The sequence below is a fragment of the Phycodurus eques genome, chromosome 19 (genome assembly GCF_024500275.1).
Source record: "Phycodurus eques isolate BA_2022a chromosome 19, UOR_Pequ_1.1, whole genome shotgun sequence".
In the NCBI taxonomy this organism is placed as follows: Eukaryota; Metazoa; Chordata; class Actinopteri; order Syngnathiformes; family Syngnathidae; genus Phycodurus; species Phycodurus eques.
In genome coordinates, this window is record NC_084543.1 from 14727419 (window position 1) to 14871597 (window position 144179).

At 40.4% G+C, this 144179-nt stretch overlaps 8 protein-coding genes and 1 non-coding gene across 15 annotated transcripts; 6 read left to right on the forward strand and 3 right to left on the reverse strand.

Moving 5' to 3' along the window:
* Positions 1-1980: 1980 nt before the first annotated feature.
* Positions 1981-4626, forward strand: mettl9 (methyltransferase 9, His-X-His N1-histidine). Of its 3 annotated transcripts, XM_061663943.1 has the most exons (6): positions 1981-2238; positions 2326-2487; positions 2831-3021; positions 3067-3309; positions 3500-3684; positions 3954-4626. In XM_061663943.1, the coding sequence occupies exons 2-6, from the start codon at positions 2389-2391 to the stop codon at positions 4181-4183; spliced, it is 948 nt and encodes a 315-aa protein (XP_061519927.1). In that variant the 5' UTR covers positions 1981-2238; positions 2326-2388; the 3' UTR covers positions 4184-4626. The 3 variants fall into 3 exon arrangements, with proteins under 3 accessions (XP_061519927.1, XP_061519925.1, XP_061519926.1); XM_061663941.1 differs by having other exon boundaries at positions 1981-2487; XM_061663942.1 differs by having other exon boundaries at positions 1981-2487; positions 3100-3309.
* Positions 4627-6749: 2123 nt separating this feature from the next.
* kdelr2b (KDEL endoplasmic reticulum protein retention receptor 2b) lies at positions 6750-15155 on the forward strand. Its single transcript, XM_061705927.1, has 5 exons — positions 6750-7022; positions 8819-8919; positions 9130-9288; positions 11773-12025; positions 14036-15155. Exons 1-5 carry the CDS (start codon positions 6932-6934, stop codon positions 14068-14070), a joined length of 639 nt encoding a protein of 212 aa, XP_061561911.1. The 5' UTR covers positions 6750-6931; the 3' UTR covers positions 14071-15155.
* Positions 15156-15898: 743 nt separating this feature from the next.
* On the forward strand, positions 15899-24504 carry LOC133417834 (zinc finger protein OZF-like). 4 transcript variants are annotated; one of them, XM_061705977.1, is made up of 7 exons: positions 15899-16137; positions 16249-16451; positions 16529-16615; positions 16729-16827; positions 20240-20350; positions 20428-20988; positions 21075-24504. In XM_061705977.1, the coding sequence occupies exons 6-7, from the start codon at positions 20972-20974 to the stop codon at positions 22621-22623; spliced, it is 1566 nt and encodes a 521-aa protein (XP_061561961.1). In that variant the 5' UTR covers positions 15899-16137; positions 16249-16451; positions 16529-16615; positions 16729-16827; positions 20240-20350; positions 20428-20971; the 3' UTR covers positions 22624-24504. The 4 variants fall into 4 exon arrangements, with proteins under 4 accessions (XP_061561961.1, XP_061561959.1, XP_061561962.1 ...); XM_061705975.1 differs by having other exon boundaries at positions 20428-24504; XM_061705978.1 differs by lacking the exon at positions 21075-24504 and having other exon boundaries at positions 20428-21043.
* A 1020-nt stretch (positions 24505-25524) lies between these two features.
* anln2 (anillin, actin binding protein 2) lies at positions 25525-44469 on the forward strand. The gene is given in 23 exon segments (XM_061663970.1): positions 25525-25566; positions 27316-27422; positions 27954-28076; positions 29345-29529; positions 29716-29808; positions 30442-30528; positions 30951-31029; positions 35044-35360; positions 35529-35632; positions 36415-36517; positions 36519-36545; positions 36658-36793; positions 38840-39013; positions 39153-39279; positions 39376-39424; positions 40009-40170; positions 40244-40268; positions 40376-40485; positions 40803-40856; positions 42311-42397; positions 42592-42699; positions 42784-42926; positions 43985-44469. Coding segments are annotated over 21 exon segments (2409 nt in total). The 5' UTR covers positions 25525-25566; positions 27316-27422; positions 27954-28000; the 3' UTR covers positions 44148-44469.
* A 2058-nt stretch (positions 44470-46527) lies between these two features.
* LOC133417823 (zinc finger protein 287-like) lies at positions 46528-68142 on the forward strand. The gene is made up of 7 exons (XM_061705958.1): positions 46528-46695; positions 47543-47745; positions 58439-58540; positions 59999-60094; positions 60395-60505; positions 60936-61059; positions 65799-68142. The coding sequence occupies exons 1-7, from the start codon at positions 46668-46670 to the stop codon at positions 67817-67819; spliced, it is 2685 nt and encodes an 894-aa protein (XP_061561942.1). The 5' UTR covers positions 46528-46667; the 3' UTR covers positions 67820-68142.
* A 1391-nt stretch (positions 68143-69533) lies between these two features.
* trnar-ccu (transfer RNA arginine (anticodon CCU)) lies at positions 69534-69606 on the reverse strand. Its single transcript has one exon. It is a non-coding gene; the product is annotated as a tRNA-Arg (tRNA).
* A 114-nt stretch (positions 69607-69720) lies between these two features.
* On the forward strand, positions 69721-85327 carry wdr45b (WD repeat domain 45B). The gene is made up of 10 exons (XM_061705728.1): positions 69721-70120; positions 72391-72465; positions 75327-75428; positions 75546-75633; positions 75739-75833; positions 76259-76449; positions 76550-76635; positions 79159-79260; positions 79738-79859; positions 82763-85327. The coding sequence occupies exons 1-10, from the start codon at positions 70054-70056 to the stop codon at positions 82867-82869; spliced, it is 1035 nt and encodes a 344-aa protein (XP_061561712.1). The 5' UTR covers positions 69721-70053; the 3' UTR covers positions 82870-85327.
* On the reverse strand, positions 84879-97918 carry foxk2a (forkhead box K2a). The gene is given in 11 exon segments (XM_061705727.1): positions 84879-86381; positions 86713-86912; positions 90296-90490; positions 90569-90826; positions 91542-91744; positions 91835-92028; positions 94400-94546; positions 94871-95012; positions 95099-95124; positions 95126-95294; positions 97444-97918. Coding segments are annotated over 11 exon segments (1950 nt in total). The 5' UTR covers positions 97740-97918; the 3' UTR covers positions 84879-86261.
* A 6380-nt stretch (positions 97919-104298) lies between these two features.
* On the reverse strand, positions 104299-112148 carry LOC133395186 (transmembrane protein 238-like). Of its 2 annotated transcripts, none has more exons than XM_061663926.1 (2): positions 111553-112148; positions 104299-104564 (listed from the first exon to the last, which is right to left on the reverse strand). In XM_061663926.1, exons 1-2 carry the CDS (start codon positions 112078-112080, stop codon positions 104358-104360), a joined length of 735 nt encoding a protein of 244 aa, XP_061519910.1. In that variant the 5' UTR covers positions 112081-112148; the 3' UTR covers positions 104299-104357. The 2 variants fall into 2 exon arrangements, with proteins under 2 accessions (XP_061519910.1, XP_061519911.1); XM_061663927.1 differs by lacking the exon at positions 104299-104564 and adding an exon at positions 105080-105224.
* Positions 112149-144179: the final 32031 nt, after the last annotated feature.

The following is a 144179-nucleotide window of genomic DNA, read 5'->3' on the forward strand; positions in this document are numbered from 1 at the left end:
CACGGCCTGCCACCGGAGCTGCTGAGGCAGTTCTACACAGCGGTCATCGAATCAGTCCTGTGTTCTTCCATCACAGTCTGGTTTGGTGCTGCTACAAAAAAGGACAAACTCCGACTGCAACGGACAATCAAAACCCCTACCCACCCTTGAGGACTTGCACGCTCCCAGAACTAAGACAAGAGCTTGCAAAATCCTCTCTGATCCTCCACATCCCGGTCACCGGTCTTCTAGGTCCTTCCCTCAGGTAGGCGCTACCGATCAATGCAAACTAGAACTAGCAGACATTCCAACAGCTTCTTCCCTCTTGCAATCAACTTCTTAAACACCTAACCTACACTTCCATTACAACATGCTGGCATTTTTTTTTACTTGCGTTTGTTGTCACATTTCTGTGCAACTATACATTACTTGTGCACTCACTGTAGTAGTCTCGCCACGCTGCACTATTTGCATATCTGTTGTTGACCAATACAGGCCACTCGTGCCAGGGTAGCATCTGCTCCATTTGTACACCGATTGAGGAGTATCTACAACATTTGCACAATCAACATTTTCCCAGATTATCGCACTACTCGCTTGAAGTCTCGGCGCCCTTTGCGTCTCGGCGTGCAATGACCATTGCATTGCACCGGAGTATTGCAATATCAGTCTTTCTAAGTGCTAAAGGACTCTGCATCTTTTTCCACAATTGTCAACAACAAAAAAATGTACCGGCATTACCTGTTAACTAGCAACCCTTTATTGCTCAGTGACTGTTTTTTGTCAATGTCTTTATGTCTCAAAAGTGTTCTCTGTCAATTGACTGTCTGTTGTCGTACTAGAGCGGCTCCAACTACCGGAGACAAATTCCTTGTGTTTTTTTGGACATACTTGGCAAATAAAGATGATTCTGATTCTGAGTGCTGCTATTTCAATAATTACATAAACAATAACCGGTCGCATACTGTTGCCTACTTTATTAATCCAGGGAGGGAAAATAAGGCCCCAGCAATTGTATAATGTAAAAACATATATATAATTGCCAATATATTGCAAACAAGACCAACCAAGAAATCACACAGGCCTATACGTAAGTATTTACATTGGAATTGAACTCTGCTGCATCCTGTTTCCACTGATCATCCTTGCAATGTTTCTCCATGTGAATTGGAGTCCACCAGAGGTATATTTAGTTGATTAGACATGATTTGGAAAGGCATACGTCTGTCTATACGTATAAGGTCCCACAGTTGACAGTGCATATCCAAGCACAAACCAAGCATGTTGTCGAAGGAATTGTCACTTTTATTTTGACTTAAGTAAAATGAGTTGAATTGGTACTTTGAATTCTTTTGCCAAATTTGTTTAAAACCACAAACCTTTTTTTTTTATTTTAACCAGGTTGGTCCCACTGAGATTAAAAACCTCTTTTCCCAGAAAGATCTCGCCAAGTTACAGACATACAAAGAGAGACAAAGTACAATTTACAAAACACATTTTGGATACAATCAGCTATGAGTCAGATCTAGAAAACTATTGTCCAAGCAGCTGAGTTAAAGAATCATAAACTGCTTCCATGTCTTTAGATTTAAAAACATTTTAAGGACACCAGATTTCAGGCTGAGGGTGCAGAGTATTCATAAACTTCTCTCCCAGTTTCTGTCCAAGGGTTTGGAACCAGTTGCCAACGCAGGCCATCCAACCTGAGAGTACGACTTACAATGGTGAGATAGACAGCTGAGCTTTACAATTTGTAATGACCTGAGTATTCTGTATTTAGTATGCAGAAAGGGGAATTTGTTTCCTGCATGTAGTATATTGTTTGATACTTTCCACAATTACAAACGAAAGTTATTTGGGAAAATGTACGAGTCTTGAAGGTTTCTGTAACCTGTGTGTGTGTGTTTTTTTTTTTTTGTCATGGTTTGTGTTATTATCCACAGGTGAGAGTGGCGCCATCGACGTGACCCGGACATGTTTAGCGGTTACACCGGAAGTGTATACACGCAGAAATATTTGTGTTTTCCTTGTGGGCAGGGACCTCACTGTGGATTTTAACACTGGGCGAAGTTGTCGGATTTAGGCGTCTTTTTTTCTTCTTCTTCCACCACACCCTCGGGTTTGTAATCTGCGGATTATTTTTGCCAAGTCCCGTCGTGTGGATTTACGATTGGTTGCTTTTTTTTTTTTTTTTTTTTTTTTTACTCGTCTATCCTCTTTTCGCTTCAATTTTAACATGTCGCCGCTCTCTCCTGTCGAGTGAGTTCGCTTCTTCCTGACGGTGTCTGTGGTCGAGTGTCCAGTTGCTCACTGAGCGTTATTTTCCCCATTATGTGTCATCTACAGCTGAGGACATTGATTTTTGTGGCCTGGGTGCTGGGTTACGTCGTCTTTCTGCACTCCATCAGGATGATATGGACGGCTAAGTACGCGCGAGGTCCACTGACACGCTCACTTTTAGTGAACATGGTGAGCGAAGGGGAAGGAACAGCGATGGAGACACAGGAGGTAGAAATTATTCTCACCACTGCCACGACAATAGTATGCCTTGCCAATTGCAATTTGATATAAAACTGAAAAGACAACGCTCATTTACTCAATAGCTTGCATTTGTCTATGGTTTTGAAAAGTTTTTCAGTCTGTTTCTGTCATAAAAATTCTTAATGGCTTCACGATTTTATATTTGGATATGACTTGCAATCTGGAGTTGAGACCATCCTTGTCCAGTTATGCCATTTTTTTTTTTTTTTTTTTTTTTTTTAGCTGCAAAATACTGAAGCATCTATGGTTTCAAAGCACTCACAGTTTGAATTTACATGTTACCGTCTTCCTCGTTTTGTCTCGTTCCAAGTGGTACAAATGCTCCCCTGATCTGCTTGGGGAGTCTCTGCGACCTCTGTTTGTTCAGAGTCATCTGGATTCAGGCACCAAAGCTTTCCTCAAGCAAAGCATTGAGAAGTCTAACTGGTTGTTCACACAACTCTATCACTCTTTTGTATCAAATGTCCTTACCCCTCTGGTGTCACGCACCTCCATCAATGGGTGAGTCCAGAAGAACACAACTGTCTCATTTTTTTCCACATTTAGCACACTTTTCTACTCGCGTACTCTCCTGCTTAGGTTTCTGGGTCGTGGATCCATGTTTGTGTTTTCCGTGGAGCAATTCCAGAAACTTCTCAATGTCGGACCAGACTGGAAGGCAGAGACACTTCTGGACCTTGGAGCCGGTGACGGTGCTGTCACAGAAATTATGAGGGGCCATTTCAAAGAGATCTATGCTACTGAGGTCTCGCCACCCATGAAATGGCATCTCCAAAGGAGGAATTTCAAGTAAGGATTTGGAGGTTTCTCCCTCTTTTTTTTTTTTTTTTTTTTAATAGCAATTTGACAAGTGATCACCATCTTTGTGGAGTTTTGTGAAAAAGAAATCATGGAATGAGCACTTCATACACCTCTAAAATCCTCCATAACCAATAAATTGGTAAAGTAACACCTGCCTCTGTTTGCTCTTTATCCACAGATTGATGGGGATCGACGAGTGGCAGCACAGTGGCCTCCAGTATGATGTGATCAGTTGTCTCAATCTGCTGGACCGCTGCGAGGATCCCCTACATCTCCTGCGGGACATCCGGCGATCGCTCGTTCCCCACACGGGACGGCTCGTTCTGGCTGCTGTTCTTCCCTTCCAACCCTACATAGAAGTTGGTCAGTTTAAAAGGCACACATTCTACAACATTACAGTACAGATTTTGAGAACTTCTACAGAACACGTTCTGTTTCTGTTTGTCCTGCGGCCTTTTGAGACTGTAAACTAGTTGGAGGATCATTTTTGCATTTTCTGCTGGATTGTTGCGTAATAATGAAATTCTATGTTCTTTTTATTTTTCTTTTCTTTAAGGGCAATCTATTTTATGGCCATCACTAATTTAAAAATGTGAACCCCCCCACACCAACTTTGTGTAATTTCTTGATAGGTGGAAGATGGCTGCGTCCCCAAGAACACCTAAAAGTACAAGGGAAGACATGGGAGGAGCAAGTAACTAATCTGTCACATGACGTCTTCCGAAAGTCGGGATTTGAGGTAGAGACTGTGACCCGCTTGCCATATCTCTGTGAAGGGGACATGTACAACGATTACTACGTTCTCGATGATGCAGTTTTTGTTCTTAAGGCCTCAGATGTGACTGAAGAGTCCAGTCAATGAAGAATGAAGCTTGGTGTCAGGCTGCACCTATTTTGCCAAAATGAACTCTGAAAGTGTGTGTTGGAAGCAAAGGACAGAATGGATTTTTTTTTCTTCGCAAAAAAAAAAAAAGGTGGGAAGCTCAGGTTTTACGTTTACCAAACATTCTGTGTGACAGTGATACCTCATCATTTAAAAAAAAAAAAAAAGTCACTATTCCCTTACCCAAAAGAGGATGTACTGTATAGGGATGGTAAGAGCTACATATCGCGATACTGCATTAAATATTTTTGCGTGCAAAGTATTAAGTCAGTAGGTTCTATTTCCACGTCAATGTAAAAAAATCATATCTAAATTATTTATGTACCTGATTAAAATGACTGATTCATTGATTTTATACCGTATTTACATGCTAGTGACAGATTAAGGTTCCCTAAAACGAGACCAGAAAAACTTTTTTTTTTTTTTTACAAAAAACAGTTAAAAAATCTATCAATATTTACTGTAAATGTAGTAAAAATGTGTCTATGTAGTAAAAAAAAATAACTGAATATGTATAGATGTAAAGATAAAACCAAGTTGGAATTAAACTTAATTCCATTGTTGATTGCTTCTTTCCCTTTATAATCTAAAATAAATCCACAAAATAGCAAATAAGAGCCCATTTATTTGATCAACTTTTAGAAATTGTGATATTGTACCCGTTTATCATTTGTTTTTGCTGTTTATAAAGTTGGTGTGTGCCTACCACATGAACACAAGCAAGATTAAGAAGTTCCCATCTTTTGTGTTTGTTATATATACACAGTATAAAGTATCTCACAAAAGTGAGTACACAACACACATTTTTGTAAATACTTTATCTTTTTCGAGAACAACACTTAAGAAATAACACTTTACTACAATGTCGTCAGTGAATAGATGCACAACCTGTATAACGGTGTAGATATACTGTTCCTTCCGAAAAAATTAACACGACAAGCTGAGTTTTTACCAAAAAGTTATATTTTTTTTATTCATCTTGACCATATGACATTCTCCCAATCCTCCTCTGGATCATCCAAATGATCTCTAGCAAACTTCAGACGGGCCTGGACATGTACTGGCTTAAGCAGGGGGGACACGTCTGGCACTGCAGGATTTGAGTCTCTGGTGGCGTACTGATGGTAGCCTTTGTTACTTTGGAGCCAGTTCTCTGCAGGTCATTCACTAGGTCCCCCCGTACAGTTCTGGGATTTTTGCTCACCTTTGCTCTTGTGATCGTTTTGACCCCATGGGGTGAGATCTTGCGTGGAGCCCCAGATCGAGGGAGATTATCAGTGGTCTTGTATGTCTTCCATTTTCGAATAATTGTTCCCGCAGTTGATTTCTTTACATCAAGCTGCTTACCTATTGTAGATTCAGTCTTCCCAGCCTCTTAAAGAAGTTACAGGTCTGTGAGAGCCAGAAATCTTTTTTGTTTGTCAGTAACCAAATTCTTATTTTCCACCATCATTTGCTAATTATTTAAAAATCAGACAATATGAATTTCTGAATTATTATTTTTTTTCTTATCTTGTCTCTCATAGCTGAGGCATACCTATGATGACAATTTCAGGCCTCTCTCGCCTTTTTAAGTGGGAGAACTTGCACAATTGGGGGCTGACTAAATACTTTTTTGCCCCACTGTAAACTTTTTTTGGACCAGCTCGTGTCAACCGAGTGAGGAGCACAAAAGAAAAGTGTCTCTTGCCTACAGTCAAGCAAGATGGCGAGATTGTCATGGTCTGGGGCTGCATGAGTCCTGCTGGCACCGGGGAGCTACAGTTAATTGAAACAACCATCAATACCAACATTGTATGTACTGTGACATATTGAAGCATCATGATTTCCCTCCCTTTTTAAAACTGGGCTACTGGGGCAGTATTTTTATAACAGTTCTAAGACGACCACTGCCTTGCTAAAGAAGCCGAGAGTGGACTGGCCAATCATGTCTCCGAACCTGAACCCTTTTGACCAGCTGTAGGGCATTGTCAAACAGAAGGTGGATGTTGACAGAGTGGTACGAGGCAGCAGTGGTAGTATCGCATCCGACTATTTCCAGGATAAACTGTGAATATATTGCTATAAATGACATGCATGTGTTCAGTTATTTAGGAGCTAACTTAGCGACTGACTACTTCACATTGTAGCAGAGTGTTTCTTCAGTTTTGTACCATGAACAATACAATAAAATATTTACAGAAATGTGAGGTGTCTACTCATTTTTGTGATACTGTACATGTTGTTGCAAAATACTGACATGACAAATATTTGTATTGAAAGATTGCAGTCAGTTCCTAAAAGCCTATGGTTATCTTTTGCAAATGAGAGCTGTCTTGGTCCATAATTGTAATAAAATAATAGACTTGTCAAACGTTTGTTGCAATGGACGTGTACTTTTCTTCCCTTGCCTCCACGCCAAATGAAGATAAAATCCGAGTTTCTCTTTGAAATTAAACGCAACGCAGTGTGAGCATAAAGTATGATAAGTATGCTCCTCCTCTGATTGGTTGAGCCGGAAGCGGATCCCATGTCCTATTGGCTATTGCAGTCCTGGTCACGGCCCCGAGCCACGTCGCCCATTGCTCGCCATTTTCCCCAATCTTAGCGAGCTACACTCGCTTTTATCTTCTTGTTCCCCCCCCCCCCCCAAAGCTATAAGGCCACACATTTTTTTCGTCACCAGAGTCGCTTTTAGCTCATCGTAGAGTCTTCATTTCATTCCCGTCTGCTGGAGCTCTCTGCAACATGAATATCTTCAGGCTCACCGGCGACCTGTCCCACCTAGCAGCCATCATCATTCTGCTGCTCAAAATATGGAAAACCCGGTCTTGTGCCGGTAAGTGGCCACATATCTTCACCAGCAGCCTTCAACATTTCATTTCCTACCGATAATAAACGTCACGCGACGTCACACCATACGATTACGTATCTGGAGTGGGATCACAGTAGCTGATTGTCAGCTAGTTGCAGCTAGCTTTGTTAGCGCTGTGGGCCTCACACTTCGGATGTCATAACTAAGTTGAGCTCAAAACAATTACCGTTGTGTTTGTCCCCCCCCCCCCCCATCCGGTTGCATGTGTATATCATTTTAAAGAAAACGGAATTCGATACATGTTTGGGATTTGGTTGTCTGTTCTCTGTCTCTAACCGACGTGGCATCTAATAGCGCCCTCAAAGAGACAGACAATATTGCATCCCAAATAATAGAAAGTTGGTGTGGAAAAATCCTGGACCTTTCACAGAGTTGTCGGCTTTTACTGCAACACAGAGCTTAAAGAAGCATTCAAACGCATATTAGTTTTGCGTCCCTGTTGTTTCAGCAAGCACCTCAAGACGAGCAGTCAAACATACGGTTTGATCAAACTTTAGTCTAAAATGAATGCATTACAAACATTTATGGGCTACAGCATTAGGTACACCACCACAATATAATGAGATCCAGTACAAGGTTTGCATCATACATTTTTTTTGTTCATGAGAAAGATAATTTTTACACTATCTTGGGGGTCTTAGTTTATCATAATGTTAAACTATTGTGGTAGTTTGAGGCATTGCAGCCGTAAACTTAACAGCAGGAGTGTCCAAACCATTTCCTCAGAAAACTCTTTAGGATGCAGGGGCCACGTTCAAATACTTCACCTTTAATTTATTAAACATGGTAAAACCAATCTACCAAGCAATTTTTATATTGTTTATAAATTATAGTTGAAAAGAAAAACTACTCAATCACAGTTTTCTGTGAAAGGTGATAAGGCATTTTTTTAAAATAATTTTTTTAATCATTAATTGCATTTGGACAAGGAGCAGAAAGTGGAGGAAACAATTTTTGCTTATCTTCATTCACCGTAATGAAGAGAACTCTCGTTACTATTTTAGGTGTAAATAGTGTGTATGCATATTTTTAGCATCGTAATAGCCTGAGTCGTTTTTAAGTTATTGTCACAATATCAATAATAAAAAAAAGATAACAGGTTCTCAGTCATGTAGGTCAGTAATCAGCACAGGCTGAATCAAGGCAACTCAACTACTTGTTGAATGTTTAAAAAAATATATATATATTATTTTCCAAAAATGTTAAATCAATAACCTTGGCAATTATGCTGACAATATCTAGAAATATCTGGACACGCTCTGTATAAGAGATTGAAAAAATGGAAAGCGGGCCATAGTTTGGACACCGATGGACTACAGCATACCGAGTTATGTTTTTAACATTTTTAAATAGCTAAATGAGTTAACCATCTTATCAGTTTGACACATCATTGCAAACTTGATAGTCAATCAATTTTGAGTGTAAAAAAATACAAATGAAAGCCATTTAATACATCATCATCTAATGAACTATCTTGCGTGTTTTGTTTCCTGTTGCTGACTATTGCACAGATCCATAGTTCTCATGACACCACTTATTTTCGAGCATGGTGCTGCTTTGTACCATTGCAATTAAGATGGACAAATCATTGAATATAGTGCCTCCATTCTATACTTCCTTGTTGCAAACGCTATACTTGCCCACATTAGCGTGTCAACATAGTAACCTACATAAATGGGAAAATTGCTCATAATTACTGCATAGAGTGTAGTTACTGTTCAGTATTTCAGATGGAACAAATGTTTGGTGTCTCTTCTCAGGAATTTCCGGAAAGAGTCAGGTCCTGTTTGCGTTGGTGTTCACCACTCGCTACTTGGACCTGCTCACATCCTTCATCTCCCTCTACAACACAACCATGAAGGTGAGACGCATTGTTCATCCTAATGTATTTGTCCTGTATACCGGTTTTCTTCTCAGCATTTCAACACGTAGTATTAAGGCCCTGCCGGTACGCAAAGTTGACACACCTTTGTTGACTCGCGCTTGCTTGACTAGATGTGGGTAAATACGTATAACGTCTCTACTTGGTTGAACACAGCAGAAGGAGTGAATGCTTCCCATTGTCTTCCAGATCGTCTACATCGGATGTGCATATGCCACCGTGTACCTGATCTACCTGAAGTTCAAAGCGACTTATGATGGAAACCATGATACGTTCCGAGTGGAGTTTCTCGTCGTCCCTGTCGGTGGCCTTGCATTTCTGGTTAATCATGACTTCTCTCCCTTGGAGGTCAGACATTCACCATGTTTGCATGCCCCTCCTTGATGAGAATACCAGAGTTCAGAAACATTTTTACCTCAGCATTGTGACAAACTGTCAGCACTATTTACACAGTTGCATCAGGCACATTGTCCTGCCGTAGTAGTTGGGCCGTGGTACAATATGGAGACGGTTAAACCAAAAATTGTGGCGAAATATCCCTAGAAAATCAAACAAAATGTGGAGTTCCAACTGTCATCATGCATGACATTGTGTGTGACATCAGCAAATCTTGCGATAAATTGGCTCATTGTGCATCTTTAGGATTAACTCCCCAAGTGTGTTTTACTTTATTTTTTCTGTAACTCCAACACAGAAGAGTGTCAATGATAGCAAAGGCAAAATTTAAGGGTCCCGTATTTTTGCATTTACAGTCGTGTGAAAGTGTTTGGCCCCTTCGCGATTTTTATTTATTTATTGCATCTTAATCACACTTAAATGTTTCCCATCATCAAACAAATTTAAATGTTAGTCAAAGACAACACAAGTAAACACAAAAGGCATTTTTTAAATGAAGGTTTTTATTATTAAGGGAGAAAAAAAATACAAACTTACATAGTCCTGTGTGGAAAAAGTGATTGGTCCCGAACCCTAATAACTGTTTGGGCCAACCTTAGCAGCAACAACTGCAATCAAGCGTTTGCGATAAGTCTTGCAATCAGTCTATAACAGCGCTTTGGAGGAAATTTGCCGAATTGTTGTAATTCAGCCATATTGGAGGGTTTTCGAGCATGAACTGCCTTTTTAAGGTCATGCCACAGCATCTCAATAGGATTCAGGTCAGGACTTTGATGAGGCCACTCCAAAGTCTTCATTTTGGTTTTCTTCAGCCATTCAGAGGTGCACTTGCTGGTGTGTTTTGGATCATTGTCCTGCTGCAGAACCAAAGTTTGTTGTAGCTTGAGGTCAGGATTTTTTGGTAGACAGCAGAATTCATGGTTCCATTTATCACAGCACATCCATCCAGGTCCTGAAGAATCAGAACAGCTCCAGACCCTCACACTAACACCACCATATTTTACTGTTGATATGATGTTCTTTTTTTAAAATGCGGTTACGTTTACGCCCGATGTAATGAGACACACACATTCCAAAAAGTTCAACTTTTGTCTCGTCAGACCACAGATTATTTTCTCAAAAGTCTTGGGGAACGTCTTTTGACAAAATTGAGATGAGCCTTGATGTTCTTTTTGCTCTAGCAATGGTTTTCTTTTTGGAACTCTGCCATGCTGGTCTGTTTTTCTTAGTCTCTTTCTTATGGTGGAGTCACTGCACTCTTGGGGTAATTTTGATCGGCTGGACATTCCTGAGAATGTCCAGCCGATAATTATGTTCCACTGTTCTGTGTTTTTGCCATTTGTGGATAATGGATCTCACTGTGGTTCGCTGGAGTCCCAAAGCTTTAGAAATAGCTTTATAACCTTTTTCCACACTGATAGATCTCAATTACTTTCTTTCTCATTTGTTCCTGATTTTTTTTTTTTTAGATCTCTGTATGATGTCTAGCATCTGAGAATCTTTGGTCTACTTTACTTTGACAGGCAGGTCCTAGTATCAGGCTTGGGTGTGGCTAGAGAAATTGAACTCTGCTAAGATAAACCACAGTTATGTTTTAACTGGGAGGGTAATCACTTTTTCACACAGGGCCATGTACGTTTGGATTTATTTTTCTCCCTTAATAATGAAAACCTTCATTTAAAAACTGCCTTTTGTGCTTACTTGTGTTGTCTTTGACTAATAATTAAATTTGTTTGATGATGGTGTGAAACATTTAAGTGGGGCAAACAAATAAGAAATCGGAAGGGGTCAAACACTTTTTCACACCACTGTAGACCTCCATAAAGTGACTCTCTAACATGGTCTTGTTGTAAAAGTGTCAATTTCATTAAAAAAAACAAACAAACAAAAAAACACCTTGGTTTTGTCATACGAGAGTCCAGAGAAGGCCCCTCTGACAGCTATAGTGGTCTACATCCAAAATACTAGAGAAAGTTGGTTTGGCAAAAATATGTTTCCTTTAATAACAATAGAACTCGAAATGGAACTCACTGTGTTATAATGAAGGGCTTGGATTCTCAGTACAATTTGAGCAATACGATTCCTTAAAAGGGAACTAAATCCCCAAATTTGGGGGGGACAAGAATACGTTATGTGCGCCAACTAGTCTAGATTCAGTATTCTGATTAATATTGTGTTTGTGGAATAAGACTTAAAACAGAGTAATTCATCAATTTTCATGCATCTCGGGGAGCCGCCATGTTGGGCAATATCGCCCTCTGCTGTCGACCGAAATTAACATTTCAACTACCCTCGCGCGTCATGTCAGCTATATGCGGAATGTCACTTGACCAAACCCTGAATACAGCTTAGCGGACTCCCTGTGTATGCTGCGATAACTAGCATAACTACGGGTTGATGACATGATGGTTTGAACAAATGTTGGTTCTGCTCCAGATCCTGTGGACTTTCTCTATCTACTTGGAGTCTGTGGCCATCTTGCCACAGCTCTTCATGATCAGCAAGACGGGAGAGGCCGAGACCATCACCACCCACTACTTGTTCTTTTTGGGACTCTACAGAGCTCTGTACCTTATGAACTGGATATGGCGGTTCTACTTTGAGGGATTCTTCGACATGATTGCCATCGTTGCAGGGGTGGTGCAAACCATCCTCTACTGCGACTTTTTCTACTTGTATGTAACGAAAGGTAAGTCTTCTGCCTTTTCACATCCGTCATTAGATATGCCGTACTGACAGTTGGACCTTGGACACGTTTACTACATTTGATTTATTTAACCAGGTAAGGCAGTTGAGAACGGGTTCTCATTTATAATGCTGACCTGACTGCAGACAGCAGAGGAAAACAAGGCAAAATAAAAGCAAGTACAAAAAAGTCCAACAAGCTGTACTATGTGGACTACACAACATATAAACAAAAAATGTAACTTGTACTTGATTACAGTGTTCTTGATAAATACATTAGATAACATTTAGCTCAAAGAACACACACACTCTTTTAGCATTTAAATGTCAACGTCAACAGAGCATACAGTTAACTGTCTTGTGTGTTCTGCTTTCCCATGCAGTATTTATGAAAGAAACTTTCTCTGAGAATATTTTGTGATAAGTCCCCCAAAATTGTAGAAATGTTTGAGGTGCAGTAATCTTTTGATAACATTACAATACAGTGAGTCAGTGAGTATACTCACTTGGAAGGGTTTACCTACCTTTTTAATCTGGACTGCATATTAGACTTTACACCGATTTTATTGGCCTGATCGGTATCGGCCGATAATTAGCATTTTATGCTGATCAGCTTTAATGTCATAATTTGCCTATCCAATCAATGACGTCATTGATCGGCTCCGCAAAAGGCATTTACTCCGCGTTTCCACCGTGCACAGTATATTTGAATCCAAAAGCTAGTTTATTTTTAGCCCTGTCGCGTGTCTTTTGACGTAGTACTGTAAATAGCTGACGGCCAATAAAGTTATTTTAAAAAACAAAACAAAAAAAAAAACAAGTTGGCGGTGTGGGACAGACAACACGTCTGGGACAGACAACACGTAATGCCTGGATCAGACTACAAGACAAATGTCCGCTTTCACGATTGCACTATGTCAGACAACTGCAATAAAATCTTGTATTCCGATACCACCGCAGTCCCGTTTTTCACGATCATTGGGCTTTATCTTATCAAATCAAATGCGACCGGATAGACTCGTTACCATGGCGACGACAACAAGAGTGGATCGCGCCAACTGCATTAGGACAAAATGGGGGAAAAAGTGTGTTGGTGGTCACCGGTGCTCAGGACAGGAGAGGACGTTCGTTTACAGCTTGCTTGAGGTATATTCATGTACTTTTAAATACAATACGGCTCGCAAGCAGGCAACAAAATGTTATGTATCCTAGCAAGTATGTAAACATGCCGCCGTTCTGTCAAATCATGCTCTAAAGTTTCGGTGTGGGTGAAGTAATTTAATTACAATAATTTTATTACAGTAAGTTAGCACCCATTATTTCTGTCATGTTGTAATGTTGGTTTGACCTGACTGATTAGAATACACGTTCTGACTAGAGTCGTGATTTCCAACCTTTATGGAGCAAAGGCACATATTTTACAATTGAAAAATCTCAAGGCACACCAACAAACAATGTCACAAAAAGTTGATACATTAATTCCTGTATGTACTTCCTGCCATCTAATAGAAGACCATTCATTTGTTCTGTCTGTCACTATGCCTCACTGGCGTAAATAGATGTACAAAGATACATTATTGATTGTAAATATAATTTTTTTGAGGAATGAAGTACACAAGTATATACAATAAATGAACAGGTTATTTAAATAGACACATTGCTCCATCTTGTGATCGAATCGGTTATCGTTTTTTTTTATTTATTTAAACTCGCTGATCGGCCCCAAAAATCCTGTGTAAAGCCTACTGCATATGTACTTTTTAGGAATAAAACCTTGTTATTTTTATTAACATTTTTGTCTACTCTGCTGCTGTTTTTTAATGTTGGTCATGGTGGTGGTACCAAGTTAGAGAGCCACTATTGTAAGTTGTTGGCTGGGTTATATGTATTCAATACTTGACACACACGCACGCAAGCACACACAAATGTCCATGTGACTTTGATGGAAGGCATTGAGAATGTGTGGGTCTTCTGTGTTCTTTTTGTGTTACATTTTTTTCTCCTCTCATTGTAGTTCTCAAAGGAAAGAAGCTCAGTTTGCCTGCCTAAGTGCCTGCCACAGAGGAGCGTATTGGCAGACTGAAAGAGGGGGACTGCCTGGGAGGAGGAGATGCAGTGGACACCTCCGACCTCTTCTCTCCCCCTCCACCACCACTCCTTGCTCTTCCCCTCCCGCCAGGTTAAGATGCCTGAGACAGAAAAAAGTAGGAGTGGCTGTCTGCATCGTCTTCTGACCAGCTTCAGAACATCTGCAGAAGCTAGTCCATGCTTGTTGGGTATCTGTTTGACGCATCTTGCATTAATTCTTTTTATTACTTTGTATAAAGGAAGGGGGGGAAACAAGTGGGAAACATTTTCTACATAAAAACAAAATTCTGGAAATATGTAAGAGATTTTTTTGCATTTACAAATTCATTTGGCCTTGTATGATATTGAAATGGCTATGGTGGGATATTATTCACTGTTTGAGATTGTATGTACATTCTAAATAAATGCACATTGCTTTTCCTTCACTTTTATGTTGGAAGGTAAGGTAATACATCCTCCAAACTTAATGTTAATTGTATTCTTCAGTTTTAGCGGTAAAAATAATTTTTTTATTTTGTTTCCCCCATGATGTGATTTTATATTTACAGTAACAAAATTTTTCTGGGGAAAAGAGCATGATTGGAGTTTAGGAGTCTGTTATTATTGAAATGCTTTCACAGTTCATCAGTATAGGTTATTATGTGTTCCGTTATGCCACATTGTTGCATAGATTGCTTAACAAAGATATCCTACACAGTATCTTAAAAATCACAGTGAGCACTTCTAAAGGTAAATGGCTTTCTCAAGACATCAAATTCACTACTCTGAATTTTCTTAGTTGCGAGATACTTTACTGTGAGAAAATGCAGATTTATATTTTTGTTGGGTGCAGATATTTATGTTCATCTTATGATTCTCGTTTGTAATGAACAAGAGTCAGAAGTGTCCCACTGTTGTGTATAATTGCAACATTTAGAGCACTCTTCTGCTCTGTACTTGGCTTTGATTTTACAGGTGGTCATGCAAACAATTGAAAACTTCCTTGAAATTATCAGAGCATTTTCCACGTTGCCAGTGCCAGCACAAATAAAGACTATGAAATCGCTTGTCTTGTGGCAGTTACTATTACAAAGAGAACTGCTTAATAGTTGCTTTCATTCAGTTTGCAATTATCAACAGGGTATACGGGCAACCAATTCGGCAAAATAGGTCAAGGCACCCACAGTGATTCCCTCAAAATGTCAAGAGCTACGAAAGATGAGGCTTTGTTTGTGTTTACATATATTTGTATGAATAATCTATATACATGTATTTAACTTTTGTCCGAAGACGCCAGCCATAAAGAACATTTTAGCAAGTTCGGCGAATTGGCTTCAAACCAACATGCCCGTCAACCTGTAGTAATGGTCGCCATCGCAGTATACATAGGAAGTTCGCTACAATCTTTTCACCGGTTTTTGGTCACGTGATGTTCCGCATATGGCGGATTATTATATAGTGTCCATTCCGTAAAAAAAGTTTGATGATTAGTAGTTACAAACATATTTATTGTACATACATTAACGACAAAGTATTTTTTACTCCCGGGAGTAATGACGTAAACTACTTGTGTGTTATTTTCACATCTGCACGTGGGCAATTGCGACGTACTTGACACGTGATCGTTTCCGCCTGCCCTTGAGTCTTACGATTAATAAATAGTGATATGAAATTACCCAGTGTACAATAATGATGTTAGTAAGCAATTTTATACTTTTCCAATGATATGCTTTTGTTCCTGAAATGTGCTGAAGTGGACTTGTGAGGGGCGGAACCTATGCTTACAGTGTGAGAAGGCAAGCCGGACACACAATATCGTCGGACGAATGAACGTCGTCAATAGAACGTTGAGTAGCTAGTTTCATGGTTTTGGGATTTGTTTATACTGTACAGTAAGTACAGAAGTATTTTAGCTAACGGTAACAATATGCTTTGAAATACTGACATTTTTAATAACTGACGTGTGGAGTTGAAGGAAGAAGCTACTTTTTTTTTGGAGGGGGGGTGACATTTACGGACTGAACTCGAAGTGAAATAAAATGAATACAGGTACATTTCATTTAAAAAAAACTATCAGTGCACATGCGTTACTTTACATACAATTAGTGTATGGTATTCTGATGTAATTGAAAATGTTTAATGTTCTTATACGTAATTTAGGTGTGCAACTTCCTGTCTCTGCTTTGCGCCTCCTGGTGTCACCAATTCAACTCGTATCTGCAGCAATCTGGCAGACCATAGAGCAACGAGTTGTGGCTGATTATGGGATGCTCGAGGATTTTGTTTCCATGGTTACAGAGCTTGTTCCAGAGCTGCTTACAAACAGTCAGCGGACGCAACTCATCCTGGGCCTCAGAGCACAGGTACTGTCACAGTAGTATTGTACTAGTCAACTTGTAATTATATTCATACACATAATTCAATTCTTTAATGATTTTAGCAAATCCTGGAGTTATGTCAGTTGGAAGAAAAGGCTAATTTCAATGTTATGGAGCAACACCTGGACAGGATGAACATCCTTGTCAAGGTATTCAAATGCAATTGAGATGAGTTTAAAGTCACCCCATTTGAAGTTCATATGACTTCATTGCACGAGTCTCCTTATTTCTGCTGCTCATGAGGTTTCACAATGTCTCATAGACCTCTTCTGCAAATGGCCATGATGATCCATGCTCAACTTTTGTGGATTTTGTGAAACACTTGCTCAACAATCCTGCTGAGAGGAAAAACTTTTTTCTTGTAAGTGTCAATGCTGTAAAATGGACAGGTTTGGGGCGATACACGTCATAATGAGGATCTGCTGGCTTGAATTTTATTTCTGAACAAAAGAGAGTTTTCAGTAACATCCATCCATTTTCCGTACCGCTTATCCTCACTTGGTTTGTGGGCATGCTGGAAGCTATCCCAGCCATCTCTGGTTGAGAGGCGGAGTACAACCTGAATTGGACACCAGCCAATTGCAGGTTTATAATTAACATTTTAATGGATACAATTTGCAAGTGACGAACATTTTAACACAGAGCTGAAGATGACAGTATGTTATTGTCTAATAGTTGGGTGAGAAATCAACCCATTGAAACAGTCAAAATGGAAAGATATTATTTAGAGCTTTTCAGCTGCAAGAAAAAATATGGGAAACCTTTGGACTTAAGTGTTCTCTGCCATATTGCTTTTCATCGTTCTCACCCCTGCTATTTCATGGAAGTTTAAGCCATTTATTATGTTTTTTTTATTTTTTTACAGTATACCAACTCTGTAATGGCCTTGCATGTGGGAAAGAGCCACAGTCACAATATACTGTTTGGCCATTTTTTTTTAATGCAGGGGGAACATTAAAACACAAACAATGAGCACACGCATGCAGGGGCTGCTGTTGGCCACAGCTCAAGCCTCGACACTCACAAACAGACTTGCCGACATCAAATGGAACCCCACGATGCCCTGCCTCTTAAAAGGCACATTCATCTAGCTTACACCCACACACTACAATACATACAATATTTTTCTACAATGTGTTTTTGAAAGTGTCTTTTTATACCTCTAATTGTGTTTAAAACATGCGGGAGGCGTAAAACTATTGGGGAAGAAAGTTTTTGTATGGTCTCTCTCTGTATTGCAGATTTTCACCTGTTGCTGGTAGGTCTGGAACGAATCTATGGGCTGAAATATCTGCCACCGGGAACTGAATTTGAGTCATTTATATTTGAATTTCGAAACTTTAATAATTGTTTTAAAAAAATGAATTTGAATAACATAATTATATATATTTTTTTTTAAAATTTGAAACATTGCATTTAAAAAGTGAATCTGAATGCCATAATTTGAAACTATTCTAATTTTTAATTTGAAATTGGGCGGCACGGTAGGCGACTGGTTAGAGCGTTTGCCACACAGTTCTGAGGACCGGGGTTCAATCCCCGCCCCCGTCTGTGTGGAGTTTGCATGTTCTCCCCGTGCCTGCATGGGTTATCTCCGGGCACTCCGGTTTCCTCCCACATCCCAAAGACATGCATGGTAGGTTAATTCAAGTCTCTAAATTGCCCGTAGGTGTGAATGTGAGTGCGGATGGTTGTTTGTTTGTATGTGCCCTGCGATTGGCTGGCAAACAGTTCAGGGTGTCGCCCGCCTCCTGCCCGATGATAGCTGGGATAGGCTCCAGCACTCCCGCGACCCTTGTGAGGATAAGCGGCTCAGAAAATGGATGGATGGATGGATGGAATTTGAAATTGAATTTATTAGTTTGGATACTTCAATAAACTTGAAAATGAATGTAAGATTTTGTCCGTAATGATAATGCAAATGATATATTTTCACATTGTTTGATCATTTCAGATTCGGTTCGACATAATCAATTTCAAATTAGCTGTGACAGACATCTGGGTCCTTTAGAAATAGCAATCGATCGGAAATACACAGATCTTCTCTCCGGCCATTCAGTGCTTTTGTTTTTGAGCATGTCACATAAGGCCTCTCTGGAAAGTCAAATCTTATAAGTAACTACAGTATTTTAAACTTGATACCACCTTTCCTTAACTTTTGGGGAATGCATCATATGGTCAGAAAGAGATAAAAAGGTGCTTCCTTTCGAACATAGGAAAGGACAGTGTACTGTAGGAACATCCATCCATCCATCCATTTTCTGAGCCGCTTTCTCCTCACCAGGGTCGCGGGCATGCTGGAGCCTATCCCAGCTGTCATCGGGCAGGAGGCGGGGTACACCCTGAACTGGTTGCCAGCCAATCGCAGGGCACATACAAACAAACAACCATTCGCACTCACATGCACACCTACGGGCAATTTAGAGTCTCCAATTTTCATGGATGTTTTTGGGATGTGGGAGGAAACCGGAGTGCCCGGAGAAAACCCACGCAGGCACGGGGAGAACATGCAAACTCCACACAGGCGGGGGCGGGGATTGAACCCCGGTCCTCAGAACTGTGAGGCAAACGCTCTAACCAGTCCGCTACCGTGCCGCCCTATTTCAAATTAAAAATTAAAATAGTTTCAAATTATGGAACTATGGAACATATCTGGAATTATGGAACATATCTGTAGGAACATATCACACCGAATTGACTACATCGGTATGTTCAGGTTTATTTTTTTGTTTATAATTTTTTTTTTTTTTAATTTCCAACATAACCTCATCCAGGCATTGAACTCCATACCCTAGTCTTTACTGACACAGTGGGGTAGAAACAGCACATATCGATACAGACAGCACTGTTTCAAATGAATTTAGGGGGTTTATATGAATGAGCCCTGTCCATTTTTGGGATATTTTTTTTAACTTTGATATTTTCCACCACCGGCAAATAAGTTGAAGGCAAAGGTTAGAGGGCGGAAATTTGGGCACACAGTTTTGAACAAGTTAAGCTTTTAAAGTCAGCTGGGATAGGCTCCAGCGCCCCGTGACCCTAACCAGGATAAGCGGTGTTGAAAATGGATGGATGGATGGTTCCTGAACAGAACCGATATTTGGCCAAAACCTGATTTATTACTGAACAAGGGCGTTCGTGAACCGAGGTTCCACTGTACTTTTTGTAACCCTTTCCAGCAACCTTGTAAGTTAATAATTCTTAATAGTGCAATAAGCAGTAAGCAGTACGGAAAATGAATGGATGAAGGTCTCGTGAGAGCTCATTTGTACATGGCATGGTTCACATCAGGCAATGCTTCTTTAGAATACAAAACTCAAATCTCCTGCGTGTTTTTTTTTTTTTTTTTTTGTAGGCCAGCTTTAACTAATGCCACCAATCTCTTTATATTGATCAAACTTAAGTTAGGTGACTCCGATTAGCTCTGTGAGAAGTCAGTAACTTAGGGGTTCACATACCTTTTCAGCCCTGCAATGTTTACATGGTGTGTCCAATAGTTTACTGGTATTAGTTTAAGCATACTTTGTTTGTCTATTGTTGTGACAAAGATCAGATCACATTTTATGATCACTTTCTGCAGAAATCCAGGAAATTCAAAGGGTTCACTACTTTTTGTTACAACTGTGTGTATTTTGTTGTGATCAGAATTCTCATACGACATTTGCAATTTCACTCAGAGAATGTAAATCTAATAACAGTATTTTGAAAACATTAGCATCTTTTTTTTCTGTTAAATTCCTCGGGACTAAACATGTTATGTTTCTTGTCTTCAGAATGTTTTTCCCAAGGAGTTTGGCCCATCATATAACAAGACTCTTCAGTGCCTAATGGAGCTCTTTCTGTCTAGACTTCAGGCATTTCTTCCTGGGAAAACCTTCCAACAGGTACGTACAATAAAATGTAAATATATTACAAAGACATTGGTTATACTGTACTCGCAAACACATTTATTTTCATTTAGGTTGCCTCCACTTGTGGTGAGGTGTCCTCTGTTCTGGGAGACTGCTTGAAGTCCATATGTAGCTGTGATGAGCTTAGAACTCTGCTTCAGTATCACAAGAACCACAGCCAACTAGGACACAGTGGGAAGTCTTTTTCAATTATTTAAAACTGTAAATAAAAAAAATAAAAAAACATAATTAGACCTTTTGTTTTTCAAATTTTGCAATCTGATTTGCCAATTGATTGGCTTCTCCCACCTACTGTTTAAGTTACCATATTTGGTTTCTTGTCTTTGTAAAGGGCTACTAATGTACATCTTAGACTTAGTAAGCCAGGTATTTTGTGTAGTCATTGGATGGTGAACTACTATTTGAGTAAGTAATTAATTAAGCACCAAACCTTTTGTCACTTTACAGATATTTCCTCGGATGGCGCCTACATCATGTCTGCTCTCAAGTGTGCTGCAGTAAAAGATCATTGCTTGCAGGAGACCTATGCTTGCAAATCTTCTCGACATAGAGAATCTAAAACAACCAAAAGGGATCAGCTCAGGATAGAGATTGATGAAGCTCATGAAACGGTAGAATGTGATTCAGACGAAATCACCAACAGTAAAGAAAATGTCAAAAGTCAAATTAATGATGTCTCTTGTCCTCAAATGGATAGCTGTGTTCAAGGGAAACCACTTGCGGGGTCATTGCAGTTTCGACCTGTGCGTCTGAACCGAGGACTAAAGAGGAAAATGATTTTGGTGGAAGAGAAAAAAGGACTTGATGGTAAAGAGGATCTCCCTATTCACAAAGCTGTTTCCAGTCAAATAAAAGCATCTGTGATGAGACCTTCCGATTACTCTGACAATGAGGACAATGGAAGCGAATATTCCTCCTGGTCTTTCTATTCAGATGAGGACTCTCAGAGTAATCAAAGTTCATGGTCTGACTACTCTGGTGACGATGTGACTCCTGTCATTTCATCTCCCGACTTCTTAAATGAGGTCACAAATGAAGACAAATCTTCAGCAGCTACCAGCACAAAGCGAATCGCCAGCCAAAACAAAGTTCCTCAAAAAAAGTCTTGTCAAGTCAAGTGCTTCATCTGCAATGAGCAAGTGAGCATCAATCTGAAAACTCACATAAGAACTCACTTCCCAGACGGTCAGTATACCTGCCTACAATGCAATACCAGGTTTAAACTATTCTCATCCCTGAAGACGCATTTAGTAAGAAAATGTTACGACTATGCTCAGCACCCGGTAGATCTTAGGCCGGGCCATGATCTTTATAAATGTGACCGTTGCGAGAAGGCCTTCAGGTACAACCAGTCACTGGAAGCCCACAAACGGACCCACAACGAACTCTACTGCAGCGTGTGCAGGAAAGTCTTAAAAGATGCAACTACATTAGAAAGGCATAAGGCCTCCCACACTGGGTTTCAGTGTACTCGATGTGAAGAGTCCTTCACTCTTTTTAAGCCCTTGCGCAGACATTATCAACATTTCCACAAAATTAGCAAACCCTTTAAATGTAATAACTGCCCCAAAACATTCTCCAGGCTTGAGTATTTAATCAGACACGAATGGAGGGACACTGGTCATCTGCCATTCCAGTGCAATGTTTGTGCTTTAAGATTTAGAGGTGACTACGATCTTATGTCGCATCAAAGGGTTCACACAAAGGAAAAACCCTATCTCTGTGGAGAGTGTGGGAAAACCTTCTCCCAGAAGCCCAATCTGCTGCGGCACCAGCGTTTCCTCCACAGTGAGTCAAAAAACGAAAAGAAATACTTCTGCACTGAGTGTGAGACATCCTTTAAAGAGAAAGGAGCTCTGATACAGCACCAGAGGCGGAAACACCTCAAGGAACTGATACGCCACCTGTGCCCGGACTGCGGGAAGACGCTCTCAGCATCAAACATCGCAAGACATAGGTTGATCCACACAGGAGAGAGACCTTTAAAATGCACAGCTCTTGATTGTAACAAGTCTTTCTTGTCAGCTACTGAGAGGAAGAAGCACATTCTCATGCACCACTCCACTGAACGACCGTTCAAATGTGATACATGCGGAAAGGGCTTTGTCACAATTGGGTTACTTAATGAGCATTCTAAGAATCATTCAGGCAAGAAGCTGTTTGTATGCGACATCTGCATCAAGGCTTTCCCAAAACGCTACAGCATGATTAGGCACAAGAAGCTTGTGCATACGTCTACAAGTTAAAGGTGCCATATTTTACCACATTTTTCGATGTAATATTGGTTCTATGGTGCCTCAGTAGACATGTGAAATATGAATTTAAATCATCCACGTATTTCTGAGTTTCAGACGTTTTTCTCCCGAGAGGCCTGAAATCAGGTCATACGAATTTCTCGAGTTTATCTACATCACTAGCCAATCTCTCCACTCCCGAGCCAGCACTGTCAACATAACAAACACGTATGCTCTCAACAAGTGGGTCTTCTACACGGAGGCAACCAATCAGAAGAAAGGGGGCAGTCTTATCCAAATATGGACAAAACGGATCCAAAATAGAAGTAGCTGTCCGACGGGCCTTTTTTTGGACACTCATATGACAAAATCGAGGTGTTTTTTATTTTTAATGAAATTGACACTTTTAAATTAAGTCCATGTTAGAGAGGTACTCTATGGAGGTCTAAATAGCGAAAATATTGTGACCTTTAAGACTAACAAAGACAAACTAATACAGGGACTCCTTGGTTTATTAACGGACTCTATGCATGCAAGCACGTCCATATTTGGGGTTAAGGAGGCATGCTACCTTACAATCACCAGGCAAACACATACTGAAAACAATGAGAGCTGACTATTTAAACCACAGGTGTCAAACTGGTGGCCCGGGGGCCAGATCTGGCCCGCCACATCATTTTATGTGGCCTTCGAGCGCGTGCATCGACTTTGTGTTTCTTGCTAAAATACCAAATTGGCTTCACACAGATTTTTTATTACCAACCCCACTTTTAAAATAAAAAACTGTTTTTACTGGCTTTTGATTTCAAAAATAATTATCCATTAATTTGTGTGTATGTAATAATATGAGGCAATCATACATTCATATGGGGTTGCAGCCATAACGGCCCTCCGAGTGGAACCATAACTGCGATGTGGCTCGTCACAAAAATTAGTTTGACACCCATGATTATTCAAAGCATACTCGCTGTCAGCTGGGATTTCGTAAAGTTACAGTGAATGATGTACTAAAGACAGTATAGTATTTAATTTCTAAACATTTAAATGTATTAAAAAACACTGAAAACCATTGTAGAAAATACTGTATGTATTAGTGTGTTTCTGTAAGACTGATATTATGGACCAAACTGAATCATAAATCAATTTGTGCATTTTCTGCACTGAAAATATGAATAAAGGGATGGAAATTTTGAAACTTGGCCTTGCGCACCAGTGGAGATTTCAGCATGACAACAACCCACAGCACATCACAAAAGTAGTGACGAAATGGTTAGCGGAGAAAAACTAACATTTTGCTGTGGCCCAGCCAGAGTCCTGACGTGAATCCAATTGAGAATGTACGGAGGGAGCTGAAGATCAGGCTGATGGCTTGCAGACCCTCCAACCCGAAAGAGTTGGAGTTCATTGCTAACCATGAATGGGCAAAAATAGCAGTGTAGACGTGCAAAAAGTATCACAATTATATATCACTTATTTGTTGAGGAAATGTTTTCGTCAGTCAGTGACCTTTTCAAATGAAATTATCCATTTCACAACATGCCAAGGAGGTTACAGAGGACAGAAAAAAAAATGACATGAAACAGATTACATAAGACAATGTATGTTGTAAAGTTTATAAAATGATTTTACAGCTTTTTGGTTCATACAATTCGATATGGATGGGAAATAGTTTTCCTATATATATATATATATATATATATATAAAGCTCAAAGGAGTTTGTTTTCTTATGTGTAAATGTAAATCTATGAATGTATAATTTTGATAATAAAGTTAAATAAAATTGTGAGCGGGCGGTCATCATATTCAATAATACCACATTTTTCCAAAGCAAGGAGTAGTGGGGTTAAATATGATCAACTGCTTTGTGTATGGACAAGATCACAATAAATGGACCGATGTTTGTTTCCACAGTTGGTATCTATCTTTCTGAAAGCTTTGCAGGTAGTAATTGGTTGGATAAAATCTGTCATTTTATAAGAAATCTCTTTAATTTTGTTTGTGATGAAAAATGTATGTGGCAGGAACCAAACCTTTTCCCAATTGATGTTTCCTGCAAAGGTAGACCAGTATGAAAATGCAGGAGGTGTGTCCAAATGTTCTTGCTGGTAGAAATGACGAATTACTCTGTTCTTATTCCCGCTGTTGCCTGTAAAGCATGCATCTGAAGTTTGACTGATTTAGGAGCTTCTGAAGAGTGCAATGATACATGGAGGGGGAGGGATGTCATCATGTCATCAAACACAATAGAAAAGTCTTTGGGAGAAACTGGGCAACCACAGTGATTAGGAAATTCAGTATATGTACAAACTATCCATTTTGGTTAAATAATTGACTAACTGGATGTCAACGTCAAACCAGCGTTGTAGAAAGATTGACTTATGCTTATAGAGTTCGTCTATTGTTCCATATGATGAATCAATGAGGAGTAAAGTTTTGTTTGTACATTAAGTTTCCAGGATAGTAAGTAGCATTTGCTTATAAAGTAAATACAGTTTAAGGGAATTTTGTTTTAATTAAAAGTGCAAAATAAACTTTAGACCACCAACGGGAGAAACAACATCTGGGGGATGCAGTTCCATACAGATGCTGGACATTGGAGGAATTGCCTAACCCATTTGATTTTGATAGTGTAATTTAGAGCTGAAAAGTTCGCCCCCCCCCCAAAAAAAAAATCAGGCCACCGGTACAATTTTTCATGACGTCCTAAAAAAATCCATTTCCGGGACGAAAGGTCGTTAACGAATGTTCGTTAACGAATAAAAACGAGACGGAAATGGCTGCCAAAGACGAGATCCAATCAGAACTAACTCTGTTTGAAGAGGCGGGAGGTGTTGACAAGCCATCCAATCAGAATGGCGTGCTAAGGAAGTTACGTAACCATTTTTAGCTTGAAAATCAGCGGCAGGAAGCGGGAACATTTACAGTCAGTCAGGCATCCTAGAATCGACTCACAGGTGAGAATTTTAGGTCATTGAAAGTACGACTTTTTGCGATTAAGGGTTATTCGGGTTATGTAAATCTGATTAGCCGCCCTTTGCTTTGAACGAAGGCTCGATTTGATTAATCACTTTTTCTTTTTTTGGGGGGTGGTTAAACATGCACGTTAGGTTGTGTGTGTGGTTGATGATCACAGTCCACGCGGAAAGCTTATTATATTGTAGCGTTGCCTTCGCATGGACGAAGGGACCAGGACGAGCAGCGAACTATCAACAAATGATTACTGTCGGCTGTAATAACACCAAAACGTAATTAAATTGGTCATGCATTTTCCACTACGGACTCAGTCTACGTTGTCTCCCATGTAAACACTCCCTCCCTCCTATGTCAGTGTTGCTTTCATGGCTTCCCAGACAATTGGAATTTACAGAACCCCTGAACAATCTGTTTAACACAACTGCAGGATTGCTACAATTAAAAATAACTAAATAACATTTTTATGTTATTTATTTATTCCCTGCCCGTCCCCCGTTTTAAGATTTGTGTTGAACTCAAAGTGTTAAAGTAAGTTTGTACCCCCTCATGAGTAAATCAATGTTTGGTCCAAATATCAAGGTAGCTCCATGTCTTTGTGTAAATTGCATATAACTATACTATAAATGGGCAGTAATTAGTCATATGTTATATATTGTTGCTGTCAGGTGGAATGCCTGCCACATCCAAAATGACAACCTTTAAGGGGGGGAGGGTGGGGGAAACAAAATGACTGGAGACACTGCATAGGACAAAGGCTATACTGTAAAGGGGCAGTATTAACTCATATTTTGTATATCGTAGCTGTCGGCTGGAATCTCATCAACTCTGAAGTGAGAAAAATTTTAGGAGGGGAAAAAAAAAAAAAAAAGTGGACTATATCAAGGTTGTCAAACTAATTTTTGTCATGGACCACATTGTTGGAACAGTTTCCCCCAGAGGGCTGTTATGAAACCCAAACCATATTAATGTTTCATCGCCTCATCGTAATTTTCAGTGGTGGCTGGTCAATTGAGGGCGCTCGGGGGCCGTCCCTCTGCTGCTGAGTTACCTTGAAAAGGACAGAAGTGAAATAATGAAAATAAAATATGACAAATTATAGGAATCTATTTTTAGACAAGTAGGATAAATAAATAGCATATTGTCAATAAGTAAAATTTATTCATTTATCTCCGGTAGGTTGTCTCGTTTTAGGACGCAATGTCAGGTTTAGTGCGCCTCACTGGTTTCCCATTGACTTTGTCAGCCACAGAAAATCTTTTCAAACGTCTTCGAGGCATTTGTGGTGCAATCAATGCAAAATTGAGTTTACATGGAAACGAATCTGCAATAATCCATGTGGGATGATATTGCTGTCTTCCTCAAGGAGGCATTGCAACACTTGTTTTTTTTTTTTTTTTTATATAAATAACAACAAGCCTTCCTACTTTTCACTCATTGTCTTTTTTTTTTTTTTTTTTAAAAAACATCCAGACTTTGAATATAGGCAAAACCTATGCTGCAGAATACATAGACGTTCAATGATGAAATGTCATCGGCTTCTGCTAGTTACATGTCAGGCTGAAAAGCAAAAAATTAATTGGAAAACAAGCCTACAATTACTACTTTGTCTATTCTGCCCCCCCCCCCTCCTTGCAGACATAATTTCAAGTATAGAACTATGAAAAAAGTGTAATAAGGGTCTCTCCAATCACTAGTTCCTTTTAATCTGTGTGCGGTGGTTCCTTGCTCAGATTTTCCAACTGGTCCTCCCTGAGTGGTTGCCCTCAACCTACCAATCTGTGCTAAGCAAGGAGTCCTGATCTCTGGTTTGATCCCAGGAACACCACCAGCTGCACTCGTGAGCCACCCCATTGTGTTTTTTTTTTTTTTTTTTAAATAATATTTTTTATTTTTTTTAATATATAAAAAGACTTTGTTTACCTTTTAGTGTGAAATAAGTGACTTATTTTTCCTTTAAGGCAGGCTGGCTGTGGTTTCATGTGAGCGGTCAGTCCTTATACCGCTACATGGTATACTGCTGTCTTTGTATTGAACTGCAGACTAGTTAAAAATCTTTTGTCTTTTTGTAGTGGTTTTGCTGTGCCCTTGTTCCTTGTGTTGGCCTGTGACATTTCTCGGCCACGAGTGGCTTTATTTTCTTTGCAAACTGGCTCAAAGACTGACTTAATCTATACTCTTTTCGGTGTAGAAATTAGATAGGATCAATGCGTTTGACTATACTGTACTACATTGTTTAGTAGTTTTGTATGTTACTGCTGTCTGTAATGAAATGACCTCCTGTTGTCACCTTCGACTGTTCTTTCAATGTCAGTCCCTTTTCTCCTTTGCAAAGCATCCGAAAGGCTCATAAAAGTCTGTTTCATGACAGGTGCGTTGTAGTCTTCACGGCCTGTTCTTATTGTAGAGGGGATTCCAATGGCTGAGGGGTGCATGCCAGGTACAGGTGATGACAGCTCTTCAACGGATAAGGTGTTGAAAGATAATATTCTCAGTGAGTATGCTAATCAAAATCAATCTTTTATAATTTGTCAATTTTTATTTTTTTTGGGGGGGGGCTACAGAAAATATAAAAAAAAATAATCCAGGAACCATTGTCAAAGATGATGGGGAAGGGCACCACCTGTCTGTTTTAGCACCTAACACATTTGAATGCCAACTAATCATGAAGTTTCTGTTAAAACTATCCATCCATTTTCTGAGCCGCTTCTCCTCACTAGGGTCGCGGGCGTGCTGGAGCCTATCCCAGCTGTCATCGGGCAGGAGGCGGGGTACACCCTGAACTGGTTGCCAGCCAATCGCAGGGCACATAGAAACAAACAACCATTTGCGCTCACAGTCACGCCTACGGGCAATTTAGAGTCTCCAATTAATGCATGTTTTTGGGATGTGGGATGAAACCGGAGTGCCCGGAGAAAACCCACGCAGGCACGGGGAGAACATGCAAACTCCGCACAGGCGGGGCCGGGGATTGAACCCGGGTCCTCAGAAGTGTGAGGCTGACGCTCTAACCAGTCGTCGACCGTGCCGCCCTGTTAAAACTAAACTATGGAAATAAGTGTTGGGGAGTATCTAATGAGATGTTATGTTCTTACAATTCATGTAATTGTTATCCATTACTGTGTTTGCAGTTGCTTTTGGAAATTTCGCTCATGACAATTTTAGTTGCAGTTGGAAAAATAGCCGCAAAAGCGCGAAAGCGAAAGCTGAAGCTTGTGATTGGCCCTCTCTCGTTATTCTGCTGTAGTCTCAAACGTGTCATATTTTTCCAAATATGAACTTGAATCGCCACTTTGTGGTGTAATCTTTTAGTTTGTCTGAGATTTTGCAAAAGTTAACTCGGTTACGCTTTCGAACACACAAGAACGTTGGCTTGAACAGTTTAATTTTCATCATTTTGCATTCACTTATTTTGTGTCTAAATTGTGCACATTTGTTGTTAGGTCAACATTGTATAATGCAACAGTTTTTATTACGCCATGTGTTTCTATTCCAGGTTTTCTGTTTATTTGTGTAAAGAACAAATGTGGCTAATTCCCAAATGATCTATAGTTTTGATCCACTTTTTAAAGAGGAAATATCCAAGGGTCCTGTTGATGCAGTCATTCAGTATTAAGAAAATATTTATACTATTACATTTTCAACGGGGTAATTTGTAATTGTAACCAACTGCATTTCCAAATTAATCTTCCCAACACTGAATGTTAATACCGTATGTGGAAAACTGCATTTTTGTATTTTATTTTGTCTTTTTCCCCTCAGGTGAGACGGCATTTAATCAACGTATGGATCGTTTAAAAGAGCCATTCTGTCAGTCGAGTCCAGACACCTATTCTAGCCCAGCAAAGCCGCGTGTGCGAGCCCTTTCCAACGTTGTGTCTGGCATTCAGCAGAAACTGCAAGGTGACGCGACACCGAGCTCTCAGCAGTTTTCTCGCATTCGTCAGGTTGGTTCAGTGGCCGTATGACTGTCTGAAAGCATTAGTTCAGTATTATTGGCAACAAAAAGGAGTCACTATTTTCTTCCCACCTCTGAGTGTTTGTGTGTTTGAAAATGTGTGAATAGGTGTCTTAACTTGGTGTATCTTTTTAGAAAGTGTAGTATTTTTATGTTTATGTCCACGGCTACAAAGGAGCGGGAACAGGAGTTGAACCAGTTGCCCTTCCAACCAATTAGTGAAAATGCCTGGCTAAAGAGGAGCAGCTCTGATCCTTTATTATTTCAGGTAGGATTTCCTTGTGATTATTTGTCAGATGACCGTGCCGTTATCAATTACAGACGAGCCACACACTATGACCACTTGCACAAAATAACAGCCAATGCGACAGTTGTATCAAATAAAGAAAATGTAGTTTTGATTGAGGTTGTAGCGATTTGTTCATTGTTATGGTTGAAACTTGCAGTGGGGTGGAACTGTACTGTCTCATACTGAGGGTTGTTTCCGAAATGCACTGTCAGCAGGGTCCGACTTTTAAGCCTTTTTTGAGTAGGGCCGCCATGAGCCAAGTAGGTGCTGTATGTTCTTTTATTATTTATATATATATATATATATATATATATATATATACCACAAAGCCCACTATTAGAGAATGAAAGGTTTTGCATTTGGTCAAAATGCAGCAGCCTTTTAAAAAAAAAAAAAAAAAAAAAGTATTTACATATGCATACACTAATTAAATTTTCCAAATGTATGCTATGTAATGTATGCTACGTAAAAAAAAAAAAAAAAAGTAGTCAGTGTACAGCTTATATAAGTGTACTCAACTACCCTCAATAAATGTAACTATGATTTATTTATTTTACACTGAGCGGACCATTTTGAGCCAGTTTTATACGACCTCCTAACCCTTAATTAAAGGGAAGGACCCCTGGCCTCTCATCCCCTTCTTCTGGTGTTCCAAGAGCCAAAAGAGTGGTGCAGTGGCCTCCCATGCAGCAGTGGCATGTGAGTGTGTAGCAGTCAAATTCTTATGCCAGTTTTATTTTGAGAACAAATTAATTTAAGTGGACGTTTGGGGTTGTGATGCACCCTACCTGCATTCTTCACCTGGTTTATACAGTGATTCAAACACTTCAGCTTGGTCTTTTTTTAATTTAAAACAAAGCTGTACGAAAGCTGGATGGCGTATGTAGACTTGACACAATTACAAATGGAGTGTTTAACAAATTTAATTTTATTTTTAAATACATCTGTGGTTTAGTTTTGGTGAATTGGGCTGTTAATGGGAACTGTTTTTTGGTTGTAAATTTGTCTGGATTTATAGTCAATATTTGACATCACAACTGGTCTATTCCCACTTGGAATGTGGTATAGACGCAACTTAAATATGTTGCTAGTAAGGCTGACAAAAGCATTATCCCCAGCAGGTCGATGACAACGGACGGATGAACAATGGCAGCTACATTGAAGCTGATACATCAGGAGCACGGAATGGATCGTTAACAGGTTAAAGATTTTAATTTTAAATGTGTTGATGTTTTGCGTAGACAAATTTAAGACAATTTGTAGACAATTTAATCGAGGTAGCAACGTACTGTATATCATACCCCACCCAATATTTTCTACGGGGAAAAAGCCTGTTCTAATATAATCGGTAATTCTTTGCTCACTGAATTTACGGTTAAAACATGTATTTTCACATTGATTTTTCTGTATGCGGTTTTATGGAGTATACACCAGATAATTTTTGTTTGTGGCATTTTGCAAATTACTGTGGTGTGTGTGATGAGAGGGTTTGGAGCGAGGTCAAGAAGGAGGTGACATGCTCGTTTCTTGTCGCGCCTTTCATCTAGCTGTATTTCACGTTCTGCCAATATGAACAAAAATGCCCGCACCTCCTTGGTCGACCACAGAACAAAACCTGCTTTAAGCCTGCCGCGCACTGTGCGACGTGGTCGAACCCGACTGGACCGGACCATCGTGTGGAGTAGCTGACGCCCCCCTGCACATCAGCGATTCACAAGTGGATGCCCGGCGAGCCTGTATACATTCCTTGAACCACAAAAAAAGAGATTAATAGTTAAGGAAGAACCGGTTGCTAAAGAGGGGGGGAGTTGGTGAAAATAGAAATGTGTGGCTATTTGATAGGAGGCTCGCTGGTTCCATTCATTTGAACGTACCCAGCGTGTACGTACGTGTTTGGACAATCTGGTCACAAGCTTTGCTTTTTCATCCACGGGTACATTATGAATATAGTTAAGTATTGATAAAACAATATTTTCTTCCATTATATACCATTTTACAGTGGATAGCTTAAAGCGGCTCGCTAAACCTGGAAATGTTTTCCCTGTGAGGGCAAAGCCTATTTGCAGTGATGTTAAGATGGCGATTCAAATTTTGAATCGCGGCAAAACCGCTGGCAGACTGATCGGCCACTCAGGAAAACAGTCACCTAGTCACTCACACTGCACAACGGTATAGTCTGGTTCGTCGGCGGCGCTCGGTGTGCGGCACCCTTGATGTGATTCCATGATTGTGAAAGTGACAAGTCCCCACGCTTACAAAAAAAACAAAAAAAAAACTCATACATCTCTCGGCCAATCAGATGACAGCTACGTCACTGCCCTCATCGGCCTGCCTTTTAGAACCTGGTTGGAGGAGGTTCTGAAAAGGGGCGCTGTTGCGCGGCCTTGAAAAAGTGTAATGGAGAAGCGGAGCCAGGCTGGTTGGGGTAGAACTGATACGATGGAGAAGGCACGTGTGGTATTGTTACCTTTTTAAGCAACAGCTGTCTGAACGCAAACAGTACAGCAATACTCGCAGGCATATATTCTCTAGCCTCTGCAAAGAATGACTAATATTACTGCTGTACTGAGGAGCTGAGTCTCTAGTAGATTATCTTTCCATGGGTATTCTACTGACCCCAGGTGGCGCATCAGAATGAGCACCACGATGTGCACTGAAGGAGAGTGTAATTTAAGTGTTTAATTCTAGTTATAACTGTATGTTTGTATAAAGCATTTGAGTGCTGATTTTCTCACTAAAAAGTGCACCCAATGTTTTCTTTGGGCGGTTGATAAGATAATGGCACTTCCATTCATTTCAATGGGGAAAGAGGATTTGAGATGTTTTTAGTTACGAATATGGTCAAGGAACGAATTAAACTCTTATCGAAAGGCATCACTGTAATTTGGATACCAATACTCTTTTTCTTCATCCAACTACAGTTTGTTCTCCTGGGGACCCTGCAGCATCTGTTGGCTCTGAGGCCAACATTGAAGGGCAGCTGCAATTTGAAAGGAAAGGAGAAAAATACTGCTCAATGTGACAATGATGGAGAACAAAGACTGGAGAAGCCAGATGATCAGCCAGGTCACGTTTTCACCAGAGTACCTGGGGATGAAGATCAGAACAAGTCAGAGCTGCCTGCATGTGAAGAGCAGAACCATCTAGAATCAAGTCGTGTTGAGGAGTCGAATATCGCCTACAGGAATATTTCCAATGTAACCGAACAGAGAGGCCGGGCTGAAGAAAATATCAAGGATCGTGAATCATCTTATGGTGATGAAACCATGGAGCTCTCAACAGAGGAGGAGTTGAGGTTGTGGCGATATCCTACTTGTCAAGGTCCAGAATTTGGCATGTCTGAAAACCAGGTGGAAAGTGTGTGTGATGACAAAGGTCACAGGTCATGTGAACCACCCGAAGAGAATAAACATCTAGTCAGCAGCGTTGCACAGCATAGTGGGCCCACTCGGATCCAGGAAGGTGAACATCGGATGGCCAATGTATTTGTTGAGATACACAAAGACGTGACACCAAGAAGAAAACGGAGGCGCTGTGAGTCAGAAAGCTGCACGAGAGACCAAGGATCAGAGAAATGTTGTTTGCCTTCATTGAAGAATGATGAGGGAGTGGAAGAGTCTTGTAAAAAAGTTAAAGTAGAAACTAGCGCAGAAAAGATTACCAACAACAATGAATCAGAACTGGGCCCTGATGAGGGTGATGGATATCGGCAACCAAATCAAATCCAGATCACAAAGGGGAAAGGTCGTCTGCCACCGGTGTCTCATGAGGGAGGTGGTAGGGATGATGTAAACCAAAAGCCAGAAGTTAAGATGCTAGAGGTAAATGACACCCCTCTCTCGAAGAACGTCACCCCGTTGTCAACGAACCTTGAAGAAATTGAGCGAAGGGCATTCGATGGATGCCAGAGTATGGTAGACTGTGGTCGGCCAGAAGAAACCTACACGGCAGAGGGAGGCGCACACTCAATAAACCCGGAGCTTGACGTGATCAGTTCCTCTGGGGCCTCCATGGAGTTGAGAGGAGAGACAAGTGTGGCAGGTGAAATAAAGGGGAGACTGCAGGGGGCAACAAGTGGGCTGCTAGACATGGGTATACTTGACTCGTAGCAGATTAGGGAACTGCATATGCTGATGTTGTAAATATAATCGAGGTTGTACAGTATGTATTAGAGCTGCACAATATACTGCAATGTACCTGTGCGCAATAGTTGCGTTGCAGTGCCTTGCCTTCAAAGTAGTCACCTTTCCAGTGTGTCTTGACCGATACTGTTGCGAGCAATTCTCCAAATAAGAGGCAAAACATTCAAGCTGTTTGCCACTCCCAGTTGTAGTTTCCTGTAAAACGGAGTTAAAACCCCCAAAAAATGTAACTACAAACGTCAGTTACCTCAATGCGAACAGAGTAAAGTGAAAAGCAGTAGAGACACTAACAGACATTAACACCAATGTTGCTGTAATTATAAACTTTCAAACAACACAAACTGTGTAGCCCAGAGTGTTGCTTACTTCTAATACGCTAACTATTAATGACACTGTAAACAATTACATTACATGTCTGCGTGCATCGCTCTTCAGAATGAAAGGCATGCATCTCGACAGATTACATTGGGGGGGGGGGGAGTGGGGTCGGGCTAGGGCTATACTGAAGTGACAAACTTAAAATGTACACGTGTCGCGTTGCACTTAAATATAAAAGCCATATGTTAAAACCAATAGCTAAAATAACCCATCGATGAATAACAAATGACCAGTGTTGGGAATGTGCTAATGGCGATACATACCACAGTATAAATAGGCCTGGAATGATTTTAACTCAAACACTACAGTGTATTTTATTACAGTTAGACCTCAGTGTAACACTGAGCATAGTTTTTCTACGAAAGCTAGTGTAAGGTGTCCGAAGAGAAGTTTCCTTATTTTCACCATTTGTACAGTTTCATATCGCTGGGTTAAAACTATCACACTGCCCCCCCCCCCCCCCCACACACACACACACACACACACACCATATTGTGCAGCCCTTGTATGTATCTGGATTTGCAACCAGTTGGTGTGAAAGAAAGATGTGAGGTTGCACAGGGGAATGAAATGTATGTGGGGCTTGCAGAATGAAACTTTTAATCCTTAAGAAGCTGACTTTTTCTTTTTCTTATATATATATATATATATAAAACTACACTCAGAATCTGTGTTTATTTCCCCACTTTCTCAGATGTTGAGGTAAGCTCTCTTGATGAGACCAACACTGCTGAAATAATTGACCAGATGTTTGAAGAAGTGCTGGAGTATGCCGAAAGAAAGGACAAAAAGCAATGCAATGAAGAGGACACAGGGGACCAGGATAGTGGCATCAGCAATTGCTGTGGCGAGAAAGAAAGAGTGGAGAGTGAGAAAAGTAGAGAATATTTGGATGACAAAGACAAAGAGTGTGAGAAGTTTGAAAGCAATGGGGATGAACTATTGACTTTCCCTCCTGATGGTATCCTCTCTCCACTCAGCAAGTTTGTAGAGGCTGTGGTAACCCCACTGGTAAGTTGATGAGTTTAATCAAAGGGTTCCTATTTCTATATAGTTTGATCGCCCACACTACAGCGCTTAGCACTTTGTCAAAAACCTGACGAATTCCCAAATGCATGCAAAAACATGTCCAGCATGCTGAGGATGTGATGAATGATTTTTATATCCACCATTGGGTAGAAACGAAAGAGACAAGCAAGTGACATGGATGCTTGTCCTGAATCTCTGGTCCTGACCCCAAAAGAGACCCCTCGCTTTCCTGTTGAAACTGCTCCACTCTACAGGTAAGCGCAGTTTTTTTTTTTTTTTTTAATAAATCTTGAGAGTGGCAACTACTGTCTTTGCCTTCTCCATTTAAGACCCCCCACACTGTGCCCCAGTGAACCCACAAGCTAAACACGGCTAAAGAAAAGAGTGTGGACTGCGAGGCACACACAAACCCCCATAGTTAAGTTAATTTTGTTTATAAAGCGGCACGTCACAAGACATTATCTCATTGGACTTTGCATTCGGAGCAGGTCTAGATCTTTTTCCATACACATGAACACCACAAGGGCTAGATTTCGGCTCACCGAGGCCCTGATAACAACCCAAGAAAAAAAATGACTAAAACAACCAGAGCTAAGGTACACTGATGCTGGATATTTCGTTCTGATGTAGCCCAATATTTAATGAAAGCTCCATCGCACAATGTGAACATGCGATGCAGTAATGCTTGCTTTCCTTTTTATAAGCTACAAAAAAATCATACACTGTAGCACAGGCTTAAGGAAGAAAGCTTTAAGAGAATCGGGACTGTGGGGTGGTTGTCTGCCTTGACCGGTTAGATGGAGAGCAGAGAGGCTGAAACAGGTTAGAGTTATGGGCTTGGAATGAGATAACGGTAATTTTATTAACAATAATCATCTTAAGGTGATGAACAATAATGATGGTGGTACAGTTATATATATGTGTGTGTATTTGTGCGCGAGTCTGTCTGTGACTTACGGTGCACGAAAGTTTATGGACCCCTTGAGTGTCACTTTAACATTCTTTACTGCCACCATTTTGTTCTGTGATTTGACAGTATTGATGCCTACCGCACACAAAGGCAGAGTAAGGTGCTGGCCACTCCGTGTGTCACCCCTGGCATTCAGAGAGGAGTACCTGAAAACCCCCAGCCTCAATCATTCTACCAACATCAAGGAGAAAATATTGGTGTGCAGTTGGACAATTAATATCAAAATATGAAGTTACTCCGCTCTACTTCTGGTTGAAATTTAGACAAACTTGGACAGTATTAAATTTGGATGTTGTCCTGTTTGTCCAGGGGCTAAATGAAGAAGCAGCCAAGCTGCAGACTGTCATCAAACAAACCTTGCAGGCATTAAGTTGCTGTACTGATGTAGAGCATGGACGTGGTTCACTTGAGGAGGCTGAGGCTGAAAAGCTGCTACTTGTGTCCTGTATGTACATGAACATTTCACTTGCCTTGGTCACCGAAAATAATTCGTCATGGGTTACACATCTTTTGTGCTCAGTATCACTCTTACAAATAGTTGATAGTCTACACACTTGTTTTTTTCTGATACAAGAAAAAAATCATTTCAGAACGTGGTGTTTTTTTTTTTTTTTTTTTTACCATTGTGCCCTATAACCTGTATAACACAATTTATTATAATAGCGAGGGGGGGAGGTAAAAATTAACATGTTTGCAGAGGTGTGTAAACCCATTGTATTACTGGGGCTCTGACTCTTCAGAATGAACCCATCGCATTCAAACTCATGTTAGATGAGAGTCGGCACACAACTGTCACCATTTAAAGCCCCTCTGATTAACCCCAAATAAAGTTGTGTTCTCGTAGTTTTCTTGACATTGTTTTAAGTTAGTTTTCTAACACGAGAACTGAAGGTTTTGAGCAAACACTTGACTGGTATTTGGAGCTGTACATTATTCGCCCTCCCCCCCCCGACTAAAGCCCAAGTTTCAGCTGAAGAAAAACAAAGACCCACAGCATGATTCTGCCACCACCATGCTTCACTGAAGGTATGGTGTTCTTTGGTGATGGAGTTATGGCATAAAGCTTTAACCTTGGTTTCATTGGACCATCGCACATTTCCCCATGTTTGGCAGATTTCAAGTAGATTTTTGCAAAACGGAGCCAGGTTCGGATGTTTTTCATTGTAAGATAATGCTTCTCTGTCTTGCCACCCTTACCCGATATCCCAGACATATGAAGACTGCGGGAGACTGTTGTCACACATACTAAACAGCCAGTACCTGCCAGAAATTTCTGCAACTCCGTCAATTTTGCTGTCAGCCTCTTGCCGTAGCATCCCTAATTGTCTTACCTTTCCATGAATTTTGGAGGGACCTCCAGTACTTAGTTAATGGCACAACAGTGACATTGCTACTTTCTCCACTTGACTATGCTATCTGTCTTCCATGGTATAGTGTATTTGATGCATTGGAAACCCTCTTGTACCCTTTACCTGACTGATACCCTTGAAAAATGAGATCCCTCTGATGCTGTGGAAGCACTCTGCGGACAGCTCCTTGTGTTGTAAGATGTAACTACAAAAAACTTTATTTGGGGTTGATCAGAGGCACTGGCAGATGTGTGCTGACTCATTTTACATGATTTTGAATGTGATTGGTTAATTCGGAACGCGGCCACATCCCCAGTTGTGACGGTGTGTACACTTACGCAATCGCGTTCTCAGTTTATTTAAACTTCTCTGGAAAGATTTTTGATTGTTGTACAGGTCATATTAAAGGACTCTAATGCTGTGAGTGATGGTACTTATGTCATACTTTTAGTTTTCAACCGCAGAAAAAAAAAAATCCCCCCCCAAAATAGGCTAATAATTTTAAGCTAGTTTTCTGATGAAGTATTTAATTTTCAGGCAGGTTTTGGTGAGCCCCACATTGAGCTCGAAACCTGCGTGAGCCTGCTGCTGTCAGCGACAGAAGACGGGGACATTTTCTTGTTAAACTAGAACGTGTTCTGCGGTCTCGTCACCGATATTGAAAGTCTTTTAGACTGAGAGAAAATAGTGAGGTTAGGATACATTTTGATTAGGTTTGTTTTGTTAAAATCGTTCGCTGCAATGCTTCATGGCAGAAGGAAGGCATCTGTCCTATACACACTGGTTTTGTCGCTGACCTCACTCAAAGACAAGGCGGTGTCTCGATTTTGGTGACGTAAAAAGGGTGTTCCCAGGGCAATTAGCCAATTGCTCCAAAATGGATTATGATTGGAAATGACTGCCAGTTTTCATTTTCGTGAGCAAAAAATACAGAGAACTTAAAAGTATTATTATAGGCCAACTGGATGCTATAGGTCCTTTTTAAGGGTGGGGGGGAAGGTTTGAAATGATTGTTGGTCTAATTTCCCCCCCCTCCCCCACTAAACCTGGTATTTGAACAGGTGTGTGTATACGTTTTATAGCCACTGTTTAAACAAAGCGTTCTACCTAACAAGTATATATCTGTATGTGTTTTTGTTTAGGTGAGAAGTGCTCAGCATTGCAAGCAGAGGTGGTCAGGCTAAGGGAGGAGAAGAGTTCAGATTCTAAAGGCGAGGAGACTGATAGGCAGCAGCCCTGCAGAGGAACTGTTAGCATCACAAATATACAACTGCCTCTCAAGTTGGAATACGTTTGTTCCTCGCACAACAGCTCAGGTATTTTTGTGTATTCAGTGACCGTGCAGCTATCTTGAGTGGCTGCAAAGGTGTAATACTTATTGTATTGATTTGATCAATTAACAACCATGGGAACAGCTAGTTTTATTTTCATCGATTTTTGAATGAACACATTCAGGTCGGCCAAGTTACTATTTCTTCATCCTGATCCGTTACGGTCCCTGTAACATCGTTTCTACGCCACTGGCGACAGCAGCAGATGCTCAGAATGGAGACACCATTTCTTTCTCCACTTCTGTAACCCTGTAAGCTGTTACATCAACAGTTTTTGCATCCATTTCTTGTAACCATTCTTCAAACGCTCTTTGACAATAAACCTCTCCTGTCATTTGACATTTCAGGGAGGATATTCGCTCAACCTTTGAGATTGATGTTGAAGCTTACAGCCTGGTGAGACGAGGCCTTATCAACTCCAAAGCAGAAAGTCATATGATCTATATAAGAAAAGTGAACAGTTAGAATTAGCAATACAATTAGTTTTGATAAGATTCTGTTTCTCGTCATTCGCTCCTCCTTCCTTTCCTTTCGGCTTGTCGCGTTGGGGGTTGCCTCGGTGTGTCATCCTTTTCCATCTACGCCTACCTTCTTCATTCTGGTCCCTCAACACCAACTGCCCTCATGTCTATCAACCTTTTCTTGGTCTTCCTCGAGCTCTCTTGCGTTGGGAGCTCAGTCTTCATCATCCTTCTACCAATAGCCTCACTCTCTCGCCTCTTCTGGATGTGTCCAACCTATCGAAATCTGCTCTCTGTCTCCAAAGCATCTGACCTTGGCTGTCCCTTTGAGCTCATTTGTAAACCTAACCAAACTGGTCTTTTTGGCACTTATTTTAGTTTTATACTTTTTTTTTTTTTTTTTTTCTTTTTTCTGAATAATAGTGTAGCTAAATAAAAGCATCAATACCAGCTGTAGCTGTGTTTTCACTGTAAGACCTAATAAAACACTGTTTAATATGCTTGTTTTATGCTGTGCAGTCTCAAACTTCAGGGACTAACAGTGGTATCGACCATTCCATCACCAGGTCAAGGGTCTGTGACATTTTTTATTATTATTATGCCTGCTTATATTTCTTAAAACATTTCCTACATGCTCTACATTTGCAGGTAACTCCAAAAAAGCTTCTGAATACCCTAACAGTGAGTGCTGTGTTTTGCATAAAATTTAAAGAGCTTCAATGCGTTAATTTAGTCAACTTGTTTTCTATTATAGCACCGAACCAGCAACAATCTCGCATGTAAGTTTGACCCATCTATTTGTTTTGGTTTGATTGAGGTATTCCAGAACACTGCTTTTTCTAGTGATAATGTCCTGCCTTTTTTTAATTCCCTTCTCTGCCATCAGCCCCTGCTTTTCCAACCCTAGGCACTCGTCGCTCTAGTAACTTTTGTCTGGTGGGGTCCCACAAGATCACATTGGCCTCTCTGGGACACAACAAGTTCCTGTTAGATAAGGTAATAGTTTGGGTAGGGCCCAGAAAACATCAATGTGTTTATTTAAATGGCTCATGAGCGATTGACAGCTGGTTTGCTACAAACAAGCTTAGCAAAACAATAACTTTTGTAAGTTTAAAAAAAAAAAAAAAAAGTTGTCTTTACATCAGTTACTCTACACACCTTTTTTGCACGCCACTGACAGACTTGACTGTATGTTGCTATTTCCACCACTTAAGTTTTCCTTCAAGGGTGGGGGTCACTGGTGATGTAACCCGTCTGTCACTCCTTGTCTCCCTTCCCCTTTTCTGTCTTTCCTTTATGCTTCCCATGCTCAGATGAAACTCGAAGGCAAAATTAGGAGGCTCCTTGGAGATGAATTTCAGGAAAAGGTCTGCACAACACTGCTAAGGATGTCACACTCACCATGTTTTTTTGTTAAGCTCCTGATCTACCCAAACTGTACTTAATGTGGAAGATGCATATCAGACGATGTCGGTTAACATCCTTGAGGATTACATTCAATCCAGATGATTGATTATTACATTATGTATAATATATTTTTAAAAATACAAAATCGGTAATCATTTGAAGTTTTGCCTCTTGAGGTAGTTCAAATGCAGTATAGAAAAATTATTAGGATATTGGCCCAACATTACTGTTTGATTTTACAGAGCGCTCTGAGGGGAAAAAAGCCTTTTAGGTTAAATGTATTGATTTATTTTTTTTAAGTTTGCTGATGCACAGATAATTTTGTAAATGTGCCTATTGGAATTTGAAAGCGTTAAAGAGCGAAAATTAAATAATTTATTGTCACTGCAGACTGTCAGACAGCTTTCAATGAAATGCAATTTAGCAGCTCTAAGGCACACAGACTAATTGCGCATGTCGAAAGCTGAAAATCTAACATGGAAAACTAACTGAAAAAATAATAAAGTAAAAGTTAAATGGGGTGAATTTGAGTATTTACAGTTTGTGGATTTCAAGATTTACAGTAAATACAGTGTAACTGCAAATGTGAATGCAGAAGAGCTGAAAGCTGTACTGAAATGCTGTGGAATTAGATGTTGAAATGTAAAATCAAATGTGAGACTTGTTCAATGGTTTGGATCGGTCAAGAAAAAATGGAAGGAGGTAAATATGTAAAGTAGCTCTTAATTTGGGAATTTGATTGTGAAACTGTTGGAATTTGGAGAATGTGATTAAGATTGAGTTCCATATGTCCTGAATAAGCTGAATGGTTTGATCCAGTTGAGAAATGTAGGATGAGGTCAGTATGTAAAATATCTCTTAATTTGAGTTATAATGTGGAAAATACGGGTATTTAGTGAATGTGCTTAACTGTTCAGCAGATGTTCTGCAAGGGCTGAACAGTTGGATTAGTGTAGAAGGAATTTGATTGTGCGACTTTTAGGAATGTGATTTAAAAGGTCTGTAAACGTCCTGCATGAGGTGAGCATTTTGAAATTGTAATGATTTGAATCCGTAAAAATGTAAAATGTCTGCATTGGCTTGGAGAGATGTGGGAATTTTGGGGAATGTGAAAAATTGATCCCATGATGGTTTGAATCTGTTGAAGTTTGGACCGATGCGTAAATGGAAACTATCCATTCATTCCAAGAGGAAAATGGATGTGGAAATAAATGCATCCCAAGTTGTCCTCAATAAGGTCATTATGGAGTAGGATGGTGAATGTTTATTTATTTTTATGTAGAATAGCATTCCAAAATTGTGTTCTGCAGATTGCTCTTCAACAGTTACACAATAAAGATTGAATTGACAGAAAACACAAGACAAGTCTTTTCTCTCTCTGCTCTAAATCCGACATCTTCTCCCCCACCTGCAGGTGCCGTTTCTTTCTCCTCTAGAGGGCCACATCTACCTGCAACTGGACAGCGAGAGTCACTCCTGTGTGCAAAACCAAGGTTTTCTGGTCAGTGTGGATATTTGACTCACCCGTAGCTCCCAGCATGACAGGACTGAATTGAGGGATAGATAGATGGATAGATAATGGTTGTCAAAGGTGGCGTGTGAGTGGTTGTATACGCACACATTAAGTGCCAGGTTTTGTGATTGGGACAACAAGACCAAGAATAATTGTTGTCTCTGTTATTGCTCAATCCTAAGACAATGTTTGAAGTTATCAGCGGATATGGGGCGTGGCATCGTCGATATTTTATTCTGGATGGGTGTACCATGCTCTACTGGAATCATCCCAATGACAAAGAATCCAAGGTTTGAATAGTCAAGTTGTTGTAGTTGAAATTGATCCATCAAAGCCTGTGGGCACTTTGAAAATGTTTTCATAAATGAACGCAGGAAGCAGAGGGTGTCATCTCCCTGTCCAGCTCCCCCAATCAGTGTGTCAGACCGGTCAACAGGGACTCGTGTGCTCGACCTTACACCTTTGAGCTGGTGAGCAACATCCTACAGCAAGATGACAACAATGGAGCCTTTGCTAAGTGAGTTTAAATTTTTATAGTTTCGGTTTTTATTGTTTATGAGAACAAAATATATTTTCGTGAGTTGGTAATGCTCAGGAGGATTAATATTCAAAACGATGTATATTAAATGAGAAGTATTCTCTGAAGTGGCATATCAACAATCAAATTTATTCATCACGAGATCAGTTTGTGTATAGCAGTTCCTCGTGGTAAGCATCATAAATCTTTGGCACTTTCAAAAGTCCTATGTACTGTTCTGTTAAAGAATAAGGTCCTATTTTTTTAAGAAAGACCTTTTTGAGTTTTGAGATGCGGCGTTCAAGTGATGAATTGAGGCATGGCATCTTTTAGAGTGGGGGACACTAGCTGAGGAAATTAATGTAGACATGCCTCTTGTTTTGCTCAAGCATGATACCTTATGTTCCTTGCAGAGTTATCTGTGCTACTGCATTGTTTTCATGTGACAGCTGATGGAAACGCATACTGTATATCACTCACTCGAATGAATGGGATTGTAGCATAATGGATATTAACAAATTATGTACAGTAATCCCTCGCTGTATCACGGTTCTCATATTGCTGTTTATTGCAGTTTTTTGTAATAGGTCAGTGTAGTGCAGTGACTCAACTGTACATCTGATACAGCTGCCTTAATTGGGTATATGATTTTAATGTGGCAGGTGCAGCAATGACTGACATAAGGTCAATTGGGCTCTTGTTCTTTGCATTAAAAAGAAACCTTACTGAGTAATCTCAAATCATGCATTTGAGAAGTCACAAAATTGCATGAGGATACAAAGAATATGACCGGAAAGTCAGTGTTTTATTAAATAAATTCACAAATGCCAACCTTAGCCTGACTAATAGCTAACTCACACACACTATCGACAGGAACAATTGCAAGTAAAGAGAAACCTTTAGCTTGATTTTCTACAACTACAGTACTGTAGTTAAAAACATCACCGCAGTGAATTCTGGGTCCCATCATGCTTTTAGCTGAAGGCTAACTTCGATGACCTGCTCCATACAGTAGTCCTCTGATTACTGCTGTAAACATTTTGATGTTTCCCTTTCAGGTGTTGGTTTTCAGCTGACACCAAACAGGAGAAGTTGAACTGGATAGAGAAACTCAGTCAAGCCCTTTTGGACTTCCATACATGGAACCGATCATCAGAAATCCATACAGAAATGCAGCAGTCCAACAACTCAAGTGGGAACTTGAGGGAGAGCATTCTATAACTACTTTGCTAAATGAGCACATGTGAAGAGCTTTGAATGTGCGTTTGCACCTGACACTACAGTGCACAACTGCATTTTAGTGGTGAGCTGTAAATTGTGATTAAAACAATAAATAGTGACGTCTTTGGAGATTTTTCACAAGCCCAATTATTTTTGGGTTCACTTTTATTTAAGTGACATGTTTTACAAAGGATTCAGGGTTGTTTTGGGGGTGGATGTGCTGTTTTTTTGTGGTGGGGTGAGAGTAAAAAATATTAAACCTTTTTAAATTCCATGTCAAACTTCTGAAAGCCATATATACAGTGGATGTAGTCTACACAAATGCAAGGTTTTTTTTGATGGGAAAATAAAAGACTAAATGTTTTCAAAACTTTTTCCATCTTTGATGTGATCTATAATGTGTACATCTCACTTCTGAGTAAATAGGCACACCCTCTAATTCATAACTGTTTGCCACACCTTTGGCTTTTATGACAACACTCAGTCTTTGAGTACACGGGTCTGCAAAAAAAAAATACATAAATTCTCAGAAAGGAAAACAATCTTAAGCAAGTTTTGCATTAGAGAAGTAACCTAATTTGTAAGTAAAATACCTAACCTTTGCTCAAAGAGATATTACAGCAAAGCTGAAAGTACAAGCAACACACTAAAACCAATTGTTTGCAAGAGATCCCAGCAAAAAGTTTTTTTGGGGGAGCTCAATTTAAAAAAAAATGTGTGAATTAAAGTTTGAATTCACAATTCATTTTTTTTTTTTTTTTTTTAAATATACAAGCACATTTAACATGACTGACACAGTCATGCACCACACAACACATACAACTGAAGAATGCTGAAAAAGTACATGGCACTTAAATGCATAATATGAAAATTCAGTTTTCAAACTGCTAGCAGTAGTTTAATGTAGCCTCATTCAGTTTCCGCCCCTGTTGTTGTTTATAACAAAGGCCTGGGATGTCCTCCACAAAAACAATGGTATTGTGTGACAAATGCTTTCATTTTCGTTTGCAGAAACCCTTAAAGTTGTTTATTTGGAATGTTACTACTTCAACACTTTTTGTACAATTCTATGCTTCCCACATTCTGGTTTAGGAAAGACCCTTGTTATCCAACATGATTGTGCCCGAGTGCACACAAAACAAGCTCCAAAGCATCTTGACCCCATCAAATACCTTTTGGATGAACGTGCAAACTCGAGAAGAGTTTTATAAGGTTACTACTACTGTGATATCTGCAAAAGAAAAAACAACTTTCCATTTTTGTCTTCCTGGTGCGAGTCAAAATACTAAGTACTGCCCATGTGATGCGTTTACGATTGATAATCCATAACCAATTTTTTGATTGCTCAACAGCAACCACCAGAAAATAATCAGTCCTTACACCGAATGTAAATCTAGCAGAAGCCTTTTTAAAAAAAACATTTTGGCCAGTGATTCTTAAATAATTATTCCTAGGCGGCACGGTGATGACTGGTTATCACATTTGCCTCACAGTTTGAGGATCCGGGTTCAAATCCGGCCTCGCCTGTTTGCATGTTTTCCCTGTGCCTGTGTGGGTTTCCTCTGGTTCCTCCTCCTCCAGTTTCCTCCCACATCCCAAAGACATGCATGATAGGTTATTTGAAGACTGAATTGCCCGTAGGTGTGAATGTGAGGGCAAATAGTTGTTTGTTTATATGTGCCCTGCGATTGACTGGCGGTCGCCAGTTCAGGAGGCACCCCGCCTCGGAGTCAGATGGGATAGGCAGTAATCCCGCGACCCCAGTGAGGATGAGCAGTACAGAAGATGAATGAATAATTGCTGCTACTCTTGAATTGATTCGAGGGGAAAGAAAGATGAAAAAAGATGTCGCTTGACTGTCAAATAAATTGACACTATAGCTAGGTTACATCAGGATTTTAAACACCAGTGAGGATCGGGGCTAAAGTTTAGCCCAGTTTAGACTCTAAGATGATTGCTGAACAAATTGACTGTTGAATAAATATTGTCTTAAGGGAGTTTCTTAGCCAAACATCTTGTGGCCTTGGAACTTTGAGATCTACACTATATTTTTAGCACGACATGGTCTTTAGACTCACCAGGTAGGGTGAACTATGTACAGTGCTCTAATTTATTTATCGGATACATACAGTTAAAATTATTCTTACCCAGGCCAAACGTTTTAGTATTTTATTTAGCGATAAATCGGCCATATTATCTTTAGAATATACAATACAGTATGTAATGTAATGTCGTACATAAATACATTCTGTGGAACATCAGTCTATATTGTCAATGTTAATCTTCAAAATGTGTAAATATTTGACAGCAAAAATTTGTATGAGAAGTGGAACTAATAATCCAAAGTGTAGTTCACCGGAATGTTATTCCGGGCGGACCGCAAAGGCAGCCTTTGACGCACAAAGATCCATTTCCTACGGGGTTTTTGGATGTCTGCTGTTTAAAAAAACATCTTGGAGATAGATTGTCGACCTACACATGCACATTCCCCCCACCGTGGTGTAATGTGAATATATTAGGATGGACGAAGGTTCCTCCGAGCAGCCCGGTGAGTAAAAACTGGGTGGATTAGTTGAAGTTAGGCCGCGACGCAGTCGGCGCGCGGGAATAGCATTGCTAACTCACGTCGAGTTGGAGTTAGTTGCGAAGATTAATTTTGTTGACGTGCGGAAACCATTTGCTTTACGGTACTTCGATTACTTGTGGCTAACTTTAGTCCTGGTTTGCTACTAAATACTGTTAATTATTGGTAATCTGGATTTGTATTTTCTCTTCTGCTTTAGCAATCAGAAAATAGGATTAGCACTGAATTTAGACTGGGTCCAAGTGTTTACGTCATCCTTATTATTTCGTCGTGGTATTAATTACAGTAAAACGAGCCATTTAGATTTCCATATACAGTCGAAGTAGAAATGTTTTAGATCGATATTACAATCTAATCTAAGCAAGAGGAGAAGGAGACAGATCCAACGTTTTTCCTGTTAGGCCTGAAAAACTAAACAATCAATAATAAAACTATAGTCCAATTTGCCACAGTAGTAGCCGTACAACTAGTGCTAAATAAATTATTGTCATGATAGTATATTAAATACACGTGATAATGAATTAGCATGCGAATAAACTGTTAGTATTGTATGTATGCACGATATTGTACATTCAATAATATTGACTGTACATGTGGAATGTATAAAGTATCCACTGTCAGGAGTATTTTCCTCACACCCAGTGGGGAATTGTTATACAAGTCAATACACAATGGTATATAAGATGACAATTTATGATTAAAAACACATAGCACAATTGAAGCTTTCACTTTTTTTTTTTAATATATCAGCAGTGTTGTTTTTTTTTCTTGAATGTTCCATAATTTAGTAGGACATTCTCTCCACATTCAGGTCCATCTCTCCCCTTCCCCGCTCTGCGCCTTCTGGTTCCACCAATTCGCCTGGTCTCTGCAGCCATCTGGCAGACGATAGAGCACAAGATTGTATTGGATTATGGACTGCTTGAAGAGTTTGTGTTTATGGTTACTGAAATTGTTCCTCAACTCCTTTCAACCAGGCAACGCGCGGAACTAATTTTGGGTCTGCGTGCACGGGTAAGAAAAATGTCTATATAATGCCTCGTCATCCGTTGAATTTTGTGTTGTAAAGAAAAGTGTGCGTTACACTGTACAGCAGTGGTTCTGAAACATTTTACACCAAGTGCCACCTGAAAAACTACTTAACTTTCCAAGTACCACCATTATGACTAGTGATGCACTGAAATGAAAATTCTTGACCGAAACCAAAATTGAGGAACCCAAGGCCGAAATCCAGAAATTATCAACCAATTAGACCTGATTTGTAAGCGCTTTTCAAACAAAAAAGAAACACAAGGGGTTTTACATTGATTAAAATATAAAAATACATCAAACCTGCCAATCATTAATTATAAAACTATGAATTATTACTAAAACTACATTTATGGGTATGATTGCAGAGCTGCTAATCTATAGAAATTCACTTTCAGAAAAATGTGTCTGCGTTTCCATCCATTTTCAATATTTTTAAAATTATTTTTAGCATTATCGCGGGACAGTTATTGTAGTTTGTTATGTAATAGGATAAAAGAGAAATTCTGCACACTGTTCAATTTCACAACATAATCATTACTCGATAATTGTATTCATTAATAAATTATGGCTACAATATTTTAATGTATTTATTGTGTCCACCTTGTAGTAGCGGACACATTTGCAGCCCAATGTCTTCTCTTCTTGCATGCTATTTTTGTATTTCCTGGATACACTATTGCTGCTGAAATTAAAAAACTTCCCCATTGAGGGACTAATAAATGTTACCTTATAAAGATTTATGAATTCATGCACTTAAATTTATAGGCCCATTTTCTCAAATGATGTAGCGATATCGACGTGCTAATTCAATTCCGGTTTCTGGGTCCCTGTGTGGCTGTCTATTATCATGTATATCAGTATTTTCCTCTATAGAAACATTAATTTGCCTACTGTTTTACTCTTCAAAGTTTGCTCATCTCCACGATAATGCGGTTCCAACCAGACCAATGTGACAGGTGTACTGTACCACCCAATCACTTATTTTGGTGTTTTGCAACTTTATGTCATGATAACTAGTGTCCCCGTCTGTCTCCCGTCTTATCCTCCGCCTGTCCTTCGTGATAATAATACTTGTCTAAAATTGTTTATTCGCTGTCATGGGGGCGATGATTAGTGACTTATACTGCGCTGACAACGGACATGAGGCGCACTTTCACGTCCTCAACTCGGCATCGTATTTAGCCACGTTAGCTGTAGCTCGTAGTTAGCTGGGGCAGTGCAAAATAGCATGCAAAAAGCATTCCACCTTAGTACCCAAACAGCGGAAAGCAGCCAGGATGGGCGACAATAGGGTAGCTCTAGTTTGGGCTAGTAGCTGCTAGCATGATGATGGAAAAGCCATGCGGTTCCCATAATTCAACATGCAAATTAGAATTATTATAGTAAAAAAGGCATTCATCTTTGTTGTTAAAGTGTTTATATTACTAGTAATTCGTTGAATGTGTGTGTTTCACATTCATGCTTATTTCACATTTGTAGTTCATTTAGGGCACTGGCATGTTGTTATCAAACCGTGACTTTAGATTGTGTGTAATACAGTGACCTCACAGTCAATTCAACTGGGTATTCAGCAAATCTCTAAAGGACATTGCTTGTTAATAGTAAATTATTCTTTACTATGAGGTGTATAGACTCTCGCTCCGGCCATTAACTTGTTCACTGGCAGCCGTTTCCTGAGCAGGGAACCCCGAGACTGCAAGGCATTTTGGAGCAATTTCACCGGTTTTCCAAGCCCCACAGAATATTATGTACTATGACGATGTAAACTCCACCAAATGAAAGATCAGACTCTTTTCTTTCATCAGAATTTTTTTTGTCTCTAGTTTATACCGTTCTTTAGTAAGCAGCAGTCAAATATAGGCTACTTTCAGCCAAATCTGTTTCTGGAAGAAAAAGACAGAGAAAACAGCCTGTTTGTGAAAGGAGACACATCAAGCAGAACAATGACTTTGACACCAATATTTTTTTTCTTTAGTGAAACATAAAACAACATTAAGCAAGTACTTTTGACTGAAAAATAATTTATTTACAAGTATAACTATGTACAGTAATTTACATTAGACAAAAATGCATGAACAAATGGGCCTCCCACACTTGCACTTTTTTCCTCCAAATTCTCCTCTACCGTTTGCTCAATAGTCCAGGTTTTTATTACCTTGCGCATAAAACTTAGCAGTTTTATCCACATTTTATTTTATTCTTCTGTTGGCATTGAATGGGATCTTTTGTGGTTGTCATTCTCCTTGAAACCAGTCACTACTTCTGCTTGAAGCAGAACCTGTGCAGTTTAGAAATATAACAATTACTATAAAAATACATTTTTGAAATTGCTGTCGTGGGACGTGGAGAGAAAAAAAGCTTTTAGTTACAGTTTTCTTGTCTACACTGCGTACTGGAATGGGAGTCGAACGTCCTGCTGGATGCATAACCTGTAAGTTTAAAAAAAATACATACGATGACGAGAGAATACTTTTTATTGATGACGTGTTTTGCAAGGGTAAAAGAAAAATATAGATTTTCTTCTTCGCAATCCTAAAAGACGCTCGACTTGTGGGTGTTGAATTTTTGCAAGATGGCCGAAATGGAAAATTCAAATCAGTTCTGGCAACAGATGTTTACATTGTAATGTGAACTAGTGGGACTAAATTAGGTTTTTTATGTAACAAGGATTGAAGGAGTGCGTTTGCTCGCAAAATGTAGCTAACGCGAGCTGCAAACGAGTTACCTTCGTCTTCGCCGGACTTCGTCGAATCTTCATTGGAGGAAGCTCGCCTGGCTATCCAAAAGGGAGTTCACTATTTGACAATTCCGGATCCCGTTTATTCAAATCGCTGGTCGGCAGACGATCAGCCACCAAGCGGCCGAGAGCATCTCGCCATCTGTGTGGGCCGGTATTTTTCACGATAGCTTTGGAACAAAGTGATCGGCTCGGTGCGTCATCCTTTATTCCCCGCGTGATCTAAGGCGTCATTCCTGTCGATTGCAGGAATATTTTTCTTGCCTGAGCATAATAAATGTCTAGTACAGAAAGCTTATTTTTTTTCCATTTTGTCTTCTCTCTTTTCCGCCATTGTTTGTCTCTTCTCATTGTCTCTTGTACCCCGTGAGTGCCAAAATTAAATAACTATATTATAAAATAAATAAATACCTGTATCATTGAATAAATATCATTAAATAATTGTCATGAAACATTTATTTCAGTATTTATTTAATTAAATGTATATTTTTTTCAATATTTATTTCTCGATTTTATTTTTCATGTAAGTATGAAATTTTTTATTTAATTTTGGCACTCCTGGTCCTGTGTGCATCATGAAATATAAATGTGTATCTGTCATTCGCGGCCATCAGGCTCTGTGAGCGGGCAGTAGGCAGGTCTAGCGTTGATTCAGATCCAATCAAATTGCTTGTTCCAGCATGAGCTCTTCTGTGGGGTCGGTGTTGTGTCAAAACAAATTCAATGCCAGCCAGAGCGCAAATAATTTCCAGACTTCCATAAATCTTAAAGCTTGCACCCCAATATACACAGAGTATGATATTCCTGCGTCTATATTTCTGCAATTTCTAGAGTGTCTGTTATTAACTTGTGCATGAAACATAGTGGCCTAAAGCCTGCTGTACACTGCGCGATGTGGTCGAAACCGACTGGACCGGACCATTGCATTAAAATAAGAGTTGCTGACGCACAATGAACGATCGTGTACATGGACACTTTGTAAAGCGCTTTGGGCACAGTGATGATGTAGATCAGGGGTGCCCAAACATTTTTTGCCCCAAGATCTACTTTTCAAGCAGCCAACCTCCCCCAATCTACCTTTTTTTGGGGGAGGTGTGAGCTGCAACCATGTCTCCGGTTTGAGAGTGCAGAGCGTTACCACTGAGCTAAAATTCTGGTTTGAGAGTGCAGAGCGTTACCACTGAGCTAAAATTCTGGGCCGCCGATGCAGCTCAGCACCAATGTATGTTGATGTACCTTGCTTCACCGCATAAGGCTATCTTGCACAACACAACATATTTTTTTGTCATTACCTGCGTTTACGCCGGTGACTAGCACTGAAGTGAATCAGCCAGGGATGCATAGTCCGGACAGTAGCTGCTGACAGCCAGCCTCAAGCACACTTCCAAATGTTTATCAGTTAGGGTGGAACGGTACTTGGACTTAATGATATTCATGTGGGGAAAGGCTGACTCACATAAATAAGTGGAGCCGAATAATGCAGTCAAAATGTTAGCACATTTCCTCATGTTGGGGTACTTTAGCTCTGTGAGTAAGTTCCAAAACTGTCCACGAGCTCTGGACTTCAGCTCAATATCTGCTTGTAGGGTCAAAATCTCATCGTCCATGCCAGAAGAGTTCAGGTGAAACACTGTTGCAATTTTTGATGGGAGTGAATCAACCTCAGCATCTTCCCGAAAAGGATAGCACCTGAATGTAGCGACTGGCTCGAGCAAAGAAAAGTCTTGAAAGCGTTTGTCAAGCTCTGACAGACAATTGGCAATCGGCTCTGTGAAGCGTGCATTGTCAGGTTGCACACAGGCCTTCCCTTGCATCTCCAGCTCTGACGCCAGGTTCTGGAAGTTTGCCAAATAATGACGCTGCAGTTTTGTGGAGAGAGGTTGCATCTTGCGTTTGAAAGCATGAACTGAGGTGATCATATTGATCACGGTTTTGTCTTATCCCTGCAGCTCTAGATTAAGGTCATTCAACATGTTTGTCAGATCGGTTAAAAATGCCAAGTCTAACAGCCACTGACCGCAATTTAGTTGCTTGTATTCTGCATGTCCAGCTACATGGAAAAACTCCTTAATCTCCGGACAGAGCTCTCGAAATCTTTGCAGGAATTTCCCTCGGCTAAACCATCTCACGTCAGTGTGTAGCAACAACAAGAGTGGTCGCACTCACCCATCTCCAGATGTGCACGGAATAACCGTCTATGAAGAGTGCTGGCTCGAATAGAACAGGCGATCTTCATTGCCATGTCCATGATCTCTTTCGTGTTGAGCATTTTCGCGCATAACGCTTGTTGGTCGATTATGCAATGGTAATTCAGGAAGTCTGGGAAAGCATCGTCCTGCCTGCACTTGGCAATAAATCCATTCACGCGACCAACCATTGTGGGTGCTCCATCCATGGTGATAGACACTAATTTGCACACCGGGAGCTGGGTTTTCTCTAAAGTTTTTGAACGACTGAAATATGTACTCTTATCGCGTCTGTTCTTTCATGGGGAGTACTGTTAATAGCGCCTCTTTTGCAGGGATATCACTAAACACCATACAAATGAAAATGCACTTCTGGGCTGTGTCACTCACGTCCGTAGATGTCCTTCCACATTTGCTGGGTTAAATCCTCAGCCATGGCTTCACAGTGCCGTGTAACTGTACTTCTTGACAGCTGGAGAGCTTTGATCGAAGATAATATTTCAGCCTTATTTTTAAAGTCCCGGAACAATGCGTCAGCTGCTTCAACAATTGCCTCTTTTACCATCTCTCCTTCCGGGAAGGACTTCTTGTTCTTAACGATGATGTGACTCACCTGGAACGATGCTTCGGTGGCGGCTTTCGCTTTTGAAGTATGTTGTGTGAAAAATGACTGCTGTCTGGACAACTGGGATTTTAGTTCCTTCACCTTTCTCTTTCTCAGCTCGCTTTTTGGCGGGAAGTAAGTGTCGTATTTTCCATGCACAGTCCTAAAATGCCGCTCCACATTTCCCTTCTTTGGTAATGCGATGGCAGACTGGCAAATGAGGCATACGCATTCCGAAAATGCCATCGTGAAAAAATACTACTCCTCCCATTCCGTATGAAAGTGGTAAGTTTTTGTCGTCTTACTTGGTTGGTCCAGCTCCCCCACTAATTTTTATACCCATTCTTAACTTTAAGAAAAAACACAGAGAGCTAGAAATTGGAGATAACTCACTGACTAGCTTGTTAGTTTTGACACACTTAGCGCTGTAGTTTGCGCATCTGCAGTTACCTTTTAGCGCCGTTGTTTGCGCATGTGCATGACCTAAGTGTCAGAAAAATTCAGATGTCATCGATTATATATGTATATCAATCAAGTGACGGGATGGATGATAGGCTGTCTTTAAAAAAAATGTACAAATAAATAAATAATTATATTAATGTCACACGATGTCATGCGATCTACCAATACCACCTTCGCGGTCGATGCATTGCGCACCCCTGGTGTAGATAAAGCACGATATAAGTGTAGTCCATTTACCCTGAACAGCAAGCCTGTACTTGACCAGATTTCTTAAACCATGAAAAGATAGATTAATAGAGAGCGGGTGTTGGCGAAAATTAAAGCGCAAGTGCTGGCTATTTGGGCAGCCGTGACCAATGGTTAAGATCATCGCCTGCCACCGTGGGGACCTAGGTTCAAGACCCCGACTGGACCATCCGCCAACATCCCCCGGACTCACGGCTGTGGTGTCCTTGAGCAAGACATTGATAGCCTGCAATGCTCCCCGGGCGGTTCAGCTGCCCCCTGCTCCAGTGTGTTCCACTAACATGTGTATGTGTTCACTGTGATGGGTTAAATGCAGATAACAAATTTCATGTGCATGCATGCATGTTCATGACAATAAAAAGTAATTCTTCTTCTAAATGGAGGCTTGCATCTGACCATACCCAGCATTTACATACGTTTGCGTACATTCTGGTCATAGGCTTCGATTTTACATACGCAGGGACATTATATATTACATTGATGTACACCACAATATTTGATGCTTTATATTAGGCTTTACACGTTGAGGATTTTTGCGGCCGATCACTGATCACCGATCAGCGAGTTTAAAAAAAACGATCACTGATCCAATCACAACATGGAGCAATGTATCTATTTAAATAACTTGTTCATTTTCTGTATATACTTTGTACTTAATTGCTGAAAAAATTATATTTCAAATAAATAATAGCATCTTTGTTCATCTATTTATGCCAGTGAGCCATAGTGACAGACAGAACAAATTAATGGTCTTCTATTAGATAGCAGGAAGTTCATACAGTAATTAATATATCCACTTTTTGTGACATTTTTGTTTGTTGGTGTGCCGTGAGATTTTCAATTGTAAAATATGTTCCATGGCTCCATAAAGGTTGGAAATCACTGCTCTTGTCAGATCGTGTATTGTAATAAGTCAGGTCAAACCAACATTGCAACATGACATTAATAATGGGTGCTAAGTTGCTGTAATTAAATTACTTTATTGTAATTAAATTACTTCACCCGCACTGAAACTTGAGAGCATGATTCGACAGAACGGCAGCATGTTTACGTACAACCGTTAGTGCTAGCACTAGCTTGCTAGGCTACATAACGTTTCGTTGCCTACTTGCGAGCCGTATCGTACTAAAAGTACGTGAACATACCTCAAGCAAGCCTTAAACGAACGTCGTTTCCTGAGCACCGGTGACCACCAACACACGTTTTTCCCCATTTTGTCCTTATAATACAGTCTGCGCGATTCACTCATGTTGTGTATCCGGTCGCAGTTGACAAGATACAGCCCAATGATCGTAAAAACGGGATGCAGTGGTATCGGAATACAAGATTTTATTGCAGTAGTCTGACATAGTGCAATCGTTAAAGAGCAAATTTGTCTTGTAGTCTGATCCGGGCATTACGTGTTGCCTGTCTCAGATGTTTTAAATATTTTTTTTTTAAAATAACTTTATTGGCCGTCAGATATTTACAGTACGACATCAAAAGACACGCAACAAGGCTAAAAATAAACTAGCTTTTGGATTCAAATATACTGTGCACGTTGGCGACGCGGAGTAAATGTCTTTTGCGGAGCCGATCAATTACGTCATTGATCGTATCGGTGAATTATGACATTAAAGCCGATCAGCATAAAATGCTAATTATCGTCCGATACCGATCAGGCCGATAATAGTAGTGTAACGTCTACTTTATATACTATTTACAGTGGGTACGGAAAGTATTCAGACCCCCTTAAATATTTCAGTCTGTGTTATATTGCAGCCATTGGCTAAAATCTTTTAAGTTCATTTTTTTCCCTCATTAATGTACACACAGCACCCCATATTGACAGAAAAAAACTGAATTGTTGAATTTGTTTTCCATATTTATTAAAAAAGAAAAACTGAAATATCACACAGCCGTAAGTATTCAGACCCTTTGCTGAGTATTTAGTAGAAGCCCCCTTTTGAGCTAATACAGCCATGAGTCTTTTTGGGAATGATGCAACATGTTTTTCACACCTGGATTTGGGGATCCTCTGCCGGTCCGCCTTGCAGATCCTCTCCATTTCTGTCAGGTTGGATGGTGAACATTGGTGGACAGCCATTTTCACGTCTCTCCAGAGATGCTCAATTGGGTTTAAGTCAGGATTCTGGCCGGGCCATTCAAGAACAGTCACTAAGCTGTTCCGAACCCACTCCTTCGTTCTTTTAGCTGTGTGCTTAGGGTCATTGTCTTTTTAAGGTGAACCTTCTGCCCAGTCTTAGGTTCTGAGCACTCTGGACAAGGTTTTTGTACATGATAGGAAGGTCTTGGAAGGGTTCTTTATGTAGGCCACTGTGCTCTTAGGAACATTAAGTGCAGCAGAATTGTTCTTGTTTTTTGGCCAGATCTGTGCCTTGCCAGAATTCTGTCTCTGAGCTCTTCAGGCAGTTCCTTTGACCTCATGATTCTCATTTGCTCTGACATGCACTGTGAGCTGTAAGGTCTTATCTTGACAGGTGTGTGGCTTCCCTAATCAAGTCCAATCAGTATAATCAAACACAACTGGACTCCAATGAAGGTGTAGAACCATTGCAAGGATGATCAGAAGAAATGGACAGCACCCGAGTTAAATATGAGTGTCACAGCAAAGGGTCTGAATACTTATGGCTGTGTCATATTTCAGTTTTTCTTTTTTAATAAATCTGCAAAAAATTCAACAATTCTGTTTTTTTCCTGTCTATATGGTGTTCTGTGTGTACATTAATGAGGGGGGAAAATAAACTTAAATCATTTTAACAAATGACAACAATATAACAAAGAGTGAAAGATTTATGGGGTCTGAATACTTTCCGTACCCACTGTATATGGCTTAAGGCACCGCGGCGGAGTGGTTCGCTAAACCCTAAAGTGTATATTCCCTGTGAGGGTATTATCTGAGTTTTGATTGGCTGTAAACTGCGACGTTAAGACGGCGATTGCAGCAAAACCAGAGGCTGATCGGCCACTCGTGAAAATGCCAAACCACGGACACTGCGCAACAGTTTTGTTGGGTTTGGCGGCGGCGCTCGGTGTGCGGCAGACTGCAGCCTTAAGTATTCACTGTTAAGCTTATTTATTTAAGTGTGTTTAACTCAGGAAGCGCTCAGGGAGGAACAAGCCATTTGATTGGAGCTGAATCAGCGCAAGTCCCGCCTACTGCACGCCCACTGAGTTTGATGGGCGCGAATGACAGATATACATTTACATACCCGTGACCCTAGTTCCTGTACGGAAAATGGATGGATGGATGAACTCTCCTGTTATGCGCAACCAACTTCAGTATTTGGCGAAACCGGTCGAAGCACTTTCTTCCAGTTCATGTGATTGGCAGAGCCCTATGGCAGGAGATCGGGACAAAGCAACTGTCAGGGTTCTGGTCAACACTTCTGCCTCACAGTCGAGAGAGAGTTCCTGTGTCAAATCTTCGCGGGTTTGTAATCTCTGTCTGCATTTCTCCCGGTATTCCTGTTTCCTTCCACATTCCAAAAAACACACGTTAGGTTAACTAAAGGGTCGAAATTGTTCATGTTAATTTTGTGAACATGAGTCTCTGTGGTTGTTTGTCTAAATGTCCTGTGCAATTGACTGGCGAGTGGCGATCAGTTAAAGGTATACCGTGCTTCAGGTATACCCTAATGAAAACAAGTAGTCTTGAAAATGGTTTGACAATGCCAATAATAATTGACTGTAATTTTGTGTATATTTTCATGAGGAATTTTCGTGGCCTTTGTCGACTATGCAATTTCCATCTCTGTTCCCAACTGGGTAGCCGAATTGCTCCCATACCGGTGACCTAAATGAGCTTGGAGAGTGGGCACTTTCATGGTTATTAGTCGTACTACCCATGCTTTTTTTTCCTCTCCTTCGCTATTCTCACTTAGTTTAACTAGCATTAGTGGTAGCCACAGTTTGCCTCACTCTGGTCAGATCGCATTTTATGTTGGAATTAACATAGCGGACTTTCGTTTAACAATATTACATGGTTTGATTGCACATTTAGGTGCTTAAATATACTGTACAATGATTCATTTTATTTTATTTTTTACATCAGATTCATACAGTAAATGTGTTTTGGATTAGACTTTTGTCCTCTATAGCTGCTTCAGGTGCTGTCCCTCCGCTTGCCATTCTATTATTGTGTGGGGACCCAGAGGCTGAATAAATTGTTACAGCCCAGCGGTCTCATCTGGTCGAGGTTCTTACCATTTCCATATACTGTAGCCTTTTTTGCCGAACTTTGCGGAAATACCCGTACTAAAAATGTGACGTTTCATTTTTGAGGACGCTGTATCTGTGCGTGCGTGCGTATATGTATATATACAAACACACACAAGTGCACTTGTTGCACCTATATAAATACACTTAACATGTTAATACCGCAGCAGAGTCGTGGCATTCAAGTCCTATTATTGTATGACTTTCTCCTTCTGACTGCAGCTCATCTTGGAGCTTTGCCGCTCTGAGGAAACTGCTAACATCCAGACCATTCAGCCACACCTTGACCGTATGCAATGCCTCCAATCACTGTGGAAAGTAGAGGTGAGTGATGGGGCTAAACCTTTTGGCAACTTTCGTTTGTTTATAATGGACCAAAATGTCTGACATAATTTGTCTAAGATGGTGTCAGATTTCCATAATATTTTTCTATTGTACTGTGGGTAAGAAGCCAAGTCAAACTGAGTTCTGTCCGGTTCCTTCTACATTGTGGCATAAAAAAATCGATTGATCAATTTGAAGTTGTGTTCCACTGATACGTATGCCCCAACTGGATTACATACACTAGATTTATAGTGATCCATCCGTTGCAAAAAATAATAAATTGTGCAAAAGATGTCTTTTGACATTTATTGTCATAAACAGAATTTAGAAGAGCCCAGTCCTCATTTAGTGCCTATATCCAATTTTTTAAGACTGTATTTTACATTTACAAGTGAACCCTCATTTGTTGTGGGCGATGCATTCCAGACCAAACCGCAATAAGTGAAAATCTGCGATATAAGGAGACCATTTAAAAAACTATTTTTGAAAATAATTTCCCTTCTGCACACATTCAAACTTATTAAAACACTTTTTCCTCAGCACCTGTTCTCACACTCGTGCTTGCACAGTTCTCCAAATGAGAAGCACAGCTTGCTTGCGTGAAGCTATTTGTCACTTCAAGTTGAAGTTTACTGAGAAACTGAAGCATAAAATACAAGAGAATTAAACTGTATATTTTAACACCAAAATGTTTAACCAAATCATATAGTTATCTTAAAGTACGGTAGCTTCATACTAACATAATTCAAAATCGCCTATGAAAATTAATACAGATGTTACAGCATTTATACACTCTTAAGCAACTACTAGTTTACTCTCAGGCACATGTTCCCTATGCTCTGTGATAACAATATTAAAACAGCAAAACTTTGTACTGTGTCGCAATGTCCTCTTCCTGCTCTTAATTATGCTGCATCACTTAGAATAAACCTTAGCGCAGCCCGGCATGTTGCGGCTTAATATAGTACGACACTGAAGGCATGCAATTCTACATTCGGACTTGCCTGTTTACTGCAAGAACACAGTAATGATCACTTAAGAATCCGCAATATAGCGGGGGTCCAAACTAAGAGCTACAATACAGCAAGGAACACTGTATTATTATATAGATAATATCACTGCCAACTTTTACCCAATATCTGGTCAACGTGCGTCGGCAGCGACAACAGGGAAGTTGAGATTTGAGCTGACGACATTAATGGTACCTGATTGTTTTGTGAAGACACTGATTTGGCCGTAGGTTTGAATGTGAGTTTGAATGTTTCTTTTGTCTATTTGTTCCCTGTGATTGGTTGGGAAAAGTAGTGTTGACAGTCCACTAGCTGTTTTAAGAGAGATCAGATGTTTTGCTTGTCTGCGTGCCCACTCATTGATTTAGTCATATTCAACCACTGAAACCGATTTTATAGACTTGATTTGCTCTGACCTTTGTCTGTTTTGACCTCTTTTGTTTTACAGACTGGTAATGAAGCACCAGACATTTCAGAATCTCATTTTATGACCCTCGCACGAAATTTGCTGAGAAATTCAGAGGAGAGAAAAAACTTTTTTCAAGTAAGTTTTTTTTTTTCCAACCTTAGTGGCACAAAATTGTGTTTTTTCAGGTAAAAATATATGTTGATTAATGACCTGCTAGTTTGTCTTTATTTCATATTACTCTACAATGATAATTTCTGAGACTAAGGATCAAAGAGAGGTTCTGATGCACAGCCATCTAAACAATACAATCTTGTTAAAACTAAAGAGCAGCAAGATATTTTAAATTAATCATGCCTCATGCTTGTTTTACCATTGTATGAGAATGTTCCCTTTACTTGGCAATCCCAAAAGCATGTGTGAATTGTTTGTGTGCAGGACATTTTTCCTGGAGACTTTGGTCCCACATATGACAAAGCAATCCAGACATTGATGTGGCTGTTTCTGTCCAGGCTCGAAAAGCTTATTCCAAGCCAGTCTCTCCAACAGGTAGGTTAAATCCCGTCTCGTTAAACTTACTGTACGCCAGGGTTTCGCCCAACCTTGTTTTTAGCTTGAAACAAAAATTACTCCCATATAAGGAAATATACAATTTATTGCCAGAACATTGACATATACTGTACATAAACTAATGATAAAGAACAAAGAAAACGTAAATTTCCCACAACAAACGCAAATAAAATATATCTGCCTGTTTGATGACCAATGAAGTAGCATAAAGCCGAAAGTCTCAACAATGCTACTCTGGTGACCCAATAGAAATTGACATGCAACCCATTTTGGGTCCTGATCCCCCTCCCAGGTTTATGAAACCGTGCTGTATGCTGTGTTCCAGAATGTGCACATGAGTGTCGCAGCTAGCCATCATTGGCTTTTAAATTGCAAACACACAAGTTATCATTTTTCTTTTCTTTGTCAGATTGCATCTTTGCTAAGTGATTCCTCTTCAGTTCTGAGACAGTGTATGGAGTCTTTTACTGCGTCTCAGGGGCTCAGAATTGTGTTGGACACGCACAAAGACCTCACCCAGTTGGAGGATGTTGGTAAGCATATAATACCTGGATCAGACCACAAGACAAATTTGGTCTTTCCCGATTGCACTGTCAGACTACTGCCATCAAATCTTGCCATTTCTCGGGCAGACAGTGGGAACATTTATTCTGTTAGCACCGTATCCCGTCTTTTACGATCACTGGGCTTTATCTTGTCAAATCAAACACTGCCGGAGAGGTGGAAGCAGAAACCGTGTCACCAGTCAACGTGACCAGATACTCGTTACCATGGCACCGACGATAACAATGCGCCGACCTAATGTATTTCTGTGTGGGAGTGAGTGTTGGGGGACAAAATGAGAAAAAAACGTGTTTGGGACAAAATGAGGAATAACGTGTGGTGTTCGTCACTGGTGCTCGGGAGAGAACGTTCAAGGATTGCTTGAGGTATGTTCGCATACTTTTAATCGGATACGGCCCGCAAGCAGGCAATAAAATGTTATGTAGCCTAGCAAGCGAGTGCTAGCACATACGGTTGTACATAGACATGTTGGCGTTCCGTCAAATCATGCTCTAAAGCATAGGTGTCAAACTCAAGGCCCGGGGGCCAGATGCGGCCCACCACATAATTTTATGTGGCCGGCGAAAGCAAATCATGCTCGTCAACTTCTGTGATTTTTGCTAAAATCTGTACCCAAATTCCAAATTGTCATAGTAATAAATAAATAATGTTGAGATATTGAATTATTCTGTTACAAACCCTTCTTCTACAGTAACTTAAACAATACTTGGACAAACTATTATCCTTGTCTTCTGATTTCAAAACTAGTTATCCCTCAATTTGTGTAATGGTAATCATGTGTTTTGGTGATGATTAAACATTTCTATGGTTTCACTGTTCTAACTGCCCTCTGAGGGAAATCATAACTACAATGCGGCCTGAGACAAAAAAAAAAAAGTTTGACACCCATGCTCTTAAGCTTTGGTAAACATTGGCTTGTGCACGTGAATAAATGTTGACAACGGCAAGCACGGGAGGTGATGCACAATAAGCAGTCCTATTGGTTGACGTCTAGGTGTGCTGTCGGAGAGTTGTCGTTGATGTCATACTACACAGACGATATCCAAAAAATCAAACTTGCTCGACTTTTCATTTTGGCGTCGTAGGGCCACATCGTTGGTCGTGGATTATGTCACACTACAAGAATTTTTGTCGTTCCTGACAAAATATGTCAGGCCCGATCTGAGAAATCGGCTGCGATAGCTAATATCGGGTCTAAAGTCCTGTAGTCCGATCTAGACATAAGCGTAACATTTTAATCACTGCGATTGACGGCTGTTGAATTCAATTATCCATGTTAACATGGAAGACTGGCAGTGAATGAGTTCTACCACTTCACTGAATGCTTTCAAAAAGCCTGTGATGTTCATGTAATACTTCAAAAAATTATTGTAGTACCAATATTAATGCAGTGGTACCTTGACTGACTAGTGACCATACTTAGATTTTTTTAGATGAGCCGTCTCTTGGCTGATTATTATTTTTTCATTTGCTTTGATATCAGTGCCACATAGTGGCAGTAAACTCCAATCAATTCACAATGTTGATCATTTTGGCATATTGTGACACACTCTTCAAAAAAGAGGCTTCAAGCTTTTTATTGCCAATCCCAGTTAAAGTTTTCTGTCAAACTAAACATAAAACAAAGAATTAGATGTTCTGTATTTAAACCGAAACACATGAACGCCCTTAAAATCAGCTGTTTTAATGCTTAAAACTTGAAATGCAAACCTCGATGAACAGAAACGGTTCAGCCACAGACAGGCTATATACAGTGCATCTGGAAAGTATTCACAGGGGTTCACTTTTTCCACATTTTGTTATGTTACAGCCTCATCCCAAAATGGAATTTTAAAAAAATTCCCCTCAAAAGTGTACACACAACAACCCATAATGACAACATGGGGAAAGTTTTTTTTTTTTTTTTCTTTCAAAAATGTATTAAAAATAGAAAACTAAGGCATCACATGTACATAAATATACACAGCCTTTGCTCAATACTTTGTTGATACACCTTTGCCAGTAATTACAGCCTCAACTCTTTTTGAATATGATGACACAGGCTTGGCACACATACCTTTGGGCAGTTTCGCCCAAAGCTCTTTGCAGCACCTCTCAAGCGTCATCAGATTGGATGGGGAGCGTCGGTGCACAGTCATTTTCAGATCTCTCCAGAGATGTTTGATTGGATTCAAGTCTGGGCTCTGGCTGGGCCACCCAAGAACATCTTCAGAGTTGCCCTGAAGCCACTCCTTCCTTGTCTTGGCTGTGTGCTTAGGGTCGTTGTCCTGTTGGAAGGTAAACCTTCGCCCCAATCTGAGGTCCTGAGCGGTCTGGGGCAGGTTTTCATCTAGGATGCCGCTGTACATTGCTGTATTCATCTTTCCCTCAATCCTGATGAGTCTCTGTTTCCTACCGCTGAAAAACATCCCCACAGCATGATGCCGCCACCACCATGCTTCACTGTAGGGATGGTATTGGTCAGGTGATGAGCGGTGCCTGGTTTCCTCGAAATTCATGCCAAAGAGTTCAATCTTTGTCTCATCAGACCAGAGAATTTTCTTTCTTATGGCCTGAGTCCTTCAGGTGCCTTTCGGCAAACTCCAGGCTGGCTGCCATGTGCCTGTTACTCAGGAGCGGCTTTTGTCTGCCTGGCCACTCTACCATACAGGCCTGATTGGTGGAGGGCTGCAGAGATGTTTGTCCTTCTGGAAGGTTCTCCTCTCTTCACAGAGGACCACTGGAGGTCTGACAGAGTCACCATCGGCTTCTTGGTCACCTGCCTGACTAAGGCCCTTCTCCTCCGATTGCCCAGTTTAGACAGGTGGCCAGCTCTAGAAAGAGTCCTGGTGGGTTGGAATTTCTTGCATTTACTGATGATGGAGGCCACTGTGCTCATTGGAACCCTCAAAGCAGCAGAAATTATTCTGTATCCTTCCCCAGATTTGTCCCTCGAGACAATCCTGTCTTTCTTGCCTGTCTTTTAATTTGTTAGTGCATGTCGGAGCACAAAACAATCAACTGTTAGACCTTATATAGACAGGTGTGTGGCTTTCCAAATCATGTCCAATCAAATGAATTTACCACAGGTGGACTCCAGTTAATCTGTAGGAACCTCTCAAGGATGATCAGTGGAAACATGATGCACCTGGGCTCAATTTTGAGCTTTGGGGCAAAGGCTGTGAATACTTACAGTGGGGCAAAACAGTATTTAGTCAGCCACCAATTGTGTAAGTTCTCCCACTTAAAAAGATGAGAGATGCCTGTAATTTTCATCATAGGCATACCTCACCTATGAGAGACAAACGGAGGGGGGCGGGGGTGATCCAGAAAATCACAGTCTGATTTGTGAATAATTTATTAGCAAATTATGGTGGAAAATAAGTATTTGGTCAATAACAAAAGTTCATCTCAATACTTTATATACCCTTTGGTGGCAATCACAGAGATCAAACAATTTTTTGCTATTTTGGCCCATTCCTCCATGCAGATCTCCTCTTGAGCAGTGATCTTTTGGGGCTGTTGCTGGGCAACACAGACTTTCAATTCCATCCAAAGATTTTCTATGGGGTTGAGAGCTGGAGACTGGCTAGGCCACTCCAGGACCTTGAAATGCTTCTTACGAAGCCATTCCTTCATTGCCCAGGCTGTGTGTTTGGGATCATTGTCGTGCTGAAAGACCCAGCCACGTTTCATCTTCACTGCCCTTGCTGATGGAAGGAGATTTTCACTCAAAATCTCACGATACATGGCCCCATTCATTCTTTCCTTTACACGGATCCGTCATCCTGGTCCCTTTGCAGAAAAAGTGCCAGTTGGGGGCTAACTAAATACTTATTTGCCCCACTGTACATGTAATTTCTTTGCAAATTTATTAAAAATAAAAACTAGCATTTCTCAACAAATTTCTAAACAAACTTCACATCATTATGGGGTGTTATGTGTAGAATTTTGAGGAAACAAATGTATTCCATTATGGAATGAGACTGTAACATAACAAAATGTGAACAAAGTGAAGCGCTGTGAATATTTTCCGGATGCACTGTATTAATACTCACAGGCATGTATTCCTTTAAAAAAATACATTTCTGTAGCTTAAGGAGTCAGTTGTGGAACCTTTTTTTCTGTGTGTCGGTTTGTCTGTATTGTATTGCTTCCTGGTGCCCAAGACGCACACACCAGAATGAGTACAGTGTGAGGCCTGAATGGTTTGTTGCTATTCATTTCAATTAGGAAAGGTGATTTGAGAAATTGATATTTTGAGTTACGAGCATAGTCACGGAACAAATTAACCTCGTAAGTCAAGGCACCACTATATTCCAGGAATCCACATAACCACACATCAATGGTTATATCGTGGCAGTCAGAATGCAAAACACTGATAATTTGGGAACTGGTGGTGAATTGTTGGTTATAATCCCATAAAACAAAAAAACACAAATTGGAACCTCCAAAGTTAATTTATTTTCCAAAAAATATATATTCTTGGTGTAAATTCTATTTATGTGGGTTGTGAGTTAATGGTAATGAGAAAATAAGTCCAGAGAAAAGTATATATAAAAATATATATCGTTAAGTATTAGTTTACCCAGTATTAACCAAAAGAAAATGTATGAATTCCAACTCAACGGCAAGCATTTAGGCTTATGATGCTTCAAGTATTTACTTCTTGTTAGCATACAGGCACCAATGTGGATGATTGTTAATTTTATCCTTCTCTTATTTCTAGACTCTTGTGAGGTTGATAGTGGCATCTTATCCGCACTATGTTTTCCTCCTGCGGAAAGAGATGTAATCATCAATCAGCAAGCAGGAACAGACCCAGAGACTGGTGTGGTTTATACAGACTGTACAGAGATGGAGGTCGAGTCAGTCAACAAAATGCCATTTTCAGAAGCAAACGTGCAAAAACCGTGGGTGGGAATTGGCCACGAAGAGAAGCCAGACGTTGTTACAAAGGCCGTTCCAGAAAGTACAGGGGCCGATGATTGTGAAATGGAAGACCACCATGACAACCTATCCGAAACTCTGATCATTGGGGAGGATGGCAAGGTGACGGTGCTTGATAGCTTAGTAAAGACTCCTAATAGACGTGGGAGAAAAAAGAAGCGTCTTGATGATGAAGATTTTCAAATGCCGGCAGGTGCAAGGGATCCAGACTGTGATTTGCTGAAAAGACCAGTGCGAAAGAATCGCGGACTCAAGATGAAACGGCTCCTGTCACAGTGGAGGAAATCTGGAAGGACACCAGCCACCAGCAGTAGTAACAGTAGTCCAAAAAGGTTTTCGAGCTCTCTTGTGTCACCCAAAGGCAATGACTTGGACGAGAGAACGTGCAACGTGTGTGGTAAGGTGGTTAGCCATGCCAAATTCTTGGAACGCCACATGAGTCAACACACGGAAGAGCTGACTTACTCTTGTGCAGTGTGTCAAAGAAGTTACAAGAACTTCCGCTTCTTACAGCAACATAAATGCCAAAGTGTGACGAAAGAGACCGACGCCCAGAAAGAGAACACAGAGACTGCGGGAGAAGAGGATGATAAGTCATCCATCCTTATTTGTGAGCCAGACAATGAAGCGCTGCCTGCAGACAACACTGCAGACGACCCTGATTACATACCCGGTGAAGAAAAGAGGTCTTCCAAAGAATTGGGACAAAAAAGCCCAGAGGACGCTAAAAATATCCTTGATGGTCCATTCTATTGTCCCCACTGCAGCGTGGAGTTCAAGTGCAAGCAGACGTTTAGGTTTCATTTAAGAAACATCTGTTACAACGAGCAACAGGTAGATCCGGATCAACCCGAAGATGTTAGACATTGTTTCCGGTGCAATGAATGCGACAAGGCCTTCAAGTACAAATCAACCTTGGATTCCCACAAACAAACCCACAACCCACTGTACTGCGAGGTTTGCATGAAACTGGTGCGTGACTCTGAAGCGTTGGCCATGCATAAAGAGTCACACACGCCGTTTCAGTGCAACCAGTGTGAGGATAACTTCCCTGTGTTTAAGGCACTGCATAAGCACTACATAGATGTCCATAATCCCACAGAGCCTTTCACATGCACCCACTGCCAGACAACATTTGCCAGTTTGAAGCGTTTCATCAGACACGAGTGGAAACACACTGGCTACCAGCCATTCCAGTGCCCCCACTGCTCGAAAAGATTCCGATCCTACTCAGACCTTGTTGAGCACCAGAAGAAACACACTAAGGCTTATCCGTTCCTTTGCTGGGAATGTGGCAAGAAATTCCGACACGGTGTCACGCTGACGAGGCATGTTGAGCGTGTGCATCAGTCTGGCGAACTTGTCAGTGATAAAGCTTTACCAACGTTTGCCTGTGGTCAGTGCGGGAAAAGCTTCACCTCAAGGAGGTGCCTCCTGAAACATGATAACTTCCATCACAAAGGCATGCGCTTCCCCTGTGAGCATTGTGGAAAGGGTTTCTTCGGTAAAGATGCACTAGTGAGGCATACTTTGATCCACACGGGTGAAAGGCCTTTCAAATGTGATGACTGCGACAAGTCTTTCCGATCCTCTGCAGAACTTAAAATCCATCGCAGATACCATACCGGGGAAAGGCCGTTTAAGTGTGAAATCTGTGAAAAGGGTTTTGTCCAGTCCTGTTTTCTCACGCTACACATGCGAACCCATACTGGAGAGAGGCCGTATGTTTGCACTGTCTGTAGCAAAGCGTTTTCCAGTTTACACGGCCTAAAAAGACATCGCAGGCTTGTCCATGCATAGTTAACACAAACATGGATTCGGCCTTATTATAACAAGACATGATTTTGGGAGACTGTTGCTCAAAACGTGTTGCTTATGAATACTTGAGGCACAGAGACAAAAGTGGTGTTTGGGGGGGATTAGAATTAGGGTTAACAGGAAGTTGTCAAATTGTGCTTCCTGTGTTTGTCACAGCGTGGACTGTAAAGAATTTACGAAAGTGTAAAATGCTTCAATAATGTAACTGTATTTTTTACAGAAATGTTTGCTGTAGTTCTACATAAGGTTAGTATGTACAAATGATAAGACATTTTCTTTGGGAATAAATTCTTTTTTCTTCAACACCTCTATTTGTATTGGTTATTGACTTTGATATTGAATTTTGACAAAGTATTTACACTAAACACCATGTTAGTCTTTCTCAAGAGCACTGAATGAACTATGTTGACCGCACACAGGAAGGTTTTTAGAATAGTAAATGGGTACAATTTATTTGCACAATATTCCTTTGTGTTGCCAATTTTGTCATGTTCTAAAATAATTACAAACAATGTATGTGACATTACATTTGTTTGATTACAGTATCAACTTGATTACCATTGTGAAATGTGCATGAACAAATTTACCTTTTGCCTCAGTAAACATTTCCAATATGTTGGACATTCGGACACATCCTGCATTCCTTGACAGATCCGCAAGCGCCTCCCTCAGTTTCAACAGTTGACCAATCACGGACGATAAATGTTAGACAGGAGGATGTGCGAGTGAAGAAAAGCTGGTCTGATGTGGGTAGAGTAGCCAAATATTGTACTCAAGAGTACTTTTACTTTAGAATAATATGACTCAAGTAAAAGTAAAAAGTAGCGATCAAAATATTTACTTGAGTAAGAGTAAGAAAGTACTCAATGAAAAAACTACTTAAGTAAAGCGTAACTTGTGAATAACTTTTTATTTTGTTATTTTATTATTTTTTTTGTTTTTAAATCAGAGCATGAACATCAAATAAAATAATATATGAGAGAAGGCACACACCTCTCACCATTTCAACGTTTAACTGCCCAAAAACCAACAGCACATACATTGGGCCCTACAGAAACTTGATTTGCTTAAATGACTTCATGAAGAAGCTGTTTGCTGAACAGACTTAGTGATCGTGTGTGCGTGCAACACCATAGGGATAGTGCTAATGTTGCCATATCCACTGCCAAAACAACAATAGAAACATCTGCAACTTACCGCAAGCGGCATGTCGATCATTGTAACGGAGTAAAAGTAACGATCCTTCCTCACATAAATACTCAAGTAAAGGTAAAAAGTACGGGGGATTTAAAGTACTCTTGACAAGTACAGTTTATGGAAAATGTTACTTGAGTAAATGTAGCGCGTTACTCCCCACCTCTGGAGGTGGCTATAATCAAATGTCAACACAACCTTGCTGGACAGACAGGGGCTCCCCTGAATCCTCATGGCACCTGACTACTACTATTACAGATTGACAGAAAGTGGTCAAAATAGAAGTACAAATTCCTTAAAATTCCTTCATTTAAATTCCTATAATTTGAAAAAAGATCAGTCTGAAATATACTTACCCATTTTTTTTGTATTTAAACTATTCTGATAACTTGTCATGAAAAAAAAAACAAGATTTTGTATATTTTAGAGCAGTGGGTAGTCGGGCAGCACAACCAATGAAGAAATTCGTATAGGCAGGCAAAGTGACTGCAAAATCATGAAACACCCCAGATGGGACTCGAACCCACAATCCCTGGCTTAGGAGGCCAGTGCCTTATCCATTAGGCCACTGGGGCTGTCGACCACTGATCATATTAGATTTTTTTTCTTTTTTTGCTCCCAGCCAACTAGCAAGTGCACCGCCTCACAGTGGCACTTTAGCTTCACGTTAGCTTTTCGCTCACGAAATGCAACTCTTAGTCGTTCCTCTTTGTCCCAAGTGTTTTCTCAGATCCTCAGTTGTTGGATTATTGAACTTTATTTATTCATTGTCGGGAACACAAGCAGTTCCATGTACTAATAATTTGTTTCGCAACAATTTCATATAACATTTATAATACAAATACAGCCAACAAAATCTCACACAGGAACCAGCGTCTGTTTTATCCTTCCTTCCTTCCTTCCTTCTACATTCAGCCAACTCTGGAGGAATGACGACGTTAGCCAGCTAGCTATCCGAGCAGCACTTGTGTGATTATTATTATCGGTAACACAATTTGGAATTTGGTTGCTTGCGTGAAACAATGAATTCACTGCTGTCTAATCCGCAAGGGAACGGGCTCCTTTACGCTGGATTTAACCAGGACCATGGTAAGAAAATGTCACGCTGGCATGATTTTTCCTCTTTGCCCAATAATGAATACAGAGAGCGCCACGGATGGTAAGCTAACATTGCTAACGCACTGTCTTCTTTGCAAATAATGGACATTAAATGCAAAGGACTGCAACTAATTTTGTTATCTTGTAAATATCGAGCATGACGGCAGTTGTTACTGTCGCTTGAGGAACTTTTAACGTCAAACACGAAATGTTGTATTGTTAGCCGCTGCTAGCTGACGCTTGCTACTGCTTACATTGTTATTGTGGTTTCATTCCACAGTCATACAACGGCAAATATTTTAGTCAATATATGTTATGTGACATATATGAGGTATTTAAATAAGGTATTAACAAATTACCGTACGTATAAATCAGTCAGTTAGCCAAGCACCATCACCTTTGGAGTACCAAATGTGTCTTCTAACGGGCTTTACCATTAGCATCATCAGATTTTACTTCACTGTTGTGTTATGATTTATTGTTCGTTATATTTTATTATTACACATCCATATTGTGCAAAGGCAAGGCAAAATATTCCGAACTAAGTGACTATTACACACACACAGTATGGCTACCGTAGCTTTGGGGCTAATTATCATTACGTTAATAGTGGTTTAGTTGGCCTTGGCTACAGTAAATAAGGTAGTCCAGTCTTTCTCAAACTTTTTACTCCAAGTATCACCTCAAAAAATGCTTAGCTCTCCCCGCACCTCCATAATGACTGACACTAAAATACAATAATGTACTAGGTTTAAGAATTCATCAACCTGAGGCAAAGGTAAACTGTACTTAAATGTTTCAATTACATGTGTAGCACATGAAAGTGATATAAAAATTGCACTTAGAATTGTTTAAAAACAAACAGTTCTTTAAAATTAAGTGGAAATGTATTGTGCTGTACTTAAAAGAAGGCTTTACATGATCAGGATTTTTGGGGCCGATCAGCAAGTTTAAAAAAATGATAACCGATCACCAATCCGATCACAAGATGGAGCAATGTCTCCATTTACATGACTTGTACATTTATTGTGTATACTTGTGTACTGTATGACTTGTTCTTTTATTGTATATACCTGTGTACTCTATACTGAGTACTGTATCCATCCATTTTCTTTACCGCTTATCCTCACTTGGGTCACGGGTGTGCTGGAGCCCATCCCAGCTCAAAATTATTCTCTAGCATTTTAGATAAAAGTGAAAATATCAATGACCTATAGGGGGCATTCAAGGATTGGCCACTGGCATAAGTTTAGGTCAAATCAACATTACAACATGACAGAAATAATGGGTGCCTAACTTACTGTAATTGAATTACTTTATTTTGCAATTAGATTACTTTAAAAAATACTGTTAATGACATACTTACTATAACTTTCTATCTGTCCTGGCCGACTATATGGACGGGTGTTGTCCAGAGTTTGCATCCGTTTGGCTCCCCTCCACGTTGTGTTACTCCTCCTTGTGTACATTCCTCAGGTGCCCAATCAAATTTGTTGTTGAAGCATTGAGATGACGTTCCCATTCTTCAGTTTTACACAGACTGCAAATAAGTTACGTGTTGTTTCTCTGTGACACCGCAAAATAGTCCCACACCCACAAGGTTTTTTCACCGACAAGATGAAAAAAACTTTATTGGCCATCAGATAGTTACAGTATTGCGCCACAAGACACGTGACAAGGCTAAACATAAGCTAGCTTTTGGATTCACACGCGACGGCGACGCAGAGTTAAATGTCTTTTGCGGAGCCGATCGATGACGTCATTGATCGGATTGGCAAATTATGACATGAAAGCCGATCAGCATAAAATGCTAATTATCGGCCGATACCGATCACACCGATCAGATCGCTGTAAAGTCTACTTAAACGTTAAATACAACTCAACTGTACTTACATTTATAATTGAAAAGGAAAAAACAAATTGGCTTAATACATATCCTCATTTTAATATGCATGATTGTATTACGTTTCAAATGTTAATTTTTATTTTCATTTAATTGAGTGTTTCTGTCACTACGACTAGAGAGCCTGCATACCAAAAGTGGTACTCGTACCACACTTTGAGAATCACTGAAGTAGTCTATTCTAGTAAATAGGCCTAATGCTCTGTGAAAGGTTCAATACGCCAGTCGTTCTGATATTTGTAGATGCCTATCAGGCTGATGGTGGTAGTCTGAGAAGTCTGCTATGACGACAACTGTTAATCCATTAATCGTTATCTTTGACTCCTGATCCCTTTCTGATAAATGTGTGCCTCTCCAGGGTGCTTTGCCTGTGGAATGGAGAATGGATTTCGGGTTTACAACACAGATCCTCTTAAAGAGAAGGAGAAGCAAGGTAAAAATGCTTGAAAATATTTCACAGTCCAAATTTGTAGAACAGAAAAATCTCTTGTTCACCATTTTCTAGCGTGGGGTGTATGCCAATATACAGTAGGAAAAAACTGATGAAAGTTCAGAGATTAAGATTTAATTTTTTCTTACTGATGATGGTATTTTTTTCTTTTCTATCTTAATGCATGTGTACATGTGCTTGTAAAATCACATTTTACTTCCCCCCACCCCCCATTAAATTCTTAGGTCTTAAAAATGACCACTAACAATACTCATTTTCTGCGAATATTTAAAATTGTATTTATTTTTTTCTGGTATAATTACAACCTTACTTCAAAGTTATTAAAACACTTTAGGATAAAAGAATGATAAAAACATTCTAAAATCTATTTTCCTGTAATATTATGACTTAATCCTCATAAAATTTCATAAACCTTTCGCATAATGTATTTATTGTAAAATTACAACTTTTTACCTTAATTGTCTTAATCAGGACTTTGTTTCTAATCAAAATTGTATAACTTTATTTTCCGAGTACTATTGTTATGTTTTCTTCCCCCCCAACTGTTTAACATATTAGAGTAAGCTACATTTACATACCAAATGAATCAGGGTTTGCGTCCTTCTGTCAGTCCATCAACAGTTGGTACGGAAAGTTTTGAGACCCCCTTAAAATGTTCACTCTTTGTTATATTGCAGCCATTTGTTAAAATAATTTAAGTTCATTTTTTTCTTCATTAATGTACACACATCACCCCATATCGACAGAAAAAAATTTAATTGTTGACATTTTTGCTGATTTATTAAAAAATGAAATATCACACAGCCATAAGTATTCAGACCATTTGCTGTGACACTCATATATTTAACTCAGGTGCTGTCCATTTCTTCTGATTGTCCTTAAAATGGTTCCACACCTTCATTGTAGTCCAGCTGTGTTTGATTATACTGATTGGATTTGATTAGGAAAGCCACACCCCTGTTTATATAAGACCTTACAGCTCACACTGCATGTTAGAGCAAATGAGAATCATGAGGTTAAGGAACTGCCTGAAAAGCTCAGAGACAGAATTGCGGGAAGGAGCAGATCTGGCCAATGGTTACAGAAAAAAATCTGCTGCATTTAAGGTTCCTAAGAGCACAGTGACATTTGGGATGACGAGAACCCTTCGTAGAGCTGGTCATCTAGCCAAACTGAACAATCGGAGGAGAAGAGCCTTGGTGGGAGAGGTAAAAAAAGAACCCAAAGCTCACTGTGGCTGAGCTCCAGAGATGCAGTCGGGAGATGGGAGAAAGTTCTAGAAAGTCAATCATCACTGCAGCCCTCTACCAGTCGGGGCTTTATGGCAGAGTGGCCCGACGGAAGCCTTTCCTCAGTGCAAGACACATGAAAGTCCGCATGGAGTTTTCTAAAAAGCACCTGAAGGACTCCAAGATGGTGAGAAATAAGATTCTCTGGTCTGATAGGACCAAGATAGGAATTGTTGGCCTTAATTCTAAGTGGCATGTGTGGAGAAAACCAGGCACTGCTCATCACCTGTCCAATACAGTCCCGACACGTGGTGGTGGCAGCATCATGCTGTGGGTGTGTTTTTGAGCTGCAGGGACAGGCAGACTGGTTGCAATCGAAGGAAAGATAAATGCAGCCAAGTACAGGGATATCCTGGACGAAAACCTTCTCCAGAGTGCTCAGAACCTCAGACTGGGCCGAAGGTACACCTTAAAAAAAGACAATAACCCTAAGCACACAGTTAAAATACCGAAGGCGTGGCTTCAGAACAACTCCGTGACGGTTTTTGCATGGCCCAGCCACAGCCCTGACTTAAACCCAATTGAGCATCTCTGGAAAGACCTGAAAATGGCTGCCCACCAACGTTCACCATTCAACCTGACAGATCTGGAGAGGACCTGCAAGGAGGAATGGCAGAGGATCCCCAAATCCAGGTGTGAAAAACTTGTTGCATCATTCCCAAAAAGACTCATGGTTGTATTAGCTCAAAAGGGTGCTTCTACTAAATACTGAGCAAAGGGTCTGAATACTTATGGCTGTGTGATATTTTAGTTTTTCTTTTTGAATAAATCTGCAAAAACTTCTACAGTTACATTTTTTTCTGTCAATATGGGGTGCTGTGTCAACATTAATGTGGGAAAAATAACTTAAATTATTATAGCAAATGGCTGCAATATAAAAAAAGAGGGAAAAATATAAGGGGTCTGAATACTTTCCGTATCCACTGTATCTTGGAGGAGGAAACAAGTCTGAATCAAATAATGATGCAAAATGTCGAACTAGTAGGTGTAGTTCAATCAGTAAATGATTAATTCACAGATTGCTGTATGTGTTTTTAAGAAATAGAATTGTTTGCAGTACAATTGTGGTTCATGTTTAGAGTACCATATTTATTCTAAGGACTTACAGACTGGTTCAGATGAGGTTAATTCTGTGGATGCCTTTCCAGTGTGTTGGCACATAATCAGTTGGGAGAAAAAAGAGGAACTGTCACCTTAAGTTAGGCTAAATTTATTTCTAAGCAGCTTGACCCTTTCCAATGTTAGTTGTCAAAGTAAAAAGTTGCTGTAGGCTCTGAGCTTTTTTTATGCTGGCAACTGAGGCCTGTGCGTCTGTGTGTGGGGGGGAGGCATATAATTATTCTTCATTGTGTTCTGAGGCAAAGGCAGATACATAAGCAGTACTGCTCAGAGGCTAAAATAATTTTTATCTACAGGCATTTTTTAAGAAGGGGTTAGGGGTTTATTTATTTACTGATTTACTTTTTTTTTTTTTTTAAACTTATTTCCATACTGGTGTTAAAATTCATAGAGCACTTGAGGTTTATAATAACAAGCATTTCTTTACACCTTCAGAGTTTTTGGAGGGTGGGGTCGGCCATGTGGAGATGCTCTTCAGGTGTAACTATCTTGCTCTTGTGGGTGGAGGAAAGAAACCTAAGTACCCAACCAATAAAGGTATGCTTTTGATGCACAATAGGACTTTCTAGTATGAGAAAATGTAGTCTATCCTGTGGGTTCATGTTTTTTTTTTTTAAATGCTGATGCCTTTATCTTTGGTTGACTTTACTCCAGTAATGATCTGGGATGACCTGAAGAAAAAGACAGTCATTGAGATTGAGTTCTCCACTGAGGTCAAAGCAGTGAAACTTCGGCGTGACAGGTACCACCCGCCACTCCTCCCTCCCCGAAAAACAACAATCAGTCAAATTAATCAAATAATCAATCAATGTGCAGAAGTTGTAATTGTTTCCCCCTTTGTGGTCAGAATTGTGGTGGTCCTGGACTCCATGATCAAAGTGTTCACCTTTACCCATAACCCCCATCAGCTGCATGTTTTTGAGACCTGCTACAACCCCAAAGGTCAGTCCCTGCACTTTCCCTGTTGCTTTCACACCAGAAGTGTAGTCTTATTTGAACCTGAACTACAGCTGTTCCAATGGTTTGTATAAGCCAGACTCAGAAGATGGTAAATGTGCCATTAAAAGTCATAAGACGGTATATCTATAGAACACTGTGTAATAAAATATAAGAACAATAAATTGTATAGTCAGACTTTGTTTTGATGATAGTGTTTCGTATGTGGGCATATAGTTAACACAGCTCATTTCGTTTTTATTGGGTTATCCATTTTAGTGTCTACATTTAGTCATCTGTGACCTCTGAAGTTGTGTTTTTCCAACAATTTTTCAGTAGAATTACAAACTGTACAACCTTAGAGCATTCCAATAGTTACTACAATGACTGAATCCACATAACATCCACCCTCACTCCTCCTCTTTCTTCAGGTCTGTGTGTGCTGTGTCCCAACAGCAACAACTCCCTTCTGGCCTTCCCAGGGACTCACTCGGGCCATGTTCAGATTGTGGACCTGGCAAACACAGAGAAGCCCCCCGTGGACATCCCTGCCCACGAGGGGGCGCTGTGCTGCATCGCCCTGAACCTGCAAGGGACCAGAATAGCAACTGCATCAGAGAAAGTAGGCCAATACGCCAAATGACCAAAATGTCATTTCGGAACTATTTATTTATGATTGTTGCCATGTGAAATTCGACTAAACGTGTGTTGTATGTCCACAGGGGACACTGATCAGAATCTTTGACACGTCGGCAGGTCAGCTCATACAGGAGCTGAGACGAGGCTCTCAGACAGCCAACATTTACTGGTGAGACTGGGACAAGCATGGACAGTTGTGCTCATAAGTTTACATACCCTGGCAGAACTTATGATTTCTTGGCCATTTTTCAGAGAATATGAGTGATAACACAAACATTTTTCTTTCGTTATTACACTGGGGAACAATTTGAAAAAAAAAGAAAGTTCCGATGAGTTTTATTTTTATGATGATTAAATCAAAAATTGGCATGCTGATTCCAAAATTGCAGTCAGTTTTTTTCTAGCACAAAGTTTTTTTCTCTACAGCTTACCCACAAGATAAGCAAAATTCCACTGATTAGCTGTAGTAAAACTTGCCAGCTGATTACAATTGGACTCATCTAGAGCTACATGGCAACTTGTTTGTGCAGTCACAATTGAGACAGTGCGGTGAGAGGTGTGTGCTGCTCCCAATAGGTCAGTACTATCAATATCTGGAAATAGAAAGCTAGCACAGTAGGAATTAAGAGGATTTGTGCCATATCCTTTATAAAACATAATAGTGCTAAATAAACATTGCAGTCATGCCTGTTTGAGAATGCCAATAAGCCGTGTTCAAACTCTAATTAAGAAGTGGAAAATTAGAGATTCTGTTGAAACCAAACCACGATCAGGTCGACCACGAAAACTTTCTGCCACAATGTCCAGGAAAATTGTTCGAGGTGCAAATAAAAACCCACAGATGACTTCAGCTGAAATACAGGACTCTCTGAAAAAAGTGATGTGGATGTTTCAAGATGCACAATAAGGAGGCACTTGACGAAAAATGAGCTGCATGGTCGAGTCGCCAGAAGAAAGCCATTACTACGCCAGTGCCACAAAAAAAAAAATCATGCTTACAATATGCCAAACACCACAGAGACAAGCCTCAAAACTTCTGGCACAAAATTATTTGGAGTGATGAGACAAAAAATTAAGAGTTTGGCCACAACTATAAACGTTACATTTGGAGATGAGTCAACAATGCCAATGATGAAAGGTCCACCAGTCCTACTGTGAAACCTGCAGGTGGCTCGCTGATGTTTTGGGAATCTGGGAGCTACAAAGGCATGAGAAACTTGGTCAAAACTGATGGCAAGATGAATGCAGCATGTTATCAAAAAATACTAGAGGAAAATTTGCACTCATCAGCCCGGAAGCTCCGCGTACTTGGATATTCCAACCTGATAATGATCCAAAACACAAACCCAAGTCGACCTGTCATTGTCTACGGCAGAATAAAGTGAAGGTTCTGGAGTGGCCATCTCAGTCTCCTGACCTCAATATCGTTGAGCCACTCTGGGGAGATTTCAAGCGTGCAGTTCATACAAGACAGCCCAAGAATTGACAGGAACTGGAGGCCTTTTGCCAAGAAGAATGGGCAGCCTTTACCGTCAGAGGAAATAAAGAGCCTCATCCACAACTACCACAAAAGACTAAGCTGTCATTGATGTTAAAGGAGGCAATACACAGTATTAAAAACTGAGGTATGTAAACTTTTGCTCGAGGTCATTTGTGTAGTTTCTGTTGTCATTATGATTTAGAAAGAGTAGAGTGTTTGATAATAAATGGCTTCACCCAAGCACTAACCATGAATGAAAGCAAAGTTTTTTGTGTTATCATTCATATTCTCTGAAAAATGGCCAAGAAATCATACACTCTGCCAGGGTATGTAAACTTATGAGCACAACAGTAAATAATGACAAACGGTGGATGCTTTCAATGGCATTTTATGTGCTTCATGGTAGTTTTGAGATTTGGAAGTCCTGATGTGACATCACATAAGACCTGTAACTGTTTACAATTACGCGTTTGTCTGCAAAGCATTGCAATGAAAGTTTGCTTGATCTAACATCATTTTTGCGGTTTATAATCGCTTCTCAAAAATGACCCAGTTTTAAACGCTAGTCCACGCACATTGTAAAGAAACTTGTGAGAATGATTAACTCTTGTAGTTTACTGTGAGTTTCAGTGGTTACTTGTCTAGCAGGTTGATTTCCTGCTACCACTGTCTCATTTTCAGATAAAGTTAGCATTTAGCAAGGTCATTTCAAATGTTATTTTCTGGGGGGAAAAAAATAAACAAATGCATATGTATGTACAGTGTATTTTTTAAAATTTTTTTAAAAAATGTAAAAGTCTCCTAATGACCTGTTGAAAATAATCATTTTACTACATATACTTCATGAGGTGTACTTGGAGTACATAGTTATTCCAGTACTACTGTTATGTCCCCACTGAATAAATCAAATCCAAGTGGATAAAACCTCGCCTCCAGTTGAACCTTCAGTTATTTTTGCACGAAGGCATGATGGCTTATCGGAAACTAAGAAATGTAATGTGTATATGAGAAGTTATTGCTTTTTTCTTTTTGTTTAAAAAAAAAAGAATATATATATATATATATATATATATTAATAGTCTTTAGAGAGTATACTATTTTGGATTTCAACATGTATTCAACAATAAAGTCCAATCTTTTCCATGTTCGTGTTTACAGCAGAATGGTCACAGTTAATCTGTTCTTCCTACTTTTGATCTATCCTTTTTATAGCATTAATTTCAACCAGGATGCATCCCTCATTTGTGTGTCGAGTGACCATGGCACCGTACACATCTTTGCGGCCGAAGACGCAAAGAGGAATAGGCAATCGAGGTTTGTTCATTTGCAGTGTTCTTTATTAGTGACCAGGAAATGCTGACCTATGATTATTTTTTTAACTTTTACTTTTTTCTGGTCAATAGTTATCAAATTGATCCTCTATTTTATTCAAACAGTTGGTGACGTTTCCTTTTATTGCCCAGGTTTTGTTGTAGCAGAGCAGTTAACGGCTATCACATTGCCCAATTAGCCAATATTTAACTAATTTATAATAAAATTTAAAAATCCAAATGATTCTCTCCACAACAATCACAAATTGTTAGCATACCAAGATGATGAACTAATGGTGGTGTGTTTTGCATCAGCATTTTAGTATTGCAATTCTTGTTTGGGACAAAATATTCTTTTGGAAGGTTAACTAACACACACCAATCTTGTTGTAATTAAGATAAATACAAAAATGACAATCAGTGGTGTGTGTTAGATATTTTTAACACTCTGAATCTGGGTTGTGTGCCATTCTCTCTCCAGCTTGGCCTCAGCCAGCTTTCTTCCCAAGTACTTCAGCTCCATGTGGAGCTTTTCCAAGTTCCAGTTGCCCTCGAGCTCCCCGTGTTTGTGTGCCTTTGGAACGGAGCCTAACGCTGTCATAGGTGAGAGCACTTGAACGCGCTTGCCGGTCCTTGTTTGAAAGTGTGAGCGGAAACTGGTGTCAAAATTGAAAAGGAAAACCAACTGCCAACCGCATACTGTACAATTTTCTTTGTTATATTGCAGGCGGCACGGTGGCCGACTGGTTAGCACATCTGCCTCATAGTTCAACCCCGGTCCAGCCTGTGTGGAGTTTGCATGTTCTCCCCGTACCCGCATGGGTTTTCTCCGGGTACTCCGGTTTACTCCCACATCCCAAAAACATGCATGGTTGGTTAATTGAAGACTCTTAATTGCCTATAGGTGTGAATGGTTGTTTGTTTCAATGTACCTTGCGATTGGCTGGCATCCAGTTCAGGGTATCCTCTCGCCCGAAGAGAACTGGGATAGGCTCCAGCACGCCCGCGACCCTACTGAGGAGAAGCGGTACAGAAAATGGATGGATGGCTGGCTGGCTGGATGGATGTTATATTGCAGCCATTTGCTAAAATATTTTAAGTTCTATTTTTTTCCTCATTAATGTACACACAGCACCCCATATTGACAGAAAAAAAACAGAATTGTTGAAATTGGAGAAAAACTGAAATCACACAGCCATACGTATTCAGACCCTTCGCTGTGACACTCGTATATTTAACTCGGGTGCTGACCATTTCTTCTGATCACCCGTGAGATGGTTCTACACCTTCTTTGGAGTCCAGCTGTGTTTGTTTTATACTGCTTGGACTTGATTAGGAAAGCCACACACCTGTCTACATAAGACCTTACAGCACTCAGTGCATGTCAGAGCAAATGAGAATCATGAGGTCAAAGGAACTTCCTGAAGAGCTCAGTGACGTGATTGTGGCAAAGCACAGATCTGGCCAAGGTTACAAAAAAATGATGCTGTTCCTAAGAGCACAGTGGTCTCCATAATCCTTAAATGGAAGATGTTAGGGATGACCAGAACTTGGTGGGAGAGGTAAAAAAGAACCCAAAGATCACTGTGGTTGAGCGCTAGAGATGCAGTCGGGAGATGGCAGAATGTTCTAGAAAGTCAACCTTCACTGCAGCCCTCCACCAGTCGGAGCTTTATGGCAGAGTGGAAGCCACGGAAGCCTCTCCTCAGTGCAAGAGACATGAAAGCCCGCAAGGAGTTTGCTAAAAAAAAACAAAAAAAACAACTGAAGGACTCCAAGATGGTGAGAAACAAGATTCTCTGGTCTGATGAGACCAGGATAGAACTGTTTGGCCTTAATTCTAAGCGGTTATGTATGGAGAAAACCAGGCACTGCTCATCACCTGTCCAATACAGTCCCAACAATGATGACTGGTTGCAATCAAAGGAAAAATGAATGCGGCCAAGTACAGGGATATCCTGGACGAAAACCTTCTCCAGAGTGCTCAGAACCTCAGACTGGGCCGAAGGTTCACCTTCAAAAAAGACAATGACCATCAGCACACAGCTAAAATAACAAAGGAGTGGCTTCACAACAACTCCGTTACTGTTCTTGAATGGCCCAGCCAGAGCCCTGTCTTAAACCCAATTGAGCATCTCCGGCGAGACCTGAAAATGACTGTCCACCAACGTTCACCATCCAACCTGACAGAACTGAAGAGGATCTGCAAATCCAGGTGTGAAAAACTTGTTGCATCATTCCCAAAAAGACTCATAGCTGTATTAGCTCAAAAGGGTGCTTCTACTAAATACTGAGCAAATGGTCTGAATACTTATGGCTGTGATGTTTGTTTTATTTTATTTTTTTTAATAAATCTGCAAAAATTTCAACAATTGCGTTTTTTCCCCTGTCAATATGGTGTGCTGTGTGTACATTAATGAGGAATAAAAAAAAAAAAGTCAAAAAAAAATTTATTTTAGCCAATGGCTGCAATATAACAGTATATAATTAGCTAAATGCCAGAATAATGAGCAAATGATTTTTTGGGACAATTTTTCATTACTTTCTTCAAAGTCAGAAGTTTACATATATTTCCTTATTATTAGGTATGATTGCGTTTAAAGACTTGGGTCAAATGTTGTGGATATCCTTCCACAAGCTTCTCACAATAGTTAGCAAGATTCCTCATGACATAACTGATGTCTAACTGAGCTAAGTTTGTCGACCACTTTGTTCTTACATGCCCTTAAATTTTCAATAGGATTGCGATCAGGGCTTTGCAATGGCCACTCCAAAACATTGACTTTGTTATATTTAAGCAACTTTTTAACCAGTTTGGCAGTATGCTTCGGGTCATTGGTCATTTGGAAGACCCATTTGCGCCCACGCTTTAACTTAGCTTTAACGCTGATGACTTGAAAGGGTACTTCAGTAATTCCACATAATGTTCTTTATTTTGTGAAGTGCACCAGCCCCTCCTTGAGAAAAACAAGCCCACAACAGGATGCTGCCACCCCCATATTTCACAGTTGAGATGGTGTTCTCAGGCTTGCAAAACTCCCTTTTTCTCCCCAAACCTAACAATGCACCAAACAGTTAATTTTAGTTTCATCTGGGTACGGGACCAAGGAGAATGATTGTAAAACGTTTTCCATTATTGTGACTCAGAAACATGTACAACCCAATTGGGGGGATAAAATATATGAGAGGAAGTAAAAATAAGCGACCAACATAATGTGGTTGCACAAGTGTGCACACATTTTATAAATGGGGATGTGGCTGCGTTGAGAATTAACCAGTCACATTCTAGCTCAAATTAAATGGGAGTGAGCACATACCTGCCACCATATGATTAACCCCAAAGTTCAGGTGTTCTGGTAAGCTTTTCCTGACCGTTATGCAGTCACCCTTACAGCACAAGCAATATTTGTGCTCACAATATAATGTAAATGCTTCTCAGCATTGCCTTAACAAAGTGCACGTGCAAGAGTTAAGCCCGTCTTTCCCCACCCTGTTGTGTCTCGTAGCTATTTGTGCTGATGGCAGCTACTACAAGTTCCTGTACAACCAGAAAGGGGAGTGTTCCAGAGACGTCTACGCCCAGTTCCTGGAGATGACAGATGACAAAATATGACCTTTCAACGCCCTTCAGGAGGCACCTTTTTTTTTTCTTCTAATCTGGAAAGGACAAGTGGTCCCTCTGCTGCACTTCTCTTGAATGACTGCTGAAAGTCTCTGGATTGTCAGGGCGATGTGGATGCTGACTCTTGAACAAAATGCGAGGGAGAAAGACGGAGAAAAAAAAAGCGAGGAGGTGTTTTGGACAACAGTCCTTTCTTAAGATGTTTTCCGATGACTTTCCAGTGGATGGCTATTTTACAAGTCGCATAGATAATTCTGATTGAGGAATTTTTGTCGACTCACACCACCTAAGTTAATTCTAGGGAGTGCCTCTGAGTGGAGTGAGAACCTGCGAACACGTAATGTGTCACATGACATGGCTCGACAAATGTACCACCGCGTGTGTGTGTGTGTGTGTGTGCGTGTGCGCACGCGCGCGCATGTTGTCCAAGCAGGGTCACAAAAAGCAACCAAGCATACATACAGTTGGGGAGTTCATACTTTAATATTGTATCCTTCACTCTCTGAACACAAGACTGAAGATTATTTGCATACCATTGTGCGGAATGAAGTCAAATTATATTTGCCTCAAGCTTCCCCCCCCCCCCCCATTGTGCAATATATATTTTTTATTTTGCCGGTAGAAGTCTTGCTAAGTCATTTTATAAAGTATCAATGTATTGTGGCTTTTTGTTAAGAGGTAATGTAGTCAATAATGCAAAAAATGATGCTACCAAAAACAGTCAATTAACCTGGACTACAACCTTGAAATGGGGGAAGAAGAAAAAAACTGCACCCCCCTTTTCTTTTTAACATATAACTGAGCATGTTCATGATTGATGGTCATCTAAAATTTAGATTTTTCTTCTGCAAATTTGAGTTAAGCATGTCTGGAAGTACAGGAGTCAAACCCATCTTATGTCTGACGTAAAAAAAAAAGAGGCGGGAAAATTACTTAAGCCAACTATGGGTTGTTCCATGTATCATTCCCCTCAACTGTCACAGGACACCTTATGTAATATCAGTACACTGTACTTATAACCTGCTTCTTTCTGCTCTCCGCCGTGTACATACATTCCGCTAATGCAAATCAAGGAGTTGTCTTTGTGGCACCATCAGTGTGAATGACTTAAACCGGCCTAATTAGCAGAAAGCTGTACTTTAACAACAGTTTTGTATTGTATACATTTCCATCAGGGCGGCACGGTGGACGACTGGTTAGAGCGTCTGCCTCGCAGTTCTGAGGACCGGGGTTCAAATCCCGGCCCCGCCTCTGTGGAGTTTGCATGTTCTCCCCGTGCCTGCGTGGGTTTTCTCCGGGCACTCTGTTTCCTCCCACTTCCCAAAAACAGACATAGTAGGTTAATTGATGACTCTAAATGGCCCGTAGGTGTGAAGGTGAGTGTGAATGGCTGTTTGTGTCCTGCGATTGGCTGGCGACCAGTTCGTTGTGCACCCCGCCTCCTGCCCGAAGATAGCTGGGATAGGCTCCAGCACTCCCGCGAGCCTTGTGAGGATAAGCGGCTCAGAAAATGGATGGACGGATGTTTCCATCAGGTCCATAAGAGCATTTACACCGCAACATTTCACTTGTGTTCACCAGATTGTATAGTTGCACTGTGTGTTTTCACTGAACATTGAAGGGATGCTGCACAAAAGTGATAACTGATAAGTATATGGCATTAAGTTTGATTGTAAAAAAAAAAAAAAAATCTGCATTTAACATTTGTTAATTAAATATAACCGCAGCTTTTACACTTAGTTTGATGTCCTCCTGTTTGTGCTGTTATATATTAGGCTATAAATCTGATCGGTTTATCTCTTCTCTGTTTCCCGGTAGTATGAGTCAGCACATACTGTAAAATTCAACAATTTGAGCCTTACCGACAAAACAACGAATGAGTAGTGACAGTAAGCACTATATAGTTTTAGTAAAGCCGTTGTCACCACCCTGTACCTGACATTTCCACGACCTAAATTGCAGTGCACCTCGAAAAAATCGAACTAAATTGAACATTATATAATTGAAAAATGCCCTTTAATAACCTGGGGAAAAATTCACAACGCTTTACTTGTTACCACATTGTTAGTCATATAAATAATTTTTCTCAAAATTCCACATACATCCCATGATAACATTAAATTTATTTTTTTTCTCAATGTTGCAAATGTATTAAAACATTTGAATAAGCAAGCTCTAGGGGTCGAGGAAGAGTTCTGGTGGTTCTGAATTTATTCAATTTACAGATGACTGAGGCACTGTACCCGTCCCCTGAAATGTGGGTTGCTGGTAAGTTTCAATAAAAAAAATTCACATTGACTATGACAACCGGATTGTGTGCTCAAAAGTGGATCCATTTGCAGTGGCTCAAAAATCAATTACATTTCACAACAGTAGGGGGAGCCCGAGGGTCGATGAAGCCCAATTAACTGCCATTGAATGCAAGACTGAACCGCACCTACCATGCTTATTTTTGTAGTCAAAAACACGCATGTATTTATTTATACGTTGACTTTCAGTTGAAATTTCATTTCATAGACCCCCAAAAAATTGTCAGATTTCATTAATGCAGATTAGCCAAGCAGATATTTTTTTTACTCAAGAAATACAAACTAAGAGGCAGTGTTTTAAATAAATTCATATATATAATATATATATATATATATATTTATATTTTAAAAAAACATTTACCCACTGAAGCAGAACAAACACCTATCACTTGTCTTTCCTTGTGTAACAGAATACAATATGATTCGACATGTTTAGATAACAGAAGAACAGCATTGAGTAGAGACTGCCCCAACCGCAACACAAAAAGGTAAAAAAAAAAAAAATGAGGAAAAACTGAGCTAAAATGATTTAAAAAAAAAAAATACACAACTAAAAGAGGAGGAAGTGCAACGCTGGGCAGACTCAAAGCATAGATTCAGTCTAAACGTTCTTCAGTTCCATATTCAGATAACCAGTACGTTATATCTCTAGATGTGTTAACATGCAAGCTCAATGAAGCATATGGTCAAATACGCATGGGAATATACTTTTTTTTTTTTAATCATCTTATTGGACATTTGTAAAATGTGAAAAAGGTCTGTCCATGTACAGTGGTGGAAAAACAAAATATCATTTGCATGAATGAGCAATAGAGAATCCATTCTATTAGATAGTGTCTTCTTTAGGAAAAAAAGAAAAGAAAAAAAGACTACATTCATTTCACTGAACAAAGTTCACATACAAAACAAAAATAAAGCAAAATATCAGGTGATATTTTAAATGTTCATCAAGACCCCACTTATGGTTTTTCTATCTGAATTCATCACTCGTCCTTGGAGAAATGAAGAGATCCAAGGACACATTTGCACAATGGAATACTGCATATAGATCTACTCACAACTGGGTCAGGGAGGCTAGCTGCCGAAGATGGGAATGTCCACACGCACATGCGCTTCCCTTGGTGGGTGATTTTCGCTTGGTTGCATGTAGGATTGCGCCACACACCGAGTGCTGAGAATCCAAACGGGGTGAGGCTGTTGGCGCATTTCAGTCCCAATAAGTCAGCTGGAATTTGGGATTCTCAATTCCTGTGCTTCAAGAGGGGGTTCCCGCTCAAAAGCCGACAATGCTTGGATTTTTAAATCCACGCGGAAGGGGAAGGATGAGATTGGAACATTCTCTTTTGCTGTAGTAATCTTTTCTCTTTTTGGCACTTTGCCGTAGATGACAACCAGTAAAGGAGAAGAGGTCAAAGTGTGGACGGCGTGAGGCTCAATGTGGGCGAGGGCAGGGCTCAGGATGCATATGGGGGGGGGGGGGGGTGTTGGGGGGGGGGGGCTACTGGTTGCCCACTGCTTCACTAACCTCAGCTTCTCCGGCACCATCAGTGGAGCCATTGTTGTTATTGCCATTCGCAGCCACCGCCTCTCCCTCGTTGCCATCCTGCATCTTTGCCCTCTTGGACACGGGCGCCTCCTGAACCTCACCATTCTGCCTCTTGGTGGGCAGGGACGCAGACGCCGAAGCGTGCGTGGCCAGAAGGTGGAGAGGGTTTGCAACAGCTGCTTAAGAGGGAATTTATCCAAAAAAAAAAAAAAAAAAAGAAAAGGCAGCCATTAATTAGGAATGATAAATTGTGCTAACATTTGTATTATACATACACATATATATATACATACACACACATACATATATATATATACATACACATATATATACAAACACATATATATATATGTATATGTATATATATATGTACATATATTTTTTTATTTTTTATTTTTATTTTTTTGTACCAAGTTCCTACATTAGGTAAGCGATGGAAAGGAAGGAAATGTTACTCACTTGTGCTCTAGTCACTCGTTTACTCAAACAAATAGTGTAGCTCAGCCTCTGGCTACTGGGCGTCATAGCTAGCAATATGCTTTTCGCAGTATATCAAACTCATTTGAAACAGCGTTTAAAAATACAACATAGTGTACATGTTTTCCGAGGCTATTTTTAAACAAAAATGCTTTTTTTGTTCCCAACATCAATAAAAGTAGGTTGTGACTTTGCAACAATAGAAAAATGCAGGTCCCATGGAGACATCAGTTGAGAACCACGGCCCTAAATTCTCTTCCCAAGACATGAAATCCGCCACCACCTTGCTGATGTCACAGCCTTGTTGGGACATGGTGGCCATCCAACTATCCATTACTACATCTGTCTAGAGTCTGGACCATCCAGGGTTACATCAGCAGACAATCTCATGCTGCAAGGAATCCTCCTGCTTCATGGCTGCTATGGGCATAAAATGAGAGAAACTCGTTGTGCCCCTTATCCTCCCCTGACCTCAACCCTGTTGAGAACCTCTGGCGCATCCTCAAGCAAAGAAATCACATCTAAACAGTAGCTCTTGACAGCCCCCAAAAAAATTCAAGCAGAAACTCTCAAAATATAAGATCATGGATGATAGAATTGTGTAGGTACTATCAAATAAGGGTTCTCATGTTAAACTGTAATTTGAGCTATTGAGATGTTTTTCTTTGAACTATCTTATGATTTCAGTAAATATGGCCTCCAAATGCTTCAGTTTCAACTCATGACTATTTTCCAGCTCTTTAAAACCTATAAAATGGCTTAAAACTATGTTGTGCATAATAATCTGGAACAGTGCGTTTTGTTTTTTATTTTTCCAAAAAACAGGTTTGTTCAAAAACATTCCAATGATGCTCTAACGGTTGGTAACTTGAAAACTATGCTGATTGTCATTTGTCTTTTAGGAAAATCAGAGAAAAATACATTTGCATTATATTTTGGAACGCAGCATAGAATGTACTGCATACAATAGATAGACAGACAATAAAAAAGACAATAGTGTACTCCTATGAGTGTCTCTATTTTTAACTTTTGACAAAAGGTAATGGAGAGGAACACAACAGTTAAGCAACCCAGTATATAAATAATTATTATATTATTTAATTATTATAGTAATAGGCTACTCTTGCAGGCTTACTTAACTAACGCTAGAATGCAATATACTCAAGCTTACATTGATGCCTGGGGTCTGGCAGGCTGCTGTTAGAATTCATAAAGTTGGCCAACAGCATGTTGACCAGAAGCCTTACCCTTGTAACAATAAAATACTGTTTGTGGCAATTATTTCTTGCTAGTTCTGACTGCCTCTCGTAAGGTGGATGGTAACCTTGGCCTTGTGGCATATATCAACAAAACTTAACTGCCATCGCCAGTGGTGCAACTGTGTTATTTTACTTTTTATTTTGAAGGTTAGACTTTACTGGCTGAAGGATGCGTTACGCCGATGTTTCCCCGAGTGTTAGCTCTAGAAATAAAGTTGAGTTGAGTCATTAAAAAAATTTTAAAAAACAACTGTGAAATATGCCTTGCTGTCTGTTGAACCTTTTCTACAGAACCTGACTAGAATCAGCCATGCGCATTTCTTCTGGAGGCGAGCTTTACTATATCTAGTCAGAAGTTCTCAACCTTATCCACCAGCTCGGGCTCCTTCCCTGGCAGAGAGTTGACGTTTCACGTCGCTAGAGCCAGCTTTTGTAGCCGGGGATCGGATCACCAAGGTCCCCGCCTCCGGCCACTGCCCAGCTCACATTGCACCTGGTCCATCCCACAGGTGGTGAGCCCATGGGAAGGGGGAGCCATGTTACCCTTTCGGGTTGTGCCCGGCCAGGCCCCATGGGTGCAGGCGCTCCCCTTTGAGCACCACCTCCAGGCCTGGCTACAGAGGGGGGCCCTGTTGACCCGCGGCCGGGCAAGGGAAAATATCCCCCTGAACTCTTTAACATGATAGAGGTTTTTGGAGCTGTGCTTTGTCTGGTCCTTCACCTAGGACCTGTTTACCATGGGTGACCCTGCCAGGGGTCACCCATGGTAAACATAAAGCCCCAGACAACCTAGCTCCTAGGATCATTGGGGCACACAAACCCCTCCACCACGATAAGGTGACAGCTCAAGGAGGGGGAAAAATAAAATTTTCAATTAAATTTGCTGTTAATAATGGGACACATCTATTCTTCAACCAAATTCTAACTGAATTGTAAAACATTACGTTAAATATTTTTGATTAAAAAGATAATGCTTCATAAACAAAGCTTCTAAATCGCCCCCCCCCGCCCCCCAATAGTCGGACCACCGTTATCACGGTTGTCATTTTAAGTATATTTTGTAGGGTCTTACATGTGAGAAAATTCACTTTGGTCGTTACCATTTACAATTTCAAAAAAAATACACAAGGTTGCTGATTTTATATTTTTAGTATTCAAAATATAAAGTGTCGTTTTACGACCATGTAGCTGTGAATTTATTTTTCATGGTCTTACTGTAATATCGTGACAAAACTGATGATGATAATTTTGGTCATGATATTAGTGATATAAAATGTCCTGTTTTACCTCCAAATTGAATGCAGCATTTTTTCTCCTGAGCTATTTATTTAATTCGGCATATAAGTATGTTAGTATAGCTCTTTTTACAGTGTCTGTCATTGGCCATCAAAGCCAGCTTTTTCCAAGTATTTTTTGCCAGGTCACTGGGTGAAAATGGAAATGGGGCGTTGAAATCAACTGACAAATTTGTGGGCTTTCTTGAGCCCTAACAGAAGTGGTAAGCCATCTGTGTGGAAGGGATAGCAGGAAACCAGAACCAGGTTGTGAAGTTTACCATCTGAGACTCGCTGCTATGACCCTCTGTGTTAATAGCAAATGTCGCTTAACAAGTGTAAAAGGCAGTGTAAAAGGCCTTTTCTATCTAATTAATGAAAGACTCCCCCCTCCCCAATAGACTACACTGCTTAAGCGGGGTACATGCATGCCGTTAAATCGGGGCAAATTTGAGCTCAAATCTGTTGCCGGACAAAAATGGAGGTAATGAGTTGGATGTTAGTATAACGCGCCTACCAAGTAACAGTTGTGTGCGCATGTGGGAGGGTCACCTGTGCCAGCAGAACTGATGGGGACCAGGTGAGTGCCATTCTGTGTGATGGCCTTTATGGGAAGCTGGTGCTGGCCGAGCGGAGCCTGTTGCATTATGGTTACTGTAGTCAGCGGAGCAGCCTGAGAGCTCTGGATGATGCGACCGACTCCGCCTATGGACGAGGTCGTGATTGATGGGAGCGGCTCCACTTTCACTATTCACAAAGGAGACATCAGCAGGAGCAGCAGCAGCCTCGCACACAAAAGGGACAGAGTTAAGCAAGTGGGCAAACCTTTAATATCTTGGTGCTCTCCCCCTCCATTCTGCTGAGAGTCTGGCTTCAAGGTAGCAGCGGGCTGTGGGCCGACAGTTGTCATGGTGACGGTCGGGATCTGGTGGACAACGTGCACCGTCTGCATGACGGGCGCCGGGCTAACGGTCGTCGTCACAATGGCCGGTGTCGCCACGGCGTAGGTCACAGGCTTCATGGTCGTCTGAGGCATCTGCCGTTGCACGGCAATCAATACAGGCTGGCTTGTAAGTGAAGAACCTGTTGGCGTACAACGGTTGTCGAGTGATGTCATCTATACGCTATCACAACTGATTTTGTGGGGTTTGGGTTGAATCTATTTAGATAATTTACTGATAGATTGCACTTATAGTAGGGATGGGCGAGTACCAATACCAGGTATCAGTATCAGGCTTTTATGTATCAGGTACTTGTGAAAGCTGCCGACACAGCCACCGATACTTAAGGCAAAAACTAAATCTGACATCGAGTGAGTCCGCCCTCTGCTGTTGACCGAAACAACTCTCAAACGTCACAACTGCTCTTGTCCTTGTGTTGCAAATGTGACATGACCAAACCCAGAAATTAGGTAGCAGACTTCACGTGTATGCTGCGATAACTAGCAGAACTCCGGGTTGATTACTTGAACCAAATATTTTGTTCAAACCATCAAGTAATCAACTTGTAGTTCTGCTAGTTATACAGTTGTGTCGTTAATTTCAATCAGCAGAAAAACATGGCGGCCCCCTGAGCTGGATGAAAATGTATGAATTCATCTGTTTAATTCTAAATTCCACAAACGCAATAAATCAGAATACTGTGTTTAGAATAATGGAGGCACATATAATATATTCTTGCAAAAAGTAATTTAGGGTTCAATTCACTTTTAAGGCTGTTACATTAGATCCCATGTGATTATGCAGGTGTATCTAATCTAATAACTCATGAGTTTGTTTGTTTTAGTTACTTATTTTACCAGTGGAGTTCTGTGCAAAGCGAGCCTCTTGGATGACAGCAAGTTTGGGCTGGATGGTGGCAGTTGGGGTAGGGGCTGGTGCCGGGGTTGGCTCAGATTCCATGGGCACTGGGGACCCCTCTCTGGAAAGGCTATCTGGGGTCTGCACGCCACTGGAGTGAGCTGACAGTGCCCCTGTGTGATTGGGAGAAGCAGGAGCGCTCCTGGAAAAGTGGAGATTGGAATACTTTTCAATTCATGAACGCGGTCAAGCAAACCATTGCAATATTCTAATGCTAAGAACAGGAAAGTACCTCGAAGAGAGGGTTCCTACAGGGGTCCTGAAGCAAGGCACTCCCCTGGGCCTACGTTTCCTGAAGGCTTGTTCTATGAGTTTGCCTTCAGAAGCAGGGTCGATCCTCCAGAACGAACCTTTCCCAGGTTCCTCCTGAGAGCGTGCTACTTTGATGAAGTACCGGTTCAGGGATAGGTTGTGGCGAATAGAATTCTAGACACATAGAGCCACACACAAATTAATGAATAGTTCCATTAATGTGATAATAAATTAGTCTGTAAAAGGATCCTGGTCAACAGGCTTTTAATTATGGCGGATTGTACACAGCAGCAAGTACTGTGTTTTTATTCAAATGTTCAACACAAGATACACATCCCATTTATTTACAGTACAGTGGAGCTTCTGAAGTCAAACATCCCTGAAGTATTTTATTTTCACTTCCATTTTTTTGAAAGTCAGTACCGCAGAACAAATACTTTTCGACCTTGGAGGTTTCACTGCATACTGTGTACTTTGGGGGGTGCCTTGCGCAACGACGTCTTAACAGTAGTCAGGAAGCAGACTACCATCTCTCCAACAACGCGTTGCCTTTTTTGTGTTTATTTTTTGTTTGTTCCTGCAGCGGGACCCGAACCCTGACCCTCCAGTTCAAAAGCCCAAGTCCTTCCAAGTAATATACTGCCGTTCCAAATTAAAAACAGACATGCAAACACCAAAGGCATGAAAAAGGTGACAAAAAACAAAAACAAAACATTGTAAGGGGTTCTAGGAGGGGATCCACCGGGCCCCCGTGTAGATTTTTTAATTTTTAATTTTAAACATAAATTAAGAAATTTGGAAGACTCTGAAGAGTACAATAAGTAAAAATAAACACATTTTCTTCATGCAGAAAAACATTTATTTACACCGTTCAAGTACAAGTTGATGAACAAATTTAAGTTTAAAATTAAATTTGCCTAATTTCTTTCCTTTTTTGTTTAGGCCTCCAACTTGAGCCAGGCCCATCTCCACCTGCACCTGATGCAAGCTGTGCCACATGAATAGCATCCTTCTCTTTAAGCACTCATTCTGGAAAAGAATTGCCTAAAATCATTGTCTGTTTCACATCATTTTTCACTATTGCTAACTTCAAAGGCTAATCCCAAATGAATCCTCCAGGAAAATACTATGGACAATATTTTACGGTTTTTATTGGCCATTTCTGAATTTGAAGTTAGTTCATTCTGTGTTGTGACATAATCCCTAACATCGCTCAATACATTTAACATTAACATCCGTAAACTAATTAGATAATTGTAGGCACGTTTCCTAATTAATACAAAATGTACAAGCGGATCAACTCTTGTCGCCGATGTTACGTGTGGTTCGCGGTTCCGCTGGAACCGCAACCGGGGCCACGACCCGCAGAACCTCAACGTGAAAATACAAAAGACCCGTGCAACAAAAACAACACGGGCTGATCTGATGAGCAAAAATGTTCCTTAAACGTAAGAGTAGCAATTGAGGATGTCCGCTCCAGAGGTGGGTAGAGTAGCCAAATATTGTACTCAAAGTAAGAGTACTGTTACTTGACAATAATGTGACTCGACTCAAGTAAAAGTAAAAAGTAGTCCTCCAAAAAATTACTTAAGAATAAAAAGTACACGGTGAAATAATTAGTACTGAGCAAATAGTGAGTAAGTTCAGAGTTTTTTTAACCACAGCATGAACATCAATAAAAAAAAATTTTTTAATGCAAACAGAGCCCAATGCGGAAGTCAAAGTCGTAGTCTCGTGCACGAAATAGTTGATGAATAAGCAATAACTGATAAATAAAAGTAGCGAACGACATTTAGATCATTGTAACGGAGTAAAAGTACCATTACTTCTTAATAACAGAAGCAGCGGAAGTGTTTTTTCTAGTCTCGTCAACTCCTGTGATTTATCCAAAGCAGGTCCCGAGCGCACAGGCGGTACCTCAGGCCAATGCACTAGCGTATTAGTCCCCCGCGGAGTAATATTAACAATTACATGGGTGGGTGGATGGTGGATGTGTGGAACGGATCGAGCTGCCAGTGTTCAAGGAGTATGAAACAGCCTATGACGTCAGCAACGGCGGCAGCTACGACTTTGACATCCCTCCAAAAATCATGCTGAGAAAGAGAAGGGTAAACAAACTAAAATCCCAGTTGTCCGCACAGCAGGCCTTCTCACAGCTTAAGACAATAGGGAAGGTAGACACCAAAGCATCCTTCGTTCTGGGTAACTCACTTCATCATTAAACAAGAAATCTTTCCAACACCGAGAGACAAGATGATGAAAAGAGGCTTTCGTTGAAGCGGCTGACTTGTTGTTCAAGACTTGTTCAAAAACAATAGCAGCAATACGGGTTCATGCAGTTATGCAAGGTACAGTAACTTCTAATTGTAAATATGAAGAACCTTCAACTGATTCATAAATAAACGTTTTGCCTTTTTAATAGTAGGTAGATCATTTTGAAAGTTGGTCACAAGCTGAAAAAGTGTGGTCACCCCTGCTGTAATTAAATTTGTGAGAAGCTGAATGACAAACAAAACATTACCAATAAAGTGAGCATGACACTGACCTGCCAGCCTTTATCAGCTGTTCTGTAGTAGGGATAATTCTTTGTGATGTGGGTGTATATTCCATTCAGTGTCAGTTGTTTATCTGGGGCCATGGTGATGGCTTGGACTATCAGTTGTGCGTATGAATACGGTGGTTTGGAGTCCCCCTGTCGAGAAAAACATGAGGTGTGAGAGAAAAACTAAACAGAGCATTTTTCAAGCTGAAAACAAAAAAATGTTCACACACACACACGCACGCACACACACACGCACACACACACACACACACACGCACACACAGAGAAAAGTTCAATCGAGTCCTGTATTCCAAAGTCTACCCAAAAGGAGTGTTGGGCAATTTTTAGACTTCAATGAGTAATCAGGGACGTTCTGAGCACATTACAGGTTTTCTGAAGTGTACAGCCTTTATTGTACCGAATAAAAATTCTCAGAACCAGTGGACTCATGCATCCACCACCACTACTACACACCTTTGGGCTGTCTTCACCCGACGCCTCCTTGTCATTTTCTGACTGGGAGTTATCCGCTATAAGGTCGGAGGGCAGAACCCGGCCGCTCCTATAGCTGGACAGTCCCGCCCCCCTTGGACTTGATGGGCAGGAGTTTGCAGCACTATGAAATTGGTCAAAATGTTAGCTTATGTTTTTCTGGTAGAGCAACTGAGTCACTAAAAAAATACAACCGCCACTCTGACTCACCTTAATGTGCCCGTAGGTGAAGGCAAGTGGGCTCATAAGGTGGGCAATATTGTCCGGAATGTTGATGGTAAGTGGGGAAATTTGAGGTTGTACGGACTTGACCGGTGATTCGGCCACGTTCCTCTGCTCCTTTTTGTCACTTAAAAGTGCAGTGAATGTGATTTTTATGCTTGTGCTGGGGAATCGGAAGCAACATCTAAAAACACACACACACACAAAAAATTACATGCATACCACTGAAATTAGGGATGCTCGATACCATTTTTAAATTAACAAAATGACAATTGTGAACAAAGACCTCTTTCTTTCTGACACACATGATGATTCACCGATGTATCAAACCGTAGCAGTGTAGTGCTAACTACTGGAGAGAAGGACTGACTCGATGTCAGAACTTTTTGTCTTAAAAGTATCAGCTGTTGGTATCGGCTGCCTTTACGAAGAACCTATACGTTAAATAAGGCCAATATTGGTACCTGGTATCGGTTCTCGCCCATCCCTACTTGAAATGAATATACCTACTACTAGAAGACGACGATATAATATATTTTTAATATATTCCTAACAATCAAGTTACACTTTAGGTCACCGACTGTGCTGTTCCCTTGGAATAGAGCATATATGTCAAACTCAGGCACCAGGGTCAAAATATGGCCCATGATGTAATTGTATTTGGCCCGCAAGACCATATTAAATGTGTATTAGAGATGGCTCGCCAGTGTATAGCACATGCGCCACTAATATTACAAATCCCAGAATGCTTTGCTAGTGTTTTGGCCCATCAGCCTTGACAAGAGCGCCCCTTCCCTTTCTGTTGCAGTCGTTAGCAACTATGCTACCAGTCTCCTCAAGCAAATTTACACTTCCTCTTCCCAAAAATGGCCAAACGAAAGATGGAAAACAGTTATCTTCCAAGACAAGTGGGAGGCAGATGATCTGTTCACTAAAGTAAAAGACAGACCTGTTTGTTGTGTGCAGAGCAACGTGGCTGGAACAAAGAATATAACATAATTGAATTCATGTTTTTTTTAATGCCCTTTATCAACTCCAAGGCAGGGAATGTTAATAGTTTGAGGTTTGTATTTTAATTGAAGAACATTCTTATTTTTTGGGTTGTTTTGCTGCTGGCCTTTGAAAAAAGATTTACATCAAAGCGAAAGGTAGTTGGAGATAGATTAATAGAAGATAGCGAGACAGAATCGTTCATGTTATCTATTTAAATACAAACAACAAACAAATACCACTGTCTTTTATCGAAAATTTTATTTCTCGTGTTTATAATATTAAAGTTTGTTTATTCCAGATTCAGTGTTCAAGCAAAATTTTAGTTTGTTGTCAATGATAAACTTTAACGCTACATTTCTGCAGAAAAGGGAAACATGTACATCGCAGTGATTTTTCATTAAATATTGAGTTTGGCCGCGACGTAGTCCCACTTTTTATTTTTGGCCCACCGTGAATTTGAGTTTGACAACCCTGGAATAGAGTAATTGGAATATAACACAAGGTAAATTGTGAGTTTGCACAGTCTACTGACTATTTTGAGCTACTGCAACACCAGACTAAGGCGTGGAAACACACTGAGGCAAAGTTTGACCGTCATATCAAATTAGCTACAGTAATTATCTTAATTGCCTACTGGCCCAGCCTATTAGACACCAACGAGCCACTGTTATAATTAAAATAGGATTTGCTTCAAGAATAAAGCAAAACTAAATCGCCATTTTGTGAGTTTACACATTGTTGCCTGTCATACATGAATGTTATGGCAACACGCCAATGTAGCTTACTTAGCTTGCTCGTGTGGCTAGCATGTAGCTTGGGTGATAGCCCATACAAAACGCAGCCACTTTAACCAAAATTCGAAATTAGTCTAGGTCTATTAACGTTTTCACTTAGATTCGAGGACGTGTGAATTTTATTACACCATGCTCTTCAATTCGGCATATAACAAACAAACCAATTAAATGAAAATAAGATCATAGTTACGTAAAACTGTCCCCTAAACAAAACGAGATGAGGGTAAATGAACGTGAGCGTACTAGTTGTGAGGTAAAATGTATCTGAGTGATGTGTTTTTTTTGGTGAAAATATACAGGCCGAATAATGCAGATTTAAATAAATGAAATGAAATGCAGCTTTGGAAGAGTTATTTGATTGGTGACAGGTACAAACATAATTCCACTGGCATATCTGGCACGGAGGTTTGGCGTGACGTTATCGCCATACGCGTTCCTTGACACAGCACGTGCAAACACCGCTGCCGGACAACAAAAACAACAACACGGGACAACGTAACGTGTTAACATGTCGTAGGTTCAAGCGCGCTAATTCAATCATCTTACATTCGTGGAAGCTGCAGAGGTGGAGCCCCTCTTCTCTGGAACACCCCATCCACAAACACCCCATTTTTTCCAAGGCATCGGAGGTAGAATTCCCCCATGCCCGTACCATCTTCGCTCGCCGTGAAAATCTCAAGGTGCCGCCTAGAAATGAAGCTGGAGTGTCCCATGCTGACGTCCACGGAGCCCTGCGATGAGTTCCGGCCAATGGTCACCGACCTTTTCTTCATCAAATACTCGAATTCTCGGCCCTCCAGCCGGGCTACTGCCGACCCCGACATCCCGCTTACCACCGCCATTTTCTGAGGTATCTGGTGGGTATTTGGAGTTGTGATTGAAGCAAAAACGTCTTGGTAGCTGTGCTAAAGTGAAGAAGTGACTTGAGTTTGGGGGGGGGGGGAGAATGGGCCCAATTTTACAACGTTCAGATAGCAAGGAACGTGCCAGACCGGGGTTACGGCGGCTCCGACCCACGGCCGTGAAGGAGAGAAAAAAAAGAAGCTCTTGTCCAATCAAAATGGAACAAACGGGCGGAAGTGCACTGACGGACGTATTATTCAACCAATGAAATGCGAGTTTAGATGTCGGCATAGTCGTAATGTTTACCAATTGCAACAATAATAAAAATAGCAGAGGCAACATGTGGTAGGTTGCGCTGCAGACTGACACGCAGATGAATGGAACTGTGGAAGACTCGGCACTACGCCGTGATGGAAGGGATTGTATATGGATTCAAGTCTGTCTTCGTGTTTCTGGCTTGTGTGTGTTTTGCATTAAAATCATCACCGGTCCCAAGACGACGACTACGGAAGGGTTGGAGTCAGGAAGAGCAACCTATGCCAAAAACATCATCCCATAGGGAAAAGATGGGAAGAACTCTGTCAATATCTCATGTCATAATATAAATAAATGATATACTGTACGCGTATTTAACTTTTGTCTGAAGACGCCAGCCTTAAAGAAACCAAAAACAATAAAAGAAAAAAGAAAAACTCATTTATTTTCATGCCCAGTTGTACTGTGGAGTCATTAGCATATTCCTAACACTATTCATTTGTTTTTAATCAATGTTATTTTACACCTGGCTTTAACATATGCATTAGTTTTTCTATATTTGAGTGCATTAGTTTAAACAAAGCATGTTGTGTGCACCTAAAGGTTGTCCCTTCAAAAATGCCGTTGCTCTCCCCCCTCCCCCTAAGTGTAATCTGTTGGACATATATTTGTTTGTTACATTCTAAAGAGAGATACAATAAATGCAGGCATGTAATTGTTTCCTGTATTCTCATTAATAGTTATAATCCCCCAAAATAAATATATATCACTCTGGGCTGCTCTGTGTGTTGTTTGATGTGTTAAAATTTACTGTAACATCTGTGGTCCCAACCAGGTCCTTCTGTTGGTCACTTATTAATATTACAGTTAGTTGACTGCATATCAATACACCAACATTGCGCAAGACCCTGCGATGTGACGATTTCGCACACGTGCATTGCGATGAAGATGCTCAAACGATATATTGTGCAGCTCTACCCATACTGTTGCGCACAAATTTCCAGTTGTTGTCTGAACCTGGCCTCGACTACTCTTTCCCAAGATTTGTATTGTATGACTCATCAATGAAATTCCTCTGGAGTTGCTACAAATCTGCACCTTTGCCATGTCTTTATTGTATCACAAAAGCTAGTTTGAAAGATATATACATGAAATAATAGTTATTGGGGAAAATGACTTGCTGAACAGTGGCTGGATTTAGATTTCTGATTAGAATTCCCTTTTTCAGGCGAGATCAATTGGGTTATGTGCATTTCAGCACAACTCGGGAACTGGACTGACATCTCTCCAAATGTCTCCTGCCCCATTTTAGAGATACATTTCATTTCAAGTAATAATTTGCCTAATGCATGGCTTTTAAAATCAATAAATGTAAAATTAGGTACAAATACAGTGCAGTACTTCATTACTGTACTGAATGGAAGAGGGAAACTATTTTGTGTGCATTTTTTTCTGCGCCAAGTTATCAAAATGTACTGCATTGTACTATTGGATTGTAAAAAAAAAAAAAAAAAATTTTTTTTTTTTTTTTTTACTTTTGTACAAGTAAGTACATTTCAGTCTTTTTTCTACTTAAGTAAAAGAGCTGCCTGTGTTATTTTTTATTATTACTATTATTTAATCATTATCCTTTATTTATCCAGGAATGATCCCATTGAGATACAAGACATCTTCCGAGGGGAGCAGAAGACTCCGGTTCCCCCTCTGAACTCCTACCGGGAATTCCTTGCTGTTGTTTAGTTTCCATGCAAATTGTAGTCCACTGCGTAACCACCGTTATACCGTCAACGTCTGTGTGTGATTGAGCTTGCGTGTGAGGAGGTTGCTTGCAGTACACGAGTTGACAGTTTGGTTATGCAGTGATATCGATGCTGGGTGTGTGCGCATAATTCCGGAAGCCGCGTTGCGTGGTGGAAAACACTGCAACCGTTATCACACGTGTTCACTGTCGATGACGTCATCAGAGTCGCCCGAGTTACATTCAAGACGAACGGAGCGTTTGCGAAGGTTGAGAATTAAATGTACAGTTCTGTACATTATTCACAGCGAATATCAATACATGGACGTAATACAGCAAGAAACATACTTTTCATTAAATAAAACTATAGCTACATTAGGTTGTATTATTATTATTATTATTATCCACCCATTTCCCGAACTTCTTATCCTCACTATTATTATTAGTTATTATCATTATTATTATTATTGTTGTCATCATCAAATAGCACACGCCGAGACATTTTCGAGTACCATATAACCATGGCTGAAGTGAAACGTTTGGAAAAGCTGCCCCCTGCTGGCCTTTCAGGAACATGCAATGGCATCTGAAGTGCCACCATGTTTACTTTACTGCAGTTTTCACGCATTGTTTTTTATTTATGGGTTTAAACTATCGTTCTTCTGATGTTATGTCCCAACCCTGTTTCTGCAAAGAGTCCCGATAATAAGGGACCATAAACAGAGACTATATAGATAATAGACTACAGTACTTAATGGACTTGTATCTAAAACCGGAAGCAAAAGTATATTAACCCTTTGGAATGACCTGGATTTTTGCATAAACTGGTCATAAAATGTGAGCTGATCTTCAGCTAAGTCACAACTGCTTAAAATGATACCACGCAAATAATATGTTTTCATTGAACACATCATATAAACATTTAAAGTGCAGGGTGGATAAAGTATGTGAAGCTTGAGGCCACCAGTGTCAAACTCAAGGCACACGGGCCAGATCTGGCCTGCCACATCGTTTTGTGTGGCACACTAAAGCAAATATAGTGTCTACTTCATGTTTCTTGCTAAATGTGTTCTTTTCACTTTCAATCACTTATTGATATTAATTGAACAATAGTTGTATATACAGTCGGTACGGAAAGTATTCAGACCCCCTTAAAATATTCCCTCTTTGTTATATTGTAGCATTTGCTAAAATCGTTTAAGTTAATTTTTCCTCATTAATGTACACACAGCACCTCATATTGACAGAAAACAATGGAATTAATGGGCAGATTAATGATAATGATGATGATTAACGATAACAAAGTGAATGTTTTGGAGTGGCCATCGCAAAGTCCTGATCTCATCAACTGAAAAAAGTATGGGCAGACCTGTAAAGGCACATGCAAACAAGATGGCCTACAGACTTGGCTCAGTTACATCAGTTCTGTCAGGAAGAATGGGCCAAAATTCCTGCCAATTATTCTGAGAAGCTTGTGGAAGGATATCCAAAATGTTTAACCCAAGTCATAGTTTAAAGGCAATGGTACCAAATACTAATTTAATGTATGTAATGTTCTGACTGAAGTTGGGGTGGCATGGATCAGGTGGTAGAGTAGTCGTCTACCTACTCAAAGGTTGTGGGTTTGACCCTCAGCCCTTGTGACCGTGTCCTTGAGCAAGCTACTGAACCCCCAGTTGCTCATGATGCTGTGTCATCAATAAGTAAATGAAAAGACTGTTAAAACGCTTTGAGTACTTAGACGGGAGAAAAGCGCTATACAAGTGAAAGCCCAAAATAATGAAATATTTTGAATGCCGTGCCGCCTGAGGGATCGAAGGTCACGGGCTTTAATGGTTTTCGGCCTTGCCGCTTACGTGAAGATTTCTCCAGATTCTCTAAATATTCAGATGATATTATAGACCGTAGATCAGGAAACTCTAAACTGCCTGTAAGTGTGAATCAGTGCGAACAGTTGTTTATATGTGCCCTCCGATTGGCCGGTGAACCAGTTCACAGTGTGTGCGGCTGTGCCTCAGTTGGTAGAGCGGGTTGCCCAGTGACAGAAGGGTCCCTGGTTCAAATCCCGGCTTTGACTGTCTGCATGTCGAAGTGTCCTCGGGCAAGACACTGAACCCTAATTGGCAGCCAGGGACAGCCCATTGGTATATGAATGTGCGTGAGTGGGTCAACGTGAGGCTTTATAAAGCGCTTTTGGGAGATATAAGTGCAGTCCATTTACCATGCCTCTTGCCCGAAGAGAGCTGGGATGGGCTCCATCACACCCGGGACCCTCGTTAGGATAAGCGGTACAGAAAACGGATGGATGGCTAGATCATGAAATTCCTACATTCCTTGCAATTGTACTTCGAGAAAAGTTGTTCTTAAACTGTTGGACTATTTGTTCAGGCAGTTGTTGACAGTGTTTTTTTTTTTTTTTTTGGAGCGGGCCTCAAATTCAAAATGAGAGAATATTTGGAAAAAAAACTAACCATCAGTTTGAACAATGTCTTTGAATCCAATTGAGTATAGGTTGAAAAGGATTTGCACATCATTGTATTCTGTTTTTAATGTACATTTTACACAACATCCCAGCTTCATTGGAATTGATTTTTGCAAATGTATATATTTATATTTTGTATATTTCTCCTGTATATATCGTATAGCCATTTTCAGACAAATTAAATGAAATTGGATAATTTCCCAAGGCACTCCTGATGACAGGAATAGTGAATACTGTTGAGGTAGGGATTAGTGTTAACGTCCCCAAAGGTAATTGGACTCATCAAACTCTGAAACATTTGCCTCCTAAATCATTTTGGTGCATCTCAATTCATCTAGGAACTCTTGGGAGGGTTTGACTCTTAAAAAGTGAAATTAGCACCTTACTGTAGACAGATTTCAAGAAGTCAAACCCTCCCACGGGCCCTTAGATGAAACGAGATGATTTATGAGATATATCTGATGAATCTAATTACCTTTGGGGACATTAACTTATATATACCATATATAATTTGTTAACCTGCTCTTGTAGACTCATTCCTTTAAAGCATAATATTTGTTTTGGTTATGCATTGTACAGTATTCTGTTTTCAGTTTGTATTTGAATGTTGAAATAACAAAACGAACAAAAACAACAATCACACTCCAGTTCAGTAATGATGTTAAACTTTACTGTCAATCAACAATGTGACAATTTGCAAAATGAAATTCCCCGTTTTTACAACTACTGTTAGCATGTCTAGCTCACCATATAGTTAAAAACCTTGGCTCAGGCCCCTCCGTGTGGAGTTTGCATGTTCTCGCCGTGCTTGGTTGTGTTTTCTCCAGGAACACCTGCTTCCTTCCACATAAAAAAAAAAAAAACATACTTGGTAGCTTAAATGAATTTTTGTTCAGTGATACTTTTCAAACAGCATTATACAGGGCATTAATAATCAACGTTACATGAAAAAGCATTCATCACTGACACACAAATCGTTTGAACACTCTACAGTACTTACTGTAAGTACTGCACTCATACATGTTGCGATTGACTTGATTTCAAAAACATTTATTATTATTTATTTTTTTTTTTATCTTTTATCACTCATCTCTTCTTTTCCAGTCAAATCATAAGAAAATAGCAACGCAGCCTGCAGCAATGTACCAACGTATCACCTAGAATTCAATCATTGTGCTCATTGTCACTACGGTGTCAAGTCAAACAGTGTCATGTTCAGTTGACCCAGAAGGGTGTGTGTTTGTCTGTGCCTTGAATGTGGTCGTGACAGAAGGCTGGAATGACACATGAGGTGTGAGGAGGAAATTTAAACCCATAGAGACCGCCTGACAGCGAGTTTGTGACACCTCAGACACCCGTATTGACTTATCCTTGTGATCTTGAACATTATTAATTAATAACAGCCGACAGGAATTCCAAACTGTCGCCATTCTGCGAGGCTTCGTGAACTACGTTTTTTGAGTGTGCAAGTATGTAGGGCAAAAAAGTCATAAAAACTTTATGACTGTTGCGCAGCTTTTGTTACCGTTTGCCATGTAGCGAAAGTGGTTATGGGTAGTATTGTTCAGTGTTAAACTGAAAGATTGTTTCAGTTTAAATATAAGCCACACTGTCAACAGGGTGCGTCCACTTCAGAATGAAAACCAGCTATCCCACATGTCATGTAAAGATTACACTTCAGTGTGGCGCTCAACAAAATGTATTTAAAAAGAAATATCTAAACTTTGGACTTTTCTTTTCTGCCTTTGTGATCATTGATAGCATTTGTCTCCTTACAGACATCGATTCTTGTCAAATGAGAGCGCTCCCTGCCCCAGTAACAAATGTATCCAGTTTGACAAGTTTCTATTGAATGGGCTGTGCGACCATTACTGAAATTTCACAACATAAAAATCCCCATAGAGACAACAGCGAGCAGGAAATCAATATAAACAGAGTCAACTGCATTAACTGTTAAAGTGCATAAGTGTAACGAGATTTAAGAGCCTCAGCAAAAATGATGGTAAATTAATGTACCCTTTAAAAAAATAATATTTCACATGATCGTCATGACAAGGCAGTTTGAGCTGTTCCCTAGGCAATAGTAATCAAGTCATGTTTAAGGCGATTTTTAATTTGAAGATCATCTTAGGTTTCAGTTGATCAGGTAACCTGAAAAAAGTGTTTTTCATCTGGACAGTAGCTTCTCCATCGGGACCTCCAGGTTTCAGAGATACCTGAAAATCCAGACCACCACTGGGCTGATGAAAACGATGAGGGGTCTGGAGAAGACGAGAAAATCCCAGAAACTGTAGGAACCGAAGACATCCACAAGGAAGAGGATAGGGACAGTCGCGTTGAGGAAGACAGCTGCAAGAAAAAAAAAAAAACAGCGGACAGCAGCCAAGATAAGCGATGAGTCCATTCTAAAGAAGTGGAATATGCTTTGGACATAAACAAATTTTGTAGCTGACCTTTACAATCATGGAAATAGCTTGAAGTGAAAAACTCGAGCAAATGCTTGCTCCCTTCTCAGTACCACCTGCAAGACTGAACTGATGAAAACATCTTTTCTACAGCTCCATCTGAACACTGACAGTTTTTTTGCTTGCTTAATGACGAATAGATTGGCCTCCGTAGATGCTCATTTTCATAAACATTAATTCCTGAATCTACAGCAAAAGGTAAGACCCAGACAAGGGAGACTATAGAAAACTGGTCCTTCAACAACGTATTGGAATCAAGAATCAAGCACAAACAAATACAACTACTATGTTCAAATGCTGGTCAACTTTATTCCTTGAAAAATATATATTTTTTAAAATCAGCACATAAAAAATATTTACATATGAAAGATGTTCTGTGTGCAGCCCTTCTACCTTGAATTGGGCTTGTCCCTGATTAAGAAATCTTTTTAAAAAAAAATAATTTAAAAAAAGTGACGCTATTTTTTTTTCTTTATCTCAAGGTTTTCAGTCTTTAGAAAGTTTTTGAAAAGCAGCACCCATTCATCGTTCATGAGAATCTGACCTGTGAAGGAAAAGAGAGGTATTGTCAGTGACATTGCATGGTGCTAGTAGTGCTCCGTACATTTTATATTTAATAGCTTGTATTAAGAAATTACTACCCGACAAGTAAGACAATTATCACAGCAAAAAAACAACAACAAATTATTCAACTAACGTTCACATAATTTGTGACCACATTGTTGATTTATTGCACTGTGCATCCGTCTGTCCACATACAGTATAAACGTGAGGTAAATAAAAGGCCAAGGTGGTAAGAGAACATGGTGAGTCAATAACATTTTTCAAGCCTAATAGATTTAAAGAATTTAACAATGGATGTGAGGTTCTAGCTCCTGCAAGGCATCCTGGTCTCTGTTTCTGCAGTCCAAGAGTTATATATATATATATATATATATATATATATATATTAAAAAAAAAAAAAAAAAAAGCCTATGATCATCTATTGTCGCAGCTATAATTGGGTGTAGGGTCTCCTGCAGGTTGAATCATGGAAAAAAGGCGAGATTGTGACCCCATGTTTGTGACTTTAATAAATATTTTTTCTTCAGTAAAAGTATTTGACGGCGGCACGTTGGACGACTGGTTAGCACATGTGCCTAGCAGTTCTGAGGACCCGAGTTCAAACCTGTGCTCGCCTGTGTGGAGTTTTCATGTTCTCCCCGTGCCTGTGTGGGTTTTCTCTGGGTACTCCTGTTTGCTCCCACATCCCAAAAACATGCATGGGAGGTTAATTGAAAAACTCTAAATTACCCGTACAGTAGCTGTGAATGTGAGTGCAAATGATTGTTTGTTTTCTATGTGCCCTGCGATTGGCTGGCGACCAGTTCAGGGTGTACCCTGCCTCTCGCCCAGAGTCAACTGAGATAGGCTCCCGCACGTCCGCAACCCTAAGTGAGAAAAAAGCGGTATGGAAAATGGATGGATGGATAAAAGTATTTGAGTGAAAAACCTATTTCAACATTGGTAAATTGTTTCCTAGCAGGTCATAAATCATGCTCACAGACATGCAACTTTTAACTCAGCTTCAATGAGAACACATGGAGTCATTCAACTTTCCGATTAATAATGAATTCATCTTCCTTCAGTCAAGCTCTACACAAAAATTCTTCACAGTGAACACCCGAGTGAAGGAGCAAAGCGCAGAAATTTCATAAATACTGCATGACATTGCCTTATCTTTTGGACAAAAAAAAAAACAAAAACAAAAAAAAGCATTTATGGGAAGAAACACATTGGCATTCAGGGTGCAGTGTTTGTTCTTCTGACTGCACCATTTCCCACAGTACATATCTCATGATCATAAGAACTTGGCTAAGGCCCATTCAAATTTACTAACTGGAACTAGTGTGTGGTGTGAATGTGCATAAGGCATACATATGAGAGAAAATACTTTATGTATCTTCTTTCCTGTTTCCCTACCACCCACTTCCATCCTGTGGATCAATAAAAACCGCCGAGCTCCATTGAAATGGGATTGTGCCTTTTGGGCCAAAGGCTGTCTGACTTTCTACCTGATTACAAGTTGGCTGAAATAAAACAAAACAGTTAAGGTGAGCAGAACCAGTCCGGCTCATTAATAATTATTTTTTTAAAAGAGGCTTCTGTGGATCTTTGCATGCAAGCAGATGCAAGAAAATATGAATATCATTAGATTATAGTGGGTAGCGTGGCTCAAGTGGTAGAGGCGTCATCTCCCAACTCGGAGGTTGTCGGTTTGATCCTGAACGGTTGTGACCATGTTGAAGAATCTTTGAGCAAGATACTGAGCCCCCAGTTGCTCCTGATGCTGCGTCGCCTGTAGCTGAATGTGGAGACAGGTGTTAAAGTGCTTGGAGTACTTTAACGTAGAAAAGCGCTACAAAAGTGAAAGCCCATTTACAATATAATCATGAGATAAGTGAACTGGTCAGGTCCCAAAAGTACTGCCATAACAAGGATGGGGGATAGTCCCCTCCTCCACCTGTTTAAGAGCCCCTGTTTGTCATGGTCGAAATAACCTAAAAGGAAGTAATGCCACAAACTAAAAGTGTGGTTTGCTACATATGCAGGGAAGAAATTATTTGTTGTGCTCTGTTTCTGTAGCACTGGAGTGTAAGCATGCGAATAATGTGGCCCTACAAAAAACACAAAAACTTGACCTGCCCCAGATGGTTGTTATGTCACGGCCAATGAGAACAAGCAAGGATGTAGGGTACATCAGCCAAAGGGTAAATCAGCAAGGGTGACCGACACTCAGAGCGTAACATCAGAAATAGGCTCACACTAGCTATAGCGGGATTGTGGCTCTCGCTCAACTCTAAATACACGATGAAACACCGAATTCATCCTTTGGAGAGCTTCCACTTTCACATGCTGCGTACCAGGCACATGCACATATAGCCACTAGATGGTGCTCAATCACATGCCCTTTTACCATGAACCCAAAAAGTGCCCTTTTTGCAGCAGCTAATTTTTACTTCATTTATCAATATGAAAACAAACAAACCCCTCAGTCATCAATTTTACCCAACGTGTTTTGAAATCTGATGGCCATTTATTTGACTCTTTGAGGGAATTGTTCATATGCTCCCACTTCCATCAAAATCCAACATTTTCCACTGTTTTATGAATAACATAGGTTAAAATAAGTCTGTCACCTGGTTTAGGTTTGATATCTATTAGTTTGTCAACTGAATGCAATAGCCTTTGAACACCAAAACGTCTTGCAAACAACAGGATTTGATATGTAATTTCGCCAATTAATATAATATAAAATAAAAAGTTTTTGTTTGAACCCACCCACAAAAGTATTGGAACATTTGACTGACGGGTGTTTCTAGTTGCTCAGGTTTTGCCTTTTAGATTTATTGCTTAAATATTAGATAGTGCTTGTTATTGGCTTTGGGTTTCACCTGTGAAGACTGCATTTGCTGTTAAGCAAACATGAAGACCAACGAGCTGCCTATGGGAGAAAAGCAAAGCATTTTGACGCAGAGAGAAGAGGGGAAAGCCATCATAGCTTTTGAATAAACAGTGTGCATAGCCAATACAACAATTTGGAATGCCCTGAAAAAGAAAGAAACTACTGGTGTACTGAGCAACAGACATCGAACAGGTTGGCCAAGGGTATCAACAGCAGTTGATGACAGAAACATTGTGAGAGCTGCGAAGAAACACCCAAAGACAACAGTCAGTGACAACATTCCCAACCTCCACAGGGCAGGGGTGAAGGTATCACAATCCACTGTTCGAAGAAGACTTCGAGGGAAGAAATATACAGGCCATACCACAAGATGCAAACCACTCATCAGCAAAAAGAATCAGAAGGCCAGATTGGATTTTGCAAAGAAATACAGAGATGAGCCACAAAGTTTTCTGGACTGATGAGACCAAGATTAACCTCTACCAAAGTGATGGAAAGGCCAAAGTTTGGAGAAAGAAAGGATCTGCTTATGAACCAAAACACACAAGCTCATCTGTGAAGCATGGTGGAGGTAATGCCATGGCTTGGGCTTGAATGGCTGCTTCTGGAACAGGCTCACAGTTTCTATTGATGATGTAACTCATGATGCTAGCAGCAGAATGAATTCTGGAGTCTACGAAACCATTTTGTCTGGCAATTTACAGAAAAATGCATCCAAACTCATCGGGAGAAGCTTCATCATGTAACAAGACAATGACCCAAAACACATTGCCAACACAACAAAGGACTTCATCAATGGAAAAAAGTGAAAGGTCTTAGACAGGCCAAGTCAATCACCAGACCTTAACCCAATTGAGCATGCAGTTTACCTCCTGAAGAGGAGACTGAAGGGAGAAACCACCAGAAACAAACAAGAACTGAAAGATGCTGCAGTAAAGGCCTGGAAAAACAATTTCAAATGAAGAATGCAACAGTCTGGTGATGTCAATGGGTCGCGGCTTTATGCAGTTTTTTCAAGTAAGGGTTATACCACCAAATATTACATGCTATTCACTTTAAGTTGATTTAATAATGTCTGTACACTGTATACTTTTGCTCACTTGAAAAGTCGGTGGGTTCAAACAAAAGGTTCTCTGCCCTGAGTTAACACATTTAGATGTAAATACCATGAAATAAAAGCTTCAATTTTGAACTTTCACATATTTACCTTCTGATCTGAAACCCAAATGTCTTGATTGACAATTGACCTTGCTCTTCCAATACCTTTGGAGGGGACTGTACAACTATTTACAACGAGAGGATGAAGAGACTTAGAAAAAAAAAAAAATACGGCGCATAAATGCACCCCTTGAAAATGAATTCACATGATCATCATGACAAGGCAGTATGAGCTGTTCCATACGCATTAGAAGTCAAGTCATGTATAATGCTGTTTTTAATGTGAAAATCAGCTTTGGTTTCACTCTCTTGTTCAGGTATACTGAAAAAGTGCTCCTCCTGGTTTCCCCAGATACCAGAAGATCCAGAACACCAGGCCGATGAAAAGGAGGAAGGGTCCGGAGAAGAAGAGAAAAATCCCTGAAACTGAAGGGAGTGAACACACCCACAAGGAAGAGGATGAAACCTGCTGCATTGAGGAAGATGGCCACGAAGAAAAACAGCACACAGGTGCCAAAATAAAGAGTGTGATCCATTCTAAACATATGGATTATGCGAAAGTTAAGGTAAAATGATGTCCATTTTCCCAGAGAGCATGGGCTTCACTGCGAGTGCCATTTAATCACCGACAATAAAGCTGAGCCGTTTCATGACTATGAGTTGTCAGAAGCAGATGTCCGCATGATGAAAGACTTCAATTGGTGGCAGCAAACAACTAATGGTAAACACAACCACAGGGGAGTGATAGAAAGGTGTAAACCAGGTCAATATGCACAATATTTATAACTCGCAGTTAAAATTTATTGTTGGCTCCATAGGTTGACACTTTAGTAGGTCATACTGTTTTTAAAGGCACGCCTGAACTTTTGCAAAAAAAAAAAAAAAAAAAAACACACAACCTGTCAATGGTACCAGGAGACAAAGTAGGTTTAAAGGATCCAATTTCAGTAATGACGGTAAACAAAAACGATGTTTGGGGATGGAGCGGAAAAAGAGGTCGTGAGGTGAACTTCTTAATATAACTTGCGTTTCTGTTGTTTGAACATTTTCACAGCGGTCATTTGAACACAGTAAAACAGTAAATAGTGTGGAAAATACAGGCTTTAGCAAAGACATTTAGGGTTCCATTCCATTTAAATTTAAGTAATTTTTAATAATTTAATTATTATTATTATATATATATATATATATATTTTTTTTAACTTTAATTCAACGAAAAGTTGTTGCCTTTGTCATACAAAGTCTTAGGAATGCTTCTGAGCTTCTGATTTCACTGCATGGAATTATATACAGTACAAAAGTGAATAAACAAGACATGTTTTGTACTTTTTAAAGTTTTAACTGTTTAATTCAACAATTGCCCAAGTCTTTATTATTTGGTCACCTACCTAAAACTATAGTGTAATTTGCCACATTTTGTGATTTATTGCCATAAGAGTAGACCATAGCAATACATTGAGAAATTATTTTTCCTCAATGTAAAAAATACTTTTTCTGCAATAAATGAATAAATAAAAGCATAAATGTTTCGTGGAATTTGGCTCTTGTAGACTCAATTTATTATTATGTACAGACGAAGGAGTGGTCATGTACTCTTTATCCTAAAAAATAAATTAAGAAACAATTATATACACAGGTAAACATTAAAAGGGGCTCCTTGAGAGTTAATTGAATTTACTGCCTCAGCAAATTTAAAAGGACTTTTGAATGATAAACGTTATCAAAGACTCAAAATTGTCTTTGGGCAAAACTTCATATTTACAACGCGAGTAAGTCCTCTTTTTCAGTAGTTGGTGCCACACATCGGTGAATCTTCATGGGCGTCAGAAAAAAAAAAAAAGAAGGTCTTTGTTCACACGTATCTGTCATTGTGTTAATTGAAATTTTATGTATCAAAAGTAGTATCGGTGAGTACTCGCACTGGTATCGGTTTGAAAATAAGTGGTATCGAACATGCCTGGTTTTAGCCCTCCGACAGAATTTAAACACACTATTAAAACACTTTTCTAATTCATTGTAAACGTATTTGAACGCACACACACAAAAAACAAATGGCAAAACAAATTAGAGAATTGTAGCGTCGATGCATGTGCCTTTAAGAGGCGGGGCGTGTGAGACTGGGTGAGAGCTGTGGCTAACAGCAGCTCCTTCGGTGACTGTGCTTTGTTTATGCATTTTAGTGTTGTCCCAGCGTTCAGTGAACAGTAAGTAATCCCATATTAAACGATCGCGGAACGACGAACCGCGATATGTGAAACTTGACACACACCTTCTCCAGGCAGAGAGACTTCTCCGATTTGTTCTCCACAGCGTGCACATTCACATCCGAGTTCTTCAGTACACCCAACTCCACGTTTTTGCCGTCTGGGTTGCACTCAGTCCCCCCATCAAATCCCTTGTTGTCGTGACCTGCTGTCAATTGCCAAGTAATCCGAGTGGGAACGTCACGAGGCGCGGTTCCGTTCATCTCTTTGCCAACGTTCTTGTTCTCCAGATTCTTTATGGCACTTCTGGAGAACCTCTCAGACAGTTTCCTCGCCCAGTGCGTAAAACTGATGTCCAGGGAACTTCCCCTGTGTTCCGCGGATTGGACGTTGCCGGTGTACCACAACACCCACCACACCAAACTGAAGAAAATGACAAGCGCGCCCGTGTAGATGAGAAAATCTCCGTAGAAGCGGCCGTCCACGTTGAGCTTGCCAAAAATCCCCACCAGAATTACAACCAGACCGGCAGCATCAAAAATGACGGCGAGGAGGAACACCGGCGCGCACTTGCCCACGCAGCTGGCAGCCATAGCGGCGGAGGGCCAGACGCCGGCCCGTGTAACGGATCTCAACTCTTGAACTTGTTTTTCAGGAGGCACATGTCGCCGATTTCACACCTGCTCTGTGTTCAGTTCACCTGCGAGCAAGTCCCACCTTTTTTTTTTTTTTTTTTTTTGCTTTTTCTTACGTCACTCTAAGCACTGGCCTCAGACACCTTGATGTGCTGTGTTCAGGGACATTGTGTGAAAGACACTACTCAGAAATGTAGCATATATACATGTTTCTAATACTGTATTATTATTATACTGTATACTGTATTTTATTGATCTTATTTACCTACACCTGCATAAGAGTAGTAGTAGAGAGTATATGACAAACCTCCTCTCACAAAAACTAATACTATACTTCATTACTGTACTTTGTAGTAAGTAGAAGAACATTTCCCACGTATCTGTATTTTACTTGAGTTTTGAATTTTCTGACGACTTTTGACTTTTACCCCGTACGTTTGAAAACAGATGTCAATATTTTCCACTTCTTACTTTGTCAAAATAGTAAGCTTTTTCAACCTCCACGGATGAAAACCCATCACATATGTGTTTCTAGTTCAATTCTGGGGGTGCTCAATCACTCCCTAAATTGAATCCCAGCACCCAGAAAATTTGAGAGCGTATTTATTTATTCACTTACTTACTGTATGTCCTTTTTTTTAAATTTTTTTTTTAAAACAAGATAAGAACTAGGTTGAAACATAATATGTACGCATGTTTATATATTAGCCTTTAAGGTATTGACAAAAGTCACTTTCTGTTCATGTGTTTTACATGTTGTGCATTTCATTTCATATAATAGTCCCAAAAATAAGTCTAAGGTTAATTTGGGGTATTTTTAGTACTTACTATAGGTTTACTCCTGAAAAAAAAAAAAAATAAATAAAAATATCCATCCATCCATTTTCTTTACCGCTCATCCTCACTTGGGTCGCGGGCTGCTGGAGCCTATCCCAGCTATCTTCGTGCGAGAGGTGGGGTACACCCTGAACCGGTCGCCAGCCAATCGCAGTATATATATATACTGTATATATATATATATATATATATATATATATATATATATATATACTGTATATATATATAAATACTGTTGGTGTGTGTGTAGAGGTGGTGCTGTATCAAAACGACCTGTCTTGAGAATTGGTAATATTGTCGGCGAATGCATTATCGCAGCTAAAAACCACCAGCTTGTGGCGTTCAAAAAGTCTCCATCCAATCTAAGAAAACATACACGTATAAATAAGGTGTTTTTTTCAGTTGCTATCATTCTCTAATTTAGCACTTCTTGTTAATGACGTCACAACGTTAGCAAATGCATGAAAATACAGTACATCGTTTTGACAGCATAGAAGTCGAGCCAACGGTAGCTAGCTCTTGAACAACTATATGTGACATGTAAAGTGTTTTTTTTTCGTCTTCTTCTCAGTCCAGATATTTCCCACAGGGAGGAGGCCCCGGGGAAGAAGACCGTGGAAAGACTACGACCTTCTGCGGATCCCCTGGAAGTGCTGGACCAAGTGGCTGGGGAGAGGGAAGTCTGGACATCTCAGCTGAGGCTGCTGACCCCGTGACCCGACCCTGGATATGCGGATAAAGATAGTTTCAGAATATATCAAATTGGTCACATTATGTTAATAATAACCATGACATTTTAGTTTATTGTGTGTTTATTGTACAGTGGCATTTGTGTTGTGGCTGTATGTTTTCAGAATGAAAAAAACGAAACAATTTAATCCATTTAAATTTAATTGAAGAACTTATTCAGACTTCCAATAAGTCAGAAGATATAACAGCGAGTAAGTCATCTTCACGGTGATATTTCAAGAGCATAAATTGCCCTGCGAACTGCTCTCCATAAATATCTCTATGTGGCCTTTTGCTTGTGCAGTTCTTTGTTATTCGGCTGCTTGATCCCCACCCCAATGTTGCACTCAAAACACAACACACCCACAGTTCGTGTAAGTATCAGGTGTCCAGAAACTGCGACTTGTCACCAAGGCAGAAAAAAATGCCTTGATTGACCGGCCTTTCAGGAAAAATCTAAACTAACTTTACTGAGTAGCATTACTTTCTGCAAACAATAGTAGTCCTTTTGCTGCCAATACAGTTGTGTAGTGCTTACAGTATGTAATATAACTTGTCATGTTATTAAGGTCTACCAAGGCATGACAACGGGACAATAATAAACAACCAACCAAAAATGTCTCACTACATACAACAAATACAGTGAGTTATGTCAGGGGATACGTTTTTAAATACATCCAGTGATGTGAGCATTTTCACTTGGACTTTGGAAGGATAAAACCTCAGGATAGCTTCAGCAGGAGAAATAGACAAAATATGCACATCATTCCTTGATACACCATATAATATGTAACACATTTAATAAAATGGTTGACTTGTGTGAATGTGAATGTCTCCAAGGATGTCCTTCATGGCTCAAATTGATTTCTGTGCTTATTGAAGAGAATTCAGATTTTAAAACGACCCTACATAAACTAACTAAGGAATACACGGTCGTTCTACTATAACCCAACTCCTGCTCGGTCTAATTGTGTGGCATTATATTGACCTAACTTATACATGATTTGGATACATGTGTACTTGCGTATAGTACTTATTATTTTGGCGCATTGTTACTTTAACTGTGCATTTTCATTTGACTGCTAGAGGGCGACAGTCATCTTTAAAACACAGCGACATGGACTTGTGCTCAGGGGAAAAAAACAGCAGTTAAAACCACATTTAAATGTTTTTTTTTGTTTATAAAAAAAAAAAAATCACAATACATACAAGCCATAAAAACAAGAAGTGTTAAATGACACAAATGTAGTATTTAGATTTATTTAGACCCCCACAACAAAATACATACAACTAGTTGTATTTTTTACCATATACAGTGTATGGTAGTAAAAATGCAGCCCTATGGGGGGCACAAGCCAGTGCAAACTGTAGGCCGGTCCTAAGCCTAGATAAATGCAGAGGGTTGCGTCAGGAAGGGCATCCATCTTAAAAGTTTGCCAAACAAATATGAGCGTTCATCGAAAGAATTCCACACTGGATCGGTCGTTAACAACGTCCGCCCCCAGCACCGTTAACCTGCAGGGCGCCGGTGGAAATTCAGCTACTGTGGGTCGAAGAAAAAGAAAAGGTGGAAAGCGGGTTCTTCGGCAGAAAGAGAAGAGGAAAGCACAGAGCCTAGAATTGAATGTGGGGGCTTTGAATGTTGGGACGATGACAGGAAAATCTCGGGCGTTGATATATTGTGTGTCCAGGAGACCAAGTGGAAAGACAGTACGGCTAGAAGTTTAGGGGCAGGGTTTAAATTATTTTACCATTGTGTAGATGGAAAGAGAAATGGATTAGGGGTTATTTTAAAGGAAGAGTTAGCTAAGAATGTCTTGGAGGTGAAAAGAGTATCAGATCGAGTGATGAGGCTGAAACTTGAAATTGAGGGTGTTATGTATAATGTGATTAGTGGTTATGCCCCACAGGTAGGATGTGACCTAGAGGTGAAAGAGAAATTCTGGAAGGAGCTAGACGAAGTAGTTCTGAGCATCCCAGACAGAGAGAGAGTCGTGATTGGTGCAGATTGTAATGGACATGTTGGTGAAGGGGTGGCACGGTGGATGACTGGTTAGAGCGTCAGCCTCACAGTTCTGAGGACCCGGGTTCAATCCCCGGCCCCGTCTGTGTGGAGTTTGCATGTTCTCCCCGTGCCTGCTTGGGTTTTCTCCGGGCACTCCGGTTTCCTCCCACATCCCAAAAACATGCATTAATTGGAGACTCTAAATTGCCCGTAGGCGTGACTGTGAGTGCGAATGGTTGTTTGTTTGTATGTGCCCTGCGATTGGCTGGCAACCAGTTCAGGGTGTACCCCGCCTCCTGCCCGATGACAGCTGGGATAGGCTCCAGCACGCCCGCGACCCTAGTGAGGAGAAGCGGTTCAGAAAATGGATGGATGTTGGTGAAGGACACAGGGGTGATAAAGAAGTGATGGGTAAGTTTGGCATCCAGCAAAGGAAGCTCGAGGGACAGATGGTTGGTAGACTTTGCAAAAAGGATGTAAATGGCCGTAGTGAACACTTTTTTTTCCAGAAGAGGCAGGAACATAGGGTGACATACAAGAGCGGAGGTAGAAGCACGCAGGTGGATTACATTTTGTGCAGATGATGTAATCTGAAGGAGGTGTAAAGTCGTGATATGGGAGAGTGTGGCTAGACAGCATAGGAGGGTGGTGTGTAAAATGACTCCGGTGGTGGGGAGGAAGATTAAGAAGACAAAGGCAGAGCAGACAACCATGTGGTGGAAGCTGAGAAAGGCAGAGTGTTGTGGGGCTTTTCGGGAAGAGGTGAGACAGGCTTTTGGTGGACAGGAGGAGCTTCCAGAAGACTGGGCCACTACAGCCAAGGTGATCAGAGAGACAGACGGATAGAGATGGGAAGGATGTGCAGCAGGTTAGGGTGATTAAGGATAGAGATGGAAATGTGTTGACTGGTGCCAGTAGTGTGCTGGACAGATGGAAAGAATATTTTGAGGAGTTAATGAATGAGGTAAATCAGAGAGAAAGAAGAGTAGAAGAGGCAAGTGTGGTGGACCAGGAAGTAGCAATGATTCATAAGGGGGAAGTTAGAAAGGCACTAAAGAGGATGAAAAATGGAAAGGCAGAAGGGAGTATTTGCGAGCAACAGTATGGTTTCATGCCTAGAAAGAGTACCACAGATGCATTATTTGCCTTGAGGGTGTTGATGGAAAAGTACAGAGAAGGTTGGAAGGAGCTACATTGCGTCTTTGTAGATCTAGAGAAAGCCTATGACAGAGTACCCAGAGAGGAACTGTGGTACTGCATGCGGATGTCTGGAGTGGCAGAGAATTATGTTAGAATAATACAGGACTATATGAGGGCAGCAGAACAGTGGTGATTTTGCTGTAGGTGTGACAGAGGAGTTTAAGGTGGAGGTGGGACTGCACCAGGGATCAGCCCTGAGCCCTTTCCTGTTTGCAGTGGTGATGGATAGGCTGACAGATGAGGTTAGACTGGAATCCCCATGGACAATGATGTTTGCAGACGACATTGTGATCTGCAGTGAAAGCAGGGAGCAGGTGGAGGAACAGTTAGAAAGATGGAGGCATGCACTGGAAAGGAATGAAGAGTAGCCGAAGTAAAACAGAATATATGTGCATGAATGAGAGGGGTGGAGGGGGAAGAGCGAGGCTACAGGGAGAAGAGATAGCAAGGGTGAAGGACTTTAAATACTTGGGGTCAACCGTCCAGAGGAATGGTGAGTGTGGTAAGGATGTGAAAAAAACGACTCAAAGCAGGTTGGAATGGGTGGAGGAAGGTGTCAGGTGTGTTATGTGACAGAAGAGTCTCTGGTAGGATGAAGGGCAAAGTTTATAAGACAGTGGTGAGGCAGGAAGAAAGGAAAAGAAGAAGAGTGTATGGTAGTAAAAAGTAAAAATAAGCCAAACAAAAAAAAAGACAATTGATGGTTTTGCAAGCAACAACAAGCCTTTTGATGATGGATTGCAACGGCTAATGTTGTAATTCTGCAATAGTAAACTGCAGCACACAGATTCTTATCTGATTGACCTTCTACAGACAGATCCAGTGCGCTGTGAAAAATATGATCAGCAATTTCCTGTAAATTACTCAGTAAGTTAAAAGAAACTTCCCGATGTTTGCAAATTCAGAGACTCTAAGGGTCTAATTTCTAAGATTCCAATGAGACGGCATTGTCTGTGGTCCCGGGGGGGGGTGAACCTGGGGGGTGACGGCTGGGGTGCTGTGGTATCGTCGTGGCATAGAGTTTGGGTGGTCCCAGGGCCCTCGTCGGCCCTGGCGTTTCCTTGGGGCATATCCACCCAGCACCCCCAATTTCTGGGCTTCTCGGGGCATGGTTTCCCAGTAATTCCTTGGCTTCTGTGTCCTGGGGGGTTCCCTAGCTTGGGGTCGGGATGGACTGAGCACTTTGCGGCCAGAACTGCTCTATGTATGGATATGAGGACTTACTGGTCTTGGGCTGAAAGGGGATGCTTGCAGTACAAGTTAGTCTACTGCTCAAATTCTTGCATTTATTATTCTGCCTGTATTTGTCTGTATTGTTTTGCTTCAGATATGCTGTATCACAGCCTTTCTGGATGGATGGATTGAGGATTTAGCTTCAAATAAAGAATTAAAAATGCTCTATTTTATCATTATCTGCTTTGTTTTATTCATTTTATTTTATTCATTTTGTTTTTGAGCTTCAGAGAGGGCGGGGATAGTTTACCACACGCATAGTAATAAAACGTGCATGATGCAAAACAAAAAATTGCATGTTCTATTTGTATTGGTTTGTACCAGTCTTGGCATAAACCAAATATGAACATGAAGACAAAAAAAAGAAAGAAAGAAAGAAACAAAATATCTGTGTGTTCATTCTAACAAATTGTGAGCACTGTTGGTGTGAGTGTAGAGTGTAATCTAGTAAGATTAAGGTGCAATTGACAACTGGGTGTAAAAGTGGTGAAAATTTAAAGAGGGTTTTTTTTTTTTTTTGCTTAATATAATTGGTGGTTTTCAACATGGAAAATTTAGGAGAGCACCGCAAGCACAAAATAAAGTTTGAAGTGATGGAATTGGAAGTGTTAGTGGAAGAGGCAAACAAACATTAATGAGTTATTGAAGAGAAATCCATTGCTCCCAAAATTTTGGGAAACAGCAACCTCATAAATGTTTGTTTGAATTAACTTGTCCCGAGTACGTCGCAACTGGATATTTCTGCCCATCCGTCACTACGGGTAAAACTTGACAGCATACCCGAAAAGTGCTATATAATAGGCCAGCACCAATTGCCAAAGTGTGCTGAAATCACCCATACGCAAGGAAATGCCGAATTGAAATGAATTTTGTCATAGTTGATATGACCAGTGGCGTCAAAAAAAGGTAGGGAAAAATTTAAATGTTCTAACCAGGGCCTCAAGCACGACGGGGAGCTTTTGTAAAGTATTTTGCTTTTTAAATGTACTCTGTCCCTCTGTCCTCCACACTTTTATTATAGCCATTAAAACGGTTCAAATCTGTTTTAACATGTTTTTCCGAGAGTAATGTGCAAAAAATGAATACAGCACAAATAAAACGATAAAAAGATCAATGCTGACAAAACATGCAGTCCAAACAACTTCCACTTTGACCACTCCTTCTCTGAGAGTTCTGAGATGAGCAGCTACAGTTGTTACTGCAACGTTTTGATTGACTTGCTCGGTAAAGGATGTGGGTGCTTCAGGGTAATCTCTAAGTGCTCCAGGTTGAGTTGGTTTATCTTTAGCATGCAAGAGATTTCAATAATGGACACTGTACTGATAAACACCATGTTATTACTGGATGGGACTTTTCCTTTTCCTGCTTTGGGGCACTTAGTCTGTATTTACTTCTGCCCATATTTCCTTTTTATTATAACTCTACATCATCATTATCTGCTTTCTGACACGTAAAATTCCATAATAATGCAAACGTGTTCCACTGCCAATGCAGCATATTTTGATATTAAGAATCACAGCATGGTTCTGGAAGTGCAAAGATATTATGCAGAAACCTGGTCAATATTGCATTGTGGCACCACAATGAACATGCTGGTCTCTGGGGATTGTATAAAGGCACATAATCAATCAGAAAAGTTCTAGTATGTAGTGTAGAAACATTTAATCTTTGCCAGAAAGCAGCACAATTGGAGAGTCAAGTTATCATGAACAGCTTCTGCAAGTAAAGGAACTAGAACTGTATAAAATAATTGAGAACTGCAAGGTATTGAGGACATAGATCAATAATATCTAGGGGGTTGTTCTCATCACTGAGATACCCAGACACTTCCGAAAGTTATTGCTCAATGATGATGAGAAAAGCAGTGAGCGGAGCAAGGACGAGAAAGGGCGTAATGAGATTTAAAAATTTGACAAACGAGAACCCCTGTCTATCTCATCACAAGCTCATATCAAACCTCTCAGTGCGGCAGGTGGTTTGGCCGCTTCACATTTGAAAAATGTCAGATCTCTGTGCTTAGAAAAGGGGATCTTGCCGGGGGAGCCTGACGGCTTACCATGCCCTGATTTCCCCAAGGATTGGCATTCTCGACACGCATGGGTGTTTGTGAGTGTTTAAACAGTCAACCCCCACGCAAACCCCCCATCCAGCCTCACAAACTGCACCCATCTCCCTATTACAGCCTCTTCTATCCTCCCACGCTTCATTTCAGTTCCCATTGCCTGTTAGTGATCTATAAAGGGACCAGCACAACTTCTAAAAGTGTCGAAAAAGTGTTGTTGGATAAGCCATTTGATTAAATGTTTACCCTGTCTTATCCACAAGTAGAGGGGTGGGGAGGGGACGGATTCAATGAAATTGGGGTTTAAATTCTGCGATTGCCACCTGGGGCAAAAACAGAAGGAACTTAGTTCGTCTGATAAAATGTATTTTAAAGGAACACATTTTCTAGATGTTATCCTTGAGGGCCTGAGCATGGCGAGGCAGAACTGATATTCGTGGTGGCTAAGTCGCAACTCTCACGCAGATAGAATTATTTTCCACTGTTTTTGGTCCATTCATTATCTTAAAAACATAACCATTACCTCTCCTCACGCTCTATCTGATATTAAGCAAAAATTTTTATGTGAAAACCATTACACTCTACATGATTACCATTGTAAAAAAAACCACACATTTCAATGTGTGTCTTCCAGTAATTGAGAGGTGAACTGGCAAAACGGACATTATTGAAATAACGTTAATCCTCACTGAATGAGTTGCAAGGTGCCGCTAATCTTAACATGTTGCAAGAAAAGGTTTATCTTTCCCTGCTAAACAAGGATTTCATAGTTCAATGAGTTTTATTTATTTATTTATTTTTATCTTTGGGGGCATTTGAAGACCATAGTGTACTGTATCAGGAAAACATATATCAAGATAAAGAAATATGAATCATCTCAAGTAACGTATCACCAATGCCTGTAACTCCATCCGTGTTTTTTAGGTCAAGCAGAAAGGAGGATCTGTATCCCTTTTATGCCGGAACAGTTTTACAGTGTCACAGTGAACATTTTCAAGCTGCCGCTGTGGTTTCTTAGTATTTTAATGGATATTAATTGAGAATCAAGGCTGATCAGTCGAACAGAACAAGGTTTCTAGTGGGAAGTGAGAAAAGAAGACAACAAAAGACAAAACATTAGCTGTACACAAGATGAGGAAAGTCAATCATTATATACCTAGAACAATGACACATTAGATATGAGTGTTGTATGGGGCAGTAGTGCTACACCCTGTGAGGGAAGGACAGGACAAGATAGGACAGGACAAGGACAGGAGGGGAAGCATGCAAGAAAGGGTCATGAACTCAGCTGTACAACTGAAGTGTGGTGAGAGTGGCTCTGAAAATTACAAACGTCTATAAGACCAGAGTGTGAGTGAAGGGATACCCAATATATTCGCATAGTCATAAGTTATTTGTCGCAATTAGTGAGTGGCACCACACCCAGCGAATAAGTCTCAGGACTGTGTGTCTACAGACGCATGCAAGTGAATTGACACCGTTTTGCATGCACAATGACCGTCAGAAGTGTCCTGTAATTGCTGTGGCTGCACTGCGGGGGCCGAGGACTCCATCTGTGTTAATTCGTGTTCTTCAGCAGCAGAAGACACATTGAAGTTGTTTTCAAAACAATGATAGTAAACAAAGAGAATTGCATGTTGTATATTTAAATCAACCACATAAATTTAGTTTGTACTAAATTCTGCTAGGTTAATGTTCACCAAAAAAGGTAAAATGTTATAGATGGACTAACAAATAGCATCGGTGTCTCGGTGTAAGCTACAGATATTTGAACACAAACGGTCGTGCAACAATTATTTATCTTCTTCGAAAAACACCTTTTATTACTGCATCTTACTGAGTCACAGTGGTTGTGAAACTCCTCTTTGTTTGTGTCTGTATGACTGTATTATACAGCTCCTCATGGCCAAGTCACTCAGTGAATTAATCATGACGCATTTTGGTCTGGTCTGCTGCTGCCAACTATTATCAGCACACTCACTGCAATTCTTAGCCAATCATTTTAAGACTTTGCTTTAACATTTGAAGAAGACGCATGGTCATAGTTTCTAGGTTTAAAGGTACAATCAATATATAAGCTGAAGCCTATCCCAACTAAGTTTGGGCGAGGGGTGAGATACACCCTGGACTGGCCAATCGCAGAGCACAACCATTCTTACTCACATCCGAACCTATTAAACAGGCATTTCAGAGTCTTCAGTGAACCTACTATGCATGTTGTTGGAATGTGGTCGGTGGTAACCCCATTCCCTATTCGTATTGACGGTAACGAAGGACCAGCAAATCACTGTCGAATTGTTACTCCTTGTACTCATCCAAAATAATAGTTCAAATCCAGTTTGATTATATGAAAACTACCTATTGAACTGGAAATAGAGTAGGCTGGCACATTTTGACTGATGTGTTTTAGCTGCCTATATATATAATAAAATAAGAAGCAGTGGCGTCGTGAGACCTATTTTAGGGGGGCTTCAGAATGTGAAGGATGGACATAAGAAAGTTTTTCAAGAAAGTAAGTCATCATCACTGCTGGTAGTAACAGTTAGTTAGGTATGGCCCCCGGCAAACAGCACAAAGTCCCATGCTGCTACTAACTAGCTTGTCAATTCGTCTGAAATGCATTGTGAAGCTTCTGGCTGTTTTTATAAAGATAAAGGAAGTTATACAGTGATCTTTGTGTATGAATTCACACCATAAAACAGGAGCTGCGATCATTCCCTTATAGTTGAGTGGATATTAATAATAATAGACTATTGAACTTTAGAAATCAGGACGGATGAGTAGAGAAAATAAACAGGGAGCGACATCTACTGGAAATGTGAGTCTAAAGGATTTCACAGAATAGAGCCATTTTTGTTGGTGCAGTCTAGGAATCATATGCAACTCTATATGGATATGAAATATTAAATTTTTCGGTGAAGGTGCACCGTATAAGACTTGTTTAGCTTGAAATTTTATTTAGGAGAGTTGTGATTAGAAAGTGAAGAAAGCCAGGTAAAAAATATAAGCCAAATTAACCTGGCCCATATATTTTCAATATTGCTTTATTGTTTAATTCAAAAGTAATTGAGTAATATTTTTCTCCAATCATTTTAGTCACATATGCACCCATAATATAATCCCTGCGACTTCAAAAGTATTTTGGACCAAACAGAAGTTTTTTTTCATTGAAGAAATTTAATTTACTAATACGCTTTGCAGGGGCAAATTTTCACAGTGCAGAACAGTCATTCAATGGCAAATTGCAGCTCCAATTCATCTCATACCTTCATTACGAAGGCTACTGGTTTTGTAGGAGCAAGACTCCAGGCTTTCTATTAAAGTGCAAGGTCTGCTCCCACATTCATTCTCACCATAGGCAATGCACTGATTCTGACAGCTCCTCCGGTTGACTGGGTATGTTCTTTCAAATTAGTCCACATACTTTTCCTACAGGAATTGTGGCTTCACTGGCTCAATCGAAGTTTTGTAAAGGACCATTTTTTTCTTCAAAAAGCTTATTTTCTGATCTTGAAAGATATGAGGACAGATTTAAACTATTACGGGTTTCTGAATAGTGAAGTCCAAAAATCTAATGGAGAACCTTAATTGTGTTTACAATGCAATGTGGTTTTGACATCTTATCAACAGTGTTTGGGAATTACCGTAATTTCCATCCATCCATCCATTTTCAACACCGCTTATCCTGGTTAGGGTCGCGGGACGCTGCAGCCTATCCCAGCTGATTTTGGGCGAAAGGCGGACTACACCCTGAACTGGTCGCCAGTCAGTCGCAGGGCACATATAGACACGGACAACCATTCGCACTCACATTCACACCATCACTGAGTGGGAACTGAACCCACGCTGCCTGCACCAAAGTCAGGCGAGTGTACCACTACACCATCAGTGACTTTACCGTAATTTCTCGTGTATAATGCATACCCATGTATAATACGCAACCCCAAAGTTGACCACAAAATTCTGGAAAACCCTTCTACCTATGTATAATGCATTTTTACAATGAATGATTTTGCTTCTACCCATATGATCAAAACATAAAGTATTATCTATATTTTGTTAGTTTTTTCAAATAATTGTTCTGAAGTTAAGCACTTTATTTGAACGCGTAATACTTTATTTTTATTTACTTGCTCTTATTTTAAAATTCACAGCCCTACCTTTATTTAGTAAATGAGAAAACACACCGTTGTGCTCATATGTTTGATTACCTGGGCATAATTTGTAAGATGGGTACAATTCTTTAAAGAAAACATGAAGGACCAGGCGCAACACATTTAGTTTTATTTTAATAGGATTCAAATTAAACTGTCAAGCATTTCAGGAAAGCATGATCATCAAACAAAACATAACCATAAAGAAATTAACCATGGTTGTTGTTCAGTCATCAGTCGTATTTAAAAAAAAAAAAAAAAATTTCACAAATTCTGCCAGGGTATGTTAACTTAGGAGCACAACTGCAGTCATACGTAGCCCTGTCATACTAGAATGAAAGTGTAGGCTACACCATTTTCGTAGCCTCCAGGTGGCGCTGGCATATTATAATAAACGTGTACACCTTTCTCATAACCTCTAGGTGGCGGTGGCATATTGAAATGAACGTGTACCGCTTTTTCATAACATCAAGATGGCGGTATACATTTATAAAATGGGAAAGTTTTTTCTATGTATAATGCAAACCATTGATTTTTGAATGTTTTTTGGTGGGAGGGGGGTGGTATGCGCATTATCCACTAGAAATTACGTATTACTAGTTACTGTAATTTTAAAGTCAGGAGTTATACAATACGATTGACAGCCAAATGACATTATAATCTGAATTGTAATGTGATATATTATTTCTCCATTATTTTGAGTTACTGTCACTAAAACTGGGGAAGTATGGCACTTAAATGTAATTTACTACAGCTCATTAAACTATACAAAGAGGGTTATGACAAGGCAAACATTTCACAGCTCAGACAGACAGGCAAAGAGATTTTGTTTTTTTAGAGTCACGCTGGAGTTGGGGGAAAAATTTAATCCTCCCATCGTTTTACCATGTACAACTTGTTATGATTTGCGTTTTAATTTTTATATATTAAAATATTTTATGTTGCACCACAAAAAGGGATGTGTAGGGGCTCCATTGGGTAATGGAGCAGTGAACTCTTTTTCCCTTGATGACCAAAGTGCCTGTTGTCAATGTAATGTTGTGAGTGTATGTGTGTGTGTGTGTGTGTGTGTATTCTGCATGAAAGCCTGTCTGGCCTTTCAACAGTAAAATTCAACATATGAATAATTTAGATTAGATTTTAGATTCCAACTGGTGAGCACACAGGTGTCAAACTGGTGGCCCGGGGGTCAGATCCGGCCCGCCATGTCATATTATGTGGCCCGCGAGAGTGTGACTTTGTGTTTCTTCCTAAAATACCAAATTCCAAATTGACTTCACTTTTAAAAATATTAAGATATTGCAAGCATCTTTTATTATCAACCCCACTTTTAAAATAAAGTTGATGGATACTGTAGTTGAACAGTTTTTACTGGCTTTTGATTTCAAAAGTAATTATCCATTAATTTGTGTATATATAATAATATGAGGCAATCATACATTCATGGGTTTGCAGCGATAACTGCCCTCCGAGTGGAACCATAACTGCGATGTGGCCCGTGACAAAAATGAGATTGACACCCATGGGTTAGCACATCCACCTCACAGTTCTGAGGCCGTGGGTTCATATCTGGGCTCCGTAGTTGTTATGCTTTACTGATTTTTTTAAAACTTAAAAAAATACATTTCCATGTAAATGGTAGTGATGTTAACAAGATGCCCCACTATTTTTTGACATGAAGCGTGTAATGTTTTGTGCCTGGCAATTTTAATACAATTCACATTGGGGAAAAATATAAAAGACTCTAAACTCCAAACTAATGTCAATACCTTTTCAGGTGTAGTCTTATTCAATAGGATAGAGATCACCACGGCTTTGCGATGGCCACTCCAAAACATTGATGCTTAAGCCACTTTGGCTCCACTAGGGGTTCAATCCCCGCCCCCGCCTGTGTGGAGTTTGCATGTTCTCCCCGTGCCTGCGTGGGTTTTCTTCGGGGACTCCGGTTTCCTCCCACATCCCAAAAACATGCATAGTGGGTTAATTGAAGTCTCTAAATTGCCCGTAGGTATGAATGTGAGTGTGAATGGTTGTTTGTTTATATGTGCCCTGCGATTGGCTGGCAACCAGTTCAGGGTGTACCCGGCCTCCTTCCCGAAGATAGCTGGGATAGGCTCCAGCACTCCCGTGACCCTTGTGTGGATAAGCGGCTTGGAAAATGGATGGATGATGTTTTGCCTTTTGAAGTTGGTTTCTTATTTGGTTGGTTGGTTTCTTTGACGTATCTGTCGGATTAATTGGATATTATTCTGTGAGGTGTTTAATTTTTTCCTCAATTCCATTTTCCAATTTTTGTTCTTGTTTGTTCTTATACGAAGCGTATGATTCGACCTCTGAATACAGCTTTCCCGGTTTTCCACAGCAGAGATGGGGATATGGTTGGGAGTCGTTGAATTTCAAAAACTCATCCCGTTCCTTCTTCAAAACCCGGGTCCTCAGAACTGTGAGGCTGACGCTCTAACGAGTCGTCCACCGTGCCGCCAGTAATTTAATTACAATAAAGTAATTTAATTACAATAAGTTATCACCCATTATTTCTGTTATGTTGTAATGTTGATTTGACCTGACTGATTAGAATACGTGACCTGACTAGAGAATACTTTTGAAGATACTCAGTATAGAGTACACAAGTATATACAGTAAATGAGTCATTTAAATAGACACGTTGCTTCATCTTGTGATCAGATCGGTGATAGTTTTTTTTAAACTCGCTGATCGGTGATTGTCCCCAAAAATCCTGATCGTGTAAAGCCTATAGGCTACATACCCTTTTTCATTCAGGAAGAAAACAATTCCGGACCAATAAAGTATTTTGTTGAGCATTTATAAAAACAACACAACGCAGAGTCAAGGAGAGTTGAACTCCACTGTATTCAACGAATAGGGTTACACGTGACTACCTCAACCCACCTTCCACGTTTCTTTTTCAAAGTAAACCCACATTTTTTTTTTTTTTACATTTTCAAGAATATGTTGTGTGTGCCAACACTAATCAGAAACACAGTATTCTGGTACATAGTATTGCGTTCGTGGAATAAGAATTAAACAGAATAATTCATCAATGTCCAGCAAACTCAGGGTGCCACTATTTTAAGCAATATTACCCTCTGATGGCGACCAAAATTAACGTCACAACTACCCCGGCATTGGTTACCTACGTCAGGTTTGAAGACTCTCTGTGTATGCTGCAGGTTGCTGGCATGATAGTTTGAAGTGGAATCAGAATCAGAATCATCTTTATTTGCCAAGTATGTCCAAAAAACACACAAGGAATTTGTCTCCGGTAATCAGAGCCGCTCCAGTACGACAACAGACAGTCAACTGACAGAGAACACTTTGGAAAAATAAAGACATTGAGAAAAACAGTCACTGAGCAATAAAGGGTTGCTAGTTATCTGGTAATGCCGGTACATTTTATTTTGTTTTTTTGTTGTTTTTGAAATGTTCAAACTATCATGTCAGTGAGCCGCAGCATACACAGGGAGTCTATGAACAGCATGTTCGCAGGATCCTTGTGTATGCTTCTGGGTTTGGGGTCCCAGAATTTCCTGCCCAGAAGTGGGTGCTACACTCCTGCCGCTATCTTATCACACACAGTACGTAAAGGCTTTATATTGTACAAGTGTTTGTGCCACATTAGTTAGACGGTTTTCTCTGCAATTAAGAGGTTTTGATGCACTGTGGTTACGCCACAGTAGAGAAGCAACATGTTGTGGGTAAGTCTGACACTCACGCCGTCATATTAGTTTATTATTATTTAATTTAAGTCGTTTCACTGTACACAAAAAACAAGTTTTTTTTTTTCATTTGGTATTGTTGTTCCTTGTGTGTGGACCCACGGTGGACTGATGACAGCGGCAGTGGGACATTCATTGAAGGAGAATGCCAGTAGGTTTTGGCTATTCTGCCCATATGAATGTATCGCTGATATAGTTGAATTTTATTATTGTATTACAAAGAAGGTAATTAATTGTTTAGAGTCTTACCTTACACTGTAAAAAACAACATCTAGTCACAGACATCGACTGTCATGTTCTTGTCAGAGCGTCTGCGATTCAACCTTGGATGAGGTCTGTGCTTTCCTGAGTACTATATTTTCGTTTAGATTCTTTTTATGAGGGCTTTTATCTTTACTGTCCTGAGAGATCTGCTCTCCAATTACAGTTTTGCCAGTTACAGCTTTGATAGTTGTTGTACATGCTTGAACACAACTGAAGAATCAGGCTGGGAACATAGTGAATGCCTATGAACGCTCTCCCCCTTAAATGCTATTTTACTGTCGGAGTGGATATTGTTTTCACCCTGGTCATTAAAATCAGACAGTGTGTGAAGGGGAGGGATTAAATGGGGGATGAATGGAGGCAAAGGGGAAGATGTTGAAAACAGACGTGTCTTACGGCCAAGCTGTCCTCTGCAAAGTCGTCACAGTTATTGGCTTGTTTGTGAGGAGAACAGGATTGTAGGAAATGAGAAGCTCCCTTTCCAGACTACGCTTCTACAGTCTATTGTCATTTGCTCCATAATAAATGTTCATATCTGTATCCTTTTCTTTGCAGCTCTCAAAGGACAATGACTAGTACGTCATCAGAATCCTGTGATTGGGCATAAGGGCTTTTATTGTTTGTTAGGGTCTTTTTAAATGTTTCATCTCTATGTGCATCCAAAATCACTGGTGTGTGAGCTGTTCCTGTTTACAGAAAGCAGATGGATGTCCCACCCACTCTGAAATTATACTATATTATTTTTGGTGTGAAATTAGTTGTGATATGACATCTCTCTAACTTTGTCTCCAAAACATTAAACCTTGGCTGACCCTCTGATGAGCTCATTTCTACTTTTATCCAACCTGGTCACTCCGAGAGCGAACCTCAACATCTTTATTTCCGCCACCTCCAGCTCTGCTTCCTGTTGTCTCTTCAGTGCCACTGGCTCTAATCCGTACATCATGGCTGGCCTCACCACTGTTTTATAAAGTTTGCCCTTCATCCTAGCAGAGACTCTTCTGTCACATAACACACCTGACACCTTCCTCCACCCATTCCAACCTGCTTGGACCCGTTTCTTCACTTCCTGACCACACTCACTATTGCTCTGGACGGTTGTCTGACGGTTATTTAAAGTCCTCCACCCTTGCTATCTCTTCTACCTGTAGCCTCACTCTTCCCCCACCACCCCTCTCATTCATGGACATATGCTCTGTCTTACTTCGGCTAATCTTCATTCCTCTTCTTTCCAGTGCATGCTTCCATCTTTCTAACTGTTCCTCCACCTGCTCCCTGCTTTCACTGCAGATCACAATCTCATCTGCAAACATCATGGTCCACAGTCTAACCTCATCTGTCAGCCTATCAATCACCACTGCAAACAGGAAGGGGCTTAGGGCTGATCCCTGATGCAGTTCCACCTCCACCTTAAATTCGTCTGTCACACGTACAGCACACCTCACAGCTGTTCTGCTGCTCTCATACATGTCCTGTATTATTCTAACATACTTCTCTGCCACTCCAGACTTCCGCATGCAGTACCACAGTTCCTCTCTGGGGACTCTGTCATAGGCTTTCTCTAGATCTATAAAGACACAATGTAGCTCCTTCCAACCTTCTCTGTACTTTTCCATCGACATCCTCAAGGCAAATAATGCATCTGTGGTACTCTTTCTTGGCATGAAACCATACTGTTGCTCAAAAATACTCACTTCTGTCCTGAGTCTAGCCTCCACTACTCTTTCCCAAAACTTCATTGTGTGGCTCATCAACTTTATTCCACTATAGTTCCCACAGCTCTGCACATCACCCTTGTTCTTAAAAATGGACACCAGCACACCTTTCCTCCATTCCTCAGGCATCTTCTCATCCGCTAGAATTTTGTTGAACAAGCTGGTCAAAAACTCCACAACCACCTCTCCAAGATGCTTCCATACCTCCACAGGAATGTATTCAGGACCAACTGCCTTTCCATTTTTCATCCTCTTTAATGCCTTTCTAACTTCCCCCTTACTAATCATTGCCACTTCCTGGTCCACCACACTTCTTCTACTCTCCCTTATCTCTCCTTTTCCTTATTCATCAACTCCTCGAAGTATTCTTTCCATCTAGCGAGCACACTGCTGGCACCAGTCAACATATTTCCATCTCTATCCTTAATCACCCTAACCTGCTGCAAATCCTTCCCATTTCTATCCCTCTGTCTAGTCAACCTGTATAGATCCTTTTCTCCTTCTTTAGTGTCCAACCTGCCATACATGTCATCATGTCATCATATGCCTCTTGTTTGGCCGTTGCCACCTCTACCTTTGCCATGTGTCACATCTCAGTGTATTCCGTTCGCCTCTCCTCTGTCCTCTCAGTGTCCCACTTCTTCTAAGCTAACCTTTTTCCTTGTATGATTTCCTGTACTGTGAGGTTCCACCACCAAATCTCCTTCTCTCCTTTCCTGCCAGAAGATACACCAAGGACTCTCCTGCCTGCCTCTCTGATCACCTTGGCTGCAGTGGTCCAGTCTTCTCGAAGCTCCTCCTGTCCACCGAGAGCCTGTCTCACCTCTTCCCGAAAAGCTGCACAACACTCATCCTGTCTCAGCAAAGTTCCTTTCCTGGATGCCGTACCTACCCATCACTTCTTCATCACCCCTATTTCCTTCACCAACATGTCCATTACAATCTCCACCAATCACGACACTTTCTCTGCCTGGGATGCTCAGAACTACTTCGTCTAGTTCCTTCCAGAATTTCTCTTTCACCTCTCGGTCACATCCTACCTGTGGGGCATAGCCACTAATCACATTATACGTAACACCCTCAATTTCAAGTTTTAGCCTCATCACTCGATCTGATACTCTTTTCATCTCCAAGACATTCTTCGCCAACTCTTCTTTTAAAATAACCCCGACTCCATTTCTCTTCCCATCTACACCATGGTAAAATAATTTAAACCCTGCCCCTAAACGTCTAGCCTTACTGCCTTTCCACCTGGTCTCCTGGACACACAATATATCAACCTTTCTCCTAATCATCATGTCAACCAACTCCAGAGATTTTCCCGTCATACTCCCAACATTCAAAGTCCCCACATTCAGTTCTAGGCTCTGTGCTTTCCTCTTCTCTTTCTGCCTAAGAACCTGCTTTCCACCTCTTCTTCTTCTTCGACTTCGACCCACAGTAGCTGAATTTTCAACGGCGCCCTGCAGATTGACAGCGCCGGTGGCGGACGTTGTTAACCCGGGCCACGACCGATCCGGTCTGGAATTCTTTGGATGAACGCTCATATTTGTTTGGCAAAGTTTTAAGCCGGATGCCCTTCCTGACGCAACCCTCTGCATTTATCCGGGCTTGGGACCAGCCTACAGTTTGCACTGGCTTGTGCCCCCATATGGCTGCATTCCAAATAAACACTTTGAATGTATTTTGTAAAATGTTAGAATCTACAGTATAGACTTCTCCCAATTAATGTATGGTATGTCTTGCACAGGGGTACCAGTGTGCAGCACAGAGCAGCTATTTTGGCAACGTTCACAACTTTTGACAGCGGCAACTAGGGATGGGAATTGATAAAAATTTAGCACTTCCGCGTCCATTATTGACACTGCTTATTAATCCGATTCCTTATCGATTCTCATTTGGTGAGAGAATGAAAAAATGATAGTCAAAATTGATGTCAATATCATTATATTTCAGATGATGATAGAAAAGGTGTTTCTGGCTAGTGCTGTGCGATATGACCAAATATAATTTTATATCTTGATAACAATATATATACCCCAATAACGATATATATATACTTGTACGTTAGTGTGCAACAGAGCTCACACAATACCCCACACATCAAAATAATCATACAAATGAAAGAGGTTTATAGCGTATGGTGGATGTTTTTGTACCACACGGCAATACTGACGCCATGTTGGAAAAGTTCAGAACCAAAATAGACTTCTTGCGTGTGACGACATCACTCATTTGCGACGTAAGAGGAATCGATAAGCAGAATCATCAGGCAAGCAAAAAGAAGATTCCTAGGAATCTAATTACTGGGAACCAACAGCTCAAAAAGAACCGGTTTTCGATTCCCACAGCAACACAACGGAAACAATTGAGTACAGTACAGGTGGAAAATACAAATAAATAAGTGTTATATTAATGTCCAGGCAAGCATACAGATTATTTTTCTGTCATCAAATCCACCCAAATAAATCTGTATTAATCCCACAATTGGGAAATTAAATGATGACATGACCTCATCAACAACTGGGGGTTCAGTATCTTCCTCAAGGATACCATATCAGGCCTAAGGGGGAACTGGCAACCAAAGGCAATCAAAACACTTGGCGAGTCAAAGATATCCTTTGGGTCCAAAGAAGCAATTTAATGAAGGTTGTGTTGCAATTTTCTTTTTTGGAAAACTGTCTTGCTGCCATCTGTTAACAAACTGTCACCTCAGCCAAGTGTGAAAATATTTTAAATGTAGTTTTCAATATTATTTGTTTATTTTAACACTTCTCACAGTTAAAAATTATTGACTTTAGGACAGACCAACAAGATGCAGCAGATCTGTTGGTAAGAAAAACTTGCTGTGTATAGCGGTTTGCACACTATGCAAGCACATTACTGACACTTACAGGATTGGAGTGTAACTAGTCATGTCATGTCATGTTATGATATGTCATTAAAATCAGACAAAACAGGACTCTTGGATAATGGATAATTGGATGAGTTTCCCAAATATGTTCTCATCACTCACATTGCCGATTTTTCTTCATCAAATATGTTAACTGATGTTTCGGCTGTCTAACTCTGGTCACATGGCGAGTATCCAGTGGAGAATAATTGATTTCACGAAATTAATTAGACATGGTGATCTCACAATTTATTTCCAAATTGACATGCTTCGAGGTTTTCTGGAAGGCACTCATTTGAAAATGAAATGGCTCTTTACATATGGGACAATGATTTATAGAGCGTATTTTATCAACACAATATGCTCACAGCATCAGAACATAAATCAGGCCTCATCCAAGTCTCCACTATGCTTCCTTTGCCTCACCACTGTTCAATTCCGTTCCCCATTAGTAACCCAATTGAGCACACTGGCTCTTGCTATTGACGTAGATGATGATTTCTTAATCACATTAAGCCTTTCAACTCAAGCTATTGTTTGTTTGAAATTGTCCAGAAACATGGTCTTAAAGGACAAAGGAATGACATGTTGGCTAAACTCTGATGAAGGGAAATCAACAGCTACAGTAACTGGGTTACTTCCTGCCTAAGAATCCAATTGCTGCAGGCATTTCTCATCAATCAGGGGCTGTTTTCTGCAAGTTATACTGTACATAGAATGGGGTGTAACTGACCATGCTCGAGCATAGACTTTTCTTGGGGGTACAGAATTCTAAAACCTAATTGGGGATTGGACTTTGTATTCTCTAGGACTGTAAGTCAATCTATTAGGACGTCCCTCCCCGTGACTGAGGAAGAGGTATATTTTTTTTTTAAGTTGACAAAATAGGTCACCAAGCAGAGTGAACCTTTTTACCAATTGAGATAAAAATCTGTGAAGTGGTAACTGCAGCAAAAGCGGGGATCTCATTTTCTACCCTCTTCTTTCGCTCAAAGCATCCAGAGGCATCTATTTTTTCCTCTATTCTTCCATTAGTCGCAATTTGTCGCTTTCTTTCACTATACCACACTGAGAGAGCAGTTTTCCCACTCTGTAAAACCCCATTTATGCTGCAACAGTATCGCAATCCCGGCATTACTTGTACTGACGTTAAAGTAATTGTTTAGTGGTCAAATAATTATGAAAACTGTCTTATTAAATGGTCGCTATGCAATCCACCGTCCAAGTACAACACTGTGATGGCTATAGAAAAGATTCCATATCAGAAAGAAATATGCTGGAAAACATACCTTTTCTTCAGGTTTTGACATTATGTTTGACTAAAGTAGTGTAACTGAGCGAATCATTAGGGCTAACTTCAGTGGCAGTTCTGGCATGAATGACTTCCTAGGCTTGGAGCCAACCCCCTTTTTGACAGTGGTGCCAAAACCTCTTTGAGCCAGTGATCGTTTTCATGTTAAGACGTACTTTGAAGGACCGGCAATATCATTCGCCATTACACTTCAAAGAACAGGTCTTATAATGTATTATATATATAATATATAATTATACAGTATGTTGTGGTCCACAGCACAGCCTGTTGTAATATTGCACATCATCATCTAGCTTTAGAAATTAATTAATTTCTGTTTCACTGTTGCTATTTCACATTTGCTTTTATTGTATTTGAAGACGGGGGCACGGTGGACGACTGGTTAGAGCATCTGCCTCACAGTTCTGAAGACCGGGGTTCAATCCCCGGCCCCGCCTGTGTGGAGTTTGCATGTTCTCCCCGTGCCTGTGTGGGTTTTCTCCGGGAACTCCGGTTTCCTCCAACATCCCAAAAACATGCATGGTAGGTTAACTGACAACTCTAATTTGCCCGTAGGTGTGAATGTGAGTGCAAATGGTTGTTTGTTTATATGTGCCCTGCGATTGGCTGGCAACCAGTTCAGGGTGTACCCCGCCTCCTGCCCGATGATAGCTGGGATAGGCTCCAGCACGCCCGTGTCCCTAGTGAGAATAAGCGGCTCAGAAAATGGATGGATGGATGGATGGATGTATTTGAAGCTAGATTGGCATATTTTGCAAGAGACCTCGCTACGAGTCTCATTTTTGGTTATAGACACACACCGACTGTATGATGTACCCTGACAAGTGTTAGGACAGTAACGACACAGTGCCGTAAAGTGTCATGGGGCTCACTAAATTGTCTTAAAGTCAACTACACTATACTATCAGTGACTCCCAAATGTACAAATACGCATTTTTCAAATGTAGTTTTTCTTTTCGAGGCTCTATACCCAACCCAAGTGAAGTACCGACCTTTGATGCAGTTTAGCTACTTTTGTCATTTTATTGTTGCTTATCCATCTACATGGGTAGCTTTAGTATAGTTAAGTTACATTTAATATAGAATAGCCTGTACCTTAGCTCACTACATTTTTGAAGTAGCTTGTCCAGCACTGATCAAAGGTATTCTCAAAGCAAATGGGTTCCTTCTGCTGTTGTTGGCTTTTTATGGCCAAGACATGTACAACTCTTTTTTTTACTCTGCTTTGCCATGCCCACAGGCACTAATAAACTCCAGACATGTTTTCTTGGCTCAAACCCCACCTTCTCTGTCTCTCTCCCCAACACAAGCCATATCATTATCTTCACAGGCCAAAAAAATGCAATCTTGCCTCCTGCCTTCTGTCAGTCTGTTACATCAGACATCGCCAGTTCAACTGAATGCATAATAATATCCCTCCATCCATCCATCCATCCCTCCATCCATCCATCCATCCATCTTCTTTACCGCTTATCCTGACTAGGGTCGTGGGCTGCTGGAGCCTATCCCAGCTATCTTCAGGCAGGAGGCGCGGTACACCCTGAACTGGTCGCCAGCCAATCGCAGGGCACACAGAAACAAACAACCATTCGCACTCACATTCACACCTATGGGCAATTTAGAGTCTTTAATCAACCTACCACGCAGGTTTTTGGGATGTGCGGTTTCCGGAGTGCCCGGAGAAAACCCACCCAGGCACAGGGAGAACATGCAAACTCCACACAGGCGGGTCCGGGATTTTAACCCCGGTCCTCAGAACTGTGAGACAGATGTGCTAACCAGTCGTCCACCGTGCCGGCGCATAATAATATATTGGGGGGGAAAAAAAACTTCAGCCTTGATTGTGCTGCTTGAGTCTTCCTCTGGCTGACTGACAAACCTAAGACAGTTGAATTAGTTTTATATTAAAAAAAAAAATAAAAATAAAAAAAAAAAAATATATATATATATATATATATATATATATATATATTCGGTATAGTACAGCGTTCATACCTTAACAGAAGCCTATACAGCAGGGGTCTCAAACTCAATTTATCCGGGGCTGTGTTCGTCGTCAACCTTCCTCTTCACGGCAGGTTGAGAGAAAGACATGACTGGGATTGGGTGACAGGATATATTTTCCTTCCACTTGGTGTCACATTTCAACTAATTACATTTCAACCAAGTGACAAATGTTGCTTATTCACTTTGGCTAACTAACTGGAAGAGCTGGATGAAGTGGCTGGGGAGAGGGAAGTCTGGGCATCCCTGCTAAAGCTACTGCCCCCGCGACCCGACCCAGATAAGCGGTAGAAAATGGATGGATGGATGGATAACTAACTTATAAAAACAAATAAATAACTAAAACACCCAGGGCAATGACTCTGGAAAAAATGTGTCGGCCGCACTAACAATAAACTTTGATGTCAGTTAGGGGGCTGCAAAATATTGTCTTGCGGGCCTCGATTGGTACTCGGGCAGCAGGTTTGCAATATCTGCTATACAGTGACGCCATGGTTAACGAAAGACAGGTTTTTCAGTTGTTTTTCTGGCTGCACTCCCGGAAAAGTATTGATTTTAGATGCCCTGTCTACTGCTGGGATTTTTGTGGCGCTTGTGTGCATCTGTTTCGCTCTCTGGGGATCAGATAAGACAAGAGAGAGAAGAGCTTAACACAGGTGGTCTGGGTGACAGTGCAGTGGGGTTAGAATACTTTTGTATCTTTCATTTTTCAGTTGCAAAACTTCCCAGTTGCTTACCTGCTCACGATGACCACAAACAACACAAGATGGAGGTGTTTATTCCGAATATGGAGCATCTCATTAACATAAAGCCCCAAAATTCAGATATTGACGTTTCCAAGCAATCAAGCCCCCATACCTCTTTAAATAAAAGCAAACATTCTTCTTTGGAAACATTTGGAGTCTGAAGACATTTTGTATCTCAGATAGATTATTTGTTTTTTTCTCTCCCCCATTGGACAGACACTTTCAAACAGTTTTCTTATTTCTAAGAAAATATATATACCAGTACCTGCCATCTCATTCCAATGGCAAACCCAGAACAACTTTAATGGTGTACAATAATGTTGGTGGAACAGACTTGAGATCTTTTGTAATGTCTTAGCACTTGTATTAAATTACAGAATTGTCTGCAGTCTTTGTACACACTTCAAGTCTGTTAGTTTAAATGTATTGTTATGGCGTCTTTAAATTTTGACTACCATATCTTTGTAAGGTCCATCCATTCCTTAAACTTAGTTTGGAAATTACACTTTACAACTGTAGGAGGAGCACAGGAGCAAAACAATCCCAACGACAGTGGAAAGGTCGATCACGACACGTTCCAGATTGCTGGTCAACCTTCAATTTGTTCTGTTTTTCCCATAGAAAATATTAAAACATTATTTCATCTGTGGCGGCACGGTGACCGACTGGTTAGAGCGTCAGGCTCACAGTTCTGAGGACCCGGGTTCAATCCCCGGCCCCGCCTGTGTGGAGTTTGCATGTTCTCCCCGTGCCTGCTTGGGTTGCTTGCTCCGGGCACTCCGGTTTCCTCCCACATCCCAAAAACATGCATGAATTGATGACTCTAAATTGCCCGTAGGTGTGAATGTGAGTGCGAATGGTTGATTGTTTGTATGTGCCCTGCGATTGGCTGGCAACCAGTTCAGGGTGTACCCCGCCTCCTGCCCGATGATAGCTGGGATAGGCTCCAGCACGCCCATGACCTTAGTGAGGAGAAGCGGCTCAGAAAATGGATGGATGGATGGATATTTAATCCGTGAAAGGGTCAAACTGCAAACATCATAAGATCTATATTAATGTTTAAGAAAAATGTCCTTTTGATAGTCACCCTGCATAATGACTAAATGTGGTGAACTTTCCAGTGTACATTTCAAGTATTCTTCTAATCCTTTGCTCCCTGAACGGAATAGCTGAAGTTTTAGGAGATTTGCTGAATTCACGAATGATGACAATTTGAATTACTGTGCTATAGTTAAAAATGAAATGATGTGAAAAAAATGTTATGATTTAACATGGTTTGGTTAAGGCAGGAAATCACCCGTCAATACTGCGTCCGCATGGGTTGACGTTCACATCACTCAAGCAGGGCATTTTCACCTTTTGAATGCGTGTGCTTGTGTAGTGTGTGTGGATGACAACCTCAAGTGGACAAATAGAACACCTGCACCTCACGAAGGTGTCTCATACTGATATTGAATTTCATGCACTGTATGAAACTTGTAAATTGATATAAATAATGCAATCAATTGTTAATTTCCGGATTTCATCTATTGCGGGGGTTTCCAAGAAGGTAAAAACCCATGATAAATGAGGGATTACTGTACGGTGTAGACTATATACGTAAGTGGCAGCCGACATATCGCCAAACACAAATACGCTACCACCGACATTGTATCCGCAACTTCATCAAGCAATCAACTTAAGTGCCTCTTATCAGATGTTAACGTTGTTAGCTAATACCAATCCATGCATTGAGCAAAACTCAGCACACTTCTGCTTTAACATGACAGTGTGCCCGAAGCCACCGCTGGCTAATTTAATCATATCCCCCAACATAAAGCGAGCACCGATCAAGATTTGATGTGCAAGCTTTCACTTGTTAATAAATGCTTGCCCACAGACACATGTTCAGAAATAGGTGCCAATTAGAGATTTACTTGGTTGTTTAATTTCTCATTCATGGGTGGGCCGGCACTCCAGAGACCCAACGATTTGTATAAAAGCAAATAAAAAGGTAATTTTCTATATTAGGTGCACATGTCTATGGGAAAATATTCATGGTGTTGGATTTTGCTTGTAAAACAGATTTGAAAGACCATCTTATATCCAATTAGAAGTATGCACGCAATGCATGCCCATGTATTGACTTTCATCAGTGAAAGGCGTTGGCTCACCCTCCTTATACTGATCAAAATAAATGGAAAGACTTGAGTGGCACACAGTGGCTGCCCTTAATGTGATTCTGATGTGTGCGTGTTTGTGTTTGACAGGTGGGTTGATGGGGGTCCTGGGGAGACCTCATTACACTCTACATCCGTCCCTGTGTGACACAGGGACCATCGCCTCTTTGCAATGTCTGACACCCCTGTCACTGCTGCCACTGAACACACATACAGACTCTTTGAGAGATTGTACAATAAATCAATCGATAGAACAGAAAAAAAGACATCTGTCACACTGTCCTCCTCTGGGCCTGGTTGGAGTTGCCACAAAGCAAATTGTGACTAAAATGTAAGTGTGTTATTGCTCCAAATAAATGATGTCTGTCCTTTTCTTCTTCTTTCTTCTTCATCATCATATTGTACACACTAAATTCCTGCATTAATGCAAAGATTGTCAAATAAGGTGACGGTCACTGATGGAAAATGACAATGTCTGTTGACACAGCCAATGTTTTTTTAAAAAAATTATACACAATATGATCCGCTGGCGGCACCGTGGACAACTGGTTTGAGCGTCAGCCTCACAGTTCTGAGGACCAGGGTTCAATCCCCAGTCCCGCCTTTGTGGAGTTTGCATGTTCTCCCCGTGCCTGCGTGGGTTTTCTCCGGGCACTCCAGTTTCCTCCCACATCTTAAAAACATGCATGAATTGGAGACTCTAAATTGCCCGTAGGTGTGAAAGTGAGTGCGAATGCTTGTTTGTTTGTATGTGCCCTGCGATTGGCTGGCGACCAGTTCAGGTTGTACACCGCCTCCTGCCCGATGATAGCTGGGATAGGCTCCAGCATGCCCGCGACCCTAGTGAGGAGAAGCGGCTCAGAAAATGGATGGATGGATGATCCGCTGCTCTGCTCAAATGCACCTCGGCAGTAACCAGCAAGCAGACTAGTATCTCTCCAACCACCAGTTGCGATTTTTACATTTTGATCCAGAGCCAAGACCTTCTAGATGAGCTACACTGCCCCAAAAAAATGCTTAAATTGCTTCCCAAAATAACATAATAGACAGTGACGAATGACATTGCAGTTTATAATTTTATTTTCCTGCCAAACAAAGTGATACAGACATTGGTTTGTTTACAGTGCTGATTTTTATTTATTTTTTGTTGGGGGGGGGGGGGGGGGGGGGGTTATTCAAGCTACTGCGACAATTTATAATGATCTATTCTGGATATTTGTGATCCTGCGGTCACCACTAGCTTGCACCAATCATAATTTGTAAAAGAAGCCTTATTAAAAAGTGTACAATTTAGAGTTCAGGCAAATTCTTCGGGATAAAGACGCCGCAAAAACTTGGATGTCGGATTGTGATCATAATGACGTCAGCGCATTTTGTGATCTACATGTTTTGCTTTATTTTTTTAAATTTTTTTTTATTGTGATTCACAACACATAGCTTGTCACCTTTTGATGGCAATGAGGAAAAAGTGAGATGTTGACCATATATTCAAATTTCTAGAATTGAGTTTATTTCCTCATACCCAAAAGCTGTAAACACATCTCTGTCCTGGCTGCTCAGTAAAATACGGCTTCACTGACTGTTATTCAGCAAGCTGCAATTAATGGAGTAAAATTTACACTGGAGAGTCAGCTGTCTTTAGTGTTAGTTTTAAGAGACTCACCACCCAAGCACATGTATCAATCTGCCTCTGCGTGTTTATCACCAAATCACATATCTGCCACGCATCATCAAAGTTACAGATGAATGAATATTATGTCTTATATTGACTTTACTTATTTTAATAGTTTCATGGCTGTTAAGAATAACAAAAAGCACAAAGCATGAAAGTGACTTCTGCAATCCCCGCTACTTATTTCATTTTTTTCCATGCCACAGTTGAAAATCATCAAAGGGTAAGTCAGTATTTTTATTTTTGTTTTATTTGGTCTTATTATGGCTGTAACAGTTTGCCAAGATAGCCAATGAGAGTCTGTCAGCCACAGTCAGCTACACACCCATATTTAAGGCTTTGTTGATGGTTTATTTATTGTCAGATTGTTTGACGCCACAACGCTACCCCGTGAATACCCCCCCGGTTTCCACCCCCGACCACGAGTTCTGCCATACCAAGTTCCCTTGTTCCTGTGGCTGTTTGCCCAGCCTTCTGCCTCCGACCTCGAGTTCTGCCCTAGCACCTTTGTTTGCTGGTCCCCATGGCCTTTGGGGATTCTGCTACAAAGACAAAAAAGTGTGAGTTTCCCCATCCTGCTCTATGTGGATTGGGAATAATACAACACTGAAGTGTCAGCATTTCTCGTCTGCTATCTGTTGAGTGGACCTTGAGTGGAGTGTACATGTTCTCCCTGTGCTTGTGTGCTCGGCAGACTGACGTGGGCGTACCATCTCATTCGGCTATGTCTGACCTCACATCAGGTCTGCTTATACGGGTGTCATTTCATTCAGAAATGAGGCACCGTTCTCATGTGGGCTCCGCATAGCTACGGGGTCTAATCATTTATCAACAGCAGGTATACATATGAGTAATACATTCTAAAGAGGCGATGCAGGAGAGTAGGAGGAAGGGTTATGGTGGGGGAAGAAGGCAAAGCTTAAGAGCACTGCATATTGTCTCGTTGAACCTCAGGCAGGCGTTCATCTAAGTGCAGAACCCCAGAGGCAAACTTTAAACTCTGATCTGGGGTCACCATTCTCTTATTGTTCTTGCTGATGGGATCAGGCTATACTGCTGTTATGCCCATATTTTCGCCAACAATAACAGTATATCTATACGATTATGCGATAAGGAATATATTGGAGGAAAAGATTCTATGATACAATATCTACAGTATGTAATTTAAGAAAGAAAATGGTAGAAACAAATTAGGCACACAAACAAATGAAATAATGTAAAACAAACACATTTCACTCATATTATTTCCCTTATAATAGTAGAACAATTTCTAGGACAATATGCAGCTTCCTCTAAGTATTACATGAAAGCTCAATTTATTTACCCGATTTAGCATTAATATTTTAAGATGGTAAAGTGGATGCAGATATGAAACAGACAGATATACAATTAATGTTTCTCACAGCTTTTCAAGATAGCTAAGTAAAACAACATGTTTGGATTCAGCAGAATTCATACTATAATGTCATATTTATGCAGTCATTTTTGACAAAAACTATAAAATGAAAAAAAAAAACACTGCAAAGTTAATAAAAGTGAATCAAAATTTCTTGACTATATGAATACATTATTCAAATCAGCACCAAAATTTGTTGAGTTGTTCCTCCCTTCAACCATTTTGTCAGAAACCCTTGCATAATGATGCAGACCACAGACAAAAATGAAAATAACTTGCTTGAGCAAAAAAAATAAAACTAAAAAATGTAATGAAATATTAATATTACAATTAGCCATTTCCATTTAAGAGCTCCCAAATCTCTATCTTCCACTCTTTTCACCCTCTTCCTTCAAATGTATTATTTCCCATCTTTTCATAAATGGCAAGACAAACCATAAATTGGGACTATGTCAACAATGTTCTAGAGAAAGAGGGGTGAGCAGCAGCATGAAAGAGGGAGGGAAACAAGCCAATTACAGGCCCTGATATACTTGCCGACTGCTTTATAGGCGGCTCAGCTTGCTGGTCAGGTTCCAGGTAAATCAGGGGATTGCATCCATTGCCATGTACTCCAGTTATCACGGCAATCCCATCGCAGCCTCCATGAAAGCCCGCAGGGAGACAGGAATATTAATAAGCAGTCATGGTGTTCAAAGTCAGAGCCTGTAGGATCTAACATGATCCACAGTGACACCTCTTCTCCACTTGGAGGCCACCCCCATTTCATGTTTCACATTCTACCGGTGAGTGCGGCAAGTTTAATACAAAGACGCCCCATAGCATGTTCCTTTTTATATCCCTGGTCTCAGATGTTTCTGGATGAAATGCTTTCAGACATACAGTAGCCCACTTCAGCTCAATGCACTTTTGAGTAATGTGCCATGCAATCTAATCACTCATATGAAGGACTGTTTTTGTTGGAAGCGTCTAATTGTTGAGAGACCTCTATGTGATGGTTGAATGCTCTCTTTTGGACAGCATGACACATTTCTCTCCTTTGGTTTCAAGATATGGAGGTTACAAAACAAGAGGTGTCCCAAAGTTGACCTCAAAATTCTGGAAAACCCTTCTACCTATGTACAACCCCAATTCCAATGAAGTTGGGACGTAGTGTTAAACAGAAATAAAAACAGAATACAATGATTTGCAAATCATGTTCGATCTATATTTAATTGAATACACGACAAACACAAGATATTTAATGTTCAAACTGATCAACTTGATTGTTTTTAGCAAATAATCATAAACTTAGAATTTTATGGCTACAACATGTTCCAAAAAAGCTGGGACAGGTGGCAAAAAAGACTGAGAAAGTTGAGGAATGATCATCAAACACCTGTTTGGAACATCCCACCGGTGAACATGGTAATTGGGAAATGCTGGGTGCCATGATTGGGTATAAAAGGAGCTTCCCTGAATTGCTCAGTCATTCACAAGCAAAGATGGGGCGAGGTTCACCTCTTTGTGAACAAGTGCGTGAGAAAATAGTCGAACAGTTTAAGGACAATATTCCTCAACGTAAAATTGCAAGGAATTTAGGGATTTCATCATCTACGGTCCATAATATCATCAAAAGGTTCAGAGAATCTGGAGAAATCACTGCATGTAAGCGGCAAGGCCGAAAACCAACATTGAATGCCTGTGACCTTCGAACCCTCAGGCGGCACTGCATCAAAAACCGACATCAATGTGTAAAGTATATCACCACATGGGCTCAGGAACACTTCAGAAAACCAACTTGCAACGTGCAACTGGAAACTCTACTATGCAAAGCAAAAGCCATTTATCAACAACACACAAAAACGCCGCCGGCTTCTCTGGGCCCGAGCTCATCTAAGATGGACTGATGCAAAGTGGAAAAGTGTTCTGTGGTCCGACGAGTCCACATTTCAAATTG

Coding starts and splice junctions, on each gene's coding strand:
- mettl9 (XM_061663941.1), top strand. CDS start 2,311: ATGTGTCATCTACAGCTGAGGACATTGATTTTTGTGGCCTGGGTGCTG. Junction 2,488..2,830: donor CAGCGATGGAGACACAGGAG/GTAGAAATTATT, acceptor TCTCGTTCCAAG/TGGTACAAATGCTCCCCTGA. Junction 3,022..3,066: donor TCACGCACCTCCATCAATGG/GTGAGTCCAGAA, acceptor TTCCACATTTAG/CACACTTTTCTACTCGCGTA.
- kdelr2b (XM_061705927.1), top strand. CDS start 6,932: ATGAATATCTTCAGGCTCACCGGCGACCTGTCCCACCTAGCAGCCATC. Junction 8,920..9,129: donor TCTACAACACAACCATGAAG/GTGAGACGCATT, acceptor ATTGTCTTCCAG/ATCGTCTACATCGGATGTGC. Junction 9,289..11,772: donor ATGACTTCTCTCCCTTGGAG/GTCAGACATTCA, acceptor GTTCTGCTCCAG/ATCCTGTGGACTTTCTCTAT.
- LOC133417834 (XM_061705975.1), top strand. CDS start 20,851: ATGTCTGCTCTCAAGTGTGCTGCAGTAAAAGATCATTGCTTGCAGGAG.
- LOC133417823 (XM_061705958.1), top strand. CDS start 46,668: ATGGACGAAGGTTCCTCCGAGCAGCCCG. Junction 47,746..58,438: donor TTTTGGGTCTGCGTGCACGG/GTAAGAAAAATG, acceptor TTCTGACTGCAG/CTCATCTTGGAGCTTTGCCG. Junction 58,541..59,998: donor AATCACTGTGGAAAGTAGAG/GTGAGTGATGGG, acceptor TTTGTTTTACAG/ACTGGTAATGAAGCACCAGA.
- wdr45b (XM_061705728.1), top strand. CDS start 70,054: ATGAATTCACTGCTGTCTAATCCGCAAGGGAACGGGCTCCTTTACGCT. Junction 70,121..72,390: donor TGGATTTAACCAGGACCATG/GTAAGAAAATGT, acceptor GTGCCTCTCCAG/GGTGCTTTGCCTGTGGAATG. Junction 76,636..79,158: donor CAGACAGCCAACATTTACTG/GTGAGACTGGGA, acceptor TCCTTTTTATAG/CATTAATTTCAACCAGGATG.
- LOC133395186 (XM_061663926.1), bottom strand. CDS start 112,080: ATGGCTGCCAGCTGCGTGGGCAAGTGCGCGCCGGTGTTCCTCCTCGCC. Junction 104,565..111,552: donor AGTCTCTCTGCCTGGAGAAG/GTGTGTGTCAAG, acceptor TTTTTCTTGCAG/CTGTCTTCCTCAACGCGACT.